The sequence below is a fragment of the Pinus tabuliformis genome, chromosome 5_1 (assembly GCF_031772625.1).
Source record: "Pinus tabuliformis cultivar Carrire ecotype Pingquan chromosome 5_1, CPIR1, whole genome shotgun sequence".
NCBI classification, from domain to species: domain Eukaryota; kingdom Viridiplantae; phylum Streptophyta; class Pinopsida; order Pinales; family Pinaceae; genus Pinus; species Pinus tabuliformis.
This window is the reverse complement of record NC_142305.1, coordinates 571,438,009-571,582,187: the sequence shown is the minus strand read 5'-3', so window position 1 is coordinate 571,582,187 and position 144,179 is coordinate 571,438,009.

Here is a 144,179-nt window from a genome sequence, read left to right as displayed (position 1 = left end):
GAGTGAGGCTTGTGCACAAGCACAATATCTGGAGAACATAGGCCTGAAGAAAGGGAAATAAAGTGGATCAAAGTAGAAGGAGAACCAAGAAACTTCTAAGGATGGGAAGAAGAAGTGAAAAGGGGGAAAAGATAAAAATATGGTGGCCATAACACAACAATGCAAAGATCCCAATAACCATCGTGTAACACCCCACCCCACATCTACCCACTTTAACCTGCTCACCAAGGTAAACATGAGATGAGAGTTAGTATGCATGACCCGCTTTCTAAGACGCACTTGTGGAAAATGGGATCCACATGTCCAGAACTGACTGCAAACACTCAGTGACACAGGATCACACTATTATGAGCCTAACTTGACCCAACACTATTCCCTTTCAGTTTCATTTCCTCAAATTTAACACAACTTCCTATTTTTGGCAATTTTTCAGGTCCTACACTTCCGAGGTTGTTTTGAGGGACTAAACGCAATTTCAGGGAAAATGGAGAGATTGGAAGAGTTACAGAATTTATTCTATAAATTCTTTGTTTGGAATCCTTGTGGAAATCTCCAAAACAAGGTATTATGATAGCTAAACGGAGATCGTATGCCAAAGCTACGACCCTGAGAAGTTGGTGGTCCAAATTATCCATCTATACAAACACTTTGTGACTATGGTACTTGCATAGTTTCTGCATTGTTTTCATTAGTTCATCAGATATTCATCAAGAAGTCTTGCTTCTCTCTCGCACTAGCTACAATAAAACACAGATTATCACATGCATTCATATAAATCAACCATGAGCCATCAAACCATGAATTAGATCTAGATCAAGAGCACATCATATAATAAGAAATATACCATGCATGTAACCAACATTTAATCATAATGAAGCCATGAAAAACTAGTCATTTAAAAAATAGTAAATCAACACTTATGCTCATTGATCATCAATAACTAATAACACATATTAACATATGCATAATATCAACCAAGACAGGGACTTCCACATACCACCCGACCATAGATTAGGATGAACCAAATCTCTCTTTCACCTAATCACCCGTGTACCATATTCTAAGCATGAATGTGGGATCACATGGGATAAAACAAAACATAACCAAACAAGGAGTCCAAAGGAAATCACCTCCACCCTCATACCACACTAATTTCACCCAATACCGGGTCTAAAAATCACCAAAAACAATACAAGCTTGGATGCCTTAAAATTTCTTCACCATACACAGACGAATTTTCCTATCTCCACCCACTTGTCAAGAGTTTCCTGGAGAAAAGAATCTCCACCCTCAACCCTTGAGATTTTCTTGAGACCACTGCAACTAGGATAAAAAATCTACTGGTAATCCAAATCTCAACGAAACATGGAACCCACTACATCATGGCTATCAAATAAATGACATAGGCAAGGATGTGCACCACTGTCAATCTAGAAAAATCCCATGAAAATGACAAAAAACTAACTGATAAACCAAATGCATGAACCATGCATTCAAATCCCAGCAAGATAATCACACATGCAACCAACTACCTGCAAAATCCTCTGGTTGGCTACTATTTCCTTGCTTTATTTCTGCCCTTGCTTACTGTTGTCCAATTCCTCTTGCACTCCCTTGCTTTTCCTTTCTTGTTCCTTTCTTTCTTTCTTGTTTGTGTCTTCCTTGTGTCCAAGTTCTCTCTCTCTCTCCCCCTCTCCTTGTCCAAGTGAATGCTAGAATGTCCTAGAGTGTGTTAGAATGTTCTCTCTCCTTTGTATTTTATTTCTCCTTCAATTTCCTTCATTTTCCCTTGCATGCATATTCATGTCCCTTCATCTTCCTTTTCTCCTATTTTCCTTTATTTCTTGTATTAAATTTCCATTTATTACCCTTTGCCTTTTACCAATGCCAATGCCAATAGTTAACCACAAGTGATGCCCATTGTAATTTTTTTCCCTTCATTCAGCTTTGAATACATGTCCTGTGACCTTGGTTCTATTTTTTTCCTTTATGATGTCATTTTATTACATGTAATTTCAACCCGAGGTTGTTACAAAACTCTCCCCATTAGGGGAACACCGTCCTTGGTGTACTATGACACTTACGACTAGCAAATCATTGAAAACAAAACATACTACTTATTGGAGCTTTATAACACAACTCATTGCGATATTTACAGTGACAAACTATTGAAAAACATGACAAACATACTGCTTATTGGAGCTTTATAAGCACAACTCGATTCATTATTTACAATGAGACACACACACATATATATGCCAAAAGCTCATTTTCTTCAACTAGAAAATAAAGAAGGATATAATGCCCACATCTGATCATCCATATCCCATGTAGCTTCATCAGGCCCAAAGTGCTTGCACTGTACTTTAACTTGCTCTATTTCTCGGTTCTGGAGCATGAGTTGTTTCCGTTGTAATATGAAATTGTGGCTCTAGATGGAACTCTCCCTCTAGTTCCACCTACAATACAAACCAATCAATCACATGATCAACATCCCGTATATACCCTTTAAGCAACGAAACATGAAAAACATCATGGATTATCATTGATGGAGGCAGATCAAGTCTATAGGTCACTAGTCCAATACTCTCAAGGATGTCAAAAAGCCTGCAACACCGAGGTGCCAACTTGGCACATGATCCAATATTCAAGGATATTTCTTGGGCTTGATATGCAAGTAGACATGCACCCCAACCTGAAACTCTTTAAATACCCTATGTTGATCCACATATCTCTTCTACCTATCATGTGTTGCCTCTAAATTCTTTCTGATAACCTGCATCTCCTGCTCCATCTCTCTCAACATATCCATTCCAATCAATACCCTAATCACTAGATCACTCCATCTTATAGGAATATTACAACTCCTCCCATAGAGAGCCTCAAATGGACTCATCCTTAAGGATTCCTTATACCCATTATTATAAGCAAACTCCACCATTGGAATATACGCCTCCCACTTCCTTTGCTAATGCATGACATACATCCTCAACATATCCTCAAGGATCATGTTAATCCTCTATGTCTACCCATCTATCTATGGGTTATAAGTTGTATTGAAAGCTAGCTATGTCCCCAAGCCTACAAACAATTCCTTCCAAAACTTGGAAGTGAACTTGGCATATCTGTCTGATATAATACTCTTGGGAACTCCATGCAACCTCATTATCTCCTTAATGAATATATGAGCCACCTCGCTAGTTGAATTAATAGACTTCACAACAATGAAGTGAGCTACCTTGCCCAACATGTCAAGCATGACCATGTTGGAGCCATGCTGCCTTGGTGTCCTAGGAAAAGCTATAATGAAATCCATGGAAATTACCTCACATTTTGATTTTGGAATCGAAATAGGCTACAACAAAATAGTTGGGTGCTTTCATTCAACTTTCACCTTCAGATAGTCTAAGCACCTTTCAACAAACTCAGCCACCCCTTTCTTCAAATTTGGACAAGAATAGAACTTCTTAATAGTTGGCAAAGTATTTTGGTATCCAAGGTGGCCTGAATATGGCTTGACATGAAACTCCCTCAAGATAATCTTCTTCAATTCACCATTGTTAGGCACATGAATCCTACTCTTGAATCTAACCAAGCCATTTGCTGTGAGGTGATACTCCTCATCCCTAACACCTTCACCTTGCTATTGAAATCTTTGCTTCAACTGTTGGTACCTCCCATCATACTACCTTGCATGAAAGATTCACTTCTTTAAATCTATCCCATAAGAGCTCACAAATGAAATATGATTCACCTGTACACTCTTGCTGAGAGCACCCACAACCTGGCTCTCCTTGCCTTTCATGTACCTAGTTTCAAACCCAAACTCATTGAGAGTAGCAAACCATCTTGCTTACCTTGCATTCAGATTGGGTTGGTCACACAAGTAACTCAATCTGCTATGATCACTCATCAAGATGAACCTCCTTCCAAGGAGATAATGTCTCCACATCTTCAATGCATGAATGATAGTTTCCAACTCAAGATCATGAGTCACATAATTCTTCTCATGCTCACTCATCTTACTTGATTCATAGAAAACCACCTACCCTTCCTACATCAGGACCCCACCAAGTCCTTCCTTACATGCATCTATACAAACCACAAACTCTTTATCAGGATTTGTAATGTTCAAAACTGGAGCATTAGTAAGAAATGGCTTCAATTAATCAAAACTAGTTGCACACTCAGAGTCCATTCAATTTTATTTCCTTTCCTCTACAAAGATGTAATAGGATAGACAATATTGGAGAAGTTCCTAATGAACCTCCTATAATAACCTGCTAATCCCATGAATGACCTAACCTCATCCATGTTCTTCGCAGCTAGCCACTCCATGATAACCTTAGTCTTTTCTAGATCCACTACTATCCCCTCGGAAACATGTACTAAGTAATGAATCTGAGATTCAAAGAAGCTACATTTGTTGAGATTGGCATACAACTTATGCTCTCTCAACAATCTCAATATTATTGCCAGGTGCTCTGCATGCTCATCCTCATCCTTTAAATAGACCAATATATCATCAACAGAGACTGTCACAAATTTTTTCAGACGATGGTGTGACACACTATTTATCAAACACATGAAGGTGGTTGGAGCATTGGTAAGACAAAAAGGAACCACCACAAACTCATAGTGCCCATAAATTGTATGAAATGTAGCCTTGTAGAGGTCTTCTTCTTTGATGTGCACTTTATGATATTTCGATCTTAGATCAATCTCGGAGAATATTTCCACTCCCTTTAGCTGATCAAACAAGTCATCGATCTGAGGAAATGGATACTTGTTCTTGATATTCACCTTGTTCAATTGCATGTAATCAATGCACAATCTGAGTGTACTGTCCTTATTCTTTACAAGAAACATCGGTGCTCCCCAAGGAGACACACTTGGCCTTATGCATACTTTATGAAGCATCTCTTTAAGCTACAACTTCAATTCCACCAACTCGAGAGTGCTCATCCTGTATGGTGTCTTAAATGATGGTGTTTCTCTTGGAATCAACTAGATAAAGAAAACCACCTTTCTATGAGGAGGTGACTCTGGAATCTTTGTAGGAAACACATCTTGAACTACTGCAAGATAAGATACCTCCTTAGGACTTCATCATCCTCAACATCCTCCCCTTTTTCATTGGAAACATGTACTGCAAACAATACACATCCTTTCCTACGACTGTGCTTGGCTTGCATAGTTTTAACCATCCTCACTGATATATTCTTCTATTTTCCTTGCTAGACTCTCTTTTCTTAATCCTCATCCAGGCACTCAATGGCCTTGTAATAGCAGTCCACCTTGGTTCTATGAATAAACAACCAATCCATGCCCAAAATCATGCTATATGAACCTAAAGGAAGAAAATTCAGTTTTTTTTGTTGTTGTAGGCATGCCATTAAGCTCAAATGCAAAAGACTTCACCCAATGATGTACTCTTCTCTTGGTCCTTGTATCCAGTTGCACCAACCAATGTTTTGCATGCAATTCCTTATTCAAATGGTACTGATCCACAAGGTAAGGACTAATATAACTATAATTATATCCAGGATCAATCAAAATAGAAACAAATTTATCACAAAGCTTACCTTCCATATCGATAATGGATGCATGGTGATCTGCCTACCTGTTATCAACTGTTTCATAGATATGGGGAATGATATGACTTACATCCCCAACTATCTACGCCTCCAAGCACTGTAGATATGAGGCCTGCCACATTGATACAATGGGAAATACTTCTTGTGATGATCTCTACCACAAATCCAACACTTCAAAGGTTCTCTGCCAGTGCCTTTATTCTGCCACTCCACATGTTAAGATTGATATCCTTTCTCAGAGAAATTAAAATTCTTATGCGGGGCCACATTTTCCTTCTCACTTGCATCCTGAGATCGTCCTCGCTTCTCATGCCATTTTCCTTTAGTCTTCTCATTACCCTTCTGGTCACGCTTGAACTCAAGCTTGTGCTCTAACTATTCATAACAATGATTCAATTTCCTAATGGATTCTTCTAATAACTGAGGCTCATTGAACTCAATATTGTCTTTGAATAATAATGGTAATCCACTAATGAACCTTTGTATATTTTTTTTCTCATCCTTGAGATAGGGCACATATCTCAACAACTCTAGAAATATGGTTGTATACTCTTCATTTGTCATGGAACCCATTCTGAGCTTATAGAATTCTTTGGCCTTTCCATCATAATATCTCTCATACATTTAATTCTTCTTGAAGAGTATTTCTTCCCAAATTAGATCCTCTTCTCTGATTCCTCTGACATAATTGACCTCTTCTCACGAGATATCTACCTTTTCCTTGAGACTTAAAGTAGTTATCTTGGATTTCATATTCTCAGAGTAATCATGAAGTTTGAAGAATTTCCTCATCACAAGAAGCCATGCTTCTCATCTCACCATCGAAAGTAGGAGGCTTAGCTTTCTTTAACTCTTATGGAAAGTACCCCTTCTCACTCCTATAATAATGTTGGAAGTGATGGTGAGGAGGTCTCCCAGAAGCAGAGCTAGAATAAAATCCATGAGTGCTAGCTCTCCTCTAAGGTGTATCCAAGAGTTTTCCACTCTTCACTATATCATCCTTGTCCATCCCATACTTTTCTGAGACCTGCTTCCATCTACACTTTTATTCCTTACTTATTGTCTGTCCCCATGACTGATCCGTACTTTTGCAAACCTAAAAGGATTTAGAGGATGACTGCATTAACCTCAACTTTCTTTTTTTGAGATTTCACAATCCTTTCCTATGCTTCAATCAACCTCTAATTATTTTCCTTGCAACTTATGATCTTTGCCTTCAAACTTATCAATGTATCTACTAGATCAAGAGAGTTTCCCTCTCTTTGTAGTTCAACTGGCTTCTCCCATCCCACTAATGTCTCTTCTAGCCTATATGGGAATTCTTATGAACTGTACTCAACTATTCTCCTCTTCATCTCTTGGATTTCTATTTCCTGCAATATGCCATTGTTAGCTAAATAAAATAATAATCAAAAGAATTAACTCAACTTACTTTTGGTGAAGTTATTGCATCTGCATAGGCCAATTCAGATTAACATGATACAACATCACAAGCATATCAACTCATACACAAATATCATAACAATAATAATGAATAATTAACATGCATGCATGTTAAACATATAGACAACTGACATGCATGCATAAAAAAATTTATTTACCCCAAGATCCAGTGCTGTAAACCTTGCTCTGATACCACTTTGTAACACCCCACATTTACCCACTTAACCAGCTCACCAGGGTAAACATGAGATGAGAGTTATTATGCATGACCCGATTTCCAAAATGCTCTTATGGAAAATGGGATCCACGTGTCCAGAAATGATTGCAAACACCCAGTGACACATGATCACATTGTTATCAACCTAACTTGACGCAACATTATTTCCTTTCAGTTTTGTTTCCTCAAATTTAACACAACTTCCTATTTTTAGCATTTTTTTGGGTCCTAAACTTCCAAGGCCCTTTTGAGGGCCTAAACAATATTTTTCAAGGAAAATGGAGAGACTAAAATGGTATTAGAAGTTTCACAATTTTTTTATTTTTTTTGGCCTACTCATAGAGATCTTCAAAACGAGGTCTTATGATTGCCAAATAGTGATCGTATGTCAAAGCTATGACCCTGAGAAGTTGGCAGTCCAAATTATCCATTTATACAAAAATTTCTGACTATGGTACCTGTAGGCCATGAATGCATAAAATTTTCACTGTTTTTCTAAGTTTATAAGATATTCATCAAGAAGGATTTGTTTCCCTCTCATACTAGCTGTAATAAAACATAGATTAGCACATACATTCATATAAATCAACCATGAGCCATAAAACCATGAATTAGATCTAAAATAAGAACACATCATATAATAAGAAATATACCATGTATGTAACTAGCATTTAACCATAATGAAGCCATGAAAAAATAGTCATTTAAACAACAATAAATCAACACTTATGCTCATTGATCATCAATAAAGAATAACACATATTAACATATGCATAGTATCAACCAAGTCAGGGACATCCGCATACCACCTGACCATAGATTGGGCTTAACCAAATCTCTCTTTCAGCCAATCACCCCCATGCCATATTCCAAGCATGAATGTGGGATCACATGGGATAAACCGAAACATAACCAAATAAGGAATCCAAAGGAAACCGCCTCCACCTTCATACCATAGTTATTTCACCCAATACTAGGTCCAAAAATCACCAAAACCAATACAAGCTTGGATGCCTTTGAATTTCTTCACCATACCCAGAGGAATTTCCTTGTTTCCACCACCTGTCAAGAGCTTCCTGGAGAAAACTGTCTCCACCCTCAACCCTTGGGATTTTCCTGAGACCACCTCAACCAAGATCCAAAATCTATCAACAATCCAAAGCTCAACCAAATAGGGAACCCACTACATCATGGCTATCCAGGAAATGGCATAGGCAAGGTTGTGCACCACTATCAATCCAGGAAAATCCCATGCTAATGAAAACAAACTAACTAATAACCCAAATTCATGAACCATGCATTCAAATCCCAAAAAGATAATCACACATGCAACCTGTTACCTACAAAATACTCATGTTGGCTACTCTTTCTTTGCTTGATTTCTACCCTTGCTTATTGTTGTCCAATTCCTCTTGCACTCCCTTTCTTTTCTTTTCTTGTTTGTTGTTTTCTTGGTATCTTGTGTCTTCCTTGTGTCCAAGTGCTCTCTCTCTCCTTGCCCAAGAGAATGCTAGAATGTTCCAACATGTTACAATATTCTCTCTCCCTTTTCTTTTCTTTCTCCTTAAATTTCCTTCATTTTACCTTGCATGAATATTCATGTCCCTTCATCTGCATTCTCTCCTATTTTTGTTTATTTATTGTATTAATTTTCCATTTATTTCCCTTTCCCTTTTGTCAATGCCTATTCCAATTTCCATAGCCAAAATTAACCACAAGTGATGTCCACTGTAATGCTTTTCCCTTCATTCAACTTCAAATACATGTCCCATGAACTTGGTTTTATTTTTTTCCTTTATAATGTCCTTTTATTACATGGAATTTTAACTCGGAGCTGTTAAACCCACCCCCCCCCTTTGGGGAACATCGTTCTCGGTGTTCTATGATATTTATGACCAACAAACCACTAAAACAAAACATACTACTTATTGGATCTTTATAACACAACTTTTTGTAGTATTTAAAATGAAAAACATGACAAATATACTACTTATTGGAGCTTATAAACTAATCCAATATCATTTGCTTATGGATGCATCAGAATTACATGAAACAGAGCTTATAAACCATGGAACTTAAAGCACAAAAAATAATGTGGAAATAACACGATAAGAAATAAACCATGACACAAATATTTGATTACGAAGTTCATCCAATTTGGACTACATCTCAGGGTCCTTCTCAATAGTGGGGAGGACTTCTTTCATTAAGTGGCATAAAAAGAGATAAAGTACAAGAAAAATTCAATTACAATCCTTATACCTCCAAGCTGGAATATGGACGAAGAATGGAGAGCCCAGCTTCAGAAACAGACAGTACCACCGAAATCCTGGTGAAAAATCATGCAAAAACACCTATCCGAACACCCAATTCAGATAATCGGGCTTTCTGCACCCTCTCGAAACCTCCCTGTTGCTCAAGGTGAGGTTTCGGCCCCTTGTTTCCAGGTCGGGTTACTGCTTCGTACAATGTTCTGAACTATCAACCAGTCTGCTCCTCTTTCCTGTGCGTACAGTCTAATATATATACTAGGTGGCTAACCCCTCAATTCCCGGGCAGTTCCCAATAGATGACAAGTATTAGATGGTGGGTTTGTTTCAGGCAGAGATTCTCGGGCCCCTAAATAGTATGTGGAAACAACCCTTTCAAACATGGAAAAATAGTCCACAGACTGTTTATCACATTAAACCTCAAACGATGAATGAATACGAAGGATCGACGCTTACTCCTTAACCGACGACTTTATCGGCGTTGATAACCCATCACAAATTGCAATTGGCATTTTCCATCGGTGTATAGACCCAAGCCTTTACAACAGGCACCCTGCGATGACCGCAGACCCAATGGGCTATTAAACACAACATATAAGATATCAGGTCCGGAAGCTCATATCGCAATCGATAGGAACCAAGGTTTGTACAATATGCGACTATTTCACTTTGCAAACTGCGATTGCGATATCGCAAATCGCAACATGATTCTACAATTGCGATATATCACATCACAACCTGACTTATTTTGAGGGCCAATTCTTTTAACCTTTCGCTTTTTTTTGATGTGCGATTGCGATATTGCAAATCACAACCTGACTCTGCGATTACGATATATCGCATCGCAACCCTGACTTGCTTGGGGCCGATTTTCTTTAACTCCGACTGCTTCCTTCTATGATCTGTGATATGTGGGGCCAATGGCAGCCTGCCACTTGGCACTTCCCCATTCGTTGAGAGTGTCTGCCACGTCATCTTCCTCTTGCCACCTGTCCAAGTCAAACTTGATCTTTGACTTGCTCTATCTTCTTCATATGAACTCGGATTTGAGTGTCGTTCACATCGTTGGAATCAGGATGATGAGCACTTCGATATGATGCTATGTTTATAGAGTTTCTACCACTTTGATTTTTGAGCCTTCTTACCATGCCATTGGTACTTTTTAGAGATCCACCTGGATCAATCCTCCCCACTAAGAGATTTTGGACCACCAAAAGCCTTTTCAGTCAATTGGCAAGTGAGAAAATTTCTCCCTCACTTTCTATTTCTTCATCCACCAAGCCTTACTTGGATGCATTCCTTTGAAGCCAACACGAAAGTACTCCACATCTCCCCGTCGTGAAGTTATGGTTTTCTTGTCGAGTATGATATCTTCGGGCAACTTTTCCAGATACTCTGGTGCAAAATCGTCCACTGTAGTAATACGTGCAACCTCTTCGGTATCCATAATTAATGGAAGTTCATAAAGCTTCACATGTTCAACATTCACTACTGAATACATTTGCATATAAGCGGGCAAGTCAAGATGAAAATCATTGTCTCCAATCTTTGCCAATATGGTGAAGGGACCATATCGAATGGGTCTCAATTTATTCCCTTCTCCCTTCATTCTATCCTTGCTGATGTGGAGCCATACCTTGTCCCCAACTTGAAATCGATGGTCAACTCGGTGCTTACCATGCTAGCCTTATACCGAACTTGACTCTTCTCCAATTGATCCTGTACTACCTGATGAATCACATGTATTCGTTGAATAAAATTCCATGCTTTGTCCCTATCATCTCATCCATTTTCATCCTCATCTTTCCCAAAGACCATGTCTAAGGGATCCCTTGGTAGGTAACCAAAACATGTCTCGAACGGTGAGCTCCGTGTGGATGAATGTGTTGCTCAATTTTATGCATGCTTCACATAAGGAAGTTGTTCATCCCACAAATTTGGATGTTTTCCACAATAGCCTTGTAACAAGTGTACCACAGTGCAGTTAATGACATCTGTCTACCCATCGGTCTGTGGATGAAATGCCACACTTCTTTTCAGCTTAGTGCCCATCATTCTCCACAAGCTGGTCCATAACTCTCCAAGAAAGCAAGAGTCTCGATCTGACATAATAGATGTGGGCAACCCAAAATGGACCCAAACATGCTGAAAGAAAAGTTAAGCAGTCTTCTCAGTAGTGACCTGCCTTTTACAAGGCATTACAATTCACATTTTACTAAAATGATCCACTGCAACATACAAATAGTCGTGACCTTTCCTAGATATAGGAAAACCACCTACAAAATCCATGGACACACTTTCCCATTGTCGACTCAGAATAGGGAGTGGTGTGTAAAGCCCAAGTTTTCTATTAGAGGGCTTTGAAACATAACACAACACACAACCTTTTACAAAACGGGTCACAATTTTTTTCATATGAGGCCAAAACAAAACCTCTGTAAATTACAGAAAGTGTTTTCAACCCCAAAATGACCAAACACAAGAGAGGTATGAGCCTCTTGGATTACATGTACCCTTTCATCAATGGGTGTGCACAGTTTCCCAAGCTGATAGAATAGTTTTCCTTGCAAATAATAATTTTCTACCTGCGATCCACGAGTCAATTTTGCATAAATCTCTTTAAAGTGATCGTCATTAGCATATTGTTTAGCATAACCTTCTAACGATAAAGAAGCATTTTGCAAAACTACAGATGCAGAAATAGGAGGGTGAGAAAGCATAGCTTCTACTTTGTTGTTTGCGCCCTTCTTGTATTTTATTACCAGATGAAACTTCTGGAGGAATCCCATCCATCTGAAATGATGAGATTGTTGAAGCTTGGTCTGTGATTGAAGGTACTACAAGGGATGATGATCCGTATGGATGATGGTATACTTTCTAATCAGTTAGTGTTTCCACTTCTTTACACTTTGGACTAAGGCATACAACTACCTGTCATATGTGGGATAATTCACAATATCTTGGGAGAAAGTCTCCGAATGTTAACATATAGGCTTCCTTTGCTGCATCAATACAACACCCATGGCATATCCGTTGGCATCTGTTTCAATCTCAAAAGGTTGTTGAAGGTTTGGTAAGGCTAGCACTAGTGCCGTGCTGATATTCTCTTTCAGCGTGTCGAAGGATTTTTGCTGCTTTCCTCCCCACTGAAAGGCCTGCTTCACACTTGTTTTTTTTAAGACAAATTTCGGTTGCTATATTATGATCTGAAAAAGAAAAGAGAGGCAGTTCGCCATACAAACAATGTTTCCTTAACATCATGGATCCAAGGATTTACAAAAAGGGTCCCTTCCTTGATCCTTGTTCTAATATTCCTGCCTCTAAGGCTTCTTATACTACTGTAAATCCTTACATATTGCAAACACCAAAATTTACAGCTACAAAACATATTTAATCTATCTCTATATGACTAATCTTCCTAGTTGTGGACTCTTCTGGGTATGGATCTGGCTCATTCTGTTTTGCACTGGAGGTAGAAGGGGCTTCCTTGAGCTTTTTGTCCATCATGAACTTGAGAACAGTTATCGATTCTTCGGCGTGGCTGCACCGGTTGGCCAAATTACTGAACTGCTCATGTAGAGAATGAACTCTGTGCAGGAACAGATTGATTTCTGCCCGATACTTCTCATTGAGAACTCTGTACTGATCTTCGATTTGTGTTTCCAAACTTCGGACTTGGTCTTCCAATGCACGCTATTGCACTCTCAGCTCCTCAAAATCTGCCTGAAGGTCTCTGCAGTGGAAGCAGTCCTCTGAGCGGTCCATTATCACTGAGTGTTTCCTGTCAGTGGTGTCGACCTCTATAACGCAGAACCTCTGAACTCTCTGGCCTCTCCGCTTACAGCAGATTGCAACCACAACTCTCGCAGGGTTGTTACGATGCTGCTGAGCGCTAAGACATCTACCTTGGGCTGATTGGAGGCAGACGGGAGCGTTAAAAGCCTGTTGCCTGTATAACCTCCCTTTCTTAATGTTTTGAGGAGTTCTGCTACCTGGGGTATAAATAGAGTCCATTTGCATGCTGTGCAGGCGGGAAGATGCCCATCCGCGTCTCATGGTAATCCCCGGAATGGTCAAATGCAAATCTTTAACCGCAAATGGGATCATTCTGCAAGGACGATTTTCTCCTGGATTTCTCTTGATTCCCATGCATTGAAGCGATATCCTGATCTCGTTTCTGATCCAAATCCTGCCTATCTTACCTGCTCTGTCGTCGACACTGACTGCTTGACTGATGTCACTGATTCTGTCAGCTGAGGTACATCTGCTGTTGACTGAATGTTGTAGGTTCATGGTAAAGGTTGAAAAGAGACAATATTATTACAGCTCAGGCTGCCCTTGGAACGCTCGCATGCCCTGCTGGCATGCTTATCGGCCTCCTTGTTCAATCCACGTAGGATGTGGTAATACTCGACTTCTTCCATTGAAGCATGAAGGATCTGATTCCGGTGGTTTATCTGCTGAAGGAGAATATTTGGCGTGCTCTGTCTCTGCGCCATAAGCCTGATAATTATTGCAGAGTCCCCAAACACCACTGCCTTTCTTATCCCTAACTTTAGCAGCTGTATGAGTCCCTGATACAGTGCTAATCCCTCTGCTCTGTTGTTGGAGATCTCTCCTAGCCCCCATTCGAAGTGAAGTATGCTCTCTCCATTTGCGTTGCAAATTAGACCCCCTGCACCTGCTTGGCCCGGGTTCGATTTAGAAGCACCATCAAAAAACAGATAGAACCTGTTACAATTTCTCAACCAATTCGAAAATTCCTCATCCTTTAATCTCATTTTCCATGCACTATTCGTTTCTTTCATTTGTGTCCTTCCTTTGTTTGTTTCCTGAGCGCTGGAAATGTTCTAAAAAACATAGCTGATCAAATTTCTCTCTTCCATGCTATAATTTTTTGCCTCGATCTTGCCTCTGGTGTGATTTGTGATTGTCTCTAACGCTAACATTTTAGCCTTGTGGCACATTATCCTGGTGTTGCAGCCTTTCTCCTGGAAGACCTTTCCATTTCTTGCCAACCATATGCGCCATAAAAGGGTTAGAGGAATGGTGTTCCATACCCTTTGCGCCAATTTACTCCTTTTCTCTTTCCATGGACAATTCTTCCTCCCTGCTTCACACTTGTTAATGTGTGTAAGGGAGTTGCAATAATAGAGAAGTTCGCAGTGAACCTTCTCCAATATTGTACCGCACCCAAAAAGATTCGGACTTGTATAACATTTGTGGGCTCAGGCCACTTCATAATCACATCTACTTTAGAGGGATCTATTTTCAATTTCCCATTACCGACTATGTGACCTAAATAAACCAGAGAGGTCTTCCCAAACTCACACTTTGATAGCTTTACATACAATTTTTCTTTTTTCAGAACATCAAGCACTTTCTTCACATGACATACATGTTCATCCCATGTCCTACTATACACAAGAATATCGTCCAGATATACAAGCACAAAATTATCAAGAAAATGCCTAAATAGATAATTCATTACCCTCATAAACGTGGTCGACGCATTTCACAGTCCAAATGGCATCACCATCCATTCAAAAAACCCCTGTTTGGTTTTGAATGTAGTCTTCCAAATGTCTTGTTTTGCAATTATAACCTGGTGATATCCACTATGCAAATCCAATTTTGTAAAATAGACAACATGTTTCAACTGATCTAATAATTCATCAATGTGAGGGTATCGATTCTTCACTGTAATTTTGTGTAGCGCCCTGTAGTCTACCCACATTCTCCATGTTCTATCTTTCTTTGGAACCAACATGATCATTGAGCCACACAAAGAAGAACTCGGTCTGCTGACCCCTTGATTTAGCAACTCCTACACCTATTTCTTGATCTCATCCATCTCGATAGAAGCCATCCTATACACGCCAATATTCAGTAAAGGAACATCCTGTTGTAAATGGATCTCAAGTTGGATTTCCCCTTTTGGAGGAAATCCTTTCTGTTCCTGAAACAATCCATCATAGTCAAAAATAATTTCAAACAATTCTTTCTTATGATCAAGATCACAACCTTTGAAATCGTCAGTTGTCTTGGCCTCTTTTACTCTCACTACCATGAGCATGCACCCTTTACTAGAATTAACCAGTCGTTTAATCTATCCTGCACTGACAAGGCTAGCACTAACTTTCATGTGACGATCTCCGACTATATATTCCACCCCGTCCTTCGTGAGGTGGTATTTATTTTCGTGCTAAAAGTAAACTTCCTTTATGTCATATAGATATGGACTTCCCAAGATAATTCCACAGATACCCAAAGGCACAACATCTAACTCTACCTCATCAACTAATTTGGAAGCAATAACAAATCTACCCCTACACTGCTTGGTTACTTGTAATTTTTCTTTAACGCTTACCCAACCAAGTGGGTATGGACTCGGATGAGGCTTAGTTTCAAGGCCTAACTTTTTCACTAAGGACTCTGAGATTAAATTTTCTTGGGAACCTAAATTGAACAGAGTTTCCACCTTTGTGTGTTTTATAATAACTCTAACAAGGAATAATTCAATTCTCTTTTGCTCATTACTTACAGGATCATTCAAATAACTAGTACTTTCCATTCAATCATAATTATTACTACCAGAAAGAGTACCTTTTTCACCCATGAATGTGATCAATGTCTCGTCACCGGAATTTGATCCAAGGTCATGTTGTGCTGTTGCAATTGTCTTATGCTTTCCCTTTCGACTAAATCTATTTGGTCTTAGCTCCGGATGTAGCTTTCAACAATGGTCCTCATCATGACCTTCTCTCTTGCAATGCATGCAATATGGCATTGCTCCATCCCCTTTCTTGGTTGTGAGGGTCTTCTTATCCTTCCCCTTGCCTTTCTTCTGGAATTTTCCATGTTGAGGGTTGAATAGTGTTTTCTTGGCTTGATCATCTCTTTCATTCTTTCCTTGGCTTTCAAGATGAATCGCCTTTATGATGGATGCATCAATCGTAGCAAGCTCGAACAATAGCAGTGAGTGTCTGATGTAACTATGTAGCACACCAACATACTTAGTTATAGTCTCGGGAGAATCTAATGAGATGCCCAACTTCAATGATTGTTTCTGAAATTATTCAGTGAAGCTTTTCACATTTTGGCCTTTACCTTGCCTTAGATATTGCCATTCCATTAGTGCCATTTCTTTACAACCCAAAGGGTAAAATTGGTCTTTCAATGCAAAAATAAAAGTGGACCAAGAGGAAAGAAGGTTACCCAACTTTTTGCTTCCCTTCTGCAATGTGCTCTCCCACCAAACGAGAGTAGTGTCACTCAGCCAAAGAGATTCTAACTAGACCTTTGCCTCATATTCTTCAACTGAATCTCGCAGTAGACCTCTATCTATCTTATCCAATTATTAAGTTTTCCTGCACTACACTCTCCATTGTACATGGGCAGGTCAAACTTTACATCTAGCTTGAAGAACGATTTCTTAGATGTATGTTTGGAATCACGATTAGAGTGATGAGAACTATCACTTGAAGAAGGAGAGAGAGGAGGCTCTTCTCCACCACCTTCATGATTTTCTGATCTATTGTCATCAACATATTCCTTCTCATGCCCAAGTGCCTTCTCATACTCTGAAAACAACTTGTCCACTTTCTTTTCCATATTGTAGAATACCTTGTGGAAATTTTGTTCCTCTTCTCAACGAGCTTCTTCATTTGCCATGTTTCTTCTTCATTGTGCACGTCCTACTTCGAGATCAAATGACTTAAGCATTCCTTCTCCTTTTCATAGCTTGTCCTGGGTTAGCATATATTCATGAAATTTGCATCAATAAAGACCTTCTCCAATACCAAACTTGATCCAAGATATTTTGCGTATGGTTGCATCAAAATTACATGAAATAGAGCTTATAAACAATGGAATTTAAAGCACAAAAAATAATGTGGAAATAACATGATAAGAAAGAAACCATGACACAAATATTTGATTACAGAGTTCATCCAATTTAGACTACATCTCCAGGCCCTGTTCAATAGTGGGGAGGCCTTCTTTCATTAAGTGGCATAAAAAGAGATAAAATTACAAGAAACATTGAATTAAAAAGCTTATACCTCCAAGATGGAACATGGACAAAGAATGGAGAGCCCAAATTTAGAAATAGGTAGTACCACTGAAATATTGGTGAAAAATCGTGCAAAATGCCTATCCGACCACCTAATTTGGATAATCGGGCTTTCTGCACCCCCTTGGAAACTCCCTACTGCTCATGGTGAGGTTTTGGACCCCTGTTGCTAGGTCAGGTTATTGTTGCATACAATGTTCTAAACTATCGACCAGTCTCCTCCTCTTTCCTGTGTGGACTGTCCAATATATACTAGGTCACTAACCCCTCAATTCTTGGGTAGTTCCCAACATATGACAAGTATAAGATGGCGAGTTTGTTTCAGGCAGAGATTCTCGGGCCCCTAAATAGTATGTGGAAACAACCCTTTCAAACATGGAAAAATAGTCCACGAACTGTTTACCGCATTAAACCTCAAACGATGGATGAATATGAAGGATTGACTCTTACTCTTTAACCGACGACTTTATTGGCGTTGATAATCCATCAAAAATTGCAATCGGTGTTTTCCATGAGCATACAGACCCAAGCCTTTACAATAGGTGCCATGCGATGTTTGCGGACCAGTCGGGCTATTAAACACAACATATAAGATATTGGGTTCGAAAGCTCATATCACAATCGACGGGAACCAAGGTTGGTACAATATGTGATTGTTTCCCCTTTGCGAACTGTGATTGTGATATCGCAAATCACAACATGATTCTGCGATTGTGATATATCGCATCACAACCTGGCTTGCTCCGAGGGCCAATTCTTTTAACCTTTCCCTTTTTTTTGATGTGCGATTGCGATATCGCAAATCGCAACTTGACTCTGCGATTGCGATATATCGCATCGCAACCCTGACTTGCTTGGGGCCGATTTTCTTTAACTCTGACCGCTTCCTTCTGCGATCTGTGATATGCGGGGCCAATGGTGGCCTGCCACTTGGTGCTTCCCCATTCATTGAGAGTGTTTTCCATGTCATCTTCCTCCTGCCACCTGTCCAAGTCAAACTTGATCTTTGACTTGCTCTATCTTCTTCATATGAACTCGGATTTGAGTGTCATTCACACCATTGGAATTAGGATGATGAGCACTTCGATCCGATGCTACATTTATAGAGTTTCTACCACTTTGAGTTTTGAGCCTTCTTACCATGCCACTAGTAGTTTTTAGAGATCCACTTGGATCATAAACGCAATTCGATGCATCTGATCAACCATCTCCCATGTAGCTTCATCCGGCCCAAAGTGCTTCCATTGCACTTTAACTTGCTATATTTCTTGGTTCTCAAGCATGAGTTGTTTTTGTTGCAATATGAATTGTGGCTATGGATGGAACTCTCCCTCTAGTTTCACCTAATATACTAACCAATCAATCACATGATCATCATCTTGTATATATATTTTAAGCAACGAAACATGAAAAACATCATGGATTCTCACTGATGGAGGCAAAGCAAGTATGTAGGCCACTAGTCCAATCCTCTCAAGGATCTAAAAAGACCTGCAATACCAAGGTTCCAACTTGGCACATGATCCAATATTCAAGGAGTCCTTCTTGGCCTTGATATGAAAATACACAAGCTCCCAAACTTGAAACTCCTTAAATACCTTATGTTGATCCACATAGCTCTTTTGCCTATCCTGTGTTTCCTTCAAATTCTTTCTGATTATTTGCATCTCCTACTCCATCTCTCTCAACATAGATGGTCCAATCAAAACCTTGCTCACTGGATCACTCTATCTTATAGGATTATTACAACTCCTCCCATAGATAGACTCAAATGGACTCATCTTTAAGGGTTACTAATACCCATTATTATAAGTAGAGTCCTCAAGGATCATGTTAATCCTGTCTACCTCCCCATCTCTTTGCGAGTGATAACTAATATGAAAAGCTATCTCTATCCTCAAGCTTGCAAACAATTCCTTCCAAAATTCAGAAGTGAACTTGGCATCTCTGTCTGATATAATACTCTTTGGTACTACATGCAACCTCACTATATCCTTAATGAATATCTGAGCCACCTCGCTAGCTGAATTAGTATCACTGCAATGAAGTTAGCTACCTTTCCCAACCTATCAACCATGACAATGACAGATTCATGCTACCTTGATGTCCTAGGAAAACCTGTAATGAAATCCTTGGAAATGACCTCCCATTTCCATTTTGGAATCAAAATAGGCATCAATAAACCCGATGGGTGCTTGCATTTAGCTTTCACCTTTAGATAGTCCAAGCACCTTGTAACAAACTCAAACACCTCTTTCTTCAAATTCGGCCAATAGTAGAAATTCTTGATAATTGTCAAAGTCTTCTAGTATCCTTGGTGTCTTGAATATGACTTTACATGAAACTCCCTCAAGATAAGCTTCTTCAATTCACCGTTGTCAGGCACATAAATCTTGCTTCTGAATCTAACCAAGCCATCTTTTGTGAGGTGATACTCCTCATCCTTATCACCTTCAGTGATTTGAAATTAAAATTGAAGGTTTCCTGTAAAGTTTGCAAGCTCGTTTATGTCTTGTGGGAAATGGATTGATATTGAAAAATCACACAAACTAAGTTAAATTTTGCAGATTTTAACAGTGAAAAATAGACAACAAGCAACATCACATAACAATTTGATGATGGAGTTCACCCCTCCTAGGCTACATCTCTGGGTCCAACTTCCAATGCTAGCCCTTTAAATTATATGCTCAAATGTGTAATTACATCAACATACAATACTCAAATTGAAAAAATAACACTGTCATTGTGTCCAAAACACCCAAAAAGCCCTATGTTGACTCTTCTTGGGCTCAAAAAGGCTGAAAAATGGCCAAGTTAGGCCTCCTTCTCCATTGCTATGCTAAATGTTCTAAAAATTTGTCCCTCTATAAAAAATAACAACGAAATTCTGCTTTGGTGGCCTTACACAACGAAAATTTCATAGTTACAGGTGGCAGGATTGGCCACAAAACCCACCGATTTTGGTGCAATTTGTCGAATCATTTGTCAATCATCGAGCCTCTATTCTCTGCCCTTCGGTTGGTCTCGTGGAATCAATATTGTTGTGGACCCCATCAGCACCGTTCGTGGTCATGTTATAGTTAATGTGACTGGGGGTTGGGTGCGGGCAGGGTGTCATGCACTTGCCCCTCCCCACAATCCCGCAGATGGTCACGTTACCTATGATGTGGCCTAGGGCCATACCCTTCAACGCTTAACCAGTCACCCTTGATGCCTTTGCCCATATTTTTGATAGTTTCCACATGACTCAGGGATGGGCCAGTTGGGAGCACCCGACTAGACTAGTGCTCCCCCAACCACGAAAAAATTTCACAATAAAGAAAATCCCACCACCTATATATAATAAGGAACACTTGTGGCACATCTGTATAACAGTTGGTTAGTTCGTGGGAGGTCATGGGGTCGAACTACGTGGAGGTCTGTCTATCCGTAAACCAATTTTGGCACCGAAAACTAGGCCACGTGGTGACCTTCCATAAGGCCATGTTGCAACCTTTCATTGGGCCACGTGTTGGCCTGTGGTTGGCCCAACCACAATCTTGTCAACCAATAGAAACACACCACTTGTCCTCACAAGATTGGCCCTTCTGACAACCATACCACCTAGTGAGCCTACTGATGTCAATGCCACATCATCATATAGTCTGCCCAGTTAACCCTGCAAGTTGACTTTTTTACTGTTTCGAAAAAACTTCAGAACGTGATTGCTTTCTCATACAGTGTTGGATTGAGGAAATTAAAGCATAGTTGGAATTAGAATGACGAAATCTATGATTTAGTGCTGGTTTCAGGAGAATTTGAGCACTTTAATTTTTGAGCATATTTTTGATCCCCTAGATCATTCCTCCCCACTGGAATCTTTTGGACCACCAAAAGTCTATTTTTACTTAGAAAGTAAGTGAGGGTACATCTCCCTCACTTTCTAGATCTCAATCCACCTTGATTTACTTGTATTGGTACCTTTGGGACCCACTCGAAGATACTCCATATTGCCTCTACATGAAGTCCTTATCCTTGTGTTGAGAATTGAGTCTTCATGCAACTCATTTAAATACTTAGGAGAAAAATATTCCATAGATGTAATCTAAACATTCTCTTCTTGATCATCAATCATTGGAGGCTCATACAATCTCAAACTTTCCACATTCACAATAGAATAAATTTGCATGTAAGGTGGCATATCTAATCAGAAATCATTGTTACCAATCTTCTCCAAGATTTTGAAAGGACCATATCTAATTAGATTGAGATTTTTACCTTCAACTTGTAGTTTTTCCTTGCTGATTGTTGGATTTTCTAGCTTAGGAGGTACTCCAAGCCTTGAGGATCGAGGGTTTGGAGAAAGGAGCTCCACAAATGGCCTTATGGGCTTGAAACCTAAGCTTGGGGTTTCACGCCCATCAATGTTTTGGGAAAATTGAAGTGCATATTTCTACATGTGATGGGTTGATATGATAGAGGACATCAATACAAGAAAGATGCAAGTGGAGTCACTCAATTTCAAGTTGTAGAAGTAGATTTATGGATTTTTGAAGTTATAAGGGTAATATTGCATGGGCATAAATGTCAAAGTTGTAGGTCGGCTAGTGTAAAGGTGACCCCAAAAATGGATTGATGTTCTACCCATAAAAGTGTATATATCTGGGTGGAGTCACCTCCCTTCAAATATATCCAAAGTGCAACACAAGCATAATAAAGGAGTGAAGAAAGAAGCTCGTAGAAGAGGAAGAGAACTCTTGTTTGGGTTGCATATCCTAGGAGAATACCTCAATGAAGATTGAAGGATAATTTTTATGTTCTTATGACTATTTAAGGGCCTAGTTGGATTAGAATGTAGGTTGAGTTTATTGGGCAAGGTTCTAGACTGTTTTGAGTATGTTTGGGGTGGTCTTTATCTAGCCACAGTCCCTGTATTTTTGCAAACCTAGGCCGAGACCCGTAGCTTCCTCTGGAGAGGGCAAAAATGCCCAAAAACAAGGGACATTCATTGGTTTAGGTTTCCACAAACCTTCCTCAAGCTAGACAGGTGAGTTGAGAGGGTTGGTAGGCCTTAGTGTGGGTAGATACTACACCTAATAGCCAATGAAGGAAGGAAGAGCATGGAATGAGGAGGCCACAACTATAGAGAGGCCTGTAAGAAAGTTTAGAGGGGATGGTGTGGACCATGGTTATGCCCTAACCAGATCATAGTGCTACAGTAGTTTGAACACCAGACCTGGGGTATGTTTGCAGCTTGTTTTTCTTGTGTTGGGTCAAGCATTGACCATATTTGATGGGATTTGTTTGTAGCCTGTAGTAGCCAAAGAGGAGGGGTAGACTTGGTGGTTAGATGCCCTAACCAGTTGTAGTTTCTACAATTATTGTTAGTTTATGTATTGGACACTTGTAGGATTTTCTTGGCAGCGAAGAGGAGGGGTTTCCTAGATGGTTGGATGCCCTAACTAGGAGAAAATGATATAGTAGCATTGGTTACTCGTGGTCTGTTGGAGGGAAGCATGAGAGTTGACCAAGTGTGAACAAGGATTGAGAATTTATGGTCTGGTGGAGGACAACGTGATATTTCCCATGTTGGAGCCTGGTGTGCACCATCTTCATGGACTTATGTGGTTACTAGAGTGGCAAAAGTTGAGGTCAAGGTTTGATCAGCCCTACACTTGTGTGTGGAGAAGGATTTCTACATCATATGATGGGTAGTCATCCTAACCCGTTTTCATTGTGGGAGATGGACATCTTGTAGTGATAAGTGGAAAACCTTCGTTCCCTATGTTTGTCTTCATTGGAGTAGCACAGGAAGACCATAGTGGGATGAATTCCCTAAGTAGCTAAGGAGAAACAGTGGGAAGATTGAGAGTTATTCACAAATAGAGTTGTGAACAAATCAACATGATTATTATTGTGTTGTGCCCTTGATGGAACAAGACATAACTAGTGAGAATATTGGATAATCAAGGTTTAGTGGTCAAATGGACTTGGATCGTTGATAGAGGCAGTGCTGCAGATCGGGAGTTGAAGGGCCGAGAAGGTACATGGTACGCCCGAGAGGAGCTAAGAGAGCACGCTACAGCCAGATGGTTAGAGTATATTTTTGAGGGTAGATTGGTTGTTTATGGATTGAAACTAAGCCCCAATTTTGCATCTTATACTAGTGGATGTATGAGGGTAATTATCCCTTATACGGGAGCCTTAGACTATTGTATTATTAAGATTGATTAATATAACAAAGTTGGGTTATTTTACAAACTTTTAAAAGTTGTCTATGTTTTGTGCATGTGTGATTTACTACTATTTATATTATGTTTTGAAAATTAGTTTCATTGTGATTCTTTGTTTGGTAGCATTAGATATTTAAGATTTTATCCTAGACACCAAGATCATGGAAAAACAACATGGTATTAGAGCGTATTTGAGCTACTTTGAGAAACAGTGAATCAGAGTGTGCACAATGAACCAACTTAGAGGGAGTTGTGGGTGTCTAGATCATGGATCAGAGGGTTCAACTAAAGACATGGAGATGTGGTCTTGAATGTCTTGGTAGTAAGATTGGCTGGGAGTTCCGGTGGATTGGTGGAGAGCCTGGTGAATAAAAATTTGTTGTAGTGAAGATTGTTGATCCTGGAGTTCCGTTGATTTGCCATGGATGGTTGGGAAATATCGAGGATTTATTTTCCATGGACTAGATTAGTATGATTGAGATAGATTCATGTTATTGACTATAGGTTGACAAGCTAGAGTCTTCATCGGATCATGATGTTGCATATCCGATATTGGAGGGATTTACACGAGCGGTATTTGATCCAGGAGGATGATTGCTTCTAGGATTGATCTAATGGAGATCGTGGAGGCTCAGAGGGAGAAACCCTATGGAGAGGTTTGGGATCTTCAGGTTCAGATGTGATGAGGAAGAGACACTACCATGATTGCCAGGGTCATTCTACAGGGTATGCTATAGTGATGGACACCAGATGGGCTAGTGTCATTGGTGATGATGGTTACTTACTAGTCTTGGATGTACTTCCCTCATTAAGAGGGAGTGTTGATTTTTGTAGCTTGGGAGGTACTCCAAGCCTTGAGGATCGAGGGTTTGGAGGAAGGAGCTCCACAAATGGCCTCGTGGGCTTGAAACCCAAGATTGGGGTTTCAAACCCATCGATTTTTGGGGAAATTCCAAGTGAATATTTATACATGTGATGGGTTGAGATGATAAAGGACATCGAGACAAGAAAGATGCAAGTGGAATCACTCAATTATGAGTTGTAGAAGTAGAGTTATGAATTTTTGAATTTATAAGGGTAATATTTCATGGGCATAAATGTCAAAGTTGTAGGTCAGTTAGCATAAAGGTGCTCCCTAAAAGGGCTTGATGTTTTACCCATAGAAGTGTATATATTGGGGAGGAGTCACCTCCATTCAAACATATCCAAAGTGCAACACAAGGATATCAAAGGACTGAAGAAAGAAGCTCGTAGAGGAGGAAGAGAGCTTATGTTTGGGTTGCAGATCCTAGGAGCAGAATTTAACAAAGATTGAAGGAGCATTTTTATATTTTATTGTGACTATTTGAGGGCCGAGTTGGATCATATTGCAGGCCAAGTTTATTAGGGAAGGTTCTGGACTGTTTTGAGTATGTTTGGGGTGGTATTTCTCTAGCTACGGTCCTTGTCTTGTTGCATACCTAGGATGAGACTTGTAGCTTCTTGTGGAGAGATCCAAAATGCCCAGAAACAAGGGATAATCATCTGTTTAGGGTGACGCAAGCCTTCCTCAATCTAGACGGGTGAGTTGAGAGGGATGACAGGCCTTAATGTGGGTGAATATTAGCCCTAACAACCAACGAAGGAAGAAGGAGCAAGGAATGACGAGGCCACAACTATAGAGAGGCATGTGATGTAGTTTAGAGGGGTTAACATGGACCATGGTTATGCCCTAACCAAATCACAATGCTACAATAGTTTGAACAACAGACTTGGGGTATGTTTCTAGCTTGTTTGTCTTATGTTAGGTCAATCATTGATGATATTGGATGAGATTGGTTTACAACATGTAGTAGCCAAATAGGAGGGGCAGACTTGGTGGTTAGATGCCCTAACCAGTGGAAGTTTCTACAGTGATTGTTCATTGACATATTGGACACTTGTAGGAGCCTGTTGGAAGCCAAGAGGAGGGGTTTCCTAGATGGTTGGATTCCCTAACTAGGAGCATATTCTACAACAACATTGGTCACTCGTGGTCTGTTGGAGGGTAGCGTGAGAGTGGGCCAAGTGTGAAGAAGGATTGGGAATTTATGGTTTGGTGGAAGAAAATATGATAGTTCCAAAGTTGGAGCTCGGTGTGCACTACCTTCATTGACTTAGGTGGTTTTTAGAGTGGCAGAAGTTGAGCTCAACGTTTAATTAGCCAGAAGAGTAGTTGAGCAACGCTAGAATTGTGTGTGGAGAAGGAATTCTACAACAAATGATGGGCAGTCCTCCTAGTCCGTGTTCATTGTGGGAGATGTACATCTTGTAGTGATAGGTGGCAGCCCGCTGTGCCCTATTTTTGTCTTCATTAGAGAAACACATGAAGACCATAGTGGGCTTAAGTCTCTGAGTAGCTGAGGAGTAGTAGTGGGCATATTGAGAGTTGTTCACAAACGGAGTTGTGAACAACTCAACAAGAGTATCAATATGTTGTGCCCTTAATGGACTAAGGAAAAAATAGTGAGAATATTATATAGTCGAGGTTTAGTGGCCAGATGGTATTGGATCATTGATAGAGGCAGTGCTACATATTGGGATTCGAAGGACCGAGCAGGTACAGGGTATGATCGAGAGGAGATGAGAGAGAGCGCTACATCTAGATGGTCAGAGTATATTGTTGAGGGTAGATTGGTTGTTGATGGATTGATACCAAACTCCTTGTTATGTATCTTGTACTACTAGATGTATGAGGTCCATTATCCTTGGTACGGGAGCCCTAGACTATTGTATTATTCAATTTGATTAATATAATGAAATTGGGTTATTGTACAAAATTGTAAAAGCTGTCTATATTTTGTGCATGTGTGATTTAATGTTGTTTATATTCCACTGTGAAAATTAGTTTCGTTGTGATTCTTGGTTTGGTAGCATTAGAGATTTAAGATTCTATCCTAGACACCAAGATCGTGGAAAAACAACATTGATGTACAACCAAACTTGATCTCCGACTCGGAAATGTTGATCAACCCAATGCTTGTCATTCTTTCTTTGTACCTGGATTTAATTTTCTCTAGTTGTTCTTGTACCCTTTGATGCACTAGCTGAATTTGTTCAATGAAATTATGAGCTTTGTCCACATCACTATGTTCATCTATTGCAATATCTTTACCAAATATGAAGTCCAAAGGAGACTTTGGCAAATAACCCAAACAAGCTTTAAATGGAGATACTTGTGTAAATGAATTCTTGGCATGATTGTAGGCATGCTATATGTAATGCAAATGCTCATCCCAAATTTTAGGATTCTTACCACAATATCCTCGAAGGAGATGCACATTTGTTTTGTTCACTACTTCTGTATGGACATCAGTTTATGAATGAAATGCGATGCTCTTCTTCAACATTGTGTCCATGAGTTCCCATAAAATTGACCAAAAATTATGAACAAATCGAGAATCTCAATCATAAATAATCAAAGTGGGTAACCCAAAGTGAACCCATACATTTTGGAAGCACAACTTTGCGGTCTATTTAGTTGCAACTTGTTTCATACATGCCACCAACTCACACATTTTATTGAAATGATCCACAATAACATATAGATAATCATGAACTTTCCTAGACATTGGTAGTCCCCAAAAAAAATCCATAGAAATACTTTCCCAAGGATGAGATGGAATAGGAAGTGGAGTGTACAGACCTAATTTCCTATTAATTGGCTTGCTAGTAACACACATGTAAAATATTTTCACATATCTTGAAACAATTTCATTCATGTGAGGCCAATAACAATACCTCTGAATTTGATCAACTATTTTGCCTACACCAAAGTCACCAACAATAAGAGAATTGTGTGCTTCCCTTATGCCATTGACTCTTTCAGCCTGTGGAACATATAACTTGCCAAGATGATACAACGACTTGTTATGAACATGATAATCCAACTCTTCAACATGATTTCCTTGACTCAAAGTTGCATAAACATCTTTAAAATATTCATCTTGAGCATATCGTTCAACATAAATTTCATGCATGATTGAGTTATGCTTAATAATAATAGATGCATTAACAATAGGCCTTGATAACATATCTGCAACTTTGTTGTATATACCTTTTTTATACCTGATTACCGAATGAATTTTCAGTAGGAATACCATCCACTAGAAATGTCTAGCTTGTTGTAGCTTGGTTTGCGATTGTAAATATTGCAAAGGTTCATGGTCAAGATGAATAATCATTTCTCTACCCATCAAATAATGCTTCCATTTCATCACACTTTGTACCAAAGCATACAACTCTTTATCATAAGTTGGATAATTAATTATTGCATTGGTAAAGGTTTTAGAATGATAACATATAGGCTTACCATGCTGCATCAAAAATGTTCCCATAGCATATTTGCTTGCATCAATTTGAATTTCAAATGACTTCTTAAGATCTAGAAGTGCTAGAACTAGTGTTGTACTAGTTTTCTCTTTTAGTGTCGAAGGCTTTTTGTTGCTTGCCTCCTCACTGAAAGACATGTTTCACACTTGTCAAAGCATGTAATGGTACTGCAATGAGTGATAAGTTAGCGATAAATTTTCTCCAATACTGGGCTAGTCCCAAAAGGCTCCTAACTTATGTTACATTGTTGGGTTTAGGCCAATTCAAAATGACATCAAATTTTGAGGGATCAATATTAAATTCACCCCCTCCTACAATATGACCCAAATAAACCAAAGAAGTTTTCCCAAATTCACATTTAGACATCTTCATATACAACTTTTCCTTTTTTCAAGACATCTAGTACTTGTTTCACATGCTTGAAATGCTCTTTACAAGTCTTACTAAAAATCAGAATATCATCTAAGTAGACTATAACAAAACCATCAAGGAATGGTCAAAACACATCATTCATAACTCTCATGAATGTCACAGGTGCATTACAAAGCCCAAATGACATAACTAACCATTCAAACAAACCTTGTTTTGTCTTGAAAGAAATTTTCTGAAGCAGGAATTTTTTGGACAACAGCAATATATGAATAAATAGTTTATTAAAAAGATGAAAATACAGATGATGATTCTTACAATTGCGGATGCCTGGCTTATATACCGCCATGGACACCCTTTGGGGAAAGGGCATGATCTTATGATCGTGCCCTTTCATCTAATTTAACTGAAAATTAAATAATAACCTAATCTAACTAATTTTTTACATAACATTGCCTTCCTCTCGAAAGAATGCTTTGTCCTCAAAGCATAAGTAACGACGGATGTTGTTGAAGAATGATTCATTCTCCCAGAAAGCATATTCTTCGGGTAAGTCCTTCCACTTGATCAGATATTCTAAGATGATCAAGGTCGCACACTTTAAAAGGTCTTGGATTAATTTCTCAAGTTTCGTTTTTTGGTGATGTGGATATCGGTATGGCTTGATGTTGACAGGGTCTGATCTTGCCTTGACTTCTATTGTATGCTCAATTTCCCTATTAGGCGGCATCTTCATAGGTAGGTCTTGAAATAATTTTTCATGCTTCCGAATCAGATCTTGTATCTCTGGTGACTCTTCTCTGGTCATATTTGCAGATAACATTTCTAATTGGTGACATTGTATTGCATAAGTAGGTGCTCTTCTTTGACTCAGCTTCATCATCTGAGATGATGATACAACTTGATTTTCTGGTGCTTGGAATCCGTGTAGCTTGTACTTCTGACCTCCCCATTTGAATTTTATAAATTGTACTTGATGGTTGGCGGCATAAGTACCTAAAGTTTGTAACCATTGGATACCTAAGACTACATCTACTCCTCCTAACGGTACTGTGAAGAATGGAGACTCTAGATTAAAGTCTTGAATCTGCAAATTGACCTTATGGCATTTCCCTACCTTTTCAATCTTCTTACCATTAGCTACCATCACTTTCATGTTTGGTAAGGGAAATGAAAAGATATTGAGTCTCTTTGCCACGGTTGCATCTAAAAAATTGTGTGTGCTTCCAGAGTCGATGAGAACCACTACGTTGTTCTTCTTTATGTGTCCTTTTAACTTTAAAGTCTGAGGTTGTGATATACCTGTCATAGCTGATAATGACACTTGCAGAATACTTCCATCATCTAATTCTGGTGAGAATTCTGGGGCGTCTTCTATGTCTTCTATGTCACAATCTTCACTGTTTGAGTCATTGGTTGCTTCACAATTATATAGGTTCTTTGGTTCTTTTCCTTTAGCACATCTATGTTTGGGGTCCCATTTCTCACCACAGCGTTTACATTTACCCTCTTCTATCCTTTGCATTTCCACATTAGATTTTTCATCTTCACGACGATGTGGTGGAACATATATTGTATTATTTGAGTCCACATACTGGGGTATCCTTCGTCTTGCATAAGCTTTTTCCGCTGTTGACCAAAATATTGGTTCGGATTTCTTTTCGGCTATTTTTGCTTTTCGTCTTGCTACTTCTATAGATGTAATGTCATGCATCTCAAGTTCTGCTTGTAAATGGGTTTTGAGTCCCGAGATGTATGACTGAATTAGACGAGATTCTGATAACCCAAGTACTCGTGTTACTAAGGTCTCCCATTCTTGAGTGTATTCATCCACACTTCCTTTTTGTCGTAATTTGATGAGTTTTGAAAAGAATTCTTCTTCCTTTACACCTTGGAATCTTTTGAAGAATGCATCTTTAAATTTTCTCCAGCTAATGACGTGTGTTGTCTTTTTCCACCACATATACCAGTTATATGCTTCTCCTTCCATTTTCATGGATGCATACCTGATCTTTTCGTCATCGTCATTGATGTCATATATCTCAAAGTATTCTTCTGCTTTATTTATCCATGCAACATTGTTTTTTTCGTTTCCATCGAATTTAGGCATCTCGACTTTGGCCCGTCGCTGGTATGTTGCTACTGGTTGAGCGAAAAAAGGGTGTTGATTGGTAAAGTTATCCCAGAGTTGCTTGTTTGTAAAGGCTGTGTTACTCGCTTCTTGGTGGGGTGTCGCTAATTTTTTTGGGGATTCAACTTTGTCATGAGAGTCTGTGGACTTAGTTGAATCTGACGAGATGTGTTCTTGATTCTCTTCACCTTCTTTTAGTAGTTGTTCGGGTGTACAATTCGACCTTTTACACAGACTTTTTAGCATTGTTAAGACCTCTCTGATCCCTGCTTCTGTCTGGACATGGTAATTTTCCATCTTTATTTCTATTCGATTCGTCGTATCTTGAAGATTTTTGATTTTGTCTGCTTGCTCCCCAAGATTGCTCTCGAATTCATTTAATCTTTTATTTACCTCATCGTGGTTGCTATTTATCTTATGCTCTGCATCTAACAATTTTTTTTGAAAATCCGCCATTGTCATTGTCGACATTAAGCGGGTTTGCGGGGGCGTGTATTTATTTGCCAGCTAAAATATTTTTCCTCCCTCTTCTTTTTTTTTAGCTAAAATGAATTTTATACATATAAATTCTAATTAATTAAAATAAATTTAATTAATTAAATTAAATTATATATATATATATATATATATATAACTTTTAATTAATTAAAATAAATTTAATTAATTAAATTACTTTATATATATAATTTTTAATTAATTAAAATAAATTAATTAAATTATATGTATTATATATAATATATAATATATATATATATATATATATATATATATATATTATATATATATATATATATATATATATATATATATATATGTTATATAATATATAACTATTTAATATAGTTTAGTTATATATAACTATATAATGAAAATATCGACTTTATTTTCTGAAGGAAAATCGTATTTAGATTGTTCAGTTGGAATGAAACGCTGCGTCCGAGAGTCAATGGCCACGGTGTTTGACGTATCTAGGGACACAACGCTTGACGTGGGGGCAGCAACCCCTCTTAATCGGTGTGTGCGTGTGCAACTACTCGTCGGTTATCGGACAAGAACACAATTTGCGAGAGCTGTCGGGGGGAAGGCACAACGGAATGTTTGGGCAATGCGGCAGGGGTAGAGGGCGTGGAGTGTGACAGAGGATTGTGGAATGTGTGTTGTGGGCAATGGAACGTAGGTCAGCAAATGGCCGGTGAACAGAGTGCGGACAGGAGAATGGTCGTGGTCGGGGATGGTTGGAGACAGGGATATATTTTGGCAACATTACAACAACAAGGAGCAGGGATGAATAGAAGTTGAAGCACGGGATAGCGGCAGGGAAGGTACGAAGCACAAGAACCCAAGTCAATGCGGGGAGTTGAACGAAGTCGAATGTTGACTCGAGAATGGTAGCAGGACGGAAAACAGGTTTGTGAGGATGGTGATGGAAGCACGTGGATGACACAACGAAATATGATTACGTGACACAGTGATGCACAGGCGAGAGGAAACGTTGCTCTGATACCAATGAAGCAGGAATTTTTTGGACAACAGCAATATATGAATAAATAGTTTATTAAAAAGCTGAAATTACAGATGATGATTCTTACAATTGTGGATGCCTGGCTTATATACCGCCATGGACACCCTTTGGGGAAAGGGCATGATCTTATGATCGTGCCCTTTCATCTAATTTAACTGAAAATTAAATAATAAACTAATCCAACTAATTTTTTACATAACATTTTCCAAATACATCTTCAACATTACTTATCTCATAATAACCTCTTCTAAAATCTAACTTAGTAAAATAAACAACTTCCTTTAAATGATCTAGCAAATTATCAATGTGAGGAATATGATAGCAATTCTTTACCATGATCTTGTTCAAAGCTCAGAAATCCACACACATGTTCCATGTACCATCTTTCTTTGGAACAATGACAATAAGAGACCCACATGGAGATGTCTAGGCCTGATGACCCATTTTTCAAGCAACCCTTGAATTTGCTTCTTGATCTCTGCATTCTCCAAAATTGAAATTCTATACATGCCAATATTTGGAAGTGGTGCATCCCGTTTCTAGTGAATCTCTTGTTGGATTCCTCTTTTAGGATTCAACCCTTCAGGTTCCTAAAACATCTTGTCATAAGTGTTAACAACTTCAACCAATTCATGTTTGAGTTTAGAATCACATCTTGTGAAAGCTTTAGATTTAGCAGTATCTTTAGCTTTAATAATCAACAACACAAAATTATTACTAGAATTTACAAGCCTTTTAATATGACCAACACTGACAAGAGATAAGTTCATCTTCTTGCGATGTGCTCTAACAATATAATGAACTCCATCTTTAAAAATATGACATTTTTTCTCATGATGATAGAAAGTGGATTTTTGGTCATACAAATATTGACTCCCTAAAACAATCCTGCAAATATCAAGTGGTACAACATCCATCTCTAGCTCATCTATAAAGTTAGTAGTGATGGAAAATTTGAGCTTACATTTTCTTGTTACTTGTAATTCTCCATCATCACATACCCAACCCAAAGGATAAGGTTTAGTATGAGGTATAGTTTCTAGATTAAGTTTCTTGACAATTTCTTTAGAGATAAGATTGACTCGGGATCCAATATCAAACAATGTATCAACTTTTTTTATGTTTTGTAGTGACCCTGATATGAAAAAACTCACTTCTTTCTCTATCATTTTGAGATTCAATAGGTTTACTAGAAGAACTATTACTTGCATTAAAAGCTATACCTTTCATTCTCATGGTTGCGCTTTTGGTTTTATCACCTAAATTAGATCCTAGATCTTGTTGAGTTGTAGGAGCGGTCTTTAGTTTCCCCTTGTTATTGAACTTCTTTGGTCTCATTTATGGATGTAATTTCAAACAATGGTCTTCATCATGGCCTTCTTTTGAACAATGTTTACAAGTAAGTTTCTTTCCCTCTTTATTGACTGTAGCATTATTTTTTCCTTTTCCTTTAAACTTCCCCTTTCATTTTTCTCCATATTTGGAAGGTTTCTTGCTAGTCTCTTAAGGAACATTATTTCCTTTTGATTCTAAATGAGTTTCCAAACACATATTTCATTTAGATTGGTGGGATTAAACATAAGTATAGTATGTCTCAAATAACTATGTAATCCACCTATGTATTTAAGGAGAGTATCTTGTGAAGACAAATCAACACCCAAGATTAAAGCTCTTCTTCTAAATTCTTGTGTGTAACTTTGGACACTCTAATCTTTAGCTTTTCTAAAATTTTGCCAATCCATTATTTTTTTTTGCATATAAGCTAATGGATAAAATTTCCTTCTTAATGTAGCTATAAAATCATTCCAAGAAGAGATAATTTTACTGCTTTTCTTCAAATCTTCTTGAGTTCTGGCCTCTCACCAGACGAGGGTTACACTTTCCAAGCGAAGAGAAGAAAGTTGGATATTTCTGAAATCATCATCAATCTTTTGAATCCTACAATAGAATTCAATTCGACAAACCCAATTATCCAATTTTTTAACATTTACTTCCCCATTGTACATAGGAAATTCAAACTTGACATCGAGCTTAATCAAAATAGACTTAGCATATCATTTTGGAGATGGAGAAGGAGTAGGTCTATGAGATGAAGGAGGTGAAGAAGGTTCACCCCTCCTGGGCTACGTCTCCGAGTTAATTGGCCCTTTAAATTATATGCTCAGTCTAATTACATCAACATACAATGCTCAATTTGAAAAAATGACACTGCCATTGTGTCTAGAACACCCAAAAACCCATGTGTAGACTCTTCTTGTGCTCAAAAAGGTTGAAAAATGGCCAAGTTAGGCTTCGTCCATTTCTCTACTAATTATTCTGCAAATTTTTCCCTCTGTCAAAATTGGCAATGAAATTTGGCTTTGGTGGCCTTGCACAACAACAATTTTGTAGCTGCAGGTGGCGAGATCTGAAATTAAAATTGATGGTTTCATGTAAAGTTTGCAAGCTAGTTTATGTCTTATGGGAAATGGATCGATATTGTAAAATCACACAAATTAAGCTAAATTTTGCAGATTTTAACAGTGAAAACAAACAACAAGAAGCATCACATAACAACAATTTGAGGATGGAGTTCACCTTTCTTGGTCTACGTCTCCAGGTCTAGCTTCCAATGTTGGCCCTTGAAATTATATGATCAAATTGCAAAAATAACACTGCCATTGTGTCTAGAACACCCAAAAACCCCATTGTAGTCTCTTCTTGGGCTCAAAAAGGATGAAAAATGGCCAAGTTAGGCTTCCTTTTCCATTTCTCTGCTAATTGTTCTACAAATTCATCCCCTTGTCAAAATTGGTAATGAAATTTGGCTTTGGCGACATTGCACAATGACAATTTCACATTAACAACTGGCAGGATCGACCACAAAACCCGTCAATTTTGGTGCAACCTGTCAAACTGTTAGGCGAACACCACACCCCTATTCTCCACCCTCAAATTGGCCTCGTGGCATCAATGTTACTGTGGGGTGTGGGCCATGGGCCACGCACGCCCAACCCCAAGTCAGATTAACTATAACGCAACAAGGAGTGGGGCTGACCATGAAACCCATCGATTTCGGTGTAATTTAATGAACAGTTAGGTGGACATCGCGCCCCTATTCTTTGCCTTCTAGAATAAATATGACTGTGGGGCACATACCATGGGCCACACAATGTGTTGGCCCTATTCTTGGTCACGTTATAGTTAATATGACTGGGGACTGGGTGCTAGTAGGGTGCAATGTGCCCACCCCTCACGACAATCTATTGACGATCACGTTACTTGCGATGTGGCTTGGGGCCATAATAGTTAGTGCTTAATTGTTCACCCCTGATTCCTTCACCTGTAGTTTTGGTGGTTTCCACATGAATCGGGGCTAGGCCGGTTTGGTGTACCCGCCCACCCGACCCTCCTCCCAACCACCAAAAAATTTCACAATAAATAAAAAAACGTCACTTATTATAGCAAGGAACAAAGGTGGCACAATGGTATAGTGGTTGGTTAGTTCATGGGAGGTCATGTGGTTGAACTCCATGAAGGTATGTCGATCCATAAACAAAACTTTTGGTGCCGAAAAATAAGCCATGTGGCGGCCTTTCATAGGGAAAAGTGGCAACCTTTCATTGGCCCACGTGGTGGCCTGTGATTGGCCCAACCACAATAATGTCAACTAATAGAAACATGCCACTTATCCTCATGAGATTGGCATGTCTGACAATCTTATTGGCCAGTTAGCCTATTGACGTCAGCAGCATGACATCGTATGGTTTTTCCAGTCAACCCTATAAGTTGAATTTTTTTACTATTTGCCAAAAACTTCAGAAAGAGATAAATTTCTCATACGATGTCATATTGAGGCGATCCAAGCATCATTGGAATCAAATCAATGAGACCTACAATTTGGCTCTAGTTTCAGGAGAATTTAAGCACTTTGATTTTTTAGCATATTTTTTATCCCCTGGATCATTCACCTTGCTGCTGCAAACTTTGCTTCAGCTACTCGTATCTTTCATCATGCTGCCTTGCATGCAAGATATGCTTCTTTAAATATATCCGGTAAGAGTTCACAATTGAAATATGATTCCCCTGTACTCTCTTGCTGAGAGCATCCACAACCCGGTTCTCCTAGCCTTTAATGTACCTGATTTTAAAATCAAAATCATTGAGAGTAGCCAACCATCTTGCTTGCCTTGCATTCAAAGTGGGTTGGTCAAAAAAGTACCTGAGTTTGATGTGATCACTCATCAAGATGAACCTCCTGCCAAGGAGATAATGTATCCACATATTAAATGCATGAATGATAGCTTCCAACTCAAGATCACGAGTCACACAATTTTTCTCATGCTCATTCAAATTCCTTGATTCATAGCAAACCACCCGCCCTTCCTGCATGAGGACCCCACCCAGTCCTTCCTTACATGCATCTGTACAAACAAAAAACTCTTTATCAGGATCTGCAATCTTCAAAACTGGAGCATTTGTAAGCAACTGCTTCAACTAATCAAAACTAGTTGCACACTCAACATTCTATTCAAAATTATTTCCTTCCCTCTGCAAAGATTTAATAGGATATCCAATCTTGGACAAGTTTTTGATGAACCTCTAGTAATAACCTTCTAGTCTCATGAATGATTTGACCTCATCCACGTTCTTCAGAGTTGGCCACTCCATGATAGCCTTAATATTTTCTGGATCCACTGCTATCCCCTCCTTAGAAACAACATGTCCCAAGTAATCAATCTGAGACTGAAAGAATCTACTCTCATTGAGCTTGGAATACAAGTTATGTTTTCTCAACAATCTCAACATTGATTCCATGTGCTTTTCATGCTCCTTCTCATTCTTTAAATAGGCCAATATATCATCAACAAAGAATAACACAAACTTATCTAGGTAAGGGTACAACACAATGTTCATCAAACACATGAAGGTAAGACCAAAAGGAACCACCAAAAACTCATAGTGCCCAGACCTTGTATGAAATGTAGTCTTGTAGTTGTCTTCTTATTTGATGTGCACCTAATGATATCCTGATCTCAGATCAATCTTTGAGAATATTACCTCTCCCTTCAGGTGATCAAACAAGTCATTAATCTAAGGCAATGGATACTTGTTCTTGATAGTCACCTTGTTCAACTGCCTGTAATTAATACACAATCTAAGTGTACCGTCCTGCTTCCTTGCAAACAACACTGGTTCTCCCCAAGGAAACACACCTAGCCATATGTATTATTTATCAAGCATCTCTTTAAGCTACAACTTCAATTCCACCAACTCTGGAGTGTTAATCTTGGATGGTGCCTTAGATGTTGGTGTTGCTCCTGAAATAAACTCGATAGACAAATCCACCTTTGTATGTGGAGTTAGCTTTGGAATCTTTGCCGGAAAAACATCCTAAACTTCTACAATATAGGATACCTCCTCAGGACTTCCAAATCCTCCCTTTTTCACTGGAAACATGTACTGTAAACAATACACATCCTTTCCTATGGCTGTGCTTGGCTTGCATAGTTGTAAGTATCCTCACAGATGTAGGCTTCTTCTTTCCTTGCAAGACTCTCTTTTCACCATCCTCATACAGGAACTCAATGGTCCCGTTATAGCAGTCCACCTTGGTTTTTTGAATAAACAACCAATCCATGCCCAAAAGCATGCTATAGGAACCCAAAGGAAGCAAATTCAAATTTTTTGTTGTAGGAATGCCATTAAGCTCAAATGCACAAGAATTCACCCAATGATGAACTCTTCTCTTAGTCCATGTATCCAAATGCACCAACCAAGATTCTGCATGCACTTCCTTATTCAAACGAAATTGATCCACTAGGTTAGGAATAATAGATCTAGGATCAATCAAAATAGAAACAACTTGACCACAAAGCTTACATTCCATCTCAATAATGGATGCCTGGTGGTACCCCTGCCTATTATCAACTATTGCATAGATTTGGGGAATTCTCTGACCTACATCCCCAACTGTCTGTGCCTCCTGAGCACTATAGATATGAGGCCTACCTCTCTGATACAATGGACAATTATTCTTGTGATGATCTCTACCACCAATCCAACACTTCAAAGGTTCTCTGCCACTGCCTTTATTCTTCTGCTCCACATGATGAGATCCATGTCCTTTCTCAGCTGCATTGAACTTCTTATGTGGGGCTACATTTTACTTCTCACTTTCATCCTGAGATCTTGTTGGTGGAGAATTTTGAATAAATAATGGCCTAGGGTTCATCCTAAGGTGCCAACAAATATTTCCGCATAGTTTAGCACTTCACCGGCATTTTCACTCCCTTGGATCAAAGGAGTGTTTCATCTGAGCTGAGCCAGAATCATAGAAATATATAAGGGAATATAGAAATAAATATTATACAGTATGTTAAACCATCCATGCATTCATTCGAAACAAGCTAAATTATGCATTTAAAAGAGAATAATCAGCATACAGAAAATTTTTAAAAGGGGTTGCTAAACACATAAACATGTGACAAAATTCCCATTCTCATTTTATTATTAAACAACCATCCTTTAGTACATTTTATGGAACATTATAGACTTGTGCACATGTATTACATCTCGAAACAACTATCAAAATACATCATAACATAACCATATCTACGTGCAAGTAGTATTTCTTTTGCACAATTGTTGTGCTATACACAACCCCCCCATTTCAAAATTTTCTTAATATTATTCTAAGATGATAAACAGGAAATAGTGCCCCTTTAGTTTATGAGAAGCAATAAAACCTTTACATAGAAATAAAATTCTTCATTTCTTTCTTTTTAAATAAAAAGTGCTTCAAAAAAATTTCTAAAAAATCAAACATCGCAAATCGCATTCGCTTAAGGCTAAGGAACATTCAATCCAAATAATTGTGTTACGATGCAAAAGTCTCAATCGTAGAGCTTCTTAAAACAATCCATTGACAAACATGTGATGTGATAAAACTATTGCATATCGCATATCGCAGATTCCAAAGAATATGTTTTAATGGTCCATTGAAACTTTGCGATGCGATATGCATCGATCGCATATCGCAATCCCAACGGAAACAAGTGATACTTACCTCAAGGACGCGTGATGCGATGTTAAAATATGATAAAGTGGTTCAATAATAATAAAGGGAAAACATGATTCGGGAGAGTTAAATGAGGAATTTCCCAACTCTATATGACAGGTCATCAATTATCGCAATCGTGGAAATTCAAAAAGACTCTTGGACCATGGCCCTTATAACTCCCGACTTGCCATATGCATTCACTCTTTAAATATTAAAATAATATATTAAAATCACTCATCGCAGAACCGAAAAGTTTATGGCACACATTCTAATAAGACCTTTGGAAATCTGTGATGCGATCTATTCATTGAGCATTAAAGTTTCACGTCGTTGGTTACGGAAAAACATTAAAAAATAGTTATGACTGCGGTCCTTCAAGATTTCATCCTTCGTGTTAATATCAAGTTATAATATGAAATATTTCGCATCAAATGCTCCTGCTCTGATTTTCGTTTGTACTTCTTTCAACACTATCTTTACAAGCATTAGCTGCTCTAAAAGTTTTAGCCTATCACTGTCCTCTGTTTCATTTTCGCAGTTTGAATCTGGAAGTATGCAACTAGCCAAAATGTCAAAGAAAGCTCGAAAGATGAAAGTTCCCCCTGCAGTGGTGGAAGGACCAGAAAAAACTGTGTTGATCTCAGATACTACATGTCAAGATTGTGGGAAAATTTCATGGGAAGGCATATATGATATGTTAGAAATGGAAAATCCAAAGGTAACAGAAGGACATGCAACAACTGATGGACCTACAGAGTTAGAAAACACACTTGGTGATTTAGCCGACTTGTTTCTTCATCTAATAGCGGCCCACCCAAAGGTTTTTCTGTATAATGACATGGTAAAATGGGTAATTGATCCTTCAAGCCTGAAGACTTGAAGAAAATGTATCATTTACCAGAGCCTCAGAAGTACTATAATAAATCATTCCTTGAAGCTTTCTCAAAGGAAAATCAAATAGAGTCGGACCCCATCAAACAATGGAGGCACTTCCCTAACAAACACAAGCACGAATCATTCAGTATGTATTCTGTGGACTCCCTAGCGTCTCCATATTGTTATGTTTCCATAATGATGTGTAGACTATTTGGAAGCTCTAATTCTGCTAAGTTTTCCATTGAAATGGTTCCATTAATAGAAGCAGCATTGAACTCTTTTGTGATGGATTGGGCTAATATCCTATCAGATAAACTGGCCATCCAAATACTTGATTATAGGAAAAACATGTATGTTTCCACCCGAGTTGTTCCCCCATTTTATATGACTGCCTACATAGTTGATACCATTTTTTTCAATTTTGATTTTCCCACAATGGAATGGAAGTGGACTATCCAGGACCCAACCCCTATCCATTTTTATCATAAATACCTGTGGAAGACCCAATATAAGTATCAATTCTACAAAAAATTTCATGGCTTCATCCTTCCCATCCATCAGGCCATTTTTAATAGACCAGCTCCTCAGTTGTCCAAGGAGGCTAGTATTGATTTAACTTCAATTGGCAGTTGGTTTGGGGAAGAACTGTTCACATACATTAGGGTTTTTGGTAGCATTACCGACCCGCATGTCCTTCCTCTTTATGTCCCAGACAAACTATTGGCTAGGGAAATAGCTTATCGGACAGTTGAAAAAGGGCTTACGAAAAATCTCAAAGACGCCAAGAAACAGTTATGGCTTGCCTTTCCTGTTCACTCTGGCATTTATTCATTGCATGACTATAAACATGCCCAACTTGAAGTTGAGAAAACAAAGGGTTTGAACCTAGTTGTTATTCCCAAAAGACAGTATGACCCGAATAAAGTTGCTTTTAATTTTACTACTCAGGTAAAGGTTAAACAATTCGCCCATGAGGACGATGAATTCGATGACTTATTTACATCAGCAAAGACATTCAGACAAGTGAATCAACTGGCTAAAAGCAAGCTGGAATCAACAAAAATGGACCAATTCATCCAATACAGGACACAAAGGCTTCAAACAGTACCACTAGACTTATTAAAGATTGCACCAGTCATCCAGCAAACAGAGCATAGCACAGAGTAGGATGTAGAGAAAACTTCTGGTGTAACCAAGACAAGCAACAAGGCAAGTGAAAAGTTAGGCACAAATGTCCACATTGATTCGATATTGATAAAAGAATGGGAACAATTTGACCAACATATCAAAGGTCAAAGTGATACCCAAAATGTTATCACACCGGAATCCCCCTTAAGACAACAACCCATGATTCATGATCCTGTGATTGAAAAACCATCCAGTAAGGACTCAGCTCTAAAAGAAATCGAGATAATCCCTGAGTATCCTTCATCAGAGATTACATTGAGCATAGAGGAAATTCCACCTTTGGATGTGTTTTATAGCCCTAAACATAGAGTTGTAGTCAAAAGGAAAAGAAAAAAGAGAAAGATAGACCAAGCATCAACAACAATTCCTCAAGATGAATCCATGAATGTCATCTGGAAAGAATCAGAAGTCAATCCCTCTGAGGACTTGACCAAATTATCTCAGTTTGCAGGAGCGTATACAACTGCCATGATAGATAAAGCAACTGAAGTTAATCAATTGGTCAAGGAAAAAGATCAAAAGATTAAACAACTTGAAGAACAGTTAAGGGTGGAAAAATAGAGGATTGATCAGCAGGCCATTGAAAAACAATAACAACTATCTCAGGAGTTCGAACAACTAAAACTAGCACATCATGAAGAGATGAAATATGAGGACGAGCAAATAAAGAAACTACAACTCTCAATGGAGCAATTCAAGGATAATCCCAAAGTTGAAGAGTTTATAAAGGAAGTCTTACAAATAAATAATTTCTTATCTCAACAGCTAACCCAACTCTTCCAAAAGATATCTCTCATTTATCCACTATGTATCAAAACCAACGCACTGATATATCAAGCTATCAATTCCAGGTTGGAATTCGAGGATGCAGATGACAATATCACAGGTTACATCTCTTGGCAAAACAAAGAAAAGGGAAGGGATGCTAAATTGCCGGTAACTGAAGAATCTCATAAGGAGATATTATTTTCAAAATGGGAGACACAACTGATCAAAGAAGAAAGAGCTACTTCAAGGGCCAGGGTAATGATGAATAATATCATTGGGCTGATAAACGATAACTTACATAGCACCAATTTAATTTTTGAGTGTTCCCCAGAAAACCTTCCAAAAGCAAAAGTGTTGGAAAAAAAATGGAAGAAATATTTGAATACTAGAGAGGAACAACTCAAAAAATTAAAAAGCCTCAATTGGGATACACATTGGTTCTATTTAGTCAAACCACATAGGCAACAAATGACAATCAAATGTCTTGCTGATGCAGCCGATCGCATGATGCCAAAACTCTCAGATGCAGTATATACAGGTTAGTTGCATGCTAGGATGAGTCATCTACCAGAGATCCAAACTATGCTCGAGATTTGTCAGTTAAAGCCGCAGGAGGAATAATATATGCAATGCATCTTTTCAAAAGTTATCACAATTCTATTTTTAACATGAAATCCCATATTTTGGGAAAGGCTATTCCAACCACCTGAAGCACTTTTTACGAACAATTTGTTTTTATTTTTGCTATAAAGACCCTTTCATGTCATTTTAGAAAGGGTCCTGAAATTGTATTAAATTAGATTGAAGAAGATAGCATTTCTGCACTTCTTAATTTACTTTTGTAGAAGACAGGGATCAAGGTTCAAACTTGTTGTAAAGGGAATTCAAGAGGACATGCATTTTTGTATCTTTTTGAAGTTTTCAGAATAAGAAGAACGAACTAGACTGTTACTTCCGTAAGATGATTCAAATACATATGGTACTTTTATCAATGTCCTTTTGTTTCATGTTATGCAATTAAATAGTCTTTCGATTCGATATTGTTGTTATATGTGAATGTTCATACAATTCTGCATTATATTACGTTTGAATAAGTTGGAATTGATATTCTAAACACATATGCTGACAATTGATGTTATTATGATATGAAATATGTTCTATATCACTTTGTTTAAAGTGATCATCTTTCATGCTTAACTTTCTGTAGCCAAGTGATCAATCTTCATTAGCATTTGATTACCAAAAATCATTATAAATCGCATTGATATTTGATCACCCAGGTTATATATAGATCTATTTGTATACTGTCATAAGTTTATTATCCAAACCATCTATCATTTTGTTATATATATTAAACACCAATTCATCAAAACAAATTTTATTGGGAAATTAGTCCCATACTATCTAGTCGGAGCCACCATATGAAACGGAAAAGGAACTAGTATTGATCTAACTTCAATGGGCAGTTGGTTTGAGGAAGAACTGTTCACATACATTAGGGTTTTTGGTAGCATTACCGACCCACATGTCCTTCCTCTTTATGTCCCAGAAAAACTATTGGCTAGGGAAATAGCTTATTAGACAGTTGAGAAAGGGCTTACAAAAAATCTCAAAGACGCCAAGAAACAATTATGGCTTGCCTTTCCTGTTCGCTGTGGCATCTATTCATTGCATGACTATAAACATGCCCAACTTGAAGCTGAGAAAAAAAAGGGTTTGAACCCAGTTGTTATTCCCAAAAGACAGTATGACCTGAATAAAGTTGCTTTTAATTTTACTACTCATGTAAAGGTTAAACAATTCTCCCATGAGGACGGTGAATTTGATGACTTATTTACATCAGCAGATACATTCACACAAGTGAGTCACCTAGCTAAAATCAAGCTGGAATCAACAAAAATGTACTAATTCATCCAATAGAGGACGCAAAGGCTTCAGACAGTACCACTAGGCTTATTAAAGATTACACCAGTCATCCAGCAAACAGAGCAAAGCACGGAGCAGGATATAGAGAAAACTTCTAGTGCAATTGAGACAAGTGACAAGGCATGTGAAAAGTTAGGCATAGATGTCCACATTGATCAGAAATTGATCAAATAATGGGAACAATTTGATCAACAGATCAAAGGTCAAAGTGATACCCAAAATGTTATCACACCGGAATCCCCCTTAAGACAACAACCCATGATTCATGATCTTTTGATTGAAAAACCATCCAGCAAGGACTCAACTCTAAAAGAAATTGAGATAATCCCTGAGTATCCTTCATCACATATCATACTGAGCATAGAGGAAATTCCACCTTTGGATGTGTTTTATAGCCCTAAACATAGAGCTATAGTCAAAAGGAAAAGAAAAAAGAGAAAGATAGACCAAGCATCAACAACAATTCCTCAAGATGAATCCATGAATGTCATCTGGAAAGAATCAGAAGTTGATCCTTCTAAGGACTTGACCAAATTATCTCAGTTTGCAGGAGCGTATACAACTGCCACAATAGATAAAGCAATTGAAGTTAATGAATTGGTCAGGGAAAAAGATCAAAAGATTAAACAACTTGAAGAATAGTTAAGGGTGGAAAAATAGAGGATTGATCAACAGGCCATTGAAAAACAATAACAACTATCTCAGGAGTTCGAATAGCTAAAACTGGCACATCATGAAGAGATGAAATCTAAGGAAGAGAAAATAAAGCAACTACAACTCTCAATGGAGAAATTCAAGGACAATCCCAAAGTTGAAGAGTTTATAAAGGAAGTCTTACAAATAAATAATTTCTTATCTCAATAGCTAACCCAACTCTGGTAAAAGATATCTGTCATTTATCCACTATGTATCAAAACCAACGCACTGATAGATCAAGTGGTCAATTCCAAGTTGGAATTCGAGGATGCAGATGACAAAATCACAGGTTACATCTCTTGGAAAAACAAAGAAAATGGAAGGGATGCTAAAGTACCAGTAACTGAAGAATCTCATAAGGAGATATTATTTTCAGAATGGCAGACACAGCTGATTAAAGCAGAAAGAGCTACTTCAAGGGCTAGGGTAGTGATGAATAATATCATTGGGCTGATAAATGATAACTTACACAGTGCCAATTTAATTTTTGAGTGTTCCCAAGAAAACCTTCCAAAAGCAAAAGTGTTGGAAAAACAATGGAAGCAAGATTTGAATACTAGAGAGGAGCAACTCAAAAAATTAAAAAGCCTCAATTGGGATACACATTGGTTCTATTTAGTCAAACCACATAGCCAACAAATGACAATCAAATGTCTTGCTGATGCAGCCGATCGCATGATGCCAGAACTCTCAGATGCAGTATATGCAAGTCAGTTGCATGCTAGGATGAGTCATCTGCCAGAGATCCAAAATATGCTCGATATTTGTCAGTTAAAGCCACATGAGGAATAATAGATGCAATGCATCTTTTCAAAAGTTATCGCAATTCTATTTTTAACATGAAATCCCATATTTTGGGAAAGGCTGTTCCAACCACCCGAAGCACTTTTTATGAACAATTTGTTTTTTATTTTTGCTATAAAGACCCTTTCATGTCATTTTAGAAAGGGTCCTGAAATTGTATTAAATTAGATTGAAGAAGATAGCATTTCTGCACTTCTTAATTTACTTTTGTAGAAGATAGGGATCAAGGTTCAAACTTGTTGTAAAGGGAATTCAAGAGGACTTGCATTTTTGTATATTTTTGAAGTTTTCAGAATAAGAAGAGCGAACCAGATTGTTACTTTCGTAAGAGGATTCAAATACATATGGTACTTTTATCAATGTCCTTTTGTTTCATGTTATGCAATTAAACAATCTTTCGATTCGATATTGTTGTTATATGTGAATGTTCATACAATTCTACATTATATCACTTTTGAATAAGTTGGAATTGATATTCTAAACACATATGATGACAATTGATGTTATTATGATATGCGATATGTTCTATATCACTTTGTTTAAAGTGATCATCATTCATGCTTAACTTTCTGTAGCCAAGTGACTAATCTTCATTAGCATTTGATTACCAGAAATCATTATAAATCGCATTGATATTTGATTACCCGGGTTATATATAGATCTATTTGTATACTTTCATAAGTTTATTATCCAAACCATCTATCATTTTGTTATATATATTAAACACCAATTCATCAAAACACATTTTATTGGGAAACTGGTCCCATACTATCCAGTCGGAGCCACCATACCAAATAGAAAAGGAACTGCATTAAGGGCTGGACCAGGTGGTTATCCCCAATGTTGGTGCAATGAATTTTGAGGTGTCAACATTTTTGGCATTAGAAGGAGGGCTTGACTATGAATGCAAACTAAATCTAAATCTACAGGCCATTCTAAGAGTAAAACTTCCTCACCATCACCTCCAACTTCTCGTTCGCATTCTAAATCTCCTATTCCCAAATGAAAAGTTGAAAAGAAAAATACAGAACCCACTGATGAAATCCTAAACAGGCTAGACATTTCTTCTTCTAAACCCCCAGAACGACAATATTTGATCCAGAAATTGCAAGGGATTTCAATATCTCAAGAAGAGTCTGAGTTATCCCAAGGCAGTGTCACTTCTCAATATATCCCATCGCAACCACTAACTAGAGCACATAGTGAAAAAATTGGAATCCCACCAGTTGAATTCCCTCTACCAAGTCGTAAAAGGGCTAAGAAGACACCATCAGAATCTAACAATGAGGTTCTTTCATCATCATCGTCCATTCCATCCATATCATTGCAAGGTCACACACCTGCTTCCCAACTCCAGATCGTGATTCACACAGGTACATGAGCTACACCATCCTCTACCCAATCACCTTCACCCACTGCTTCACTCTCTTCTACTAATATCCCAACAATGGCACACAATCAACCTCAACCAAGGCCACGAACCAACGGAGGGGCTGTTATAATGGCTGGACCTTTAACCCAATTGCCAGCACATCCAGAAAAATGGTTACCTAAATTTAACCCTGATAGTGGCCTGTTAGCACAAGAACATATAATTAATTTCATGTTGTCCATTAATTTGAATGGAGTAGTAGAAGAAGACGTAGTTGTAAGATTATTCCCATCTACTCTACAAGGAGTAGTAGGATCATGGTATTTTTCGTTACCATCAGGCTCTATTAATAGCTGGGATTCTTTTCAAGAGCAAATTTTTAACTAAATTTGGAGATGATAGGTCTACAACAACTTTGATAAATGACCTCTCCAATTTGAAAGCCGAACCAAAAGAACCCATTAAGGACTTCAACTCATGTTTTAATAAGTTATTGAATAAAATACCTATAGAATCCAAGCCTAGTGAGGAGGTCTGAAATGAATGGTACATTTCTGCTCTACTTTCAAACACATCCATCTTTGTTGATAGAGCTTCCAAACTGACGTTAACAAAAAATATGAAAGAAGCAATAGCTGTTGAAAAACGTATCTTGGCCGTAGAAAAGAAAAATGCATTAGAGGAAAGAAAATCCAAGAAAGTAACCTTAAGAGATGAATCAAATAAGAAAGTAACCAAAGATCCATATGACATGGAAGGCCCGCAAAAGGTTCTCAAGACTATGTCCAATGAAATGGTAGAGATTAAAAAGCAGGTAGCTGAATCTTCATCCAAAAGACCATTTAGGAATTTTAAAAGAAATCATCCAGAAAATTGTCAACCTCCAAACATTCTATAAAATGCAAATATGATTTAGATGATGATGATGATGAAGCTGATATGGCTTTATCAGCTGAAGAAACAGAGGAAGAAGAAGCAGTTGAATGTCATGGAATGTGGGACTTTATTCTTCCCAACTCTGATAACGAAAGTGAACAGGAAGCCCTACCAGTAAATACCAGAAGTAAAAGTATCATAGAGCCTAATCAGTCAAATCAAAAGAGAAAAAACTCAAATCCTGTTACTAAAGAGAAATTCCCACAAAGAAAACTCCAATTTCATCTCCCCAAACAAAACCATCTTCATCCAATCATCCATCATCATCAAAAACTCTAGTAGTTACAGATTCCATGGATTATAACATAGTTGAAGATATGAAGAAGACTCGAGCAAACATTTCTCTGCATGAACTTACCAAGCTCAAACATTAACAAAAGTTGTTGCTTAAAGAATTAAATGCAGTACCTTCTTCTCCTCTTCCAACTAGTGTATTATCCAAGGCTGCTAGAGGATCGAGTAGGCCACCATCTGATAAGGTGGATTCTATCGATGTCGTTTTAATTGGAGATAGATCAAATTCTCATACCCCTCCTTTTCTTTTGACTTATGAGATCTACAATAGAAATTTTCATAACTGCTTGATTGATTCAGGGGCTTCATCAAATATAATGTCATCAACAATTTGCTCCAAATTAAATATTGAACCCCGGAAGTCTGCAGTTCATATTGTCCAATTGGATTGAACTAAGGTGCAAGTTTTAGGAGAAATAAATTCAGTTACAATTAGACTATCTGTTGACCTAAGGGTTGTTCAAATAATTTACATATTAATTACTGACATCCTTGAGTTTTATGGTTTAATTCTTAGCAGAGATTGGTCTGAAAAACTTCATGGTTATATTTCAACTGACTGGTCTCACATGTGGCTTCCTTATAATGGGAAGCCAAATCAAATTAAAATCGACCGTGAAAAACACTTGACTCACACAGTAACATAATTTGAAGAATAAAATGAACCAGTAGCCTTCAATAATAATATTCTTGGAAACTATTCGGCTGAATCATTTTTCAGGAAATTCAATGCTCAGCAATCACCTTTTTTAGTTAGCAATGTCACATCACAAGTTGAGAATTTTTTATAGACCGATACTTCTAAGTGTGTTAATGTTGTAGATAAACCTGTAGATAAGCCTTTATTTTGGTCCTTGTATTTTGATGGATCTAAATCTAATGACGGTGCAGGAGCAAGATGTATTCTAGTTAGTCCTGAAGGAGAAAAGACAATGTTATCATGCAAGTTATAATTTGAGTGTACCAATAATATTGCAGAATATGAAGCCTTGATTCAAGGTCTTTATAAAGCAATAAGTCTTGATGTGAAATATCTGAAAGTGTTTGGTGATTCTGAAATAGTGATAAAACAAGTAAGAAATACTATTCATTGTCTTTCAGGAAACCTCAAACATTATCAATCACTCGCTCAAGATCTTATTTCTCATTTTCTGGCATTTGATATCTCTCCTATTCCCAGATCACAAAATGCAGCAGTAGATCTCCTAGCTAATGTAGCTTCTAAGCTCCTTCCATCTGAGGATTATAGTCCAGATAGATTTTCTATTGAATTAATTTTTAGACCATCCATCCCAGATAATGTCACCAATTGGCGTGTGTTCAATCATGATGAAGATATCTTGAATTTCTTAACATCTGAGGAATCTTATGAAGACCAAATTATCGATGAAAGTGATCATGATCTACAATTAAAGAAGAAACTCAATGAAAACCCTATTTCTAAATCTGTGGTTAAATTGGAAGATCTATATGATATTAAGGATAGATTCAAAAAAGTCACTAATTCAAAACTTCAAAGTTCAAATTTAAGGTTTGAATTAGTAAATCTTGGTACCGAGGCCAAGCCACAAAATGTCAATCTAGGACTTGGACTTTGACCTGGTGAAAGATTTTCCTTCATCAGATTATTTAAAAAATACAAAGGTATTTTTTCTTGGAATTATGAGGATCTGAAGACTTATGATGTCTCTCATATTCAACATAAAATTCCAATGGTATCTGATGAGAAACCTGTACAATAGAAATTAAGGAAAATTCACCCCAATCTTGAGAGTCAAATCAAATCAAAGTTGAATCAACTCCTTAAAGCCAAAATAATTTTTCCTGTCAGACATTCAAAATGGGTCTCAAATTTGGTACTTGTCAGAAAAAATAATGATGATATTAGGATCTGTATAGATTTTAGAAATCTCAACAGAGCATGTCATAAAGATAATTTCCCATTACCAACAATGGAGCAGATACTTCAATCAGTAGCTGGCTCAGAATTAATGTCTTTTCTTGATGGTTTTTCAGGATATAATCAGATCACGGTACATCCAGATGATAGATTAAAGACTGAATTCAGAACCAAATGGGGAACATATGCTTATCAGAAAATGCCATTTGGTTTGATAAATGCTAGAGCTACTTTCCAACGAGCCATGGACATAGCTTTCAAAGGTTTGATCAATAAAACGGTCATTTTTTACTTGGATGACATAAATATCTATTCTAAGAAAAAGAGCAACTATTTGCATGATTTAAAGAATATCTTTGAATGTTGAAAAAAGTATGGGATCTCCCTAAATCCTAAAAAATCATTCTTTTCTCTTAATGAAGGTAAAATCTTAGGGTTTATTGTATCCAAAAATGGCATATACATTGATCCTAATAGGATAAAGGAGATTTTTGATATCCCTTTACCACATAATAAGAAATCTATGCAATCATTCTTGGGACAGATAAATTTTGTAAAAATATTTGTTCCTGATTTTTCTCATATTTTTCTACCCTTGCAATCCATGATTAAGAAAAAATCAGTCTTCAAATGGGGACATAATGAAAGAGAAGCTTTTGAATCAATCAAACAAGCAATCATTAATGCTCCTGCATTGAATACTCCGAATTTTTCTAGTCATTTTATTTTGTATACTCTGGCCACTCAATCATCTTATGCTGTTGTTTTAACACAAATCAATGATCAGCAGGTGGAAGAACCCATATCTTTCTTTAGTTCCAATTTGCAGGGTGCTAAACTTAATTATTCAGAAGTCAAGAAACAAGCCTTCACTGTATTTAAGTTTGTTAAACATTTTAGACCTTTCCTCCTGAAAACACATATAGAAGTGATAGCCCCATTCTTTGCAGTGAGGAAATTGCTAATTCAAAGAGAAGTAGGAGAGAAAAGAGCTAACTGGGTAACAACTTTACAAGAATATGACATTGATATTAAACCAACAAAAATTGTTAGAGGACAAGGTTTTTGCAGGTTGCTGGCAGGAGCTTCCAATATACCAGATCATGAAGATTCAGGTAGTACTACACAAGTAAATGAGATAAGTATGATTGATTCTGAATCTCAATATTCTAATCTGTTTTTTACTTGAAAAATGGATATGCCCCCCCTAAATTCAGCTACAAAAACAAATGTGCCCTAAGGTTAAAAGCCAAACACTATGAAATCATTGATAATGTGTTATTCAGGAGAAACTATGATTCTATTTTGTTAATATGCCTTGAAAAATCTGAAGCGCAAACGGTTTTACAGGAACTCCATGATGGCCCAGCTGGTGGACACTTTGGAGGAGACACTACAACACACAAAATACTGCATGCTGGGTATTATTGGCCAACTTTGTTCAAAGATACCCATGACTATGTGAGGAAATGTAAGATATGCCAAACTGCTAGTGGGAGACAAAGGAAACCAACCTTTCCTTTACAACCAGTTAACATTGAGCAACCATTTGAGCAGTGGGGGCTTGATATTATAGGAGAGATTGTTCCTCATTCTTCCAAGCAGCACAGATACATCCTTACAGCCACGGACTACTTCACTAAGTGGGTAGAAGAAATTCCACTAAAGGTAGAAAATTCTGATGCAATTATTGAATTTATTGATCATTTCATCATCACCAGGTTTGGTTTACCTAATGCGCTTATCTTTGACAATGAATCTTATTTTTCTGGAAATAGTATAGTTAAATTTTCTCTTAAGAGAGGTTTTAAGTTAAAATACTCTACAAATTACTATCCCCAAGGAAATGGCTTAGCAGAGTCAACTAACAAAAATCTCATCAGGATTATTAAAAGAACTGTTGATCAAAGCCAAAAGAATTGGCATAAATCTTTAATATTCGCACTATGGGCAGATCGTATAACTTAGGACTCAATAGGTACTTCTCCTTTTAACTTAGTGTATGGGAAAGAAGCTGTTATTCCACCAAATCTAGCCCTCCCATCACTAGCCCTAGTACAATTCATTGAAGAAACTCCTTCTTCCTCTATTCAATTAAGGTTTGATCAGATCCTTAAATTAGATGAGGAAAGAGAAAAAGCAAAAATTACTTATGATAAACATCAACAAGTCATTAAATCCTCTTTTGATGCAAGTTCAGCCGGCTCAAAAACATTATAGATTGGTGATCTCGTGTTGAAATGGGAAAAAGCACATGAAGAAAAAGGTAATCATACCAAATTTCAGAGGATGTGGCTTGGACCATTCCAGATTGTCGAAAAGATAGGCTCATCAACATTTCTACTGCAAGACTTAACAGAAAAGAGAGATTCCCTTCCTGTGAATGGGCTTATCATAAAGAAATTATTTCCCTAAGGAGGTAACCCCTTCTTATATGTACATATTTTTTTTTATGCAAATTTTGATTTCTCTAAGAAATAATGTTGTAAATAGTATACCATTGGCTTTTTACTATTGAAATCTCTTTGAAAATATATTGTAAATATCTACTTTTAAAAAGTAGAAACTTTCAAGGAAATGATTACAGTTTTGGAAATTAGATAAACATCATAGAACTCTGAGATGTTGTTTCAAATTGTGAAATCTTTCAAACTTGAACATAGTGAATCATTTTAAGTTTTATCAGTTGAGAAAGGTTATTTTAAAAAAAAAGTAAAGACTTTCTACAACTAAGCATCTACATCTCTATAATTGTCATCCAATAACTCTTAAGGAGTCAAAGATTCACCCCATCCACTAGGTTTATGATTTTTTAGAGTGTAATTCTAAAATATATCTAAATTAAAATATAAGAGGTCTCATTATGAGCCTGCTTACCATGATCATAGGGAACTAATTAAACTGACATTACCAATACTGCATACCAAAACAGGGTAATGGCTTACAATCATAAGACAAGGGGTCTCATTACGAGTCAGCTTGTTCAGTTCAATTACAACCAATGAATGACATTTTCACCTTCTGGCTCCCAAACCAGGGAAATGGATTTTATCCAATATATATAGATATATATATCTGAATTTATCTTTAAAATATTAGACTCTTAGATGGATGGGATAATGAATAATTGATGGTTAAAAGGTAAACCTGTCGAGACTATAGATGTTTGCTAGCAGCAGTGACACTACCTGTGACAAAAGAGTAAATTCAAAAGCTAAGTTGGAGGAGCCCCCAAATTTATCTTTAACAACCAATCAAGGCTTGATGAAACCAAAAATGTTTTCATTTATAATAAGGGTTTCTAAATGAAATCGCAAAATTGATCAATTCTTCTTATTCAGAGTAATTTTAGTGATCTAACTATTTTCAAAATAGTTTCCTTTTCCTCAATTGTTTGTACTTGAGAAAATGTTAGAAATTTCATCATTTTATTCAGAGATAACTGGTTCTTTCAGTGAAACACCAATTGTTGTGCTATACAACAACTCCCCCATTTCAATTTTTTCTTAATCCTATTCTAAGATGCTAAATAGGAAATAGGGCCCCTTTAGTTTATGAGAAGCAATAAAACCTTTACATAGAAATAAAATTATTTGTTTCTTGCTTTTTAAATAAAAAGTGCTTCAAAATTTTTTCTAAAAAATCAAACATTGCAAATTGCATTCGCTTAAGGCTAAGGAACATTCAATCCAAATAATCGTGCTGCGATGCGAAAGTCTCAATCGTAGGGCTTCTTAAAACAATCCATTGACAAACATGCGATGCAATAAAACTATCGCATATCGCATATCGTAGATTCCAAAGAATATGTTTTAACGTCCATTGAAACTTTGCGATGCGATATGATTCTTGCATTTCGCGTACCCCGAAAAACAAAGGAAGCTAGCCCTGAAAACTTGTGATGCGATATACATCGATTGCATATCGCAATCCCAACGGAAACAAGTGATACTTACCTTGGGGACGCCCGATGCGATGTTAAAATATAATAAAGTGGTTCAATAATAATAAAGGGAAAACATGATTCGGGTGAGTTAAATGAGGAATTTCCCAACTCTATATGCCAGGTCATCACTTATTGCAATCGCGAAAATTCAAAAAGACTCTTGGAACATGGCCCTTATAACTCCTGACTTGCGATATGCAATCACTCTTTAAATATTAAAATAATATATTGAAATTTCTCATCGCAAAACCGGAAAGTTTATGGCACACATTCTAATAAGACCTTTGGAAACCTGCGATGCGATCTATTCATTGAGCATTAAAGTTTCACGTCGTTGGTTATGGAAAAACATTAAAAAATAGTTATGATAGCGGTTCTTCAAGATTTCATCCTTCGTGTTAATGTCAAGTTATAATAAGAAATCTTTTGCATCAAATGCTCCTGTTCCAATTTTTGTCTGTACTTCTTTCAACACTATCTTTACAAGCATTACCTGCTGTGAAAGTTTTAGCCTATCACTGTCCTCTGTTTCATTTTCGCAGTTTGAATCTAGAAGTATGTAGCCAGCCAAAATGTCAAAGAAAGCTCGAAAGACGAAAGTTCCCCTTGCAGTGGCGGAAGGACCGGAAAAAACTGTGTTGATCTCAGATACTACATGTCAAGATTGTGGGAAAATTTCATGGGAAGGCATATATGATATGTTAGAAATGGAAAAGCCAAACGTAATGGAAGGACATGCAACAATTGATGGACTTGCAGTGTCACAAAACACACTTCGTGATTTAGCCGACTTGTTTCTTCATCGAATAGCGGCCCGCCCAAAGGCTTTGCCATATAATGACATGGTAAAATGGGTAATTGAAAGCATCAATATAACAGACAGGACGCTCTTCACAGCTGTTGGAAGTATGTTTGGATCCTTCAAGACTGAAGACTTGAAGAAAATGTATAATTTACTAGAGCCTCAGAAGTACTACAATAAATTATTCCTTGAAGCTTTCTCGAAGGAAAATAAAATAGAGTCGGACCCCATCAAACAATGGAGGTACTTCCCTAACAAACACAAGCACGAATCATCCGGTATGTATTCTGTTGGACTCCCTAGCGTCTCCATGTTGTTATGCTATCGCAATGATGTGTAGACTATTTGGAAGCTCTAATTCTACTATGTTTTCCATTGAAATGGTTCCATTAATAGAAGCAGCACTGAACTCTTTTGTGATGGATTGGGCTAATATCCTATCAGATAAACTGGCCATCCAAATACTTGATTATAGGAAAAACAGGTATGTTTCCACCTGAGTTGTTCCCCCATTTTATATGACTGCCTACATAGTCGATACCATTTGTTTCAATTCCAATTTTCCCATAATGGGATGGAAGTGGACTATACAGGACCCAACCCCTATCCATGTTTACCATAAATACCTGTGGAATACTATAAGAAGCATTTCTACAAAAATTTTCATGGCTTCATCCTACCCATCCATTAGGCCATTTTTACTAGACCGGCTCCTTGGCTGTCCGAGGAGGCTAGTATTGATTTAACTTCAATGGGCCGTTGGTTTGGGGAAGAACTGTTCACATACATTAGGGCTTTTGGTGTCATTACCGACCCGCATGTCCTTCTTCTTTATGTCCCAAGCAAACTATTGGCTAGGGAAATAGCTTATCAGACAGTTGAGAAAGGGCTTACAAAAAATCTCAAAGACGCCAAGAAACAGTTATGGCCTGTCTTTCCTGTTCGCTACGACATCTATTCATTGCATGACTATAAACATGCCCAATTTGAAGCCGAGAAAACAAAGGGTTTGAACCTAGTTGTTATTCCCAAAATACAGTATGACTCGAATAAAGTTGCTTTTAATTTTACTACTCAGGTAAAGGTTAAACAACTCGCCTATGAGGACGATGAATTCAATGACTTATTTACATCAATAGAGACATTCACACAAGTGAGTCACCTGGCTAAAATCAAGCTGGAATCAGCAAAAATGGACCAATTCATCCAATACAGGACGCAAAGGCTTCAGAAAGTACCACTAGACTTATTAAAGATTGCACCAGTCATCTAACAAATAGACCAAAGCACAAAGCAGGATATACAAAAAACTTCTGGTGTAACCGAGACAAGAGACAAGGCAAGTGAAAAGTTAGGCATAGATGTCCACATTGATATGATATTGATCAAAGAATGGGAACAATTTGATCAATGGATCAAAGGTCAAAGTGATACCCAAAATGTTATCACACTAGAATCCCCCTTAAGACAACAACCCATGATTCATGATCCTATGATTGAAAAACCATCCAGTAAGGACTCAGCTCTAAAAGAAATTGAGATAATCCCTACGTATCCTTCATCAGAGATCACACTCAGCATAGAGGAAATTCCACCTTTGGATGTGTTTTATAGCCCTAAACATAGAGTTGTAGTCAAAAGGAAAAGAAAAAAGAGAAAGATAGACCAAGCATTAGCAACAATTCCTCAAGATGAATCCATGAATGTCATCCAGAAAGAATCAAAAGTCGATCCTTCTGAGGACTTGACCAAATTATCTCAGTTTGCAGGAGCGTATACAACTGCCACGATAGATAAAGCAACCGAAGTTAATCAATTGGTCAAGGAAAAAGATCAAAAGATTAAACAACTTGAAGAATAGTTAAGGGTGGAAAAACAGAGGATTGATCAGCAGGCTATTGAAAGACAACAACAGATATCTCAGGAGTTCGAACAGCTAAAACTGGCACATCATGAAGAGATGAAATCTAAGGACGAGCAAATAAAGCAGCTACAACTCTCAATGGAGAAATTCAAGGACAATCCCAAAGTTGAAGAGTTTATAAAGGAAGCCTTACAAATAAATAATTTCTTATCTCAACAGCTAACCCAACTCTGCCAAAAGATATCTCTCATTTATCCACTATGTATCAAAACCAACGCACTGATAGATCAAGTGGTCAATTCCAGGTTGGAATTTGAGGATGCAGATGACAAAATCATAGGTTACATCTCTTGGCAAAACACAGAAAAGGGAAGGGATGCTAAATTTCCGGCAATTGAAGAATCTCATAAGGAGATGTTATTTTCAGAATGTGAGACATAGCTAATCAAAGCAGAAAGAGCTACTTCAACGGCTAGGGCAGTGATGAATAATATCATTGGGCTGATAAACGATAACTTACACAACACCAATTTAATTTTTGAGTGTTCCCAAGAAAACCTTCCAAAATAAAAAGTGTTGGAAAATCAATGGAAGCAAGATTTGAATACCAGAGAGGAGCAACTCAAAAAATTAAAAGGCCTCAATTGGGATACACATTGGTTCTATTTAGTCAAACCACATAGCCAACAAATGACAATCAAATGTCTTGTTGATGCAGCCAATCGCATGATGCTAGAACTCTCAGATGTAGTATACGCAGGTCAGTTGCATGCTAGGATGAGTCATCTGCCAGAGATCCAAACTATGCTCAAGATTTGTCAGTTAAAGTAGCAGGAGGAATAATAGATGCAATGAATCTTTCCAAAGTTATCGCAGTTCTATTTTTAACATGAAATCCCATATTTTGGGAGAGGCTATTCCAACCACCCGAAGCACTTTTTACAAAAAATTTTTTTATTTTTTTTTTGCTATAAAGACCCTTTCATGTCATTTTAGAAAGGGTCCTAAAATTGTATTAAATTAGATTGAAGAAGATAGCATTTCTGCACTTCTTAATTTACTTTTGTAGAAGATAGGGATCAAGGTTCAAACTTGTTGTAAAGGGAATTCAAGAGGACTTGCATTTCTGTATCTTTTTGAAGTTTTCAGAATAAGAAGAGAAAACCAGACTGTTACTTCCGTAAGAGGATTCAAATACATATGGTACTTTTATCAATGTCCTTTTGTTTCATGTTATACAATTAAACATTCTTTTGATTCGATATTGTTGTTATATGTGAATGTCCATACAATTCTGCATTATATTACTTTTGAATAAGTTGGAATTGATATTCTAAACGCATATGCTGACAATTGATGTTATTATGATATGTGTTATGTTCTATATCACTTTGTTTCAAGTGATCATCATTCATGCTTAACTTTTTTTAGCAAAATGATTAATCTTCATTAGCATTTGATTACCAGAAATCATTATAAATCGCATTGATATTTGATTACCTGGGTTATATATAGATCTATTTGTATATTTTCATAAGTTTATTATCCAAACCATCTATCATTTTATTATATATATTAAACACTAGTTCATCAAAACACATTTTATTGGGAAACTGGTCCCATACTATATAGTTGGAGCCACCATACCAAACGGAAAAGGAACTGCATTAACGGCCGGACTGGGTGGTTATCCCCAATGTTGGTGCAACAATTTTTGAGGCATCAACAACAACTTAGATCTAAACTTTGCAAGATTGTCTAAAGTTTTGAAAATCCCTCTAAAAACTTGTTTCTCGCTGATTTTCATATTCTTTTATAGCACACATTCACTTGATCTGGTCTTTAATCCCTCGCATGCTTGATTGACGGTTTTCCAAAACCTCAAGCCATTACCTTGGTTTCCTATTGACTGTATCAATAATAGTTCCATATTTTTTGGTGTGTGCCCATTAGGGGAATTTTGAGGTCTAAAATGGGCCTCCTAAGGAAATTAGAAAACAATAGTGGAAATAATAGAATAATATTAGATTACATCATCAAATTTTAGAGGGAAAAAAGAAAAAAACTATTTTTTCAACTTGCATTTTCAACTTATCTCCCTATGGGTTTACTCAAATTTTGAGTGGCAACACTCGTTGGATGCAAAATTTGATTCCTCATCCAGGGAGTACCCATGTTTCATACTTTCGATTAACCCTGCTACACAAGAAATGAGAAATACATGAAAAACATGATTGCAATCACATTTTTCATGTATTTATCATTTTTCATGTAGCAGGGTCCATCGAAAGTATGCAACATGGGTACTCCTTGGATAAGGAATTAAATTTTTGCATCCAACAAGTACTCTTGCTTGAAATTTGAGTAAAACCTTAGGAAGATAAGTTGAAAATATGAGTTGAAAAAGTAGTTTTATTATTTTATTTTTTTTAATCTTTTTACTTTTTTACTCCAAAAATGGTGAATCATCCCCCATGGTTGACATCATCATCTTGAATCATATTAGTTCTTATAAAGTTTATTTTGGTTGTACATTTTTCTTAGGAGGCCCATTTTAGATCTCAAAATTGCCCTAATGCTTACTTTCCACTGTGCAAGTCCCAAAACATTTTTTTTGTTGCCTCGTTTATTTTACGGTGCTCCGCTTCCAATGACTCTATCCTAAATGTACTCCAGAACTTATACTCCTTCAAAAATGAAGGACCCAACAAGCCCTGACCACAATCCATTGACTTGTCCTTGAGTCAATGTGTTGCTGCTACATCTGAGCTTTGGGTTGGTTGGATTCTACATTGATAAGTTTTGGTACCTTTAATCAAAGGACCCAACTTTGGAACACTTTAAAGAGCCGACTCCTTAAATCTGGTGAATGAAAAAATAGAGGAGTCCCATGAGTCCAAAAGTGTAGATACCTTATGTTGTAGCTAAATCTAACACCCTGTGGCACAAGTGTTGCAGGGGAGATAGAAGGCCTCCTAGAGATAGCCTCTGGGTTCATTGTAGAAGTGCCTAAGACATCTTAAATAGAGGAGTGCATGAAAGGTTATATGTGAGGGGTTTGCAACACTCCAATTGTCATGTAAAAAGGTTATAGGAGGGGCTTGGTTCAATAAGCCTTCAATGAGGTAGATTCAGGCCAACTCATGGATCCAAATGTTGGGGGTATATTGGGGAAATCTCAAAGAGAAATGGCTTCTTCCTCTGGTGGCCGACACATGGAAATGAGACAACTTAAAACTGAAGTTGTAGGAATGGTGGAGAGGAGGAAAGGAAGGAGGGAAGTAGATGCATAGGGCTGTAACAACATAATCCTAAGCAGCAATGTTCCAACAGAAAGTGGAATTCAATGGATAGGGTTGTAAGCAACGCAGAATCCTAAACCATGGTTTTCTGGTGAAATGATAGAAATAGAGGAGTGAAAAAGAATGTTTCGGATCAAACATGACATGGGTATCATTCTTTGCCAAAAGATAACATAGATCTGGACTAATACAGGTCCTACAAGTTAATCAAATGCACAAGTAAATCTGTAATTTTACAAGTACTGCAATGCTAGTGAATAACACATATAGGTCTGTGATAAGCACAGGTACTGTCTTCTATGAGTAGCTAAGATAAATCCATAGATTGAAGAGGAACCAACTACATTCATTTTACTATTTTAAAGGAAGAAAAACATAGATGAAATGAGATTACCAAGAGGAACGTGTTGAACGTTAATCATGCTTGGAATCGACAGGGGAAAGCCATTTATCTCAAAGGGTTGAAATAACCAGTCCATACATTCAACATGATATCAATGAAGTCCCCCATGAATAAGCAGATAGGACAAAAATGGCTTCTCAAAATTCAGACTACTCGGGTGAGAAATTTCAGAAACTCTGTATAATATTGCTTCCCCCTATTTATAAGAAGATGGGGAGATGGAATAACTATTACAAAATATCTTAGCCAAAGGGCAACTATCTGATGTACTAGCTGCCTCAGCCTATGATATCTCTTGTTGCCTAAAATTATTACAATGGGTATCTGCTCCCTTTCTTTGAAATAAATGCTAACTGCAGAACTAATGGAAGAAGGAGGAAAAAGGAAAGATGAAGGAGGAGGTGTCCCCCTGTTGTTCTGGTGGAGTCCCTTGATCAAACCATGTCCCTACCATGATGTGCTTCCCCTGCTGCTCGGTAAGTTTCTTTCAATTCTACCTTAACTGCTTGAGTAGCTCATTCACTGGAGGAGGCAATGGGTCAACGGTGAATGCCTGTCATGGAGTGGGAATGCAGTGTGTCATGGTAGTCCTTTTCTGCGTGACGAAGTGGAGCAGCATGTCGTGCCATTAAGTCTTCTTGAGTCCCCCCCTTTACTAATCTTCTGTTGCGCCATACTTCATTCACGGCTTCAGCTACCGATCCATACACCTTCAATGACCTGTATCATGCTCTGAGGTTTTACGGTAGTAGGACTTTTATTTTAAAAACATTACGGAACAACGAGCATATATGCCCCTTAGACCCCCTTTGGTTTCAACCCATTTTCACTATTTCCTTCATATGATCATGGGGTATAACCAGGGGCTTAGTCCTTGGGCACTGAGGCCTTCAGTCTCCTGTCCAGGGGACCTTTTTCCTTTGTTACACAGAATACGACATCTCGATGCTTGATACGCTTTACCACTTAGCGTCTCCTTTTCTAACTTGCGATCACCGATTAGCGGGATCAGGCCCACCAAAGATATCGCAATCAAAACCCCGGAGGAGGAGGACCTGTTACCTTATTTCTCAGTGCTTGGCTGGATGCAGGAGCCTTATAGGCTAGACCTCATAATATATTGTGTCTAGGAGGAAAACCCCCACATATCGCAATTGCAAGCTGGGGAGATTGAGGTGGAGGAGTGCTTTAACCTGTGCAACCGCTGATCCCCGATCTCAGCGGGGTGACGTCATCACTGCCACCTGTCACCTTGTGATTGGTGAGATGTGTCACCCAGAAATGACCCCATAGGACCCCTAAAAATGCTGAATGTGAGTGTCACGTGTCACCCATACTACCATGACATTAATGATGTTAGCTTCCATGTCAGCTCTGAGGACCAATCATATTGTACCACGTGGTCCCTAGGAAGAGAGAGAAAATGGCTTGTCCAACCTTTTTTTTTTCCATGTGTTTCCTTTGTATTCAGTTTTAAGACCTTCTCGGAACTTTTACACTATGTCGCAGAATCGACCCCCACACGGTCTTGGATTGAAAACCTCACCGATCTGCCGATATAGTGGGATTGCGGGATGCGGGATTTATTGTATTATCATACTGCCACGTGGAGGAGAGAGAAGGGGGTGACCAAGCCTTTGTTTTTCTATGATTTTCTTTGTTAAACTTTTTCGGCCCTCCGTGGAAATTTCACACTATCTCGCAAGATCAGCCCCCCGTAAGGTTTTGGAGTTTATTGTGACTGCGAAACTGCGAGGTCGCCGAGATGCGGGATGTGGGATGCAGGGTCTTGCGGGACTGAGGGATCTGTGGGATTGCGGGTCGCCAATATGTGAGATGCGGGGCCTGCGAGATGCAGGATTGTGGTGCTGCAAGATCTCGAGATTCACCGTATTCCGCCACATGGAGGAGAGAGAAGGGGGTAGCCCAACCATTGTTTTTCAAGGAATTCATTTGTTAAAATTTTTCGGCCCTCCCCACCGACTTTACATTATATCACACAATCGGCCCCCTGCAAGGCTTTTAGGGTGGTATCCCTTTGCTTCGCCAATATATTGATATTGGGGGATGTGATGATGCAGGATTGCGGGGTGCGGGATCCTCCAATGTGATTTGCCTTTGTCCTTTAGTTTTTTTTCTTGGTTTCCGGGGCTTTCCCAAGACAATCTTCAAAATGCTCTAACTTATGATCCAGGAATCTTTTTTTGGACTTTTATATACCCTCAGAAATATCTTTCTAAGTACTATGCAATGGGGAGGGCCTGATTTGGCTCTTGATAGCTTCTGTGGCCTGAAAATTGGTATCAAACTTCACTTCTTTTGTGTACTGGAGGCAACTTAAGACTGATAAGGGAGTGAGTGATAACATTATCTCCTATTGGGGACAGTGCCTTGCTGACAAGGTGCTGAGAACCTATAGAATAATATCCTTCACCATTGGGCATGGAGTCAGTAATAAATGAATCTTTGTAATCAAAAAAATCTCCATGGGACTTTCCTCCTCAATCTAAAATGCAGAAATAAAAATTCTAACAACTAGAAAGTAAATGCTCATCTAGTGAGCTTATTTATGTACATTCCTATTTATGTAGAACTTAATTCAGCTAAGTGTGTTCAAATCTCCAATGGAGCAAGGCTAGCATTAGAGTACTGGACCATATGCCTTTACACTGCTGAAAAACAAAAATTAAAATGAGCATGCACCATGAATTTTTTCAAACAAGGAACCTGATACATGCTCTTGGAATGACCTCTGGTGCTAACTTAAGAATAGGCTCATGTACTTAGCCACAAGGTCATGTAATAGACATGGAATTTTTGCAGCAGCCTCTTCTTCACATACATTCTGATGACTGATGTCCTTTTGTTCATGGCAGCCACAAACAATATTCAGCTCCTCAAATTTAGCTTTGAGCTCTTCTTGAAAAACTTGTTGTTGGGAGCTTTCTCCCCCCTTGCTGGTAAATAGATCCTTTTGAACCCTATTGACCATCTCTCCCTCCTCTGAATAATATGAATTAAAAATTGGAGGAGATCCTTGATCCCACTCTCCATGTGAAATATATAGATCATGGATTGGAGCCTCTTTGCTGACCTCCTGATGGGCCTCTTCTTCTTGTTCAACTTCCCATAACTGAGAGTGTGGTAGCTCTGCCTCACTTGACTCTCCATCAGAGTCATATTCATCAGAAGAAGGGGAAACATCAGAATCAACTGAATAAACCCTTTGAGAGTTTATTTTTAGCTCAGTGTTGTTTCCTTCTTCTCTTTCTTTCTCATGGGGTGATGCATCTTGATGTGAGTGGATATCATATTGGAACGGGCTCTCACATACATCTTCAGTAGGGTCATTAACCTCAAGAATCTCTTCATCATTAAGAGGTGTGCATAAATCTTCAAATGAAGCATTCAGTGGGTATAATTCTTTGCAATTGTTATTGAAAGCTTTATGAAACTTTTTAGGGAAGATATGCTACCACGAGGTAGTGTTCTACATGAACAAATTCATTTGTACATATTCAAGAGAAATAACTTGTTGCTCCATGCATTCATGAAAATATTTAAGGTGCTGGTCAGGCCTTCTCTCTTTGTTCCCACTGGATTTAGGTAAGTAGGTATCCCATTCATGAAACAAAGGAATATGGTTAGGATAACTAGCGATGGAAGAAAAATCCAGTGGGGAAAATTTGTTGGCCAGAAATGTAGGGATGGCCATCTTGAAAATCTCCCTATATGATTGATTTCAGCTTCAAAAGTAGGGAAAGTTTTTAACTGTGGTAGCATCAGAGTGAGTATGAGACTGTTTGAAAGCAAGGATGATCAAATAGCGGTATGGACAGTGGAGTCACTAGGATGTTTACCATAAAATTGACAGTGGATTCACCAAGGTGAGAGATCTTCAACCCACACTTCCCTTGCTCACCTAACAAAGGAAATGTAATATTTTTTCGTACCCATAGAAAAATATTCTAATCTATTCCCCAAAAATGACACTAGATAGATTTTGTAGCTAAATTTAGCACCCCGTGGCACAAGTGCTACAGGCTAGATAGAAGGCCTCCGAGAGACAACCTCTGGGTTGATTGTAGATTAGTGCCTAGGACGTATTAAATAGAGGAGTGCATGAAAGGTTATATGTGAGGGGTTTTCATCACTCCAATTGTCATGTAAAAATCTTATAGGAGGGGCTTGGTTCAATAAGCCTTCAATGAGGTAGATTTAGGCCAACTCATGGATCCAAATGCTGGGGGTATATTGGGGCAATCTCAAAGAGAAATGGCTTCTTCCTTTGGTCGCTGAAACACGTAAATGAAACAACTGAAAACTGAAGTTGTAGGAATGGTGGAGAGGAGGAAAGGAAGGAGGGAAGTAGATGCATAGGGATGTAACAACAAAATCCTAAGAAGCAATGTTCCAATAGAAAGTGGAATTCGATGGATAGGGTTGTAAACAACACAAAATCCTAAACCATGGTTTTCCAGTGAAATGATAGAAATAGAGGAGTACAAAAGAAGGTTTCAGATCAAACATGACATGGGTATCATTCTCTGCCAAAAGCTAACGTAGATCTTGACTAATATAGGTCCTATAGGTTAATCAAATGCACAACTAAATCTGTAATTTTATAGGTACTACAATGCTAGTGAATAACACATATAGGTCTGTGATAAGCACAAGTACTGTCTTCTATGAGAAGCTAAGATAAATCCATAGATTGAAGAGGAACCAATTGCATTCATTTTACTATTTCAAAGGAAGAAAAACACAGATGAAATGAGATTACTGAGAGGAACATGCTGCACGTTAATCATGCTTGGAATCAATAGGGAAATGCCATTTATCTCAAAGGGTCCAAATAACCAGTCCATACATTCAACACGATATCAGTGAAGTCCCCCATGAATAAGAAAATAGGACCAAAATGGCTTCTCAGAATTCAAACTGCTCGGGTGAGAAATTCTGGAACCTCTCTATAATATTTCTTACCCCTCTTTATAAGAAGAGGGGGAGCTGGAATAAATGTTACAAAATATTTCAGCCAAAGGATAACTATCTAATGTGCTAGTTTCCTCGACCTGTGATAGCTCCTGCTACATAAAAATATTACAATAGGGGTCTCCTCCCTTTATTGGAAATAAATGCTAATTGTTGGGCATGGAATCCCCCCCATAGCAGGTTTTTGGGCTCAAAGCCCAAGTTTTGGTCAAAAATGTTGTAAAAATCTGCAAATTGTGGGCACGGAGCGCGAAGTGTACAATTGAGCCATAGGGTTGTCCGCCCTAAACATTGTATTGTAAAATAGTGTAAAGTTGGCCTACCCATGGTCCACGGACCATGGGATTGTATAAATAGAACGAGGCTCTAAGTTGTAAAGAGAGTGATGGATAAAGAGAACAGTGAAGGAATGGTTCGAGCTTAGAGTAGAATTTTAAATGTCTTGGGTTGTAGTAGTAGGAAGAGGCTCTGTATCTGAGTGCGCAGAGGGCTAGTAGAGTCCACAGCTGAGTGTGCGGACCCCTGTCACTATCCATTAGCTTCTTTATGTTTATACTCGTTTATGTATTGCGCGTACTGATATGATTGTTGATTATGTTGTAATAACCATAAATCTCACATAGAGAGGTTAAGTAATCGTTTAAATAGAAAGGAACTTGGGGATTATACGGGCCGCGCCCCAAGTAGGGCTACGCGGAAGTTGCATCATAGGTCGCAAAGGGATTGCAAGTGCGTGCAGTGACAGGTCAAACCACGGACCTCTAGAAGCCCATTAGACATCCCAAGGGTGCGGAAACCTGGTTCTAGTACCCTCCCATACTACTTCGGGTGAGACCTTAGTCCGCGCTCCATGGATTGTTGTTGAAAGGGCCAATAGTACTGGTATTTGCTTGGCTAAATCACCTCTGAACCTGGGTCATGCCCCACTAAGCCAACAAATGGCTCCGTTGCCGAGACTGGGATCTGCATAAAGGATGTATGATGTCGTGCCACTGGAACCCTACAAAGAAAGAAATTGAAGAGTGGTTGGACAAGAATATTCACGAGTTCGTGACGTAGGAAAATAGAAATTCGTAAGTATCTAAGGAACAGTGGTTGGATCACTACTTGTACACTGAAATATACGAAATTTTCTTTGCATCTTTTTCATATGAGCTGTATGAGTGGATTGCAAAGTTAGCAGACAGCTAGGGAAGGTGTAGGCTCAACAAGCCAATAGTGTGGACTCCGAAATTAGTTCCGCAGACAAGAAGCCTCGGAAGAGAAGATAGTGCGAGCTGTGGACCACTAGCTCGACCGAATAATAGGAGGATTTATCACTGAGTTCATGGTAGACATGACCATCAGCTTCAGTGAGGCAAAGTGACGTTTTCTCAAGGGACTACGAGCTAAGTATGTTAAATCTTTGAACACTTGGATTAAGATGCTATTGTGTGAAAAGCGGGTTATGCAAATAAATTAATGTTTGGGACTACGCGGAGCAGAAAGATCTACAGAAGTGGAAGTAGTGAAGAATTAGAAAACAGTCCCTTAATTTCACCCTCGCGGGAAAGCGACGAGGAGCTCGTGAAAGTCTCTTGAGAAGCGCGGTCAGTTTGATACGACAAAGAATTCCACGTTTACCACCCCCACCCACATGGCCACCCACTTCACCCCGCTCACCTCCATCTCCACCCACTCCACCTCTGCCACCCCCGCAGTTCAGTATGCCAAGTGCGATCAAACTGCCGGTGTTCAGAGGAGTAGGAAATGAAGACCCGGACCAATTATGGTTCATGGTAAGAGCAGTATGGGAAGCATAGGGCGTCATGGATGATAATATTAAAAAGGCTACGATGGTGAGCGCGCTGCAGGATCACGCATTAACATGGTATATCAAGCATTCTAATGACCACCTGAATGCAGGAATTACAGAGATCCAGACCGCGTTGAATAGGGAATTTAGTAGGCCAAAATTAGAGGCGCAATCAATCATCGGGTTTAAAGAGATCGCGATGCTCCTAAGCGAGACCCCCTAGGATCTGGACCAAAGGCTGAAGACTATGATCCATGAAGCCAATATGATGTTAATGGATGCAGAACATCGCGCATGGTTTGTGGCCTCACTTACACGACACTTAAGGATGGCGTTGTCACAACAAAAACTTTCCACCCAAGCCGAAGCGTTGGAGATGGAAATGAGGTTGCATGAGACACCTATACAAGACCCTGGATTGGGAGTCCAACAAATCCACGCACAGCTACAAAAACTGTGCTTGGAAATGCAGAGTTTGAAACAGGATAGGGCACCCCGGCCAGAGGCGCGCGAGGAAGTATGGTGCATAAAATGCAAGGGCTAGGGCCACGACAAAGATCACTGTCCAGTGTTCACAAATTACCTGGTAGGAGGAGGGCCAATGCCATTAAGGCCGGAGGAACAGGCAAGGCTGAGCGTAGCGTGTGCATTATGGTGTGCAATCTGCTAGATAGGAGAAAAACATACCATGGATAATTGTCATATGTTGTAGAAATATATGCAGACGTCCCAGCAGTTGTTTTGTAATTTCTGCAGGTCAGTAGGCCATGACGAATGCACTTGCCGAAGCTATGAACTAATGATGCATCAGACTCCTTCCTACAGGGTGCAGGCCGAACCACGAGCCCTCGACCCAAATGCAGGGATGACGCGCACTGGGTTTCAGTGGCGCAGTCGGGGTCAAGGTGGAATGGGACTAGGAAGGGGTTGCAACCAGATAATTTGTTACAATTGCGGAGGGCTAGGGCATTATGCCCGCAATTGTACGAACCCGACTAGGATATCATGTTGGTACTGTAATCAGTTTGATCATGAGGTGGAAGATTGCCCTTCGCTGATAGCGAAGATGCGCAAAAAGGGGGTACTCCAGCCCCCTCCGACCTAGAATTTACAAATGATGAGGTCTGAACCACACGAAGAAGACCCAAATGTAAACATGATGCTCAGGAGTGGTGTGACAATGGGAGATGATAAAGGGAAGCAGCCAGAAGAAAGTGCGTGGGTTCGTAAGGCTCCTACAAAGGAACCTGAGTTTGATTTAGAATGCGCGAAGGAGACATTCATGGAAGCTAAGAAGAGCTTCACGGAGGCCTCCACTTCAGGTAGTAAGGATCAACTAGAGCCAGGAATGGATCCTTCAATACTCACTACCTTTCTGGAGACATGCATGAAACTGCTGCACGACAACACGACAGTCAAAGGACTACAGGAACTTATCACTAGGTGCATGGGGTCAGGAGAATTACGTGTGGTCCGAAAAATAGGAAAGCATGCATTGCGCACAGGAAGGTAGATGAGGTTGACTGTGCAAATAGGCGAGTATGAAATGGATCATGTAATCCTGGACCTAGGTTCGGATGCAAATTTACTACCAAAGCAAATGTGGGAATGCATGGGCAGAACCGCGTTACAATGGTCCCCTATCCCGTTATGAATGGCGAACCAACAGAAGATTTTTCCCATGGGAATATTGTAAGGGGTGACAGTTGATATTGAAGACGTGAGTGCACAGGTGGATTTTGAAGTGATAGAGATTATCTATGACAACAATCCCTATCCCGCCCTACTAGGAATAGACTGGGCTACCGATATGAATGGAGTCATAAATCTGAAGAAGCGCAAAATGATATTTGAGAAAAATTCACTACGAGTAGTAGTACCGCTAGACCCAGCCAAAGGAGCGCGATACACTGAGCCGGTGCGTGACGACGATCTCGACTATATCTAGAAGATAACTGAACAAGGAGAGGATTGGGTGAATCTGACTGCAGATGGAAGGATTTCATGGCAGTGTGAAAGCTCTTGCACTTTGGATTCAGATGAAGAGATAGAGAGATGGCAGAATTAGCTGCACGAAGTAACAACACTGAACTGCAACATGATGATCAGGTCATTATGTTGCGTAACAACAGAGGCAAGGGAGTTGCCAACATATGATGGATTGTCAGCGGTCGATAAATTTATGAGAAAATTCGAAAGTAAAGTACCAGAGCAGCAGCAGTTTGATGCGCTAAAGTGGGCACTGTGTGCAACACCCGCACGATGGTGGGGTACGCATCAAGGAACTTTTGAAGACTCGTGCGGATGTAGAAGGATGATGTGCCTACATTTTAGAAAACCCCATCTTCGAACGAAAGTCAATTAGATGGGGTAGAACAACTTGTGCGCCCACCTTTCCCGATAGGTATAGACATATGTTGTACAGTCTGCACAAGCACACACCAACCCAAGCCTAGAGAATTGGAACAAACCACAGCAGCAGGAAAGGTGACACACATTACCAATTCTCCATGACGAAGCATTCCATAGGGTGCGCAGAGTACTGAACAAGGTTTACCAGGCGAGACAAACTGACTGGGACCTGCGCGTGCCAGTGGTTCGATGGGCCTATAGGACCATATGCAAAAACCTGAGCGCAGAAATGATTCCAAAGGTGCGAAACATAGTAGAACCCGAGATTTCTAAAGGGAATACCAAAAGGAATCTACACGTAATAGCCCCCGCAGTGATGACAGCGCGCGAAGACCAGGACAAAGAAATCACACAGCTACGCGAGGACGACCATATAAGGATTCGGGAAGCCATTCAATGAGGGAACCTTAGACTTCGCGAACTCGAAGAAGATCGGGTACGATTGAGGAAGAAAAGCATGTTGATGGACACTGAGATCAAAAGATTGGAAAACGAGGTCATGCAAGCATGTCTCGTTCATAAACCAAGGATGAAAAGGTGAGATACAGATGATCATACCACTGTGTTAGACGATTGTCGCTGAGAATTTATGACTCTGCTACCATGGCTGAGACCACACCTTACCAAACACAGTAACAAGGGGAGCGCACCATATGAGGTAGAATGCGCTGCACTGGCCATCACAAGGGAAATTGAGGAGTGTCCATGGATTAGACTAGAAGGTGAATTGGAGTCTCGCATAGATGGTGCGACCACCTGACTAGCCGTAGGGAGCATAGTCTCAATGCTCCAAACAGTTGAAAGAGAGTGCGAGACTCTAAAAGCGTCTATTTGGGAACTGCACAATGAGGAAGGTGTGCACATAATTAGGGTTAATCAAACTTAAGCTCTGATACCACCTGATATAAAAATGGGGCTCTTAGGCTTCTTGTATAGCCTACAAGAACCTCGCCCACTTCCAAAGCTTGAATTTTCCCAAGTCTTTTATGATTAACCAATATGGAATTAAGAAATGCTTGAAAATATGGGTGTATGCTTGTATTTGTTTCAGCTGATCATTTTCTTTAAAATCTGTTGTGTATGCTGATATTTAAATGTGCTTGAACATATACATAAATGCATATAACAGTGACTAATGTAGCACTTAAAACAAACACATAAAACAATAATATTAATTTGGAGTTCACCCACAACTCTTGGGCTATGTCTCCGTGAGCTCTAGTTAATTCAGCTAGGCTCTCTGGGATTATGGTATAAGTCTTTTACAAGTCTTTGACTCAACTCCTACTGTTCTACACATAGATAGTGGGTTCAATACCATTTTATCCCTTTGGCTCTTGAAGCTCTGGCTTTTGGCTCTTAGCTCTTGGTTCTGGCTCTTGGCTCTGACTCTAGCTCTTTGGCTCTCCTGCTCTGGCTTCTTTCTACCTTTTGCAACCTTCAACTTTCTTTGGCTTTTCACTTGAAATTAAAGTGACCCCAAAGGCTCCCTCAGCTGCTTTTCGCTTCTCTACTGCTATTACTTTCATCATTCAGCAACAAACAACAACTTGCAATAGCTTGGCCACTATTCAACAATCCAGCAGCCCTCTGTCTTTTACAGTCACGCTTTTAAGCCAAAAATGCGTTGTTTGTTGGTTTTTCCTTTCGGGCTCTCTGTCTTCCTGCCACAATTCATTCAAATCCCGTCTCTGGGCGTTAGCAATCATTGCTAAACACCCTTAGGGATGAATGCCACCTATTTGGTAATGGAAGGAGCTATTGGCGCTTTGAATCCACCTGAAATGGTCGCTTTGTGTTTACACATAAAAACGCTACTATACACGGGAAAGTCTACAAAGCACTGCTCATTTCGGATTTGAAACTTTCATAAATCTGCTTTATAATGCTACCGGGTCTGCCTGTGGGTCGCTATCACATGTCGCAATGCCTTTTTCCAATGTTTTCCCCTTTGTATTAAAAATACACTAAAACATGGCAAATTCACACTTATCGGACTTGAAATTATGTGCAACAGTGTTAATAAACCCTTTTGGGTACGTAATATCACATCGGGGTTTTATCCCTTTGTATTTCGTTTAATAAACGAAATATGCAATTACAAAGGAAATTGATGTTTTTCAGATTTAAAAATATATGGAGTACAGTCTATATTTCCATCGAGTTTGGCCATATCGCATTGCTAGTCGCAATGGCCCTTTGGCTTCCCCTTTGGTATCACTGACGCTGATCCGCCGATATCGGCGATCGCAGTCGCACTATCGCATCTATATCTATATATATATATATATATATATATATATATATATATATATGTATGTATGTATGTATGTATGTATGTATGTATGTATGTATGTATGTATGTATGTATGTATGTATGTATATATATATATATATATATATATATATATATATATATATATATATATATATATATATAACATATGTGGCCACTCCATTGTGTTCACCGATTGCGATCCGCTGATGTCAGCGATCGCACCATCGCATCACCCCGATCCATCGCACTATGCCTCCGATCCGACCCGTCGTTCACCGTAGATTGCGATTGCTAATCGGATCTGGACCGTTGGTCGGCCAGATCTGACAGTCCCTATTCAACCAATGTTCAAGCCTCCGATTAGGCTCATTTCATGGTTTTCTTATGTTTTTTAAGGCCCGATAGTGTAATGCGATAAGTCCAAGACTTCTCCTCTCTCGGTGGTCTCGCCCTTTAGGGAGATTTGGAAGACTTAGAGGGTTTTTAGACCCATATTTCAAGGGATTTTTGCCTCTTTTTCCTTTGAAAAAGGGCAACTTCATTTTATGATAGCTTTCCCATCTGAAGTCCATTTTCACCCATTTAAGTTGTGTTGGATTCAGAATGGAGGGATCCCTGCAATGAGACTATGTCTGAGAGCAACCTGCGATTTTCATTTTCCTCTGATTTATAAAGGATTTGTGCCATTTGGCACCTTTCACCTCTTGCATGAAGTCTTTTAGACTTAGAGGTTTATCCAGGATCCATTTTTGGATCACGCCTTCCCACTAAAAGAACTTTTGGTCTCCAAAATACTGATGTATTGATCTGAATAGTAAATGAGAGTGACTCACCCTCTTCTTTCAGCCTCCCAACACTTGCCTTTGCATAGTGCCTATGAACCAAAGTTTCTGACCACTTCCCTTCTCTGGATGGGCTGGTCTTCCTAAGAAGAACTATCTTCCTCCTTACCTTTCTACAGAACTTCTACTGAAATGGTCATAGAAAGTAGTTTGAACTTCTTTGCCTTGATCATTGATCCAAGGTGGCTCAACAAATGTGAAGTACATCTGCCCCACAAAACTTTCATTTTTACCTGTTTGACAAGCTGCCAACAACAACTGTTAACAACAATAGGCATACAGACAATAACTAGATGGACTAAACTACTGCTTCAACAAAAGAAACAAATTTTCACAACTTGTGAACACCTCCATGTCTTATATCTGCATACAAATGATGGAATAGATAACAAGCCCACAAAACATGTCTTTAAACAAATGACCCTTCAAGTCAAGCATGTAGAAAAATACTATTAGGACTCTTTTTCCAAAAGATGAAACTTTCATCATTGTCTCCATTTGGAGACCAAGTTAACTTCTTTCAAGTCAACATGGCATCACATGCAATGCATGCATTTCATCCCTCAACTTTGACTTAAGCACATTGTACTTTCGAAGCTGAAATGAAATATAATATAGATGCATCAATAGACATGCAATCTTAATTGGATAAGAACTCTAACTGTTCCTTACCAATCCCTTTCAAAGGTACTACCCTTGCTTGCATATCAGCATCAACATGTGAATCATTTTGAGACACATTATTCATGGAATCTTCACTTCCATTTTTGCCATCTTCTCTTTCCACTTTCTTCAGCTTTGGTGGAAGCATTGTTGGATTTAGTGTCCAACACTTTGTAACAATATGTCCTTGCTTATGGCAGTAAGTACACTGCATGTGCATCCTCTTGATAGCATGATTTGCCTTGTCCAATGGACCTTTTGCTTCTTGCTTCTTTTCCTTCTTCTGCTTCCTGTATGGGGCAATTTTCTTCCAACATCTAGAAACATCATGGTTATCCAAACCACAAAAGGAACATGCAACTCTTTTCCCATACATATATGGAAATTCATCATGCTTTCCAAAATCAAAAGGAATGTGTTTAGAACCAAATTTACACCTGCCTCTTTCACCTTTATTTCCTTCATGAGGAGGTGAAGCAAATGAAGAAGTGGCTCCCTTTGGAACACCATCAAACTCTTCAAGGTTGTTAGAGTCTCCCCAAATCTCTGGTTCAAGTGTGTGCTTCTGAACACATGCATACTACAATTGATGTTTCAAGCTATTGCATTCCTCTTGAATACAACCTTCACACTTTTGAGGTAGAGGACATGAAATGAAACTCCTTCTTGGGACTGTTTCAATGGATTTCATGGCAGCTTTGGAATTTTCTCCATAAGACTATCCATAGCCAAGACCCAAATATTTAGGCCTTTCCTCAACCATTATTGGTTCAACAATACCTTGTGCATGCTTTCCCAAGCCCTTTCCTTCATAGCCCATCTTGGACATTAGCTTGGAACCTATGCCTTTAGTATCTTTCTCAAAAGAACTAATACAAGAATTCTCAAAAGAATTTGAAGACAAACTGGAATGTCTTACCTCTTCTTCAAGCTAACACTTGACTAAGGCTTCTTGGGCAACAAAGAGTTGTGTTTCCAACTCATGCATCCTCTTCAGGTTCATATTTTCAATATGAAGTTGCCTCTCCATTTCTTGCAATTTGTCAGCAAGCAATTGCTTCTCTTCCTTCATGGAATTCAGCTGCTTTCTAAGCATGCTACTCTTCCTTCCATCCTCATACATTTCTCTCACCATATCCATCATGGTGGACAATTCTTGCTTCATTTCTTCATCACAGAATCTTGTGAAGATAGCAGAATTTGAGGACCCACTTGTAGAAGTTGTCATTATGCCAATGAACAAAAAAACTTCAACAAGATAAATAAAGAGCTTATTTAAGCAACCTTTTGTAACAAACCTCTTGTGCTCCAAGGATTACTTTGGGGTCCTTTGGGATAGAAGAATGCCTTCGGCCTTCTCCTTCTTGTCCTTCCTGGACTGAGCTATCAATAGCTTTCCCTTCACCTCTGCAAACTTGGCAAATAGTCAGTCTGCAAACAAGCATACAATCAACATCTTGCTATTCAAACACCTTTCAGACAAGCAGTCTTTGCTCTGTCAATCAAGCATTCTAACATAATCCTTCTTTGAAGATGGGGTTAATCAAACTTAATCTTTGATACCACCTGATCTAAAAATGGGGCTCTTAGGCTTCTTGTCTAGCCTACAAGAACCTCTCCCACTTCCACAGCTTGAATTTTCCCATGTCTTTTATGATTAACCAATGTGGAATTAAGAAATTCTTGAAAATATGGGTGTATGCTTGTATTTGTTTTAGCTGATCGTTTGCTTTAAAATCTGCTGTGTATGTTGATATTTAAATGTGCTTGAACATATACATAAATGCATATAACAGTGAATAATGTAGCAGTAAAAACATACACATAAAACAACAATATTAATTTGGAGTTCACCCACAACTCTTGCACTATGTCTCCGTGAGCTCTAGTTAATTCAACTAGGCTCTTTGGGATTATGGTATAAGTCTTTTACAAGTCTTTGACTCAAATCCTTCTATTCTACACATAGATAGTGGGTTCAATACCATTTTATCCCTTCGGCTCTTGAAGCTTTCGCTTTTGGCTCTTGGCTTTGACTTTGGCTCTTTGGTTCTGGTTCTAGCTCTTGGCTCTTTGAGATGGGATCTTGGCTATTTGGCTCTCCTGCTCTGGCTTCTTTCTGCCTTCTACAACCTTCAACTTCCTCTGGTTTTTCACTTGAACTACAAGTGATCCCAAAGGCTACCTCAGATGCTTTTCGCTTCTCTGATGCTATTACTTTCAGCATTTAGCAACAAACAACAACTTGCAACAGCTTGGCCACCATTCAACAATCTAGCAACCCTTTATCTTTTACATTCATGGCTTTTAAGCCAAAATTGTGTAGTCTATTGGTTTTTCCTTTCGGGCTCTCTGTCTTCCTACCACAATCCGTTCAAATCCCATCTTTGGGTGTTAGAAATCATTGCTAAATGCCCTTATGGATGAATGCCACCTATTTGGTAACAAAAGGAGCTATCAGTGCTTTGAATCCACCTAAATGGTCGCTCTGTGTTTACACAGAAAAACACTGTTATACACGGGAAATTCCGCAAAGCACTGTTCATTTCAGATTTGAAACTTTCATAAATCCGCTTTATAATGCGATTGGGTCCGCCTATGGGTCGCTATCGCATGTCGCAATGCCTTGTTCCAAGGTTTTCCCCTTTGTATTAAAAATACACTAAAACACAGCAAATTCCCACTTATTGGACTTGAAATTATGTGCAACAATATGAATAAACCCTTTCGGGTCTGTAATATCGCATCGGGGCTTTATCCCTTTGTATTTCATTTAATAAACGAAATATGCAATTACAAAGGAAATTGATGTTTTTCGGATTTAAAAATATATGGAGTATAGTCTATATTTCCATCAGGTCCAGCCATATGCATTGCTAGTCGCAATGGCCCTTTGGCTTCCCCTTTGGTATCACCGACGCTGATCCGCTGATATCGGCGATCATAGTCACACTATCACATATATGTATAACATATGTGGCCCCTCCATTGTGTTCACCAATTGTGATCCGCCGATTTTGGCGATCGCACCATCGCATCGCCCCGGTCCATCGTGCTATGCCTCTGATCTGACTCACCGATTGCGATTGCTGATCAGATCTGGACCGTTGATCGACCAGATCCGACGGTCCTTGTTCAACCACTGTTCAAGCCTCCGATTAGGCTCATTTCATGGTTTTCTTATGTTTTTTAAGGCCCGATAGTGTAATGCGATAAGTCCAAGACTTCTCCTCTCTTGATGGTCTCGCCCTTTAGGGAGATTTGGAAGACTTAGAGGCTTTTTAGTCCCATATTTCAAGGGATTTTTGCCTCTTTTTCCTTTGAAAAAGGGAAACTTCATTTTATGATAGCTTTCCCATCTGAATTCCATTTTCGCCCATTTAAGTTGCGTTGGATTCAGAATGGAGGGATCCCTGCAATGAGACTATGTTTGGGAGCAGCTTGTGATTTTCATTTTCCTCTGATTTACAAAGGATTTGTGCCATTTGGCACCTTTCACCTCTTGCATGAAGTCTTTTAGACCTATAGGTTTATCCAGGATCCATTTTTGGATCACTAAAAGAGTCTATTTGGGAATTGCGCAGTGAGGAAGGTGCACACAGAATCAGCATGGTACAAGGTTCGTGCCCACACATGGGGGGTTGCGCTGCCATGCGGGTCAACCGGGAAGTAACTGTTGATGTCACTATTCATGACGAGATGTCCAATTTAAGGCAAAAGGGAGTGGGTGGTAGGCAATTAAGACACGAATTAAGGGCTAGATTTGGGACGATCTACCGCCAAGAATGCATTAATGACTCAAAAGTGGGGGGAACGGTCGAATTCAAATTCAAAAGACACTATAAAACTCCAAGGACTAACCATGAGACAACACTTGGTTGTTTGGGATTTGAGTAGTTGCAGAGTATTGAGCACCAAGCAATCTTACCATCTTTGAGTACGCGACAGAACATATCCTGTGCAAACACGATGACTGCTACTAAGCCAGGTGTGAAATTTTCTGAAGATATAGCTGAGGAGCAAGTAGATGTAGCGGTTGTGCCAAAAGTTCCAAAATCACCACGGACACTGAGACGGAAGAAAGATAAACAGACTATGGGACCAGTCCGCATGTCCCCAAGAAACCCATGGTTCAGCAAGATATCAATGGAAGAAAAAGGCAAGGCCATCACCATTGAATCAGACGAAGAGGAGGAGGACTTATAGGCTCTAATTGATGAAATAGAGGAGTAAGACAATGTGGAGGAGGACGTCCCACCAATGCCTTCCACAGCGAAGTTACCCATGTATGTCCCTCTGTGGAAAGGGAAAGTTAGGGCACCCAAAGACTTGGAGGCCACGAAGAGTGCGCTCTAGACCTCTCTCCTCCTCGACGGAATTGCTTTTGAAGGTCCGCTCATAGGCCGGGTTCCTACCCTGAAATTCGAAGATTGGGACCTCGTGGATAGCGAGAAGTTCCCGTACCTAGCGACAGAGAGCTTGATGAAGAAAAATTCAGAGAGGCCAGTAATCACGTTAGAACCGCGAAAATAGTTGCGCGGTGTGGAGAAGGCCGAGTTACTTCATCTATGATGGATACCCCACTTTCACCACGTGCCCATCACCATTTTCGTCATCAAGCAGCTATTGTGCCTGGTGCATGATGGGTATCTATGGCTGGAGGAGCCTATTCCCATCACGGCAGAGCTTATTCACCGGATTTCTTGACTTCCCTATAAGGGAAAGGACCCCACGATGATGGTGGGCAAAAGCAATGATTTGGCTCTTACAGAAGCCATGAAAACTAAATACAAGCTAGAAAAGAAGAAGTGAGGCTATGCAATTATGAGTATCAAGGACAATGGCGTGCACGTAGCCACCCAACTCCTGGCCGAAAAATTAATGCGGAAGCTGATGAAGTACCAGTGCCGGTGGTTATGCTGGCCGAACAGTGCACGGAGGGGGTCCAGTTCAACTGGGCGAAGTTCCTCTGTGAGGAATTTTTGACAAACTACAAGGAGGCCCAAGAGCAGGGTAAGACCTTCCACTACACGTGGTTGCTCTTATCCATCTTGTTGATAGTGGGCAAACTACCAGAAGATAGCCAGTTCCCAGATATTGACCAGGACATACCTGAGGCCGCGAAGTACACTTCGCTCTGGGCCACTAAGGATGCAAAGCGGATTTGCGCCACCAAGGTTTTTTGGGTGCTGATGGAGGCGAGCATTCAGATGTGGATCAATAGAAGACCACGGTTGTCTCCCATAGTGTACGCCACTTTGCAGAGCTTTGTAGAGTTTAAAGTAGACATGCACAACATTTATGTCTAGGCATAGAAGGATCCGGCAAAGGCATGGACGAAGCTCCCATTCATTGCTACTGATGACGCCATCTTCACGGCGTTGGAAACATGGCCTTTAGAGTGGCGTGCCCTGGACTTGGCAGGAATGGAAAGGGCTGCATCTCAACAAAGGAAGAAGGACACCAAGCCGCGCATCACGTAGCTAGCTGAAAAGACGCGCTAGGAAAAAGTAGTAGCAGAGGCAGCTGCATAGTAGAAGCTGACCGATGAAGAAGCAGCAGCACAGACAACAAAAACAATAACAACGACAATAGAAACAACAACAACGACAACATAGGAGGCTGAGGAGGGCCATGACATGTCCACAGGGCAGGGGCCTGAGGACATAGACCTGGTCGAAGAGCACGCGGACCCAGAAACCACCTCACAACAGTTGAAACGGCCACATGTCCCTGAGAAACTGGTCCCTAAAAAGAAGGTTAAGGCATCGAAGACATCTATCGACCCAATCACGCTTACAGAAGGTGATCCTTTTAACATCGGTGAAATGGTTTGTGATGTCACTAAGGACGTGCTCCAAGAGGTGATGACGGAGAAAAACATTATGTTGGGGGCACTAAGCACATATTTATAAGAACTACAGGTGCAAACCCCACAAACAGGAATGATGGCCCCATATGTTGCAACAGGTACATTAGAGGCGGAACAGATGCTGCGCGCCCGAATGACCAACACTTTTGTGTTCCTCAAGGGTGTGTTAGTAGCATTGAACGAAGTTGACCGAGCTATGGTGGGTAGGATTAGGGGACTAGGCTTAAACTTGGTTGTCCTTCCACGAGAAACCCTATACCAGTTACAGGACGGGATCACAGCCGAGCTCCACGCCAGAGAAGGTCGCACACTACATATATTGAGCGAACAAAAGATCAATATGGAACAGCTCAGCCGACAGCGTGATGAACTGGTTGCACAGACTCAAGGACTCAAGCAGGCAGTAGACAATTCCTATAGAAACATCCTAGAATTGGTTGTCCCGTCAAATCTACCAGTAGCGGAGCGGATCCACCGATTGGAGACTGGATTCCGCGAGGCAAAGGAGGAAGCAATGAGGGTACAACTGGACCTCAAACTTTAGATTGTCGAGCTGTAATTAAAGGCATAGTCCTCTACGCCCCTGGAAGTTAGGGAATAGCGTGTTGGCACTATTAAAAAATGGATGGAGGAAATATGACAGGCAGTGAAAAACTACACATCTATGTTGGAAGAATCCTTCATGGTCCTCACTTCATTACAGGGGGACCCTAACATACATTGCCTGGAAACGGAGGCACGAGAGCTTCAGGTGCAGTATGACAGTGTGTGCGGAACGACGTAGACAGTTGTCTTGACCCAACAGCTTGCGAAGCTACAGTAGGCAAAGGCATTGAAGTAATAGGTGGATGCCACGCGGCAGAAAGAGGCGGTCCTTAAAGCGCATGTCTAGCCTTGGGTTGATGAGGCCTTCCTCACGCTAAAGACATCGAAGGAAAGCTCACATAGATGAAGTCGATGCATGCCTTAAGATAGGGAGTTGCCCCTGATAGCGAGACTTCGTCCGAGAGAGTGGAGCAGATCCAGCAGACTGTAGATCAGTGCACCACGGACCTCCGGGAAGCGAAGGAACGGTTGGAGGAGCTCCGTGCTAAGATCACCGCAACAGTAGAGTGACTCGGGATGATTCACGATGATTGTGTTGGGGGTCTGTTGGGCATGGAATCCCCCCCACAGTAGGTTTTGGGGCTCAAAGCCCAAGTTTTGGTCAAAGATGTTGTAAAACTCCGTGAATTGTGGGCGCGGAGCGCGAAGTGTACAATTGAGTCATAGGGTTGTCCACCCTAAACATTGTATTGTAAAATAGTGTAAAGTTAGCCTACCCATGGTCCGCAAACCATGGGATTGTATAAATAGAGTGAGGCTCTAAGTTGTAAAGAGAGTGATGGATAGAGAGAATAGCGAAGGAATGGTTCGAGCTTAGAGTAGAATTTTAAGTGTCTTGGGTTGTAGTAGTAGGAAGAGGCTCTGCAGCTGAGTGTGCAGAGGCCTAGTAGAGTCCACAGCTGAGTGCGCGGACCCCTGCAGTTGAGTGCACAGGGCAGAGTCGAGTTTGTAATCGGGACAGAAAGCTAATAAAGAGAAGTTTATCCTAATTCTATGTAATTGCTATGCATTATCTTCTTTATGTTTATACTTGTTTATGTATTGCATGCATTGATATGATTGTTGATTATGCTGTAATAACCATAAATCTCACACACACAAGTTAAGTAATCATTTAAATAGCAAGGAACTTGGGGATTATACGAGTCACGCCCCGAGTAGGGCTGCGCGGAAGCCACACCATAGGTCATGAAGGGATCACAAGTGCGCGCAGCGACAGGTCAGACCGCGGACCTCCAGAAGCCCATCAGACATCCCAAGGGAGTAGAAACCTAGTTCTAGCACCCTCCCATACTACTTCGGTGAGACCTCAGTCCACGCTCCACGGACTGTTGCCAAAAGGGCTAGTAGTACTCGGATTTGCTTGGCTAAATCACCTCCGAACCTGGGTCAGGCCCCACTAAGCCAACACTAACTATAGAACTAATGGACGAAGGAGGAAAAAGGAAATATGAAGGAGGAGGTTTCCCACTGCTGTTCCGGTGGAGGCTCCTAATCAAGCCACATCCCTATCATGATGCACTTCCCCTACTGCTCGGTCAGCTTTTGTCAATTCTATCTTAACTTCTTGAGTAGCTCTTTCACTAGAGGAGGGAGTGGGTTGACTGTGAATTCCTATCATGGAGTGGGAATGGAGTGTGTCCTAGTAGTCCTTTTGATGTGTGACAGAGTGGAGCACCATTCCATGCCATTAAGTCTTCTTGAGTCCCCCCCTTACTAATATACTTTTGCGCCATACTTCATTCACAGCTTTAGTTATCGACCCATATGCCTTCAATGCCCTATATCATACTTTGAGGCTCTATAGTAGTGGGAATTTTATTTTTAAAAACATTACGAAACACTAAGCGTAGATGCCCCTTACCCCTCTTTGGTTTTAGCCCCTTTCCATTATTTCCTTAATATGAATGGGGGCTATAACCAGGGGCTTAGTCCTTGGGTGCTAAGGCCTTCAGCCTCCTGTCCGGAGGGCCTTTTTCCTTTGTTACATAGAATAATGCATCCCGACGCTTGATACACTTTACCACTTGGCATCTCCTTTTCTAACTTGTGATCGTCGATTAGAGGGATCGGGCCCACCAAAGATATCACAATCACAACCCCAGAGGAGGAGGACTTGTTACCTTACTTCTCAGTGCTTGGTTGACTATCTGGACGTGAGAGCCTTATAGGTCAAACCTCATAATATATCGCATCAGGGAGGAAAGCCCCTGCATATCGCAATCGCAAGAAGGGGAGACTGAGGTGGAGGAGTGATTTAAGTTGTGCGACCATCAATCATCGATCTGCAGGGGGTGATGTCATCACTACCATGTGTCACCTTGAGATTGGTGACACATGTCACCTGGAAATGCCCCCATAGGACCCCTAAAAATGTCGAATATGAGTGCCACGTGTCACCCGTCTTTCCACATCATTGATGATGTCAGCTACCATGTCAGCTTTGATGACCAATCATATTGCACCATGTGGCCCCCAGGAAGAGAGAAAATCACCTGCCCGGCCCTGTTTTTGCATGGGTTTTCTTCGTATTTGGTTTTCGGCCCTTCCCAAAACTTTTACACTTTGTCACATAATCAACCCCCGCACAGTCTTGGAATGAAAACCTCGTCGATCCACCGATATTGCGGGATTGCGAGATGTGGATTTATCATTTGCCATGTGGAGGAGAGAGATGGGGGCAGCCCAGCCTTGGTTTTTCTATGCTTTTCTTTGTTAAAATTTTTCAGCCCCCCACAAGGTTTTAGAGTTTGTTGTGACTGCGAGACTGTGGGATGCGGGGTCCTTTGGTATTGCAGGACTACAGGGTCATTGAGATGCGGGATGCGGGATTACGGTGCTACGGGATCCTGAGATTCACCGTATTCCGCTACGTGGAGGAGAGAGAAGGGGGTGGCTCGACCTTTGTTTTTCAAGGAATTCCTTCGTTAAACTTTTTCAGCCCTTCCCGACGAATTTACATTATATTGCACAATTTGTCCCCCCCAAGGCTTTTAGGGTGGTAGCCCTTTGGTCCGCCGATATTCTGATATTGCGAGATGTGATGACCGAGGACTACGGGGTGTGGGATCCTCCAATGTGATTTGCCTTTGTCCTTTAGCATTTTTTCTTTGTTTTTTGGGCTTTTCCAAGGCAATCTTCAATAGGCTCTAACTTCTAATCCAGGAATCCTTTTTTGGACTTCTATATACCATTGGAAATATATTTTTGAGTACTACACAATGGGAAGGGCCTGATTTGGCTCTTGATAGCTTTTATGGCCTGAAAAATTGGCATCAAATTTCTCTGCTTTTGTGTACTGGAGGTAATTGAAGACTAATAAGGCAATGAGTGACAACACCTTACTTGAAAATTATTCAACCATATATGCACTGAGATCATTGGGTTGCGACTGGACAAGATCCTGTATCTACTAATTAGCTATAGTGGAGAGCTTGCTAAAAGTGATAAAATGTGTTTGTGCCTTTGGGAGGAGGTTGTGAAGGTCACGTTTAGTCGCGTGCGATGCATCTTCCAACTAATTAATCTGACCATCTACGACATTGGCTTGATCCAAGAGCTGCTTCACTTCTAGATCTAAAGTCATCATTGTTTGTTGGAACAAGTTCTTGATGTTCTCGGGCAAGGGATCAATATCTACATTCTTCTTCGCAAGAATGCCACTTCAATAGAAAATTTGACTGAACATCCATTGTGACTTCTGCATAATTTGAGGAAAAGTGTCACGGATAGTTGTGGTTGTCTAAATTTTATCAAATATCTAGTGTTTATATAGTGCCGATGGATCTAATGAAGATTGTTGCACGGTCATGAGATTTTCCTGGAGCTAAAGATTCTTGGCAACAATTTTCTTACACGCCACTTCAACAAAAGTATAACATTCGACAGGGGAACAGGCGACGAGATCTTTAGGTTATTGTTTGGCAAAAGAGTCAAGTGTAGGCCACAAATAATGCAGTTTGGAATGAACATCACTTACCCAAGCCTCTAACCCATCTTTCTCAAGGTGAAACTGTGTTTGTACTATGGCAACGACATTGAGATGATGTTGCTATTCGTCATAGGAAACTTGGAGATCTGCGCATCGAGTCTCAGACTGAACTAGATGGTTCTCCAACTGAGAGACAAAAGCATGAATGAACTGGGACAGCTACAATGAATACCATGTACTGAGGGTGTCCACTAAAACTGAATTTGTCATTGGAAGTCATGATTGTAGTGTTTGGCCACTAGAAATCAAGTGCTTTTATTGATCATGTGGTGAATATTTGCACTATAGAGTACCCTTCTGATTTTGCGCAATTTTGTGAAGAACAGGGGCTGGGATAAAAGTAATGAGATTGTGCTGTTGGGAGGCAAGGGAGATTACCTAATGAAACTACTCTGTATCTTTCATTAAATCGGTGACTTGCTCAACAAAGATAAAAAAAGTGGTGGAAGAAGAGGGATGAGATGAGGTAGCGGTAGAAGGAAGAGCGGTGGATGGTGGGGGAATGGTAGCGATAGGAAATAATAAAGGTGATATCAGTTTCCATATCTTCTAGCTCATCAACGATAGTGGGTAAATATGGATGGTCGGATATGGTCACTTTCGATGAATGAGGTGACTCATCGGAAGTTGTATGTAGGGATGGGGGTTGTTCTTCATCAATGGGAACAACAGGATTAGTGGATGGTGGCTCGACATCAAGGTTGATGATGGTGGAAGCACGGGTATCATGATGGGATTGGTGAGATGAAGCAAAAATAGGGGTGGAATGGTGGAAACGATGGTGGGCGGTGTCATCGACACATGAGTGACTTGATGTACCTGGGTAGCTTGCTTAACCAAATAACCCACCTCAGTCTAAGTAGCATATGTCGAGATTATGCACTCCTTAGATTTATTCAGTAGGGGTTGGAAATCTTCTAGCATATCTTGAGGATTCTTGTGTGAGGATGAAGGGGAATCTCCAATAGGTCTCATGGCATCAAAATTATACAGGTCCATTCCATCTTACCGCCACGACATGACTCTTAGCCAAGTGATGAATTCATTATGGAAATCTCTCTTGCTAATGAAGAATGATAAATTCCTCATAAGAAAATTTTTAGGACAAACATGTAGTGGCTAGAGATAACAAGAACTATGAGTTATACCAAACTAGACCTGATGAGCATATTGGTCGAGCAGAGGGAGAGGAACTCATGAAATGGTTCTAGTCACAACATCCATTTTGTTAAACTAGTGTCCAAATGCAAGGTCATTAAAATATTTGTTGACAATGCCTTTAGTACTATGTTGAGGTGTATAAGCATATGCAAGAGGTTCACCTTCTACTGCCGTGGTGAGGTCTCGGCCTTCTAGAGTGCACCATTTGTACATATCAAGTGGAAGAAGAAGATATCCAAAAATAAAATACGTGGGCCGGGTATAAACATCATGGGAAACTTCAAATAATTCATTAAGAACATAGCTAGACCAATTGAACTGGTCCCCTCGGATGCAAGCCTTTGCAACTGATATGAAATCCAATGAACATTCGCCTCTAGTAAAATGGTGCATGAATTTAGTAGCAATAATGGTGGTAGCAACGCAAACCGACATATCGATTATCATATCAAGAACAACTCTGCGCCCTTTTCTGGTGGTTCCATACTTTTTGTATAAATTAGTCACATCAATGTTCTTGTCGTGTTTAACAATTTTCTGAAAATCTTAGCTAACATTGGCACCATAAATGGACAATCTTGTGAGTTTGTAAATATATTTTCCATGGATGGGCTATTCTCGCTCTAATCAGTGAGAACCACCATGGATCCGACTATTTAAAAACTTTTTGCAATGCATGACTTCACTAGTGGTGCCAAAAATAGGTAACTTGTGCAAAACAAAGAGAGTGGATGATTTCAAAGGATGGAAATCAGTTTTTACTTTCAGGGTAGAACAAGCATTGGGACAGGTATTGGTCTCCATAAAGACATTGGTTGAGAGTTTAGGGAACAATGACGGATTAGAGAGGTCATTATCAACAAGAATGTTTTTCTCATATTTTCCCAAGAGGTCATCTTGGCAGTGGATATGAGAGTGAATAGAGTACAATTTGAAAATGGTTCGAACTTGACAAACCATGGTTGCAGAATGATGGGTATGCACAAAACGAACAGGGGGGTGACAAGGCAATGAGGGTTCAGGGATAGGTGGTACCAGAGCCGGAGTGGAAACTTATAATTTTAGATGGGAAGATATGAAAATGGAAATGAATGGCGGGAATATATAGAACAATCGACATGGTGGATAGCAAGGCCATTACACGCTATAAATGCGATTCAAACTTCAAAGTAATGATAGGAAATCCTGACACGATTGAAGAATTTTGTGATATGACATAAAATCTAACATAAAAAGGACATTTAATTGAGAATTGGGAAATGGATTTGGTATTTAACTCAAACATGATAGGAAATAATGATAGAAAAGATGAGGATTAATGACACTGATAAGATAATATATGACAAAATCTCCCCGACCATAATGGGTTGCGGTGGGTCACAACTGAAATGATAACATACTTGTAGAAAAACATTGAAGACAAAAACTACCAAACTGAGAAAATACTTATTGACACAAATGCCTTAACTCCTACCTACTACTCTCATGAAGGGAGGACAATTTATTTTGAGGTTTAATTAGAAAAAAGGGCTTCAAGCAAGCGCCATTCACACATCCAAATAAAAGTGTACCATCTAGTTGAGCAAATTGAACAACACCAGAATCTTTGATTTCTGTAACATAAAAAGGACAAAGTCAATGCATTTGGAGCTTACCAGGATGCTTGTGATACTTTTTGTCATAAAGGAATGCTTGGTCACCCACATAAAAGGATTTCTTCTTGATATGTCAATCGTGCCAAGCCTTCTGATGCTCCTTCTCAACAGTTTGATGGAAATAAGTAAGAAATCAGGACTCATCTAGTTGTAATAATTCATGCAGTGATTTGGGAATGGAATCATATTTAGACATTTGAGTTGCATGAGCAATAAAAATATTAGGAACAATGAACTTAGCAGGAACAACAACTTCTTTCCCATAAACTAGTTCAAAAGGAGTGTACTTGTGCAACCGCTTGATGGTAGTTCGGTAGGCCCATAAAGTAGTAGGAACTTGTTCATCCCAATCATATCTATTGGCAGAGAAAACCTTAGTAAGTCCTTTCTCTAAAATTTTATTAAAAGCTTCGATAGTACCATTGGCTTGCGGATGATAAGGAGTGATCTTATGGTGTTGTATCATGAAATTATCTAGCAGATCCTGGACTGTTTCATTGATGAAATGGGAGTCTTGATCACTTTTACGACTTCAGGGACAACCAAACATGGTAATAATGTTTTAAAAAATAAACCAATCAGTTGTATCAACAACGCAATCTTTAAGAGGAGAAAATTCCACCCAATGATTCAAATAATCTGTTGCAGTAATGATATACCGAGCATGTGAATGATGAGTAGGAGAGTGAATGGGCCTAATAAAAACAATCACCAATTTCTCGAAAGAAACAAGGGATTGTATTAGATGCAAGGGAATTTCATCACGAAGTGACGTTCGACTAACCTGTTGACAGACATCGCAATTTTTTTCATATACTTTTGCATCCTTAAAGAGAGTCGGTTAATAGAGGCCAACTTGCAGAAATTTCCCAGTAGTAGATTTTCCTCCAACATGACCTCCTAGAATTCCTGCATGGAATTCCCATAATATGCCTTCGTGTTCATGATCAATAATACAGTGACGAAAAACATGGTCTAGTCCCATTTTATATAGTTGTCCTACAATAAGTTGGTAGTCTGCTACTCTAACTACCAAATGCTTCTTTTGCACAATAGTATAATTAGGAGGGCATTTTATGGTAGCAAGAAAGTAGAAATACCTTCCAAGTAATAATGGAAATATTCAATATGAAACAAATGAGAATCCAAAAATTGATCATCGATTGATCCCCCTGATTCTCCTGACTCTATCTTGGACAAATGATCTCACCTCACATTTGATCTTGCAGGCTTGACAATCACCTCAAAAGTAAATTCCTGAGATAACAATAGCTACTGACAAATCCTTCTTTCGAGTACAGGATTATTGACTAAATATTTCAATGTTGAGTGGTCTATGAAGAACTTGAATGAACATCCTAGAAAATAGTTTCAGAATTTTTGGAGAGAATATACCATAGCTAAAGCCTCTCGTTTTGTGGTAGTATGATTTTTCTCTGTGGTTGAAATTTTTTTGCTTGAAAAATAAATAGGATGAACCAATTTTCCTTCACTTGGTTGCATTAATATAGCTCCTAAGGCAATTCCAGATTCATCAACATGGACATGGAAAGGCTTATTCCAGTTAGGGTAGACTAGGATGGGTACACTTGCAAGTTTCTCCTTCAAACTATCAAATGCAGCATCACATTCAGTAGACCACACAAATCGTTCAAATTTCTTAAGAAGCTTCTCAAGTGGCACTGTGATTAAAGAATAATTTCTTATAAATATGCGATAATAACCAGTATGTCCCAAAGTGGAAAAAACTGTCAAACAAAAGTTGGTGGCGACATATTCAGTATCACCACAACTTTGGTAGGGTCCACACATACTCCTTTGCGATATGCCCCAATAGTGTTCCAAAAGGCACAACAAAAATAAATTTCTTCAGGTTCAAATATATTTGAAGTTGTCTGCATCTATCAAACATAACATGCAACAAACTAGGATGATTCTTGAGCAGGCTATAAACGGTCCAATCATCCATATAAACTTCAAGAAACTTATGTATATATTCATGGAAGGTAGCAACAACAATGCATAAGAAAATAACAGGTGCATTCTTCAACCCAAAGGGCATAAGATTTTAAGCATAAGACCCCCATTCATTAGTGAATGTGTTCTTCTTCTTATCTTCTTCTGCAATGTGGACTTGATGATACCTGAGAAACCATCAATAAAAGAATAAGCTTCATTTCCTCCAACATTATCCAAAAATTCATTGCTAAAGGGAGTTGGAAATGGGTCATGCACACAGGTGTTATTGAGGCTGCAGTAATCAACACACACTCAAATTTCCTCTGAATCCTTCTTATCTTGGATGAAAATAGGGCTTATCCATTTAGCTTCATCAACTGGGAATATAATACCATCAACTAGCATTTTGCCAATTTCCTTCTTCACTTTCTCCTTGATTCGAGGATTCAATATGTAGGGTTGATGTTTAACTAGATTTTCATATGGATTTAGTGTTATTTTCATTTCTCTCAGATCTCCTTTAATTCCCTTTAACTCTAAAATGAAATAGGGAAATAAATCCTTGTATTCTTTAAACACATCAAAATTTCCCGAGTGGGTTTATCATCCCAATAGTCCCCAATAGAAGCAAGCTTTGGTTTCTATTTTGTCCTGATATTCATATTCTTCAACTTAAAAGGTTGCAGATGCAGAGCATCATGTAGAGGATCCTATTTTAGTTTTCATTCCCCTTTAGATTATTTGAAGGACAAATGTCTTAGCTCCTCAAGTTCATCATCCGGGTCTTTATTAACTTTACTACAAACAACAACTTCATCAAACCTCGATTCATATTGATGTGCAAAATCTCCATACCTGCTGCATTCTACCAAAGTGTCCCCACCTGAAAATAATACTCCTCTGATAGCTCAAAGGGCTTGCGCTATCCTTTCATTAGGAGTAGAAAAGAAAAGTCTCGACATAACTGGACAGATAACACATCCCAATCTATTGTTTGACATTTCAAATCCTGCAAATACCTAGCTTACAGAATGTTTGCCAAGGAATGGATAAACATATGAAGCCACATTTCAACTACTAGACCATCAGCCTCCCATACAGAACAACAATTCACAATGTGATCTTGTGGACAAGTACGACCATCATAAGTGGGGATTTTACGTAAGAGTTCATTCAGAGGAAGAAACTGATAAAGTAGGACAACCTTAATTGTGCTCCAATCTTGAACCTGATCTCGATGGGTTGCCCACCATCTTGCGGGGGTTCCTTTCAAAGAAAAACTCATGAGAGGAAAAATTTTACTTTCTTCTATGCAAGAATCAACTTCTTTAATAAAATTTACAATATAATTAGTACCATTGAAGATGGGAAACTTGCGTACCTCAGTATCAATCTAGCGGGCACATCGAATAGTGGCACAATGCAAGGAATGAATTTCATGAGCTCCTTGTTTATCCCCAATAATGTCAATAACTTCAAAATATGCATATGTTTTGACATCGGCAATATCAACTTCAACATCCTCTAGTCTGCCAATAGGAAGAATACAATATTGTATTTCCATTCGCAACTTAATAGGGAAAAAGACTAACTTGGGTTTTCCAAGAGCTTCCTAGGTTTTTCTTGATAGAATAATGACATCTGGGCCCAAATACAACATGGAGTCCTTAATTTGAAAGCCTGAGATCTAAGTGTCTACCCAAAAATCCCTTACATTTCACTTCTTGTTCCACTGTACTTGTCTGGAATGTCGCTCAAGTAAATTCACAGAATTGGTTCTTCATAAAACACATCATCCTTAAAAATAAATTTTAACCTTTTCTGAAACTAACCAATGAATTTTTCATCATTCATATTTTTTATAAATAGCTTAAATCAATCCATTATTGGTTGGAAATATTCTGCAGATTTTTTCTCATCACAAACCTTTACTTGCTCTTGTCGGTCACTATGAGATCCTTGCGAAGAAATAAACTAATGGAAAAGTTTAGCTGCATCCCTATATTATTCCTTGTGTTGATTTGGATCATAATACTTCTTTGGAGATGCAAGTCTTATGATAGTTGGTTGATCAGGAGTTCCAACATTAGCTCTAGTCTTCTTTCCTCCTCTTGTAACAACATTGATATTAGGTTGCGTTGTAGGACTAGGATCCCGAGGCTTCACACATACCAAATTAACTCCTTTATCCTAGTTGTGCTCCTCCCACCGAGAAATAAGTTTAGAATAATCTTCAATTGCATGGGTATTCACTCGGTAGTATGAACATCAAGGTCTTCGTGGCATAGGGAATTCTCTCATGACATGGCCTTCCTCATCACAATTATAACACCTAATCGGGCCTCTCTCGCCCATCCTTCCTCCCCTGGGAGCTCCCCCTCCTTGTCCTTGAGGAGTCTCATTGATATAGAATGTTGAACGGTCAAGACGATTAGCTAAAGCATCCATGGACCAACATTGATCTGTATGGTGGTTGGGCTATCCACAAATTCACAAAAAAAATAAAAATTGGAACATTGGAAAACTTCTAGTAAATAGGACATAGGTGAGGTGAATGACCAAAAATTTGACAGGTCTCACAATAATAATTGCTAGACATGCCTTGAAGATTTGGAAATGACTGGAATTGTGTATGGCCCTGAAAATGAAGAGAAGGTGAAATTTGCGGAACTCCAGGAGATTGTGGTGGAGAAGGTCCCATCAGGCGACTGGACTGTCCCGGTCCCCTCAGTCGTGGGCATTCTGTGACATGATGTCCTTCCACCTAACTGTGAGTACACCAAATATGGAGCCTCGTAGGTCGTAAAGGTGCAAGATATTTTAATTTGTCTATCTAGGTAGCAATCAAATTATGAAGGCCCACAATAGTAGGATCTATTGAAGAACCACTGGCTCTACAATCTTGCAGATAACCAACCATAGTTTCTATCTACATCGCTTGTTCTAAAGCATCTTGAAGTGTAGCAATCTTCTACTTAGAAAAAGAAATGTGACTCATTGATAACAGTTCCTTAATAAATCAATCTCTTTGATGATGTGGATCAATAAGATAATAAAATTTGTTGATGGTATCTTTAAAATGTTGCATACATTTCCAAGTAGATTCTCCCTCCTGCTGGAAAATATCCAACAATTCCACCAATCCTTGTTGATTTGACTGAGGTAACTTAAATTCCTGAATAAACTCTTGCTTAGCTAGATCCATATTGGTGTTGGGGTTAGCATAGATCCAGTCAATTAAACACCACAATGCTAAATCCTGCAACATAGTTTGAAATTCAATAAGCTTAGATGTGTCAATGGTCTGTCGAGCTCTCTAGATAGCCTCGCATAAACATCAATGTTGTTTAACATCTTCACCCCCTCTTCTTGAAAATTCTGGGTATCTCATAAGTGAGTAGTATACGACTCTGACCATAGTTGCTTGTCTTGAGGAAACAAGTATAAATCCTTGGGAACTCGGTTGAGAAAAACTAGTTGAACTTGGTTGACCAATAATACTAAAACTACCTTTACCCTTATATCGATTATGCACTAGCTAGAATTTAATAAGCTTATGTACCTTAGAAAAGAGAAGATTAGGACTTTGATATGGAACCGGGGGAAGGTTAGGGAGAGGATGAGTCTTGTTTCTGTGTTGTGGGGTTTTATATTCTGGTATAGAATCATCCTCAAAGAAAAGTCACCTCATCGCAAAATGCACATCATCATCTACTGGTGTGTGCTAATATGGTAACTATTAGTTGGTTGGTCTATTGAATCAGGCATTTGAAATCCTTCTGATTCCACATGTATCTGAGTAGCAACTTCTAAACCCTCCACTTTACTCCCACTGGCAGTTCCTATTTTTCCAGAAAAATAATATTCTTCCTTTTTCCTTTCCACAACTCTGGAGTCTCCATTTCCTTATTTTTCATAGCCGAAATTCTCAATACAATGTCTGCTATGTGCTGCAATTTCCTTCTTCTAACCCTAGCTTCCCACAACTTTCTTTCTCGCCACTTGTCAACTATTATTTCTCTTTGTAACGCTCTAAAATAAATTGCCTTCTGCAACTCGTTTTGATTCATTTGAATTCCTTATTCATTCTCCCGCATCTACATGCCATTCCTCTCCCCTAATCTATTCCCCCAGTACTGAAAATTTAAGCTTCCATTTGGCGTTTTGGAAATACCAATAAACTGTCTTCAACCATAAGTACTTTAATCCAAAGAGGAATATCTTTTAGCAGTTGTCCCCATAGCCCAAAATTGAATATGGCTTCTGCACAATATAAGGATTGGTGCTTCTCAATCACAAATTCAATGATGTAGCTCTCAAGAGTCGCGTCAACCTAAAAATAAAAAACTCTTGTTAAATATGTATCCAGCCGATGAAGATCATCCATATCAGTTGCAGTCTAAGTTCTACGCAACCTTGGCCTCATCACATCACCCAATTTATGTTGTAGTGAATTCAACGAATTCTCTAATTTATCAGGAAACTTGCCCCAAAATATCTCATATTCATCACAAGCAGGCTCGACGTACAAAACATTTTCTCGTATCCAATCTTGATCCTTTTGTCTCAATTTTGCTTGTTGCAAAACAAAGTGATCAAATTTCTCATGCCACCATTCTTGAATCTCCCAGCTAATATACCTTGGTCACATGATCTATATCCCCTAATAAGCTCAAGTTCCCAGTGACATAACCATTTGTTGGTGTAAAATAATGAATAAATAATGACCCAAGGTTTGTCCTAAGGTGCCAACAATGATTTTCATGTAGTCTAGTACTTCACCAGCATTTTCACTCCCTTGGATCAAAGGAGCGTCTCACCCAAGGTGAGACATAACCATAAAAAGATAGAAGGGAATCTATAAATAGATATTATACATTATGTGCAAACATCCATAAATTCATTCGCAATAAGCTAAATTATGCATTTAAAAGAGAATAATCAACATACCATTTTTATAAAAAAAGGGGTGTGAAACACATAAACATGTGACAAAACTCCCTTTATCCTTTTATTATTAAAAAACAATCCTTCAGTACATTTTATGGCACATTATATCCTTGTGTGTAGATATTACAACTCAAAACAACTGTCACTATACATCATTACATAACTAGATTTGTGTGCAAGCAATTTTCTTTTGCACAACTCATATCTAAACTTTGCAAGGCCATATAAACTTTTGCAAATCCCTCTAGAACTTGTTTCTCATTGCTTTGCATCTTATTTTATAGCCCACGTTCACTTGATTTGGTCTTCGATCCCTCACTCGCTTGATTCATAGTTTTCCAAAACCTTGAGCCATTACCTTGGTTTCCTATTGACTATATCAAAATTGGTTGCAAATTTTTTGGTGCGCACCCTTACTTTTCACTATGCAAGTCCAAAAATAAATATTCTAATGCTTCTTTGATTTTCCGGTGCTCCACTTGTGTTGACATATCCAAAATTTCCTTTGGAACTTCTATTCCTTCAAAAACAAAGGACCCAACAAATATTCCTCACTTCTTGGGCCATTTTCCTTTAGTCTTCTCATTACCCTTCTAGTCACGCTTGAACTTGGGTTTGCAATTTGAATGTTCATAACAATGCCTCAACTTCCTTATGGATTCTTCCAATTACTGTGGCTCATGGAACTCAATCCAGTCTTTGAGTGATTATAGAAATCCACTTATGAACCTTTGGATCTTTGCTTTCTCATCCTTGATATAGGGCACATATCACAACAACTCTAGAAATCTGGATTTATACTCTTCATCTATCATGGAAACCATCCTCAACTCATAGAATTATTTGGCCTTTCCATCATAATATCTCCTAGACAAGTACTTTTCCTTGAAGAGTCTTTCAAATTCCTCCAAAATCAACTCTTCTCTAATGCCTCTGACATTCTTGACATCTTCCCACTAGATATCTACTTTTCCCTTGAGACTGAAAGTAACTGTCTTGGCTTTCATATTCTCATAGTAATCATGAAGTCTGAATAATTTCCTCATCCCAAAAAGACATGCTTCTACATATTATAACTTGGTTATATCATTATCAAAAGAAGGAGGCTTAGCTTTCTTGAACTCGTCTAGCAAGTACCCCTTCTCACTCCTCTTGTAATGATGTTGGTGGATGGCGGTGATGTCTCCCAAAAGAAGAGGTAGAATAAAATCCATGAGTACTATCCCTCCTCTCAAGTGTATCCAAGAGTTTTTCACTCTTCATTGTATCATCCTTTTCCATCCCGTGCCTTTTCTAAGACTTGCTTCCATCTACATCATTAGTCCTTTCTTCCTATCTTTCCCCATGACTGATCCCCACTTGTCCTTGCTTATGCAAATTTGAAAGGCTTTGGAGGATGACTACATTAACCTTAGCTCAATTTTCTTGAGCTTTAGCAAGCCTTTCCTATGCTTCAATCGACCTCTCATTATCTACCTTGAAACTTATGATCTCTTCCTTCAAACTTCTCAATGTATTTGCTAGATTAGGAGAGTCTCCCTCTCTCTGTTCTTCAACTAACTTCTCCCATCCCACTATGTATCTTTAGGTGTTGGCTTATAGGGGCATGACCCAGGTTTAGAGGTGATTAGCCAAACAAATCCCGATACTACTGGCCCTTTCGGAAATAGTCCGCGGAGCACGGACTGAGGTCTCACCCAAAGTAGTATGGGAGGGTGCTAGAACCAAGTTTCCGTACCCTAGAGATGTCTGATGATTTTAAGTGGTCCGCAGATTTTCCCTACGCACATCGTTGTGCGGATCTATTAGTACCTTGCAGCCTGCAATGCTACCTTCGCGCAGCCTTGCTCAAGGCGCGATCCGTGTTATGACCTAATTCCCTACTACTAACCCAATAATTGTTGATCCCTTAGCTTATTAGTATGTGTCTAGTTATATTTAACAACGTTCAGTATTCATAAAAGTGCTCGCGATAAAGAAAACAATATATTTAAACAGGAAGTAGCACAAGAATAGATACACAAGATTTGAAATAAAACTTCTCTTTATTATTCTTATTCCTTGATTACAAACTCAACTTCGCCCTGCGCACTCGGCTGCAGGGGTTCGCACACTCAGCTGTGGACTCTACTAGGCCTCTGTGCAATCAGTTGCAGAGCCTCTTCCTACTACTATGACCCAAGACACTTAGACCTTTTCTCTATGCTCACTATCTTCTAGACTCCATTCGTTTTCTTCTATCTCTCATTTTATTTACAACTTAGAGCCTTGCTCTATTTATACAATCCCATGGTCCGTGAACCATGGGTAGGCTGATAGTACATTACAAAACTTAGGGCAGACAACCCTATGACTCAACATACATTTTGCGCTCCGCGCCCACAATTCGCGGAGTCTTACAACATTATTTGACCAAAACTTGGGCTTTGAGCCCCAAAACATGCTGTGGGGGGATTCTATGCCCAACAGGCCCCCAACACAAACATCGTGACTCACCCTCAAGTCACTCTATCGGTGCAACGATCTTGGCACGGAGTCCCTCCAACTAGCCCTAAACAGCCTGAATGTCTACAATGCACTACGCTGCTGCCTGCTGAACTTGCTACATTCTTCGCTTGAACCCTCTGTTTCTGGCGTGTTGTGTTGCATCTGTACATGCATTCCTTGAATCTGCATAAGATTTCCTTCAATATCCGCCATGATTGTGAAGGCTTCATCAATCCACGGCTGGATGCGTGCTTTTAGAACTGCTTCTTTGTGGCATGCTGTGTCCACCTGCTCTTTTAAGGCCTTGGCCTGCTGCATCCTTGCAAGCTGCTGAGTAAGGACTACTATTTGCATAGTCCCTCTAATTTTTTCATATTGGTGCTAGAGTTCACGTGCCTCGGTCTCCAACCGCTGAATGTTGGGGTCCTCCTGCAACGTAGTGAGGACCTCCAGCACCTGCTCCAACATGTTGGTACAATCGCGGACCGCACCTGCAATCTCTTCCATCCCTACTGTAATAGCGCTAGTGTGTTGTTCTCTAACCTCTGGGGAAGTGGAAGGTTGTGCCTTCAGCCACAACTCGGCAATCTGGAGATTCAGCTCCAGTTGCACTCTTGTTATTTCCTCGCGTGCGTCACATAATCCACTTGCCAAATAGTGGATCCAAACTTCTGTTGGTAGGTTTGCTGCAATGGAAAACTCTGGGATGCACCGGCAGGCATCGTCGACTATCTGTACCAACTATTTGTTCTGCGATACCAACTTGTCACGCTGCAAGCTAAGCTATTCTATATTAATCTTCTTCTCACTCAGAACCTGGATTGCACGGCTCTTTCTGGCGTGGAGTTCTGCTATTATCCCATCCTACAGATGATAAAGTGTGTCGCAGGGAAGGGAAACCAAGTTAAGGCCAATGCCTTTCATTATATTGAGCGTCACCCGCTCCATTGTTTTTTCCAAGACTAGCACTCCATCCGACAATGTTATCGTATTGGCAATTTTCGCGTGTAGCATCTGTTCTGCTGCCGACGTGCCTGTTGCGTTGTGGGTACCAACCCAAGAAGTTGAAGAAAAATGATATTTTCAGGTATGTTGAGTTGTATACGCGGGTTCACTGTACAAAAAGAGCGTATACACATGTGTTAACTCAACAAAAGGGGAATATACGTATACACGCACTTTCACAGGAGGAAAAGTGTGTACATGTTGGAAAACCAAGGTTTTGGTCCAAAGTATTTAGTCCAAGGTATTTGGTCTAAGGTATTGACCCTAGGTATTTGGTTCAAGGTATTGGTCCTAAGTGGTTTTGGTCCAAGGTATTGAGACAAGCCTAAAACTATATAAGGAGGAGAAGATCATTAGGCCAGGGTGTGCAATTATTGAATGTCTTATGAAGTGTTACATCAAATATGCAGGTTATGGGTTTTTGATGCTTTGCTTGATCTGAACTAAGGATGCACCTATGTGGTTGATGATGAATTAGATCTAATGATGGATCAAGATCAATGGCTTATCATTATGTGATCTGACAATGGATAGGCTAGATCTGATTGCTAATGCACGTTTTATCCTTTATATATGATGATCTAGGAATGTCTGAAGTCGGGAATTGCAGTGAAGTTATAAGTAAGTATTTGCAGTTCTATACGTTGGTTCACTTTGGCGAAGGTGCGTATACATGCTGGTTCAGCTCTTCCGAGTAGCGTATGCAAAAGAAAAGCTTGATGTTCAAGGATGACAGGTCTATCAGATCAATACTGTTATTTTGCTACTGTATTACTACTGTTTGTTAATGATGTCTTCTTAGATCTTAAAATAGAACTGAATGTATAAGGAAAATGAGTCTGGTTGATTGATTGATTGAGAAGGAAGGGTGATCCTTGTTGCTATCTGTTTCGAACTCTATAATATGACAGTAGATCTTCAGAATGTCACTAATTGGTACAGTTTGTGGTTCAAAGGTTTTATGATTCAGTATCTTTAGAGGTATATGCAGGTTGGGAAAAATGAAGTAGCATATACAAGTAGGTTTGCTTCATTAAAGGAGTGTATACATTCTGAGACATGCCTTTTTGAGGTTACAGTTAGTTCTAGGTGTTGATGCAGTGTTCTGGATTCAGATCTGTGTACTGGTTACAGTGATCTATCTGTTCCAGTTGATTGATTGAATTTGATTAAGTTTGAAAGAATGGTTGATTCAGTTGTGTCACAGGTTCAATAATTATTTGATTTATTTGTGTCATAGATTCATGGGTTGTCAGTGATTGATTGATTCAGCTATGGATGATTCAGAGAGTGATGATTGAGTTTCAGTGATTAGTTGATGCAGATGTATTTGATGGTTGCATTGAAGTTATGATTTTGAGCTTCAATGTTGTTGATGGGTACAGTATGAAAATTGGATGAAACATGGCCTTCAGATTGTGGTGTAGTGATCCAGGAGTATCCAGTCTGAAAATTTATGAAACGTGGTCCCTGGAGGAAGAAAGAAGGCCATAGCCTTTTTTAGGTCGGCACCTACGTACTAGTAAACATATTGGCTAGTACAAGAGCTAGGGGGTTGCAGCTCCCTTCCAGTAGAAGATGGAAAACTAGAGAAGGTTGTAGCCTTCTGCAGGTGGGTGCCTGTGTACTAGTATAAGTCTGCACCAGTACAAGAGTGTAAACAAATTTTCTTATTATTAAAAGAAGATAGAGACAACAGCAGCAGGTGGTTTTCACCCACATTGGGTTTCCACCTTAAATCTCGGTGTTCATGTGTGTTGCTTATGTGTGATGGTTTATTCTATTATTAACTGAACATGGTTACTATTTACTGTTTAATAAAGTATTGATGCACAGATTAAAGATCAACATATGATGAATTAACTTAATCATAAGTTCACTAGATAGACACTGGTTGCCTTAAGAACAATTGCATGCACACGCGAGTTCCCTTCACTGAAGTAACGTATATAAATCTGATTATGGAAATGAAAAAGTTATTGATTTGTAAATACTGATTCACCCCCCCTCTCAGTATTATTTCCAACAATTGGTATCAAAGCAGGTCCTTTGGCAGAAGCTTGATCGCTTGAAGGAGATCCGTAGAAACAATGGGAAAGAAGCTAAAGAAGAAAGCACCTCAAAAGAAGAAAGAATCTCAAAGGAACTGTGACAGTGGGAGAGACGATTGGGGATTATGTGGAAGCAACTCTTCAGATTCAGAATCACCTCAGAATGAAGATGAACAAACAAAAGAATTATTAGATATGAATTTGTTGTCCTCTAGTGATACATTTCTCTGTTCATTTGAAGATAATGAAAGTAATAGCAAAACAACTGAATTTTCTCTTATGGGTGAAAGAGAAAGAAATCAAATGGAGGCAGAATTTAAAAGGCTCATAGATATAATTAGAGATCAAGAAGATCTAATTAATAAAATGGAATGTTCCTACAAAGAAGAAGTTACCAGATTAAAATATCAGTTAGAGGAAGGAAACAAGGTAAGGAAGCAGTACAAGGAAAATGAAGTGTTGAAAAATGTGCAACAAGAAATGCTAAATTTAGAAAGTGCTAAAAATAGAACTTCTAAAAATAGCATTTTGGCCAATGAGCATTTTGGCCACCTTGGGTGAGAGGTGAAACTGCTAAAAATATCATCTTCTAAAAATAGCATTTCTGGGACCCTTCCTATTTATAGCAGTCCCTGATCTATCTATAGGAAGAAAATTTGAATTTGATATTAACAGCAGTTTGAAAATTAATTAATTAATTCATCGAGTTAATTAGTTAAGGAAAATCAAACTTGAAGTCTATGTGAGGACATGCAACAATTTATCTATTAATTTAGAAATTTATCCATCAGTTAAAGGATGAGGATGAGTTGTAATTAGTTGGCTCAGTTAACTGAGTCAAGTCCAGTTAGATTAATTTAACAAATTGCTAAATTAATGAGATTTGGTTTGTTAATGCTTGGATGCATGTAACAACTGGTATTTTCAGATAACTAACTATTATAGCTCAAATAACTCATGCATGTCAGTTCAGACAGAGACCCAGTTGAGATCAAAGAAGGGACAATGTACTATCAGTTGGATGAATATTTTTCCTATAAAGGAAGCTCATCCATGATGAGGATTTATCTCCTTCAATTTTGTGCAATTAGATTAGAGGTTAGTGAGTGTGTGAAGAGGCCAATTCACACAGGTGGCAGCACTGGACTCCAAGGAAACTGCATAAGGAAATAGGAGGCTTGGAGGGCAGAGGAGAAGGTTGTGAGAAGCCTTTGACTTTCTATGAGTAGCAGAGGGATTGTACTAAGAGCTGGATAGCTTCCAAACTAAGGCTTTGTGTAATCTGGACAATATTTCCACTTGTATGATAATACAGAGATGGGGTTTTAGGCAGGTGGTTTCCCCGGGTAAATTCTTTTGTGTTATGTGTGATTGGTTCCTTCTTATCAGTTATATGTGTTCTTAATGATGTTGCTCATAGTTGATTAAGCTTCCACTAAATTTTTTGTAGAAGTAGATCAAGTGTTTTTCATTAGTGCATTGCATTACCAGGTTGATCTACAGGTGGGAAAGTTCTACATAGTATCAAAGCTAGCTGATTTGTAGGAAAAATTTTACAAAATTCTACATGGTATCGGAGCATAGGTGATCAAGGAAGAACCGTATACTAAGAGGAGATTTCAAAGTTTTTAGTTTTGGACCGAGATTTTGCAGAGCATATCTGAAAATTTTTGTACAAATAGCAGATTTCGATGATTTAAAATTAGCTTTTTTTTTAGAAAATTTCATGACGGCAGGAAAGTGGAAATAGATTGGTGTGCTAGCCAAGAACCTGTATGCACTTGAGGTACAAGATGCATGCAAAGCCTTGAGGAGCAAGGCAAAGGTTAAATACTTGGTGGTTGAGAGGGAGAGTAAATTACCTCTCAACATGTAGAGCCAGAAGAAGTCTCAGACAATTGTGGAGGAGCCACGATTGGTGCAGCAGCTTCAAGAGGTTGTGAAGCAGCCACAACAAGGGAAGCTGAAAGGAGATCAAGTAGAGACATCTACTCATGTAGAGACCTCCAGTAGGGGGAAACTTCGAGCTAGGTGGGCAGAGGGATTGCATGCAGCCATACCTCCAGGTAGGAGGTGGGACGATGTGATTGTCCCAAGTAGGAGGGGTAGGATCCTTGAGGTACCCAACCTCTTGGATGAGACCTTGCTATGGGAGCCCCAATGTGGAGTAGCAGGAACTGATTGATTGGGTAGAAACAAATGCGGATGGAGCGGCAGAGAGAGCTACAGTGCAGGGAATCCCAAGACAGTGTAGAGCATGCAGGTTGTAGCAATGCGAGAGGCACAAGTGTGTTGCACAGTGTAGGGTAGCAAAGAGAAGGGTGCAACAGTGCGAGATGCATGGAGATGTTGAAGTAGCACAGAGGTCAGAAAGGGAGCACTTGTTAATAGCAGGTAGAGCTTCAGCATCATAGTATGTTTCTAGCCCAACAGAGTGGTCAGTTGGGAGTTTTTTGTTCTGAGTGTTGCTGGAGCAACTGCACTTGGTAGATGTGTTGCATGAAAAACATTCTAGAGTTACAGGATCGGGTTTGAAAGGAAGTCTTTCTTGTTGAGAGGGAGTGTTGAAAAGTGTGCAACAAGAAATGCTAAATTTAGAAAGTGCTAAAAATAGAACTGCTAAAAATAGCACTTCTAAAAATAACAGTTTGGCCAATGAGCATTTGGCCACCTTGGGTGAGAGGTGAAACTACAAAAAATATCATCTTCTAAAAATATCATTTCTGGGTCCCTTCCTATTTATAGCAGTCCCTGGTCTATCTATAGCAAGTAAATTCAAATTTGATATTAACAGCAGATTGAAAATTAATTAATTAATTCATCTTGAGTTAATTAGTTAAGGAAAATCAAACTTGAAGTCTATGTGAGGAAATGCAACAATTTATCTATTAATTGAGAAATTTATCCATCAGTTAAAGGATGAGGATGAGTTGTAATTAGTTGGCTCAGTTAACTGAGTCAAGTCCAGTTAGATTAATTTATCAAGTTGTTAAATTAATGAGATTCAGCTTGTTAATGCTTGCATGCATGTAACAACTGGTATTTTCAGGTAACTGAATATTATAGCTTAAATAACTCATGCATGTCAGTTCAGACAGAGACCCAGTTGAGATCAAAAAAGGGACAATGTCCTATCAGTTGGATGAATATTTTTCCTATAAAGGAAGCTCATCCATGATGAGGATTTATCTCCTTCAAGTTTGTGTAGTTAGATCAGAGGTTAGTGAGTGTGTGAAGAGGCCAATTCACACAGGTGGCAGCACTAGACTCCAAGGAAACTGCATAAGGAAATAGGAGGCTTGGAGGGCAGAGGAGAAGGTTTGTGAGAAGCCTTTCACTATTTATGAGCAGCAGAGGGATTGTACTAAGAGCTGGATAGCTTCCAAGCTAAGGCTTTGTGTAATCCAGACAATATTTCCACTTGTATGATAATACAGAGATTTGGTTTTAGGCAGGTGCTTTCCCCAGGTAAATTCTTCTGTGTTATGTGTGATTGATTCCTTCTTATCAGTTATATGTGTTCTTATTGATGTTGCTCATGGTTAATTAAGCTTCCGCTATATTGTTTGTAGAAGTAGATCAAGTGTTTTGCTTTAGTACATTGCATTGCCAGGTTGATCTACAGGTGGGAAAATTCTACATGGTATCAAAGCTAGCTTATTTGTAGGAAAAGTTCTACAAAATTCTACATGGTATTGGAGCATAGGTGATCAAGGAAGAACCGTATACTGAGAGGAGATTTCAATGTTTTGAGTTTTGGGCCAAGAGTTTGCAGAGCAGATCTAAAAATTTTTGTACAAAATTTTTGAAGTAAATAGCATATTTGGATTCCTTGCAGAAAAACACTGAAAATCAAAAAAAAAAATCGGTTGAATCGGAGTTCGGATGAGGGAGATATCACTGATTTAAAATCATCTTTTTTTCTAGAAAATTTCGTGACGGCGGGAAAGTGGAAATAGATTGGTGTGCTAGCCAAGAACCTATATGAATTTGAGGTACACGATGCATGCAAAGCCTTGAGGCACAAGGCAAAGGTTAGATACTTGGTGCTTGAGAGGGATAGTAAATTGCCTCTCAACATGCAGAGCCAAAAGAAGCCTCAGACAATTGTGGAGGAGCCACGATTGGTGCAGCAGCTTCAGGAGGTTGTGGAGCAGCCACAATAGGTGAAGCTGATAGGAGATCAAGTAGAGACATCTACTCATGCAGAGACCTCTAGTAGGGGGAAACTTCGAGCCAGGTGGGTAGAGGGATTGCATGCAACCATACCTCTAGGTAGGAGGTGGGGCGATGTAGAGTGATTCTCCCAAGGAGGAGGGGCAGGATCCTTGAGGTACCCAACCTCTTGGATGAGACCTTGCTATGGGAACCCTAATGTGGAGGAGCAGGAACTGACTGATTGGGTAGAGACAGATGCGGATGGAGCGATAGAGAGAGCTACAGTGCAGGGAATCCTAGGACAGTGCAGAGCATGCAGGTTGTAGCAATGCGAGAGCCACAAGTGTGTTGCACAGTGCAGGGTAGCATAGAGAATGGTGCAATGGTGCAAGATGCATGGAGATGTTGTAGTAGTGCAGAGGTCAGAGAGGGAGCACTTGTCAGCAGCAGGTAGAGCTTCAGCATTAGAGTATGTTTCTAGCCCAATAGAGTGGTCAGTTGGGAGTTTTTTTGTTTCGAGTGTTGCTGGAGCAACTGCACTTGGTAGATGTGTTGCATGCAAAACATTCCAGAGTTACAGGATCGGGTTCAAGAGGAAGCCTTTCTTGTTGAGAGGGAGTGTTGAAAAGTGTGCAACAGCAAATGTTAAATTTAGAAAGTGCTAAAAATAGAACCGCTAAAAATAACACTTCTAAAAATAGCAGTTTGGCCAATGAGCATTTTGGCCACCTTGGGTGAGAGGTGAAACTGCTAAAAATATCGTCTTCTAAAAATAGCATTTCTAGGTCCCTTCCTATTTATAGCAGTCCCTGGTCTATCTATAGGAAGTAAATATGAATTTGATATTAACAGCAGTTTGAAAATTAATTAATTAATTCATCTTGAGTTAATTAGTTAAGGAAAATCAAACTTGAAGTCTATGTGAGGACATGCAACAAATTATCTATTAAATGAGAAATTTATACATCAATTAAAGGATGAGGATGAGTTGTAATTATGAGTTGTAATTAGTTGGCTCAGTTAAATGAGTCAAGTCCAGTTAGATTAATTTAACAAGTTGTTAAATTAATGAGATTCAGTTTGTTAATGCTTGCATGCATGTAACAATTGGTATTTTCAGATAACTAAATAGTATAGCTTAAATAACTCATGCATGTCAGTTCAGATAGAGACCCAGTTGAGATCAGAGAAGGGACAGTGTACTATCAGTTGGATGAATATTCTTCCTATAAAGGAAGCTCATCCATGTTGAGGATTTATCTCCTTCAAGGTCATGCAGTTAGATCAGAGGTTAGTGAGTGTGTGAAGAGGCCAATTCACACAGGTGGCAGCACTGGACTCCAAGGAAACTGCATAAGGAAATAGGAGGCTTGGAGGGCAGAGGAGAAGGTTTGTGAGAAGCCTTTGACTATCTATGAGCAGCAGAAGGATTGTACTAAGAGCTGGATAGCTTCTGAACTAAGGCTTTGTGTAATCTGGACTATAATTCCACTTATATGATGATACAGAGATGGGGTTTTAGGCGAGTTCTTTCCCCAGGTAAATTCTTCTGTGTTATGTGTGATTGATTCCTTCTTATCAGTTATATGTGTTCTTATTGATGTTGCTCATGGTTGATTAAGCTTCCGCTAAATTGTTTGTAGAAGTAGATCAAGTGTTTTGCTTTAGTACATTATATTACTAGGTTGATCTACAAGTGGGAAATTTCTACATGATATCAGTGAGCTAGCTGATTTGTAGAGAAAATTCTACAGGAAGATCAATGTTAAAAGCTACAGGATGAAGTGACATCACTAAGAAATGAAGTAAGTGAAAAGAGTACAACAATCAAGAAACTTAAAGATAGATCCAGTTACTATGAAAGTCTTGAAGCTAAGATCCTCTCTCTAAAAGAAGATCTTGAAAAATTGAAGAACTACTCCAAGCATTTGAAGAACAAGAAAACGAAGTTCTCGAAATAAGGCAACAAGTGGAAGAAGGAAGAAAATCTGAAGAAATCATGAAGAAGCAGTATCTTGAAAAGGAAGAGAAATATCAGGTTGAGGTAAATATCCTTAAATGTAAATTAGAAGAAAAGGATAAACTTTTACGATTTCAAGATAGTACTAAGATTTTGGATGATATTCTTAGTAGTCAAAGGTCTCCCACCATCAAATATGGTCTTGGTTTTCATGAAATTGTTAAAGGAGAATCTAGCTCACAAACTGAAGCAAAGAACTCTAGTGCAAAATCTGAAATGCTCAACAAGGAACAACCAAGGAAAGAGAGTCTTCAAAGAAAATCATTTACTCCTAACTATGGAAGTGATAATCGGTTCTTTCCTCTGATGAATAATGTTGAATGTTTTATATGTCATAATTTTGGACATGTTGCAGCAAGATGCAGAAGTAAAATGGTTCAAGCTAATAACCATCACACAGAAACATCATTAGCTTCCAGGTACTTCAAGGGATATTGTTTTTCTTGCAATATGTTTGGTCACAAAGCCATTTACTGCTATAGAAGGAATATGAAAAATGTACGATGTTATGCATGTAACAAGTTTGGACATATAGCAAAGGAATGCAAGAGAAAATTTCGGGCACCATACCAAAAGCAGAAAACATCATCACACTCGAAGATATGGAAGAAGAAGGAAGTACAGTTAGAAAAATGTGGCATGGCTCAGTGTGCAGACATAACAAACTCAGGGGGAGCTGAAAGTGTGAAACTTCAGTGTTCTAAATCTCATACGCAAGTTTCATGAAGACAAGTCATGTATATATGCGAGTTCGAAGCTGCACAGTCGCGTATATGTTGGTTTAATGAAGAAGCAGTGGGACAGACTCAGAAAAATGATCTAGACAATTATCAATTATCTTTTCTATCTTGATAATAGATGACTACAATGTGTGGATGTTATTTATAAGTGCTCTTGATCATCATAAGTTGTTGATAACTTGATGTATATCTGATTAATGATGATGCCTTGATATTTCTTACTGATATATGCAATGATCACATCTGACAGTGAACAAGTGGCATAGGTTCAGGGGGAGAATACGCTAGGCTTCTAATATTGCATTGTTGGCATTATGTTTAGAAGCATTTGGTACCGAATGATTCTTATCAATGGTGATGATGCTTATGTGGCTAAAGTGTTTTGATATATCATGCTATGTTGTGGTTATTGTATTGCTTAGGGTTACATAGTTGTTATTCAGATCAGATTTATGGATGATTATGGATGACTTTTTGATGATGCATACAGTACATATATGTTTCTTACATGGTGATTTTCATAAGGACAAGGAGAAGTACAAATCTTGAGTACACAACTTCATTACTTGATGATGAGCCACTCGTTTCTTTTATGTTGTTGTCATCATGCCTTCAAAGATGCATAAAGTTCATATAGTGCAGTTATGATACAGGATTCCTATAGTTCTTGGCTCTCACATGGTTGAGGATTGTTGTTGTTGATGGTATCAAGAAAGCTTGACACATGACTATGAGCTCATGGTTTGCTAGATACATATTTATATCTCTCTGATGGATATACAGTATGCCGGATACATGGATGATTACTTGCATATTGATAAATATTGTTGGTTGGCCAAGAGAATGGTGTTATTGTAGGCATAGCCATTTGAAGACATGGATATTCGGAGACATGGCTTACTTATTCACATAATGATGATAACTTCCTACTTTATGATGATAGGTTTGGTATTCATATATGTTGATTATCATGGTTGATGCTTATCAGATGTGGGATGTCCCCTAGTAATGATACATGGTTGATATATTGAGGGTTCTTGTGGAAAGATCATGCAGTTCTTAATGATGATGTTATGATCATAGATGATGACTATGGTGTTTTCACATATGATATGATGTGAATTATTTTGTGTTACTGCTTGGAGATATGACATATGCTTTGTTGATTCATGGAAGGTTATGATAAGGCTCTTTTTACTAAGGAAACGAAGCAAGTTGATCTTGATGAGATCAAGAGGATGAGTTGATATCTATATACAACATACTTAGTCACAGGTTGATGATATTTACTTTGTCATATCTTCGGAATGGATGATGGACATATACAGGTTGCAGGTCTAGATGTTGCTGACAGATGCTTATGGTGCAGATCATATATGGTGTATGATAGTTGTTGATGACTATCATGGTCTTGATTACATCTTTGGTCTTTATTTCATGTATATCACTCGATGAAAAGGTCATAATATGTTAATGAGTCCCTCTTGGTCATATGATGTAATCTGTACCCCCACTATGCATGGGAAAGATGATGTAATAATTACTATATTTCAGTCATGTATAAACAATTGGTATATCCCCACTTGGTTGGGTAGATGAGTCAAATTTGGTATATCCCCACTTGGTTGGGAGATTGATGTATGTATGAGTCATTGGTGATAGGAAGGTCATACTCACATAGTTGAGTTATAGAGTCATGTTATTCTTTTGGAAAATATTTTTGCAAACTCTGCATGTGCTCAGGGGGAGCATGGACAGTATAGTGCATCTCAGCATGTACAAAAGGGAAGTTTAATCAGAAAATTCATCATGTGCCTATGGAGAGCATGATCAATGTTCATATTCTGCTATTCGGATATGAAAGTCTTCATTTTGGTCAGCTCTTTACCCTTGATATCAAAGGGGGATAATAACTTGGCCCGCCCTTTGCCCTTGATGTCAAAGGGGGAGAGTAATTTTGGTGTTGCTTGTTATCTCTAACAGGTTCTACAGCTTGCAGTAATCAACACCAACATGGTTGCCATCAAGTCCAAAGGGGGAGATTGTTGGCATTATGATACATATGTTGTACGTGATGGAAACCCACTTGTAGCAAAATAACTCACTTGTATATGGTAACTAGATGAATCTACAAGAGATATATCAGATGTGACAGAATGCATGATAGTTGTGTTTACAGATGTGACAAAATGCAAGGTAGTTCAAAGGAATCAGTTCAGAAGTAGTGTACAATGGCAAATCACATTATAACAAGTCTATTCAGAGGGAACAAAGTAATGGTACAAAAGAATAGGATGAAGGAACAAAGGACTACATATCAGAATCAAGAAGTTGAAGAACAAAGACATTTTCAGGTATGTTAAGTTGTATACACAGGTTCACTGTACAAAAAGGGAGTATACACGGAGGTTAACAGAAAAAAAGGGGCGTATACGTATACACACACTTTCACAGGAGGAAAAGCGTGTACATGTTGGAAAACCAAGGTTTTGGTTTGAGGTATTTAGTCCAAGGTATTTTGGTTCAAGGTATTGATCCAAGGTATTTGGTCCAAGGTATTGACCCTAAGTATTTGGTCCAAGGTATTGGTCCTAAGTGGTTTTGGTCCAAGGTATTGAGACATGTCTAAAACTATATAAGGAGAAGAAGATCATTAGGCCAGGTTGTGCAAGTATTGAATATCTTATGAAGTGTTAGATCAAATATGCAGGTTATGGGTTTCTGATGCTTTGCTTGATCTGAACTAAGGATGCACCTATGTGGTTGATGATGGATGAAGTCTAATGATGGATCAAGATCATAATGACTTATCATTATGTGATCTGACAATGGATAGGCTAGATTTGATTGCTAACGCACGTTTTATCCTTTATATATGATGATCTGGGAATGTCTGAAGTCAGGAATTGCAGTGAAGTTATAAGTAAGTATTTGTAGATCTATACATTGGTTCACTTTGGCGAAGGTGCGTATACACGCGGCTCTTCCAAGTAGTGTATGCAAAAGAAAAGCTTGATGTTCAGGGATGACTGATCTATCAGATCAATACTGCTGTTTTGCTGCTATATTACTATTGTTTGTCAATGATGTCTTCTTAGATCTTAAAATAGAACTGAATGTATAAGGAAATTGAGTCTGATTGATTGATTGATTGAGAAGGAAGGGTGATCCTTGTTGCTATTTGTTTAGAACTTTGTAATATGACAGTAGATCTTCAGAATGTCACTGATTGGTACAGTTTGTGGTTCAGAGGTTTTATGATTCAATATCTTTAGAGGTATACAACACAGGTTGGGCAAAAGGAAGTAGCGTATACACACAGGTTTGCTTCATTAAAGGAGTGTATACATTCTGAGACATGCATTTTTGAGGTTATAGTTAGTTCTGGGTGTTGATGCAGTGTTCTGGATTCAGATCTGTGTATTGGTTACAGTGATCTGTCTGTTCCAGTTGATTGATTGAATTTGATTAAATTTGAATGAATGGTTGATTCAGTTGTGTCATGGGTTCAGTAATTGTTTGATTCAGTTGCGTCAAAGATTCATGAGTTGTCAGTGATTGATTGATTCAGCTGTGGATGATTCAGAGAGTGATGATTAAGTTTTAGTGATTAGTTGATGCATATGTATTTGATGGTTGTATTGCAGTTATGATTTTGAGCTTCAATTTTGTTGATGGGTACAGTATGAAAATTGGATGAAACATGGCCTTCAGATTGTGGTGTAGTGATCCAGGAGTATCCAGTCTGAAAATTTATGAAACATGGTCCCTAGAGGAAGAAAGAAGGTTGTAGCCTTTTGTAGGTTGGCACCTATGTACTAGTAAAAATATTGGCTAGTACAAGAGCTAGGGGGTTGCAGCTCCCTTCCAGTAGAAGCTGGAAAACGAGAGAAGGTTATAGCCTTCTACAGGTGGGTGCCTGCGTACTGGTATAAGTCTGCACCAGTACAATATTGTAAATAGATTTTCTTATTATTAAAAGAAGATAGAGACGACAACAGCAGGTGGTTTTCACCCACATTGGGTTTCCACCTTAAATCTTGGTGTTCATGTGTGTTGCTTATGTGTGATGGTTTATTCTATTATAAACTACACATGGTTACTGTTTAATGTTTAACAAAGTATTGATGCATAGTGTCGACTGGATAAGTCATTCTTGCGGACAAGACCAACCTCCCTAGTATCTAATGATATCTAGCGACAAGCAAACCAAACAAATTCTATCTTTCTCTAAATATGCAATTTATAAATAAAGGCAAACAGGTGCTTTTAGGCCTACCTCGGGTCCAATGCAAGTTTGTGGAAGCCACGCTCCGTTGAGTCCAAATGAGCTCCCTTGTAAAGAATCTGCAAACACAAACAAGCACACACATTAAATAGCACCTGAAAAACCAATATAACAAAGCATATTCATCATGATGATCAAGGAATTCATGAAACAAACCATATAAGACAATTTATTGAGAAAAATGAATCTGATTGTATTAACTTTAATCAAAGAAGAACTTTACAACTTTAGTGCCTTGATGTTGTACAAGCTCCTCCCAGGGTCCAGCAAGAATCTCCTCTACTTTGAAAAGTTTCGCTCTCTTTCCAATGAAGCCAAAAGGTATGTAATCTCTCCTCTCAAGCTTAACTAGGAAGTCTCAATTCCAACAACATTTACCCTCAAAAATGTTCAGCTTCTAACCTCCCTAGCAACCAGCCCAATGCCTTAATTTATAGTGCAATGGAGGGAAGTTACTAGGTCCACCTTCAAAGGGATAAGCTCCTCTCATCAAGGGATTAGTTCCTTTAGTTTTGGGATGCATGAACCACCTAGGAGCGAACCATCCACGTCAAGATTCCTTATAGAATCACCCATAATTAACCCAAAGTGAGTTTTAAGAATAAACTTGCACCTTTTTGACTTTCACAAGGGTCCGCACCCACTCCTTTAGAGACAGAGCGGGTAGGTCCACAGGTAACATGAACAAGGGGTGCAGGACCGCAGGTAACAGTAAGAGAAAGTGCGGAACCAGAGCTTTATTGATTTTCAAGGACTTTCTCTCATTTTTAAATCTTGACATGAAGAGCTGAGGTTTGAGACTTGCTAAGGAGGACAGTATGAATGATGATAGACCCATACTAACTGCAAATAGTCATGGTGACAATATTTTGTGTAACATATTGCCCCTAAAGTGCGAAGTCTGTAGTAGATGAGGATTTCATTTATCATCTAAGAAGAGTGAAGTACTTTATCATTTTAAGGATCATCTTGTGGAGAGCCTGGTTGGAACCTGTAAAAACATTCAATACAAAATATATATATGAGATCATATCATCGCTGAGGTAGGAATTCCCATACTCAGATCAAAACTGACTAGAAAACTAACTACTGCTCTGATATAGGAATGATCTTGTAATACATCACAAGTATAGACACATGTAGACACAGTATGGACGTAGCCATCTGTTTATGAATAGTCTATTGTATAATGAATACAAAATTCCTCGCATCCTGGATGGTGGAAACTAGATCCAGGGTCTTGATTTCTACTTCCAAAAATAGTACGATTCTATCCATGTGAATGAATGTGTCAAAGTCGAACATGGTAGAAACCACTTGATTACTAGTCAATGATGTAAACTGTTAATAAGTGTGATAGAAACCACCAGTAATGTCAATGGCTCTCAAAGTACTCAGTACAATCCATGAGATGTGAATAGATGTGTTGATGTCGAACATGTCACGGAATCCTTTGATCGAAGGTCAATGATGCAACCTATCATCGAAGGCGAGAAACCTGCCATTGAGGCATGCAGATCCCAAGGTATTGATGATTTCTAGATCATCTTTCTAGATAATGAACTGAAGTCGATAGAAAGGGATCCCTCGTAGGCAAGCCCACAACACGAAATCATAGATCAAGTTTGAAGAAATATAGTTGCAAGGACTGACTCAGGGATGGTCAAGATGGATGATAGATATTTTGTAGATGAATGGTTTATTTGCATTGACCTCTTAAACACATAACGACACAACAGATGGTTTGGTGATAATTGACCCAAAGTTAATACCCAGAAACCGACTGAAGACTTTCAATATGGTTTGATCAACTGTTAGGAAAAGGATTTCCCAACCCAGGTGAATAAAAATTGTCGTGTTCAAGAGTGGTTAAATGTTTTCTGAGACACAAAGTATGAAAAACAGGCTCACTTTTCTCTCTTTTCCCCCACCATTTCTGGCAAGTACCTCTTTATTTTTGACAAGCTTGAGGAGGATAACATTTTCTTGATTATAGGCTCATCCTTCAGATGAGTCCAACTTAGTTTAAATTTGAACCCTAAGAAGGAGTGGTCTGTTCCTGTTTGTAATTGAACAGGTCCTTTACTGTTAAATTTTAACGAGTCCAGTATAGGAGAAACTCGGCGTTTTTCAATTTTAGGGAGTCTGAAAAACTTAAGAAAACTCCATGGTTGTCCTTTTTCGTAAATTTGTGTCTTCCAAGCCCAAAAAAGTATAAAATAATACTTGAGAGAACTGCTTGATCATTACGACTAAGGAGTACTTTTCATAATTAGTGCCTCTGATCCGAAAAAGTAAAAAAGTGACCAATGACACGTCGTTTTATAACCAATATCGAATTTGAAACGACAAAAATCCGGCAATCTTTTCATGTTTTTATGGTCTAAAAAGGGTTGTAAGTGGATCGTATTTTTATTTCCGTTTTAACGAGCTTAAAAAGAAAAACTCGGCAATCTTTTCATATTTTAAGAGTCAGAAAAGAGCTTAAAGGTGACTCTAATGTTTTTTGTCAAAAATGACCAATTTTGCCTGAAAAATCCGTTATCCTGCACAAAAACTCAAACATTACTCATACCTGTTTAAAATAGATAAAAATGCTTCAAAAGTTACCTCTTTAAAGTAAAAAATAAACAAATTAAAAACTCATTTATTCAAAAAATCTTATAAAAAGGGCTTTTGTAAATTCATTTTTACCGTTTGACTTCAGAGTGAGAAAAGAGAGCTTTTGGTCAGAAACTTCCCGTGAATATTGTGGAAAATCCGTCCGTTGGAATCGAACGTCGTCTCCTCTAGGTAATCCACATCATCTTATTCTTTCATTTCATCTGTTTGAAAATTGTTTTTAGGGTTTTATTTTGTTTTTTAGGAAACTTTTAGGTTAAAAACCCACGCGCGGGGGTCCGCAGGCATAGCATATGAAACCTGCAGACCCTGACTTTTTCGTAAAAGGAAAAAAGTCAGGGGTCCGCACCTGCCGTGAAGGCAAAGTGTGTACCTACGCACTGTCTCTAACAGAGAGGGTGCAGTCCCCGCAGCATAGGTTTTCAAACTTAAAAATTTCAACCAAAAATTTTGATTTTATTTATTCTAATCCGCCTTTTTATTGAATGTAGGGTATACATTATGCTTGATTGGCGGGAACAGGAGCATGAGGATGTGGATCTCGCCGCGATTAATCATCAACCTTTGATTGATGCATTGGAGGCATGTGGCTTATACAAATTCTGGGCCATACCTGGCATGAGGGCCCAGGTGGACTTTTTGCAGTGCCTGGTAGACAGGTGGAATATACAGGACCAGTGTTTCTTTATTGGTGGCCACCAGCTCGAAATGGAGCTGGAAGACATTTACTTTCTGACTGGTTTGCCTAAGAGAGGTGAACATTTGACTCTATTCGGGACTAGGCCAGGTGGCCAGTCTGTCGATAGCCTCCGGCTAGAGTTTTGTAACGACCAAACTAGAGACAAAGGGATTGATATCAAAACCATCTCCCATCCTGAGCTCAAAGTGATTTCATTTACTGTTACCAGGCTCTGCGGAAGCGCAGCACTACATGTGGCCACTGGATCCCAAATGCAGATGGCAGTAGACTGCTTTCGAGGCACCATCTTCAACTGGTGCGAGGCTGTGTTGGCTAATATAAAAGGCCAACTGACTAGAGAAAAGAACGGACAACTAAAGCCCTTTGGATATGGTGCTTTAGTTGTGAGCTTTGTTCTATAGAGGGTCCCAATGTTGGTCCCACAGCATCTTACCGTTGGAGCTGGACTTCCCCGAGAGCCCAAACTGATGCGTTGGGTTACAGTTATGGCCCGTCATCCTGAGGAGGGAACAGAAGTCGTTTGATTTACTCCTGAGTATTTTCATTGGTTGGAGAACCAAGTTTTTGCTATTCAGAATTTTCCTTATGTTGGGATAGATTATCGTGGTGACCCAGACATGGCTCTTCCATCAGGAGAGCAATGGGATGACTCAGGTAAAATCATTTTCAACATTTTCTAATTTAATTTTTTTTTTGTTTTTAAACCGTCCGAAAATTGATAGTAAAAAGTTTCAAATGCAGATGTAGGTCCATGGCGACCAGCCACTCTCCAGCCCTATGAGAGGAAATAGCCAGTTGCAGCAGCACCATCCCCACATGACGAATCTACAGAGACGTTGGCCGAATTGGAGAGCCATCTAGAGCGTTTGACAGCAGACATTCCAGAGACCAGCATAGATGACATTCCTCTTAGGCTATAGCGCTATGTGATTGGTGTCCCAGGACCTTTCAGGAGGTTCTTTTTTAGGGTGGCTCGTACAGTGGTTTCTTATCGTGATCATCACCAGTGATAGGATGATCACCTATTGTAGACTCATATGAAATTTTTTGTTTTTTGTACTATCATTTTTGCCGATCATAAGGTTTTTTTTGACCTATGATCGAAGACGTTGTATATTTGACACACTTCTATGCTATACTATATCACTATTACCGGCTTATCTTGTAAAACATGTTATGGAATGTTTTTAAATTTACTTGTATGATTATTGCAAATGTCTACTTAACATTCGAGAAGCAATTGCATCTGCTAATGTATTTAAATATCTTGGAATATGTTGATATTCAATATAGTCAAATTCACGTTCCAAGAGATGAACTCTAAAAAATAATCTCAATAATACTGGATTTCTAATGGCATATACTCTATTAAGCTATAATACAACGAGTTCAGAATCTAACCTCACAATCAAACTCCGAATCCCAAATGAAATGGATTCATATAATAACTCAATCACTGCACTATACTCTGCAATGTTGTTCGTTGTTTGACCGAGGCTTACCCCATGCATAGATACCAACTCATCAGAGGGCGAATAGATGAACCAAGCTGCGGAAGAAATGTTTCGTGTATTATGACAAGCACCATCAGCAAAACCAATGTATGTTTGGAGAGACGTCAACATCTGCAATATCAAGAGTAAAATCAAGATAAGCAGTAATAATGACAAAAAACACTCTCTAAGCTAAGCACACTTTTTAATATAAAACACACCAGCTAGAAATAAAACTAACCTAACTAAAATTCTCCACACCCAGATTTAAGCATAATATCTCTTCAGGTAAAGACCATTTCTGGGTTTACCTAAAGAGACCCCATCAAAGTCTACCAATTCATAGGCCCCTTTTGCCAGCTTTCGCTTAACAACATAAGGACCATGCCACATGGGTACGAATTTTCCAGTGCCTAATTTATCATTTGCTTGATCGTACAATAAGACTAGGTCTCCTTCCGAAAAATTACGAGGGGTAACATTTCGATCATACTGAGCTTTAATACGTTTGGCATGAGTTTCGATTGCTAATGCAGCATCACGTCGATTCTCATCTAGCTGAGCCAAGTACAACAAACGTTTTTCCTCTTCGGAAGTGGCTGGAAGTAATTCTATGGCCATTTGTAATGACGGGATTTCGCATTCAATGGGTAACACAACTTCCAAACCATAAACTAGTTGGAAAGGAGTGAAACCGGTTGACGTTTTTACTGAGGTTCGATACGCCCAAAGCGCTAAAAATAGCATGTTATGCCAATTCGACCTATGAATCCCAATGATTCGTCGGATCATGATGACTAGAACTTTGTTGATGGCTTCAATCAGACCATTAGCCTGTGGATAATATGGATTTGAACTATCGTGACACAAGCCAAGTTGGTCTGTAAGTTTAGTCATCATAATATTTCGAAAATGACGCCCATGATCAGTGATAATCGCTTGTGGAACACCAAACCTAGCAATTATATGATTAAACACGAAAATTGCAGCAGTTTTTCCAACTGCCTCAAATGTAGGCATCGCCTCGGCCCACTTGGTAAAATAATCTACCGCAAGGATGATATATGCATGCCCCCGGCCGAGTGGGTTACATGTAATAAAATCGTTACCCCATTTCGCAAAAGGACCAATGACAATTATAGGGTGGAGAGGAGCAGGTGGAGCGCGCATCTTTCGATCAAAAATTTGGTAGTTGTGGCATTTTTGGACCGCGTTAATACAGTCTTTAAACAAAGAAAGCCAGAAATAGCCAGTGCCAATATCTTTTGGGCTGTGGCAAACCCAGACATATGACCACCACACACTCTAGAGTGACAGTCATTTAGAACCCTTTCAGCTTCCTCATGAGTTAAACAACGTCGGAAAACAGAGTCTGCCCCCCCCCCCCCGATGATAAAGTGTATCTCCAATAATTTTGAATTGTTGGGACTAGAATCGTATTTTTCGATGCTCTGATCTTGAAATTTCTGGCCGAAAGGATTGGGTTTGGAGATAAACTATGATATCCCCATACCATGGATCTAAAGTGTTGATTAGAAACAAGGATTCGTCCGCAATGGGCTCCTCCACCACAGTTTCCGTGTCAGCACGCGGGAAGTCACACATCAACTCCACAAAAACTAAAGATTTCTTTGACTTAGACTTTTCAAATTCTAAGTCAAACTCCTGCAGGATCACAATCCATTTGGAGTACTTGCCCCCTAGCAATTGTTTGGTCAAAATATAGATCATAGGGTTGCAATCGGAAATTACTATTTTTTGCGTAGTAAAATGTAATGACGAAAACGTTGGACAGCTTGAACAACTGCCAATGCCAATTTCTCCACATGTGAATATTTTAGCTCAGTTGGATTTAAGGTGCGACTAAGGTAATATATCACATGTTCACTACCGAATTCATCTTCCTGAACTAACACCATTCCAATGGTGGAATGCGAGGCGGCGAGATATAAGAAGTAGTCCTGGTTGTAGTTGGGAGGATGCAATAACGGTGCATGGGTCAACGCATGTTTTAGTGCATCAAAAGATTTGTCAGCTATCTCATCTCAAAAGAATGGAGTATTATGTTTCATCAACAGGGTAAAACCCTTTGTGATCTCACCGTAGTTAGGAATGAATCGACGTAAAAAGTTTGCTTTCCCTTGCAAACTTTGGAGTTGGCGAAGACTCGAAGGAGGAGGCAATTTGACAATAGCTTCAACCTTCGAGGGATCGATGCGAATGTCGGCTTTCGAAACAACAAACCCCAGTAACCGACCCATTTCTATACAGAAAACACACTTGTGTGGATTCAACCTAATTCGATAATGCCTACACCTCATAAATATTGCTTGTAAATGGATGAGATGATCAGCTCGATGTAATGAATGAGCAGGTAAATCATCGAGATAGGGTTGCACAATGTGCTTGATGTCATGAAACGCGTAAGACATGGCTCTTTGAAAAGTTGCCCTGGCGTTCTTGAGCCCAAAAGGTAATTTGCAATAAGCAAATGTCCCCCATGGACAAATGAAAGCCGTTTTTGGTTGATCAGCAGGTAGAATATTTATTTGATTGTATCCGGAAAAACCATCCATGAAGGAGAATATTTCACTGCCGGCACAATCATCAATGATTTGATCGATATAGGGAGTTGGGTAATTGTCTTTTGGACAGGCTCGATTAATATCCCTATAATCAATACATGTTCTTATTGTTCCTTGCTTTTTGTTAACAAGAATGATATTTGATACCCAATCCATTAACGGAATTGGATAAATGAAACCTGCTTTAAGTAATTTTTCAACTTCTGCTTTAATAGCAGCAGCTTTTCGCGGGTGGATCTGACGCAAATGTTGCCGGATGGGTTTAGCATCCGGGTAAGTTTTGATTTCATGAACAACAATTGTTGGGTCAATTCCTGGCATTTCCTCATATGACCAAGCAAACACGTCGCAGAATTCTTGAAATAGGGCCTTATATGTTTGAATTTCATCTTCCATACAAGAGGCACCTATATGAATGTTTTCAACAATTCCAGGCTTAACCGAAATGTCAATAGGAATAGTTCGAGAAATGTTTCCCAAATTTAACTCAGAATCAGGATTTTTCATTGGATTCTGAGGTTCCTTGACATAATCAGTCGTAAAAATAGATGAAAAATCATTTTCAAAGCGATCAATCTCAGGTAAAAACAAAGATCTATGATGAAGATCTTCCCATGGTAAGTCATCAACACACAGGATTTCACGAATTTGCTCATCAGTGTGAACAAGTTTGGAAAACGTTGTTGAATCTGAGTTTGATGTTGAAAATGATTCTTCATGGAACACATTCATTAAGTCAATTTTGGTTGAATAAGGGTCGGAAAACGACTACACAGCCTGATACGCAATTTCATATGGACTCAAAGGCATAGCATCACCAAATGAATCTATCTCAGATTCGGAAGGTACGATCCAAGGATCATCATAAACAATAGTGTCTGATGAAATCATATGAATTGTTGCAGTAGAAGGCGATACGTTGAGAGGAGGAAAGGGAAAAGTTCCTAGTAAACCAGAATCTTTAACTAATCCTACTCCAACATCCTTATAAGGGATAGTTGTTTTGCCGACATGATGGATACTTTCAGAAGAGGCTGGGTTGGATGAAAAGTAAGTTAGCTGGTCTATAGTTACAATCTTTCCATTATGAGGGAACTTTATAAGCTGAAAGATCGATGAAACAACAACAGTCATAGCGTAAGACCAACTATAACCCAAGAGAAGGTTGTAATCTAGAAGGGCATCAACCACCTCCACATCTAGATTAACAGTTTTGCCTTCAACCCCTATAGGTAAATCTTATAGAATGCCAAAAGGATGGAATCCACTCCCATCAAAGGCCTTTAGAACCGTCGGGGATTGATTAAGTGTAGGAGAACCAAGCGATCTCCAACACTGGATCGACATAATACACGTTGAGGCTCCCTCATCAATCACAGTCCTATAACAAGGTCTGTTTTTGACTAACACCGGAATTTGGAAAGCCATTTGATGAGGTAAGTGAGGTGTACTATTTTCTAGATCGAAAATTATAAGGTTCGAGTCCTGAATGTCAACAGCTCCTATAGCTGACAATAGCAATTTACGTTGTGCTGGACATGATTGCAGCACCTCCAAAGCCGACATTGTTGAAGGTGAAATAGCCAAATCTTCAACAATGTTATAGTTCTGAGCCGCTCTCGCATGTGGATTGAAAGCTGACTTTCGAAGTATACCCTTGGCGGGCAGTTTGATTACTAAGTCTAGGTTAGGTTTCTCGATCTGTAGTGGATTGGAACCGGGAGTTGAAGTTGATGGGTTCGAATTAGAAGATTCTGCTTCCTTACCACCAACAGGACTTTTACTTCCATAATCTTGCAATCGTGTCGCAATCCTAACATGGGACATCATCATTATGGGTTCTTCTGAGGCATTTGAGGAAGAACCTATCATCTTACTGTCTTGACTAGGAAAAGGATCCTTCAAAACAACAGGTGTTTGGGAACCTTTGATGATTTTCGCAACCTCAGCACGATGAGGACAGTCTCTTGTAAAATGCTCTTCATCACAAATGAGACAAGGATAACGAGGTTTGCGTTTCTCATCAGTAGATTCCTTTTTTTCTGTTTTCTCTTTCGAATTTTTATCTGTTTTATTCTTCTTCTTCCCTTTCTTTTACCGCCGGATTTTGATTTGGCTGTAGATGACTCTACAACATGAATATCGGCGGAAATTTCTGCGGAAGAATCTCCTGTCGGGGAATCTGGTAAAGTTATGATAGGAGAAGAATTCTTGGAAGATTTCTTCTTACTTTTAGTATTAACCGTACCAATCATACCATCAACAGCATGAGACCCTGAAGGAGCTGTAGTTATTTGATTTTGTTTAGGAAGGTCGGGGATTTTCTCGTGTAACGTACCTGACTGTGTATAAACTAAGTCAAGGTACTGAGCTTGAGAAATTACTTACTCCTCAGTAACGACTCCTGCCTTAGCTACATCCTCAGTGATTTTCAGTAATAAGGATTTGACAAACCATTCGGCTAAGATCTAATCCGGAATAAAAACTTTCACTAAATGCCATCAACGTCTCCATTCATGAATGTGATCTGAAATGTAAGTGGACGTTAACTGTTTTAATGAAGTTAATAATTCTTGCCATTGTCATATCTGACTGGCAACTGAAAATGAGTTAAAAACGAAGTAGCTAACTGACTAAAGTTATAAAAAGTAGCTCACGGTAACTCAATGTACCACTTGGCCGCAAGACCAATTAGAGTGCGTTGAAAAAGCCTTAAACGGATTGAATCATCTAAAATGGAGTTAGCACACACCAGAGGTGATAAGTCATCACATGGTTCGACGGGTCCTCTCCTGATTTTCCTTCAAACTTAGGAATATCACTAGGCAACTTATTCTGCATTGGCGGCCAAAACGGAAGATAGTTAATTGGATCGTTCGTAAGGCGTGACAAGTCAGGCAAGTCCAAAGTTGCAATGAACGGTAAGTGACGATTAGGGTCCCTAAAACCCTGGGTCATGAGACCAGCCCCAGGAGGAGGATATCCAGGATAACTAGGAATTGGAATTGCATTTGGGATATTATATCCTCCTGGAAAACCAGATTAACCGGACTGTACTGGGGTTGTTGAGGTTGCTGATAAGTATATCCAGGGTACGGTTGATACTGATAGACTGGCTGCTGCATAGCAGGACCAAATTGGTACTATCCCTGGTACGATTGATAAGTAAATTGAGGTTGACTTGTGACAACCGTACTTGGACCAGGTTGTCCTACAGGCATTTGAACCGAAGTTTGAATTGTGGGTCCAGACTGAGGTAAAGATGCTTGAGGAGTTGATACAGGAACAGTAGAAACTGAAGCTGTCGATACTCTGGAAGTAGGTGGGGTAGATTGAACAGATGTTGCAGCAGTTGCAGCAGTCGTTTGAGGCAGAGTTCGAGGCGAACTAGGCCCAGGCTGAGAAACTACAGAAGGTGCAGAAGTTTGAATAGTAGACTGGACAGGTTGCTGGGTTGAACCAGAAACCAAGGGTTGTCCAGATTGAGATGACAACTGCACATTCGGTTGCAAGATCTGTTGTGATTGAGATGGATCCCACACTAAGTTCATTCCGAGGTATGGACCCATAGAAGGTTGAGCAAATTGAGGACCATAACCGGGTTGAGGGTAGGGTTGATAATTCAATGGTACATTTCCAGTTCCTTGGACAAATGATTGACTAGAAAGTGGTTGAAAACCTTGGGTTGGGTACTGACCTTGAGGTTGATAACCTTGAGGCACGTACTAATACTAGGGTTGACCTTGAGGTACATATTGATACTGGGGTTGACCTTGAGGTACATACTGAGTCTAGGTTTGACCTTGAGGAATGTACTGTCCCGTAGGTATGTACTGTCCTTGAGGTTGCCCCCCAGGAAGTAATTGGGTACCTTGAGGTTTCCCCCCAGGCGATAATTGAGGACCTTGAGGCTGCCCCCTAGGCGGTAACTAGCCACCTTGAGGTTGCGGATTTGGAATGGTAACTAACATCATAAGAATATCTTCTACACTCAACGGCTTAGTTCCGTTATTACCAGTTAATAACCCTTGTTCAATAGGTTGATGAGATGCTCCTGAAAAAGTACTAGTAAGTGACTGATACTCAGAGGGAACAGAAGGACTGCCATATAAAAAGGTTTCTGGAGATTGAGAAAACATGGACGACTGTCTCGACATATTTAATGGAGGATAATAACCCCTAGGTGTTGGATGAAAAGGAATGCGAGGTGGTGAAAAACTTAGTCCCGGGTTTTCCAAAAAATTGGTCAATGAAAGATACCAAGCATCCCTCCTAGGTGGACTGTAAAAGATCGATTCACGCTCCCTAAGTTCTATAGCTGGTTGATTTTCAGGGATAGGTATACCTTCTTCCGGAGTAACAAGTTCTTCAATAACAATAAGTCCAGAAGGAAGATTTTGGGTAATGACTCTTTCTACCCTGGGTGAACCAGGACCACTAGAAGTTGGAGAGGCAAATCCTGATGTTGGAGTAGCAGCAGGTTCAGTTTCAAGTTCAGATATTTCAGGTTCCTCAGCTAAATCACTAGTAGAAGAAAAACTACCAGTAACTTCGGAAAAAGAAACAGGTTCTAAAATATACTCTGGTGCTTGCACTTGGTAATCAGGATACACAACCAAAGAAGACTCTCCTTCTTCAGGTGACCCAACTCTACTGTCACTAGGAGTTACAAGGGCTCGTAGCCCTTCAAGCTGGCTCGGTGAAAACTCAGGAGGTTGGCCCCGAAGTCTACGGGACTTCCTCGGTAATTCAGCCACGATTAAATATTTTAACTACTTCACACGCAAACAAATAAAAATCTCAATGAAAACCACCTAAAGTCTCTAAAGAACCAAACAATTTTGAATCACACGCCTAAAGAATCTAGGAGCTCAAACCACACACAAACAGTAACTTTCCTTATCGAAAACACTAGTTGGTGATGAAATCCAACATCGCAGAATTCAATACAGAAATAGCGGTTGGAACAGTTACCCCGGAAACCTGCTTAATGAATAGACTGGCACAAGTTTCTCCACTAAACCGTCTCGAGTGAAGAGAACCCCCCAGAAAATCCAAGTGAGTCTAGCCGATGTCTGCTCCAGGTACAATGGGATCTTCCCTCCACCATCACCTTAGGAAAGAATCCTATATAATATGGTCACTATGGTTACCAACGGAAACAAATATACCTGGGGGAACAGTCTATGATCTGATACACACGCAAGGGCAGAGTAGCAAGCTCAATCCCCTTGAAGGCTCCTTGACATAATCCAAGGTTCACCAACAAGTGACCCTAGGCTCCTCGACAATGGTTAATCCGAGGTTTACCGTTTTTAATACGTGTATATCTGGTATCGTTCCCAATGAGGAAGGATTGATTGCCCCACTGGTTCAGACACGATCTCGTGCTTGACTCCTATAAGAGGAGCTTCCCAGAGCATAGATGTAACAATTGGAATTTATCTCCTACCGCAAGATACAGCTACTTGTTTGTTTTACTATCTTGGAGAGTTAATTACTATGTTGGTGATAAAGAGCCCTAGAAATAAAAAGATTACTAGATAGATTTTACTTTAAGCGTTATTTTTATTGGTTTTTCTTAAGTCAAAAGGTGCGGAGATGAAACTTATGGTGTGAAGACTCGACTCCAAATCACTAAAAAAGCACTTAAGATGAAAAACAACCCTTTCTCTTCAATGAATTTCTAGCTAGAGAAAGAGTTGAGAATGCAAATGCTTTGAAAAACAAATCTTTCCTTAACAAACAAATCAAAAAAAGAACTTTTTGTCTTTTCCAATACACTAAAAAACGAGACAACTAGTTATGCTCACGAAAATTTCTCTTTCTTTTCAAACACTCAAATACTACTAAAACAAACTTTTTCAAAAGAGATTTTTTTTTTTTTTTTTTTTTATAAAACACTCAAACTATGGAAAAATTTAATCTTGAGATCTATAAATTCTAAAAAACTAATTGAAGTAAAAGCTTACAAGATTTATTTTCAAGGATGTTTTACTTACTTATGAACAAACTAAGGACTAATTTGTCCAGAATCACAAATCAGTCAAAAAACAACCAACTTTTGTTTTCTTTTCTAAAAATGAAATCAAAAACTTTCAACACAAGTCTTTTCGAAGTTTCACAAAGAGAAAAACAAGATGGATTCCTCAACAAAGGTAGATTTTACAAAACGGTCAGACTCATAAGAAGGCCAACAAAAACCAAGATGATCTGAGGTTTCTAAGGCTTCTAAGCTCTGAGCTACTACAAGACCAAAACGAAAATCAAGCCCGGCACACAAAACTTCTAGGAATTTCACCTAAAACCCTAATGCCAATGGAATTAACCTAAGAAAATTTCCTGACAAGATACATGCATATCTGGGCAGAGGCTAAAAACACATAAACAAATCCTAAGCTGACTGAATGAGAAAATTTCAAGTTTTTCAAAATTTTGACAGGGTCCGCAGGCCCCCAGTATACCCAGGTGCGGTACCGCTCTGTGTGTAAAACAAAAGTGCGGGGATGTCCGCACTGTGTTACAAGCAGAGGGTGCGGTCCTCTTCCAAAAGTATGAAAAACAAAAAATAATTCAAGATCTACTAAACCTACCCAATCCCACACACATCAAGCCAAAAACCAGAAACAAAGACACAGTTTCTCAAGTCAAAGTAAAAGCAAAGGAAAAAAAAAAACCAAAAATTCAAGTCCCCAGCGGAGTCGCCATTTTGTCGGCCGGATAAGTCGTTCTTGCGGACAAGACCGACCTCCCTAGTATCTAATGATATCTAGCGACAAGCAAACCAAACAAATTCTATCTTTCTCTAAATATGCAATTTATAAATAAAGGCAAACAGGTGTTTTTAGGCCTACCTCGGGTCCAGTGCAAGTTTGTGGAAGCCACGCTCCATTGATCCAAATGAGCTCCCTTGTAAAGAATCTACAAACACAAACAAGCACACACATTAAATAGCACCTGAAAAACCAATATAACAAAGCATATTCATCATGATGATCAAGGAATTCAGGAAACAAACCATATAAGAAAATTTATTGAGAAAAATGAATCTGATTGTATTAACTTTAATCAAAGAAGAACTTTACAACCTCAGTGCCTTGATGTTGTACAAGCTCCTCCCAGGGTCCAGCAAGAATCTCCTCTACTTTGACAAGTTTCACTCTCTTCCCAATGAAGCCAAAAGGTATGTAATCTCTCCTCTCAAGCTTAACTAGGAAGTCTCAATTCCAACAACATTTACCCTCAAAAATGTTCAGCTTCTAACCTCCCTAGCAACCAACCCATGCCTTAATTTATAGTGCAATGGAGGGAAGTTACTAGGTCCACCTTCAAAGGGATAAATCCCTCCTTCAAAGGGATAAGCTCCTCTCATCAAGGGATTAGCTCCTTTAGTTTTGGGATGCATGAACCACCTAGGAGCGAACCATCCACGTCAAGATTCCTTCTAGAATCATCCAGAATTAACCCAAAGTGAGTTTTTAAGAATAAGGTTGCGCCTTTTTTACTTTCACAGGGGTCCACACCCACTCCTTTAAAGACAGAGCGGGCAGGTCCGCAGGTAACATGAACAAGGGGTGCGAGACCGTAGGTAACAGTAAGAGAAAGTGCGGAACCAGAGCTTTATTGATTTTCAAGGACTTTCTCTCATTTTTAAATCTTGACATGAAGAGCTGAGGTTTGAGACTTGCTAAGGAGGACAGTATGAATGATGATAGACCCATACTGACTGCAAATAGTCATGGTGACAATATTTTGTGTAACACATAGATTAAAGATCAACATATGATGAATTAACTGAATCATAAGTTCACTAGATATACGTTGGTTGCCTTAAGAACAGTTTCATATACACGCAAGTTCCCTTCATTGATGTAGCATATATAAATCTCTAGGGAATGATTGAGAAAATCTAGGAATGTGTTCCCTGCCATTTAATGCAAATTCCTAGTATTGGAGACTAGATCCACTAATCAAGGGATTTTGGTGGGGAAAACTTCCTCCATTCATGGGGAATGATTCCTAATAATTTTTTATGTACTAAGTCGAATTTTCCTCTAGGGGGCGATTTTCATTAGTGTTATTGTGAACATAGTTTGTATTCTTGCAGCTCCATTGTATTTTCTTGCATGGATGTAATTTTATTCATGAAAATAATGAAGATTGGTGTCATGTTCAGCTTCTAAATCTTGTTCTCTTCCATAGATCTCTGAGTTTCCTTGGGCTTGGCCATCCCAGGAGCCTCAGAGCCATTTTGAATCATTTTCTTTCCCTATTTTCATTTCTTATTCACATGCATCTCTTGTTTTTATTTCTTTATATTTCTTCATTTAGAATTAATGATTCCTAGTTGTAGGATTGAGTTAAATGGTTTATGTAAGTTGTTTTCCAAGATTACAAGCATTATTTCATCCTTGGAAGAGCTTTGGAAGTTCATAGGAATCATTGAGTTGTTTGGATTAGTCTTCTTATTCCCAAATCTAGATTGTTGGACCTCCTTTTTAGTAAAGAACAGTTAATTTCTGCTATTTTTGAGAGCATCCTAACGAGCTTCAATTGACTTGATTCCACTTGCATTAGATCACAAAAACATTCTAGCTCATAAAAAAATTACCCCATTGCATTTTCACTTGATTTGGCTGGTATTTTTTAGATTTACTAGCTCAGTAGTTCTCGAATTTCTAGATTTTCGACTAGTAATGTTTTTTTTTTTAGATTGGGTTAACAGAGGTCTTTTTGAGTGATTCCACTTGGAATAGGGACCTAAGGCATCCTAGTTAATAAAAAAATTTGTCCCATCCAATTTGGATTTGATTTTCTTGGTCATTAAACCCTCACCAATTTCATCATTTCACCAAGAAACTTCTCCAAGCTTTTTGAGCAAATCTATCCATCTCCCGACTTTGGTTTTGAGTTCTAAGTGATCCTAGGAAATTTCCCACTCCATTCCACCCATCACACACATTTCCTAAGCCTCCAATCATGTACAACAACTCACATTTTTCTCTTAGTTGTATCCTGTAGGTTTCTTGTAATTCCTACAGGATCATCCTATAGGCTTCTAGTACATCCTGTAGGTTTTCCTGAAACGGCCAGTTTTGAAGCCGAATTGATGGAAAACCTCTAGGTAGTCACCAAAATCCTCCTAAGGGTCTCCCACACCATCCAACCATCTCCTAACCCTTCCATCCAACCTTCAACATCCTTAAATTCACTTGCCACATCACCAAAGGAAATGAGTTTTCATACTTGATTTTGCATGAAAAGACAAAAAGACAAAACCAGATTTATTTCAGTCCCTTTTACTTGCACATTAGTGATGTTTGATGCTTCTTACTTCCATGCTTAGATAGTAGCATTTTGTTCATGATAATTTAGCATTATTACAAAGCAGTTAGTTAGAAAATGTTGTGTTTTAGCATTTGATTTTAATTTCTTTCCTTGTACTTTTTTTGTTGCAATAGGTTAAGGTTCCATTTCGAACATTTCCTTGTCTACAATTAGTTTAGAATTTTACTTCAGTACATGCACTCAATTACATCATGACAGTAAAGGAAGGACACATTGTATGCTGCACATATAGTGTCGATGCATCTTAAGTTTGTATGAATCCCCTAGTTGATAATTAAAGTCGGTAGCCTCGGGAGTTGCAACATTCTTGTTGCGATATCGAGGCCCATCAGTGATGAGCCTTGGTATTGCAACAAGAATGCTACAACTCCCAAGGCTATCGACTTTAATTATCAACCCGGGGTTCATACAAACTTACGAGGTGTCGGCACTATATGTGCAGCATACAATGTGTCATTCATTTGCTATCATGATGTAATGGAGTGCATGTAATGAAGTCAAATCCTAAACTAATTGCAGAAAATTAAATGTTCAAAATGGAACCTTAACCTATTGCAAGAAAGAAAGTACAAAGAAAGAGACAGAAATTCAATGCTAAATCAAACCATTTCCTAATTAACTTCTAAGAAACTATTCTTTGCAATAATTCTAAATTATCATAAACCAAATGCTACTATCTAAGAATGGAAGTAAGAAGCATCAAACATCACTAATGTGCAAGTAAAGGGACTGAAATAAATCTATTTTTGTCTTTTTGTCTTTTCATGCAAAATCAAGTATGCAAACTAATTTCCTTTGGTGATGTGGCAGGTGAATTAAGGATGTTGGAGGTTGGATGGAAGGGTTAGGAGATGTTTGGATGGTGTGGGAGACCCTTAGCAGGATTTTGGTGACTTCCTATAGGTTTTCCCTCAATTCGACCTCAAAACAGGCCATTTCAGGAAAACCTACAAGATGTACTAGAAACCTACAGGATGATCCTGTAGGAATTACAGTGAACCTACAGGATACAACTGAGAGAAAAATGTGAGGTGTTGGAGGTGATGAAAGGCTTAGGGAAGGTGGTATATGGGTGGAATGGAGTGATAAAATACCTAGGATCACTTAGAACTCAAAACCAAAGTTGGGAGATGGATGGATTTTCTCAAGAAGCTTGGAGAAGTTTCCTTGTGAAATGATGAAATTTGTGAGGGTTTAATGACCAAGCAAATCAAATCCAAATTGGATGGGACAAATTTTTTTATTAACTAGGATGTCTTAGGTCCTTATTCCAAGTGGAATCACTCAAAAATACTTCTATTAACCCATGCAAAAAAAAATTAAAAAAAAAAAAACATTACTAGTCGAAAAATCTAGAAATTTGAGAACTAGTGAGCTAGTAAATCTAAAAAATGCCTAACCAAATCAAGTGAAAATGCAATGGGATAGTTTTTTTTATGAACTAGAATTTTTTTTTGATCTAATCCAAGTGGAATCAATTATATTGAAGCTCGTTAGCATGCTCTAAAAACAGTAGAAATTTATTGTTCTTTATTAAAAAGAAGGTCCAACAATCTAGATTTGGGAATAAGAAGACTAATCCCAACAACTCAATGATCACTATGAACTTCCAAAGCTTTTCCAAGGATGAAATAATGCTTTTTATCCTACAAAATAACTTACATCAACCATTTAACTCAATCCTACAATGAGAAATCATTAATACTAAATGCAGAAATAGAAAGAAATAAAAACTAGAGATGCATGTGAATAAGCAATGAAAAGAAGGAAAGAAAATGATACAAAAGGGCTCTAAGGTTCCTGGGATGGCCAAGCCCAAGGAAAATCAGAGACCTATGGAGGAGAACAATATTTATAAGCTGAACATGACACCAATCTTCATTATTTTCATCAATAGAATTACATCCCTGCAAGAAAATACATTGGAGCTGTAAAAATACAAGCTCTCTCCAAAATAACACTAATAAAAATCTATCCCTAGAGGAAAATTCGATTTCGTACTTATACAAAATGATTAGGAATCATTCCCCATGAATGGAGGAAACTTTCCTCACGAAAATCTCTTGATTAGTGGATCTAGTCCCCAATACTAGGAATTTTCATTAAATGGCAGGGAACACATTCCTAGATTTTCTCAATCATTCCTTAGAGGAAAATTCGACTCGGTAATTATAAAAATGATTAAGAATCATTCCCCATGGATGGAGGAAGCTTTCTCCACCGAAATCCCTTGATTAGTGGATCTGCTTCCTCGATTGGTGGATCTGCTCCCTTGATTAGTGGAACACATTCCTAGATTTTCTCAATCATTGGAGTTCCACAATTTGTGCCATAATTCCATAATATCTTGTTGACTTATTATTTATTATTGATCCTCCATTATTAGGGAACAAGTCTCGAAGTTATCTCCTCCTCCATCTCTTCATAATCTGCCCAATATTCTCATAATATTCCACAAAAATAAATAATATTAGGCACAAATATTCAATTATTCATAAACCTTCCTAATGAATATATTAAAGTTAAAAATAAATTATCTAATGTAAAAGGAGAGGTTTAATGTGCTGAAGTAAGGTCATAAGCCTTCATTTATGTTTTAAATTAGAGGCATGGGCCTTAATTTATGTCTAATTTAGAGGCCCATCACCTGTTGGCAGATGTGTTGGATGCGTTCAATAAATCTTGCCACTTTATTAGCCTTGGACAATACATGTGTGGATTATGTGTGTTTAGTCGCATGAGGCATGACAACATTAATCAGACATAATAGTTGAAATCTTAGACCCACTTGAAAGGGACTGCAACCAGTCAAGTTATGGAGAGATATGTCATAATTGTGTTGCACATAGGGAAGATTCTCATCCTAGGTTCGTGGATGCTTGGAGTTGTACATGTGAAGGATGTGCACTATCATCCTATTGATTATCTCCATCTCGCCATCAATATGGGGATGGAAGGCAGTCGACTTGGTGAGCTCTTGTCCAATAGTGTCTAGAGGCTTGACAAGAATGTGCTCAGGAACCTGTTATCCCGATCTGATATAATGGTTCGCGGGATCCCAAAATACAGCAAAACTCATTCAAAGAAGTGGTTTTCAGTGTCCTATGTTGTGATACTCTTCTTTCGGGCTGCCAATATATCGATCTTAGAAAATATTTCCACGACCACAAATACACAGTCATTACCATGCTTGGTAGAAGGGAGGCCAGACATATTGTCCATGGAGATGGATTCCCACAGCTGGTTGGGAGTAGGCATAGGAGTGTATAGGACTTGCTTCTTGATGGTTGGCTTGGCGATGGTGTAGGCAGTGCATGATTTGATATATTTCCCAATAGCTAATTGGAGTTTTCACCAATAAAAGTAATTTTATAATACAACCACAATTTTCTCCACACCCAAATGTCCTGCGACCCGACTATAGTGTGCTTCCCAAATCAGTTTGGTACACTCGCTTGAAGGAACACAAAGGTGGCCCAAGTAGCATAATAATGTGTCCTAGAGGTGGAAATCAGGAACTTCCTTGCCATCTACTAGCATCTGGTATGTGGAAGTGAAATTGGATCATTTTTGTATAGTTGCGACCATCCAAAGGTCTTGTGGCCATAAGAGTTGAGAATAGTAGTTAGTGTTGCAATTGGGGACCGACTGAGGTAGTCTACAACATGATTGGTGCTACCCTTTTTGTATTTAATGTTCAAATAGAATTGTTGCAAATATGTAATCCACTTCTAATGGTGATCGTTCTACAACTTCCCTTGTGTCTATATAAATTGAATAAGTCGGTGATTAGTGTGGATGATCGTCTCCTTCCCCATAATGAAATGCTTCCATTTTCGGCAAACTTGCATAATGGAATACATCTCTTTATTATAAGTGGGTTACTTTCGAATTGTATTGGAAAGTGTCTAACTATGATAGGCCACTGGATGCCTATGTTGGGTGAGGACTGCAGTAATAGCATAGTCAGAGGCGTCTATCTCAATTTCAAATAGCTATTGCAGGTGTGACAGTGTGATTACTGGTGTAGAGCAGAGGTGGTGCTTCAACTTAGAGAAGACCTTTTGTTAGGATTCATACCAGGAAATCTTGCTTTTGCCCCGCCCTTGGTAATCTAACTCAAGGGCCAAGTGATATGGCAGAATCCCAACACGAACCTCTGATAAAATTTTGCAAGGCCCAAAAAGCTTTGAAGCTATGTTAAAGTGGTCAGAGCTGGCCAATCCTGAATGACTTGGATCTTGGTCGGATCCACATGCACACCATGCTCATCTATGATGTAACCCAGATATTGGACTTGGCTCATGTCAAAGGTGCATTTATCTAAGTTGGCACACATTTTGTGTTGTCGAAGGGTTTGAAAGACCTATTCAATGTGTTGCAAGTGTTCTTCCCAACTCTTATTGAAGATGAGGATGTTGTCGAGATAAACCACCATGAATGAGATAGTGAAGGGCCGCAAGATTTCACCCATTAGCCTCATAAAAGTAGTAGGGGCATTTTTCAACCCGAAGGGTATAACCAACCATTCACAAAGGCCTTCCTTGGATTTGAAGGTGGTCTTCCATACATTTGTGGTCTCTATTGGAACCTGGTGATAGCCAAATTTCAGATCCATCTTGCTAAAATACTTGGTCCCCATGATTTGGTCCATAAGGTCATCAATCCATAGGATTGGATACCTATTCCTGACAGTGATTTTTTCTAGTACCCAATAATCAATGTAGAGCCTCTAGGTCCCATCCTTCTTCTGTAAAAGTAGAATAGGGCTCCCACAAGGTGAGGAACTTGGTCGGATGTGTCCTTTTTGCAACTACTCCTTGATTTTCCACTTGATCTCTTCATTTTCCATAATTGAGTGGAATATATCAGCCCATTGGGTAGAGGTTATTCAAGAGTTAGATATGTCGAATGCTTGACCTGATAGTGCAAGGGTACCCCTTTGGGTGAGGAGAAGATGGCCCTATATTCTTCCAAGACTGTATCCACCTGCTTCTGTTGCATGGAGGAACCCTTCCTAGGGACCATGGATGTGGCTATATCTTCCCCTTACTCTGAGAGTGAATCAGAAAGAAAACAAATTTCCCAATCTCGGAGATGATATTACTGCATTGCTTAGCAGAGATCAAAGAGATGGCGGTAGGCAAGGCTACCTTCGGTATCCTATATAACTTATTACCCAAAGAATTAATAATGGAGAGAGGTCTAGACTCATATACATCATGTTGCTTCCAAAATTATGGTTGTCCTAATAATACATCACAAACTTCAAGAGGAGAAACATCACACAGTACCTCATCCGTGAAGCGCTTGATGTTGTAGGGAAGGTGACACTACTGGCTAATGCAGAGATCTCGTCCTTGATGAAGCCAACTGATGGTGTATGATTGTCGATGTGTTGTAGTTGGTAGGCCCTGCCACTTCATGACCTTTGCTGAAATGAGGTTCTTTTGTCTTCCATTGTTGACAATGAACTGCAGCAGAGAACCTTTCACCCACATCTGTGAGTGGAAGAGGCATTCCCCCTCCTCTGGATCTTCAAGCTCAATCTTCTGATCTTAGTGGTGGCCACAGTGGCACTGGACTCTTTGTCAATTATCTGCATCCTTTTTTCATTCCCCTTGTAGGGTTTTGACTCAAAGTTAGAACATGAATCTAATTCAGAAGCCTTTAGCTCAGCCACCAGTGCATGCTTGGCCTGACACTCACATGTGTTGTGAGTGGAGTTCTTATGGAAATCAACACAACTTTCCTGTGTCCTTCTTTGTCTTCATGGTGTTGTTCTTTACTTGCAGATTCAGTAGGTTATCATGGGTCACCCCACCTAGGCTTTTTCCTTTGCTCTGTAGTTTGGGGGATTCTTCCCCTTGCTTCAAAATCACAATTTCAAAGTCTTGTTTTCTATATTTAAACTTCTGCTCAATCTCGATAGCATATCGGTATGTCGTGCCGAGCGAGGAGATGTCCAGGATCTCCATCTCATCCTAGATGTACCTTTGTAGGCAGCTATGATACTTGAGTACCAAATGTCGCTAAGAATCCTTGATATCCAACTTCGTGCGAAGGGTATGAAAAAGATTGGTAAACTCTGGCACGTCTTGGTCCCTTCCTTGCCACGACGTGGTCCACTTTATGTAGTTATCCTCACAACTCCTGACAGGGTAGTACTCCTCCTTGATGGCATCCCGAAACGAATTCGAAGTGGGTGCTACTGAAAATAGTGAGGGTGTACATTCATCCTTCTTCTCACAGTAGGTTTCCGACCAATTATTGATGTGGGAGGCAGGTTTGAGAAGTGAAAAATTAATATTTTCTTAGATGGAAAAATCATGAACAGAAAAATATCCTTCTAGCAAACTTAACCATTTATCTGCGATGTCTGCATCTATCTAACAATCAAATATGGGGATGTCAAATTTAACTTGTACCGTAAAGGGTGTGGCACTTCTAGAGTAGATGTTGGAAGGAGATGTGTCGCTCTTGGGTAAACACTGAAGGGTCTGGGGAAAGTTGTCCATCATCACGGTCCTCTATCGCTCATGGGCTTCTTCAAGCAAGATTTTGAAATGATCTCCTGCGCCCTTGTCTTTCTTCTCTTCCGCCATGGGAGGCCGTCGGGATTTGCGAGGTTGGTCTTGCAAAGGTTCAACCAATTCAAGCCCTAACTCTTTATATCCCCACCTCGTTGAGGACATGCAAAGAAAAATAGAGAAAGAGTAGAACACTTTGATACCACTAATCCAAACTTAACCAGGAACGCAACAAATTACAAATATAACCATAAATACAAATATGCAATAGAAATAATACTTCATTTCATTAATATCAAATATTGAAATATGTTTACAAACAAAATGGAAATAAGACTAGCTTGGGTGATGGTAGCTTATCTCTAAGAAGAGATGTGGTGGATACATGCTTATGAATTGTGTTACAATGAGGCTCGAAGGCCTATTTATTGTTGAGAAACAATGGAAACCCCTATACTTCTAAAAACCTAACCCTAGGAGAAGAAGCACCAAAATTGTGGGCCACGTTTGGGTAAATTGGTACATCAACTTCCCAGGGTCATAACTTTTGCATACAATATCCGTTTGATGCAAACAATACCTCCTTAGAAATATCTATCCGAGGAATACAACTTTTGAGTGGTAAATATTAGAGAAAGACCCATTGACCCATGTTTTCCCCACTTTTCCCAAAAAATGTCGTTTAGGGCCTCAAAACGGCTCCAGAAATTCAGGACCTGAAAAACTGCCAAAAATAGTAAACCGTGTTACAATTAAGGAAACTGAAAGACTGAAAGAGATAGTGGTAAGGTCCAAGTGGCATAGGCAAGTGGCCACCAACATCCACCTGGATCAGTCCTCCCCTTTTAAGAAGCAATAGTCCCCATTGTGTTGAGTGCCTCCATGAGATGGGGAAACTTCTGTTGAAGTTGGTCCCTAGTGAGCCACTTGCGTTGGTGCAGGAGTTGGCCAACTTTGACAACCCAATATATTTGGATCTTTTGTTGGTGAGTTTTCTTGATATATCTATCCATAATCCAATTTGTTGTGGCATGTTCCATGCAGTTAGCATTTAACTCTATTGGTGTGAGTTTCTCTATGATGTCTGATGTGTCCAATAATGGTGGGAAGTATGGTCGAAGGCGGTCCACATTGAACAATGGGTGCAAGCGAAGGAATGGGGGAATGTTGAGCTCAAAAGAAATGTCTCCCATAGGCTTGGTAATGGTGTAAGGACCATATCAAAGTGGTCTAAGGTTCTGATGGGCTCCGGTAAGGCGTTCTTTCTGCAAATACAACCAAACTTTGTCACCCACCTAAAACTTGTGTGGCACCCAATGTTGATCATGTCATTACTTGTACTTGGCATTTGACTTCTCCAAGATGTCGTGAACTTACTGGTGGATGTGTTGGATGCGTTCAATAAATATGGTCACTTTAGCAGCCTTGAATAATAGATGTGTGCATTATGTTTGTGTACTTGCATGAGGCATGGAACCATCAATCAAACATAATGGTTGAAATCCTAGACCTACTTAAAAGAGACTACAATCAGTCGAGCTATGGAGAGCTATCTTATAACTATGATGCACATAGGGAAGACTCTCATCCTAGGTTTGTGGATACTTAGAGTTGTACATGCGGAGTATGTGCACTATCATCCTATTGACGACCTCTGTCTAGCCATCAGTCTAGGGATGGAAGGTAGTCGACTTGGTGAGCTTGGTGTCCAATAGTGTCCAGAGGCTTGACCAGAATGTGCTTAGGAACCTGCTATCCCGATCTGATATAATGGTCTGCGAGATCCCAAAATGTACCCATACTCATTCAAAGAAGATTTTGGCAGTGTCCTCTGTTGTGATACTCTTCTTGCAGGCCGCCAATATAGCCATCTTAGAAAATCTGTCCATGACCACAAATACACAGTCATTACCATGCTTGGTATAAGGGAGGCCAGACATATAGTCCATGGAGATGGATTCCCACGACTGGTTGGGAGTAGGTAGAGGAGTGTACAAGCCTTGCTTCTTAATGGTTGTATTGGTGATGGTGTAGGCAGTGCAGGATATTATATATTTCCCAACATCTAGTCAGAGTTTTGGCCAATGAAAGAACTTTTGTAGTATAGCCATAGTTTTCTCCACGCCAAAGTGTCTTGCGACCCAACTGTAGTGCGCTTCCCAAATCAGCTTGCCACTCTTACTTGAAGAAACACAAAGGTGGCCCAGGTAGCATAATAATGCATCCTAGAGGTGGAAATCAGGGATTTTCTTGCCATCTACAAGCATCTGTTATGTGGAGGTGAACTCTAGATCATTTTTGTATAGTTGCGGCCATCTAGAGGTCTCGTGGCCATAAGACTTGAGAACAGTAGTTAGTGCTGCAACTGAGGGTTGGTTGAGGGAGTCTACAACATGATTAGTGTTGCCCTTTTTGTATTTAATGTTCAAGTGGAATTGTTGTAGATATGTAGAACACTTCTGATGGTGATCATTTTGCAACCTCCCTTGTGTCTGTATAAACTAAAGAGGTTGATGATCGATGTGGTTGACCGTATCCTGCCCCATAATGTAACTCTTCCATTATCGATAAGCCTGCCCGATGGAATACATATCTTTATCATAGTTGGTGTACTTCTGAATACTTGAAGAAACACAAAGGTGGCCCAGGTAGCATAATAATGCATCCTAGAGGTGGAAATCATGGATTTGCTTGCCATCTACAAGCATCTGTTATGTGGAGGTGAACTCTAGATCATTTTTGTATAGTTGCGGCCATCTAGAGGTCTCGTGGCCACAAGACTTGAGAACAGTAGTTAGTGTTTCAACTGAGGGTTGGCTGAGGGAGTCTACAACATGATTAGTGCTGCCCTTTTTGTATTTAATGTTCAAGTGGAATTGTTGTAGATATGTAGAACACTTCTGATGGTGATCATTTTGCAACTTCCCTTGTGTCTGTATAAACTAAAGAGGTCGATGATCGATGTGGTTGACCGTCTCCTGCCCCATAATGTAATGCTTCCATTGTCGATAAGCCTACCCAATGGAATACATATCTTTATCATAGTTGGTGTACTTCTGAATTGTATCAGAAAGTGTCTCACGATGATAGGCCACTTGATGCCCATGTTGGGTGAGGATTGCACCAATAACATGGTCTGAGGCATTTGTCTCAATTTCAAATAGTTGTTGTAGGTCTGGGAGTGTGAGTATTGGTGCAGAGAAGAGGCGGTGCTTCAACTCAATGAATGCCTTTTGTTGGGACTCAGACCAAGAAAACTTTTCTTTCACTCTGCCCTTAGTAATTAGACTCAAAGGCAAAGTGATATGGTAGAATCCCAACACGAACCTCCAATAAAAATTTCTAAGGCCCAAAAAGCAGTGAAGCTATGTTAGAGTGGTCGAGGCTAGCCAATCTTGAATGACTTGGATCTTGGTCGGATCCACATGCATGCCACGCTCATCTATCATGTAGCCCAGATATTGGACCTAGCTCATACCAAAGGTGAATTTATTCAAGTTGGCACACATTTTTTGTTGTTGAAGGGTTTGAATGACTTGTCGAATGTGTTGCAAGTGTTCTTACCAACTCTTGTTGAAGATCAAGATGTCATCTATATAAACAACCACAAATGAGTTGGTGAAGGGCTACAAGATGTCATCCATTAACCTCATAAAAGTAGCAGAAGCATTTGTCAACTAGAAGGGCATAACTGACTGTTCAAACAAGCCTTCCTTGGATTTGAGGGTAGTCTTCCATACATCTGTGGGCTCTATTGGAGCTTGGTGATAGCAAAACATCAGATCGATCTTGCTGAAATACTTGGGCCCCTTGATTTGTTCAAGAAGGTCAATAATTTGTGGGATTGGATACCTATTCCTGATGGTAATTTTCTTTAGTGCCCAATAATAAAATCAAAGCCTCTAGGTCCCATCATTCTTCTCTACAAGTACAATCGGGCTCCCACAAGGTGAGGAACTTGGTCATATGTTCCCTTTTTGTAGCAACCCCTAGATTTGTCACTTGATCTCTTCATTTTCAATAATTGAGCAACGATATAGAGGCATGGTTCGTGGAGGTGCTCTAGGAGTCAGATCGCTCAAATGCTTGACTTGAAAGTGCAAGGGTGCCCCTTTGGGTGAGGAGAAGATGTTCTTGTATTCTTCCACAACTGTATCCACCTGCTTCTGTTGCATGAGGGAACCCTTCCTGGGTACCATGGATGTGGCTACGATATTCCCCTTACTTTGAGAGCGAATCAAAAAGAAAACAAATTTCCTAATCTGGGAGATGATCTTATTACATTGTTTAGTAGAGATCAAAGAGATGGTGGTAGGCGGGGCTACCTTTGGTGTCCTGTATAACTTATTACCCAAAGAAATAATAATAGAGCAAGGTCTAGACTCATATACAACATGTCACTTCCACAAGTGTGGTTGTCTTGATAATACATCACAAACTTCAAGAGGATAAACATCACATAGTACCTCATCTTTGAAGTACTTGATGTTGTAGGGAAGGTGACACTAATGGCTAATGCATAGATCTCATCCTTGGTTAAGCCACCTCATGGTGTACGACTATAGATGTGTTGTAGTCGGTAGGGCTAGTGGCTTCAAGACCTCTTCTAAAATGAGGTTCTTTTGGCTCCCGTTGTCGACAATGAACTGCAACAGAGAACCCTTCACCCACATCTATAAGTGGAAGAGGATTTCCTCCTCCTCCGTGTTAGGGCCTAAATCTAGCTCAGGTTGAGAAAGGCAGGATCTAGGGTAACATCAAACCACGCTTAACCTGGTAGCTAGCCCTACCAGGTCGGGAGAGGACTCTCTCCTTGTCAATCTCAGAAAAAGATGGCAAATAAAGCTTGAGATGATTGATGTAAAGACTGATTTTAGGCTAGGTATGTGAGCTGAGGAGTTTGAATAAATTTAATTTTGGTTTTGCTGGCTCAAATGTGAAAGGCAGATTTGGGTCCGGGGAATGGACACAGTCTTGCAGAGATCTCTATGGGGCAAGGTAGGAAAATGGTTTAGCACTTCAAATTGAGTGAGATGGAGAGATTTTAGACTGGTGAGGAGTTGGAGAGGGCATGAAAGTCTCAGGGATCCTCTTCAAACAGCTGAAAACATAAATAACTAAACAAAACCCTAGGTAGAGCACTGCAACTCAATGAATTCTACCTTTATCCTTGTTTCATTTAGTTGAGATGAACAGAGAGAGATGATGGCATACATAAACACATGTAAACTCTAAATTACAGAAGGAAAAAAAAAAACAAATCAACTTTCCACAAGAATGCCACAAAATGCTGCAAACCCTGGTCTATTCCTTTGCCAAACTGCAGAGATGAATGTACAATAATGCTCAAAGCATTCACAAGAGTCCAACCTTTACCAATGACTAAAAAACTACTAGATGTAGGCAAAAAACAACTCATGATAGGCTTTAGGGGTTGAATTCATGAGTGAATTCATGAGTTTAGGAGCTATTTCAACAAGATCTAAACTAAGAACTGAAAAGTAGGCATGGAACAGCTTGCCTCTAAAACCTAGGAAACTTATTCATTCAGTTTCAAACTACCTTTTCATGATGTGTCTACCTTCATGAGTGAAATTTTAGCATATTTACATCAAAATCCATCAAGTTACATCAAATTACATCATGAGTTTGACTATGAGAGAGAGAAAAGTCAAACTGAGAAAAAACTAAGCGAAAAACAAAGTTTTTTTGGGCAAAAAGGTCAATTTTCCACCCTGTGCGTCACGCCTCTGTCCCTGTGCGTCGCGCCTCTGTCCCTGTGCGCTGCGCCTTTTTGTAGATGATTTTGGAGGCCTTCCCGTACACCAAATTTTCTCCAAGTGGACTTGTTGGAAAGGTATATCTGTCTACTTTCCAAAAAAGGTGGAATTTCTGAATTTGGTGTCCATTTGCCCCTCCAAAAATTAGTTCTCCCAACACTGCTTCCTGTGTGGCCAAAAAGGGGCAGAAAGGGAATTTTTGAGGTTTTTTTTACCCTTTTGGAAGCTCAAAACTTGAAAAAATTTCTTGGCCATTTGTGGGCATTCATACTTTTGCATGAGGAATCCAAAAATGTTGAGTTTTCCTCCAAAGGAGGTCCCTAGCAAAAGCATGCGCCAGGTGACGCGGGTCACTAGGCAGAAAAACCTGTGTTTTGCTCCAGAAATTCAAAATTGAAAAAAAGTATCCCAAATTTCTTGAAATTTGGGCTGAGTGACCTGAATCAAGTACTATTTTGGGCTAAGGAAGCCTCAGCCAAGATCTGGAGCTTTTCTTTCTCTTTTCTCTTCCTCAATGCTTTCCTCAACTTAGCCTTCAAAGTCCTAATTCTTGCTTTGCAACTTTTGTTTCTTGCCAAATAGTGGTAGGCCATGTGCCTCAACGTCTTTTTCTCTTTGTTGGCCTTCTCCAGCAACCTTTCCAGATGCATGTTTTCCCTTTTAACCCAAGATTCACGATCGGCTTCAATTTCTTGTTCAAGTGGTGTCAACTTGATTTTCCTCCTCTTGGCAACTTGCCGGTTTTCTCTTATGTTTTGGAGCTCCATGATGGGTATGAAGAGATTTTATATTAATAAAGGTGATTGTTGTTTTGATGAGTGGGAATAATGGATGGGACTGATGGGGGAAGGATTTTGATGCTATTTGTAGGGTTATGAGGGAGTAATAGTGTTTAGGGATAGTGGGAATTAAGTGTGTAGGGTTTTAGGGATTGGTGGGAGTAGGTGTACTGCTTAGGGTTTAGGGATGAGAGAGGGAAAGGGCGTAAGGGTTTATAGGATTACAAACAACAATAATGATACAAATATAAAACCCTAGCTCCCTTTGAAATGCAAGCTTTGAAGCACTTAGGGTTTAATTTTTCCACCATTCAAAACATCTTGAAGAATGAACAAATCTCATATTATGGCTCGTGGAGGATTTACTTACTTGGACATATGCTATTTGCAAAGACATGGAGCTTGGCAAGGTCGATTGAATGACTTTTGGGCTTGGTAGATTGGTGCACCACGCCAAAGCCCGGGTGCGCCGCGCCCAATGGGTGCGCCGCGCCCCTTTAAAATTGTGTGTAAATTTGCTGCCCAGTGCGCCGCGCCCACGCCCAAGTGCGCTGCACCAAGGGAAACCACAAGTCTTGCTGCAATTTTGTTCTCCCTTTGTTTCCAATGCGATTTCTCCTTGTTCTATATCTCTTTGCAATAGAAATGAAGTCTTCAAACACAAGAAACACTTTATATACCCTTCACTTTAATTTTTGCATTTAGAAAACCCACTTTCTAAATTTTGCATTTCACTTGCTTTTAAAACTCTGTTTTGGCAGTTTGATTTGTTCTTTGCCTTTGTTGGACTAAATGCTTTGAATTTTTGACTCTTTTGCAGGAGCTGGAGTGCATGAGCTTGGCAAGGTGACCAGGGCTGCATCTCGGACTTATTACATATAGGAAAAATGAAATTACATGAAATTTTTATACATAAAACAATAAAACTCTATTTTTCCTCAAAACAGGGTTTTGAGGAAAAATCAATCACTGAGCATGTGATTATTGAAATTTTAGTTGTTGAGACTTTATTTGACCTCCTCATGTGCCTGCTGACCATTATTGAGCATTTACAAGACCTTATTGACAAAACCCTAGACCTAATGAGACCTAAAACCCTAAGACTGCAAATGACCTGAATGTATGAAAATGGGCCAGCAGGTAAAGATCATGAGGGAAAATTTATAATATGCCACTACCATCAGATGATCCATGACCCTAATGGAATTTATATGATCAGATGAGACACCTAAAATTCAATGTGGCAAGAGAATTTTGATCATTGATGGAGGGATGAAAATACCGACACTAACACTCCAAATCTTCAGGCTCAATCTTCTGGATCTTTGTGGTGGCCACAGTAGCACTACACTCCGCGTCAATGATTTGATTCCCTTGTTCATTTCCCTTTTGCAATTCTAACTCAAAGTCAGAACTTGCATCTAATTTGGAAGCCTTCAAATCGGCCACCTGTGACTGCTTGGCCCAACACTCACTTGTGTTGTGAGTGGAGCTCTTATGGAAATCACACCACTTTCACGTGTCCTTCTTTGTCTTCATGGTGTTTTTCTTTACTTGTAGCTTCCGCGGTTATCTTGGGTCGCCCTGCCTTGGCTTTTTCTTTTGCTCTATGGTTTGCGGGAGCCTTTCCCTTGCTTCAGATTCGTAGATCCAAAGTATCACTTTTTCTGTTTAAACTTCTACTCAATCTTGACAGTGTATCGGTACGTCGTGTCGAGCAAGGAGATCTCTAGGAACTCCATCTTGTCCTGGATGTACCTATGTAGGTAGTTGTTATACTTGAGTACCAAATTTCGCTCAGAATCCTTGATACCCAACTTCATGCAAAGGGTATGAAAAACATCGGTAAACTCTGACATGTCTTGGTCCCTTCCCTGCCATAGCTTGGTCCACTTTGTGTATTTATCCTCATAACTCCCGATAGGGTAGTACTACTCCTCGATGGCGTCTTGGAACGAATTCCAAGTGGGTGCGCTGAAAATAGTGAACGTGTAGTTTCGTCCTTCTTCTCACGGTAGGTTCCCCACTAGTCCTTGACATGGGGTGCGACTTTGAGAAGTGAAAAAGTAATCTTTTCCCAGCTCAAAAAATCGTGAATAGAAAATATCCTTCTAGTAGATTTAACAATTTATCCACGACGTCTGCATCTATCTGACCCTCAAATATGGGGATGTCAAAGTTAACTTGTACCTTAAAGGGTGTGGCGCTTACAGAGTAGCTACTAGAAGATGTGTCACCCTTGGATAACTGCTAAAGGATATGGGAAAAGTTATCCATCATTGTGTTCCTTTGTCGCTCAAGGGATTATTTGAGCAAGATTTTGAAAGGATCTCCTGCCCCCTCGTCTTTCTTCTCTTCTGACATGGGAGTCCGTTGGTATTTGCGAGGCTGGTATTGTAAAGCTTAGACCAGTTTGAGCCCTAACTCCATATATCCCTACCTTGTTGGGGACATCCAAAGAAAAATAGAGAAAGAGAAAACTACTCTGATACCACTGATCCAAACTTAAACAGGAATGCAGTAAATTACATATATAACCATAAATACAAAGATGTAGCAGAAATAACACTTCATTTCATTAATATCAAATATTGAAATATGCTTACAAACAGAATTGAAATAATACTACATCGAGCAATGGTAGCTTATCTCTGAGAAAAGATGTGGTGGCTACATGCCTCTAAACTGTGTTATAATGAGACTCGAAGGCTTATTTATTAATGAGAAACAATGGAAAACCCTAAACATACAAAAACCTAACCCTAGGAGATGAAGTGCCAAAACTAAGGGCCCTGTTTTGGTAAATTGGTACATCAACTTCCCAGGGTCGTAACTTTGGCATAAGATCTTTGTTTGACACACAAAATGCCTAGTCATAAATATCTACCTGAGGACTACAAATTTTGAGTGAAAAACATAGGACAAAACCCCAATTTTGCCACAATTTTCCCAAAAAGCATCGTTTAAGGCTCCAAAACGGCTCCGAAAGTTCAAGACCCAAAAAACTGCCAAAATAGTAAACTATGCTACAATTAAGGAAAATAAAATATAGAAAGATACATTGGTAAGGGTCCAAGTGGAATAGGTAGGTCACCACCAACATCCACCTGGATCATAACTCCCCCCTTTGGAAGTAATGGTCCCCTTTGGAAGCAATGGTCCCCATTGCATTGAGTGCTTCATGAGATGGGGAAACTTCTGTTGAACTTGGTCCCTGGTGAGCCACTTGCCTTGGGGAAACTTCTTTTACTAGCGAGTGTTCTTGATCTGTGTGTCCATATCGTGATCAGTTGTGGCCTGTTCCATGCAGTCTGGGTTTAACTCTATTGGTGTGAGCTATTTTGCAATGTCTGATGTGTCTAGTAATGATGGGAAGTATGGTCAAAGGTGGTCCATATTGAACACTGGGTGCAGGCCAAGGAATGGGGGAATGTTGAGCTCAAAAGCATTGTCTCCCACATCCTTGGTAATGGTGTAAGGACCATATCATAGTGGTTTCAACTTCTAATGGGATCAGGTAAGGCATTCTTTCGACAAATGCAACCAAACTTTGTCGCCCACCTGAAACTTGTGTGGCATCCAATGTTGATCATGTCATTGCTTGTACTTGGAATTTGAATTCTCCAAGATGTCATGAATGTACTTGCAAAGATGTTGGATGCGTTCAATAAATCTAGTCGCTTTATCAGCCTCAGACAATACATGTGTGGATTTTGTCTATGTAGTCGAATGAGGCATAGAACCATTAATCAGACATAATGGTTGAAATCCTAGATCCACTTGAAAGGGACTACGACCAGTCAAGCTATGGAGAGATTTTTTATAACTATGTTGCACATAGGGAAGACTCTCATCCCAGGTTCGTAGATTCTTGGAGTTGTACATGCAAAGGATGTGTACTATCATCCTATTGACGACCTCTATTTGGCCATCAGTCTCGGGATGGAAGGCAGTCGACTTGGTGAGATTGGTGTCCAATAGTGTCTAGAGGCTTGACCAAAATGTGCTTAGGAACCTCCTATCCTGATCTAATATAATGGTCTGCAGCATACTAAACTATACCCACACTCTTTCAAAGAAGAGTTTGGAAGTGTCCTCTACTATGATACT